The following is a 144,179-nucleotide window of genomic DNA, read 5'->3' as shown; positions in this document are numbered from 1 at the left end:
CTACTAGAACTTTATTGCTATAGGTCCGTGATGGCGAACCTATGGCACGCGTGCCACAGGTGGCATGCGGAGCCATATTAGTGGGCACGCCAGCTCAGCTCTGGGGCGCATGCACACACCGGCCAGCTGATTTTCGGGCCTTCTGGGCCCACCAGAAGTAGGGAAACAGGCTGTTTCCTGCCTCTGGAGGGCCTGGGGGCAGGGTGGGGAAGGCCCGTTTTTCTTTCTTACCTGGCTCCAGATCCTCTCTGTGTATCTGGGAAGGGCGAAAACAGCCTTTCCCACTCCCTTGGAGGCCCTACGGAGGCTGAAAGGGCCCATTTCCTGGCTCCCGGTGGGACAGGAAGTGACGTTTTTTCCTGTCCCCAGCCTCCAGAGATTCCTAGAGAGGCTCCTAGAGACTCCTAGAGAGGCTCCTAGAGACTCCTAGAGAGGTTCTGGAGGCTGGGGACAGCAAAAAATGTCACTTCCTGTCCCACCGAGAGTTGGGAAATGGGCCCTTTCAGCCTCCGTAGGGCCTCCAAGGGAGTGGGAAAGACTGTTTTCGCCCTTCCCAGATACACAGAGAGGATCTGGAACCAGGTAAGAAAGAAAAATGGGCCTACCAGGCCATCATATGCCAGGAGCGGGGGGAGGGGGGAGGGGGTTGCGCACACATGCGTGTGGGCACATGCACGCGCCCTCCCCTTCCTGGCACGCAATGGCAAAAAGGTTAGCCTTTATCATTGCTATAGGTTATGATAATGGAAGATCAAAACTAATAGAGTTTCAATCTTCTCATATATTAAAGAGGAGACATCTTGCCCAGGGGTGGGTTCTACTTACCTTTACTACCAGTTTGCAACGGGGCCGCGTGTGCGCACTCGTTTCACTTGCACGCAGAAGCTTCTCCACATGCACAGATCGTCATTTATGACATCCAGGCGGGTGGGCGGAGCCTCCTGCCGGTTTTACTACCAGTTCTATAGAACCAGACAGAACCGGGAGCAATCCCACCACTGATCTCACCCCAATGGGATTGGCTCATCCAACTTGTTCCAGCAGAAGAGGCCTACTTGTCTGCCAAAGAATTTCGGCTAGTGGGATCCAGAAAAGCCTTTTCTGATGTGGCCCATCAGAGGTAAGGTCCACCTCCATCCTCCTGGTCTTCCAGAACAGTGCTAAAACTTAATAATAAATTTATGCAAATAAAAAGGGGTGGAGTTTGAAGTCCAAGACTTATTTTATCATTCTGCCCTTCTTGCTCCAACACAGATTCCACTGACCTCAAATCTTGGGATAACATCATAGTAGAATTCTAAACTCCCAGGCCAAGATGAGTGTTAAGCCCAGTGCATGTCTACTTGGTGTAAGAATGCTTTGGAACTATTGGGTTATATTGTATAAGGCAGAAGGCTATATAAAAATTTCAAATAAATAAACTATTTTAATGTGTGGTTGTATATATATTAATGGGACATGGTGGCTCAGTGGCTAAGACGCTGAGCTAGTCAATCAAAAGGTCGGCAGTTCAGTGGTTCGAATCCCTAGTCCCGCGTAATGGGGTGAGCTCCCGTTACTTGTCCCAGCTTCTGCCAACCTAGCAGTTCGAAAGAACGTAAAAAACGCAAGTAGAAAAATAGGGACCACCTTTGGTGGGAAGGTAACAGCGTTCTGTGCACTTCTGGCATTTAATCATGCCGGCCACATGACCACAGAGACGTCTTCGGAAGCGCTGGCTTTTCAGCTTTGAAACAGAGATGAGCACCGCCCCCTAGAGTCGGGAACAACTAGCACATATGTGCGAGGGGAAACTTTACCTTTATATATATATTAATAAGAAGGAAATGTTTCGTATAGCCAAAACATCTAGGAACTGAGGGAAAATTTAGTGCTGAAAAAAAAAAAAGATTCTTAGGACAGCCTGATGACTTTGTTGACCAATCCACCCTCTCCTGGAGGATCCCATGCTTCCATTTGGATCCTGACTAGGCCAGGACAAAGAAAGCTACTTGTGCAGCAGCTGATTTTGAAGTGATTAAAATATGCCCTACCATTCTGGATGTGGGTTTGAAATTACATTCTAATATTTCTCACATGAAGTAAGAAGCACATATAGTTCTGCATAAACAAACACTAACCAATTAACAGATTTTTAAAAAATGGGTTTCAGTCCTGGAATCTTTCTCTCCAGTTTTACTGTAGAAAAGAAATGTTAAAATCCTCCCCTTACATGCATTCAGATTTGGTACAGTCTGCTCTGCTTCAGGATTCCATATGGTCATTTTATCTTCCCAGGTCAAAGCCTCAGAGTGAATCATTGATAGGTTTAAGAGGGAAGGAAGTTATTAATATTTCTGGGGTGCATTGGGTTAAAGAAGCAAAAAGAAAATAAGTGACATTTTAGGTTGTCCCTGTGCTTTCTGTGGGCTGTTAACTCTGGAAAGAATGGCCTTAGGCCGTGCATCTTGGTATTTGCCAAGAAATTCAGGATAGAAGCCATTTACTGGCCCTTGTTCAGTTCAAAATCTGGACTTTGTTAAATCAGTTTTTAGGCCTTTAAAGAGTAGGTAATCTATTTGCTCATTGCACTTTGGCTTTGCATGTGTGAGTTGCTTTCTGTCTTGCTGCAATTATACACACGTATGAAGGTATCTTGAGTTATGTCCAATCTAATGCATTTACTAATCTAACTTGTGTATAAATTAAAGAGTTTATTTGGTTTGGTTTGGTTTAGCATGTGCTTTAGTGCATAGATTCACAAGCAGGAAATCAGTAGATTTATTTCAGATTTTTCCTGCTTTCATTATCCAATTTCCTTCTCAGGCACACCAGATTCAGGCAATCCAGATGGGGGGGAATAAGTAACATTTTGCTTGTTCCGCTTGAGAAAACATTATGTAGCCTCGGGGCAGTCCCTGAGATTAGTTCCTTATGTTCACAACTAAATATGTTACTCTCCCAGGAGATTTTGTGTCGATTGGGTTAGCGCTGAACAATAATTATTTGGAAGATGCTGGGTTGGCAGCACCTTTAATGAACTGCACTGTTGTGTGTAGGAATCTTTGTGTCTATTGCCTTTTGTAAGAGTTTAAAGCTGTCCCTAAAATAAGAGGTGCAACAATAGTACAGAATGAGTTCACCGATAATAACTCATCTATTCATATTCTTCTATACAGTCGTCAGAACTAAACCACGTTTGTTTCATTGCTCTAGCGCAGGGGTGTCAAACTGATGGCCGGCGGGCTGGATGTGTCATGTGCAGGCCACACCCACCCCAGCTCCGCGAAGGGAAAAAACAACACGATACATCACATGATGGCAATGTGACGCGAGTTTGACACCCATACTCTAGAGCAGTGTTTCTCATTCTCTATAACTTTAAGATGTGTGAACTTCAAAGTCCCAGAGTTCCCCAGCCAGCAGGGAATTCTGGGACTTGAAGGCCACAAATCTTAAAACTTGCTGAGGTTGAGAAACATTGCTCTACAGCAGGGGGTGGCCAAACTCAATCACGTCATGTGATGTATCGCAACGTTTTTTTGCCTTTGTGGAGCCGGGGTGAGCATGGCCTGTGTGTGACGCATCCAGCCGTGGACAGGCCTGCTGTACAGAATCTATACAAAACCATAGCCCAATGGTTATATCACTGCTTTGTTTTTCAACAATTTATGTTTTTTTCCTTGCATTCTTTCATCTGCAAGAAGATACTTGGATTGTCAAAATGATATTGATGAACTTGGTGGAAGAGGATTGCCATCAGATTAGATGCATTCTCATTTTCTTCACTGCTGCTCTGCTTTTCTGATTTGCAGAGATGCACATTTAGTATGTATCCTCTCCTGGCACAAATGTTGTCTTCCCTCTGTCCTTTTAAAACCTAATGTTGATAAACGGTAAAAACATCACAACTATAAATGGTGGTCATTGTTTTTCTAAAGCGTGGTTTTACTCATAAAAATAAAAGAGGAAAATCTCTAAATGTTACAACTTTTTAAATTTTATTATACAAAAATAAATATACCCCCCAAAAAAATTGAATTATACAAAAATAGTTTGAAACATATTGTATTGTCCTGATTGGCTGTTACATAAAAAGGTGACTTTTTCCGGCCCTTTTGGCATTATTCTTATTAATAAAACAAAGTTAAGAAATGTGCAAAGTGACTTGTGGAATTGCCGAGCTCCAAAAGTCAAATGAACTTGGGAGACAAATAGAAAAAAAATAAATAGAAATATTTCATAGAAAGGACTAATTTTAGCACTGTGAGATCCAGGGCTGTTTTATAGATCAATAAATTGAGAAATCTGTCAATTCAAATTTATGATCCCCAGTTCTCTGTTTTAGCTTTTGGTGAGTTTTAACGCTGGTGTAGATGGCATTGGCAAATTTTTATGGGGAATAATCATACCATACAGTATTGAGTGTCGCATAAAGTCCCAGTTTTTATTTTCCTGGACTAAAAATGTCTAATGTGGCCAGGGTCATCTTCTGTTCTATTGCATATGCTACTGTCAATATATATCCCACCCCCAATTCTGAGAATATTTCAAACATTATGATTAAGAAACTGTTTGTTAACAACTCATTATTTTCAGTTAGGGTTGGGCAGTTATCCTCTATGCATTATTACTGATGTATGACTGCTTTTCTAAACTTGGAGCTTTTGAGGTTGGCCAGGATCTCTGAATTCCAGAAGAAGTAACAAAAACTCAGATTTATTTCACTAGGTTTCTTGGACTTCAAAAGTTCCCATGATCTGTTTGTGTTTAGCAATTCTGATGACCCACTGAAGTTCAGTGGGCGGGCTACAAGCTGGATGCGTCACATGCAGGCCACGCCCACCCCAGCTCCGCGAATGAGGAAAACGTCGTGAAACATCACGTGATCGCAACATGATGCAGCGAGTTTGACACGTGTGCCTGAATAGAGCAAAAGAAAGATATCAATAGCAATATGTCCGCTTACCTGTATTATTTTCATATAGGACCATCTCCCCAATTGTTTCTTACCCATCCTATTCAGTCACACAAAAGGGCATGCTCTTAATGTCATCCATCAAGAAGTATCAACTGATTCCGGTGGGATGCACCAGCTGGGGTAATTTTTAGATATAAGGGAGAAGGATATCGGTTGAATACCGTGGAGAAGGCACAACACTTTTACAGTACTATTCTTAAGGAAAGAACACCATCTCCACGTACATCTACAGTTTTGGAGATTAAGGAGAGTGAAGAGAGGCAATTGAAAGAACAGTCTAAGCAGGAATTAGAAAACGTGCAAGGTGCAGAAGGAGGTTTTCTGAGTGAGCCCTTGTTGGATTCTTCTCCAATTTTGGATTTGATTCATTTGACTGAAGTTAAAGACCAACGTATAACTAGAGCTCAATCCAAGCTACTTAAACAAAAGCAACAACAACAACAGGAAAGACAAGACAAGAAGGCGGTTAAGAGTACCCTACAAGAGAGTGGAGCTATGGGAGGAGCGAGATCGAAGCTTTCGGATGAACTTCAAATATTTTGCTCTGTGCTCCAGAAAGAGGCTAATGACCTTTAAGTGTCTATCTTGGAATGTTAATGGGTTGAATTCAGCACAGAAAAGGAAGAAATTATTTACATATTTGAAACAATTTAATAATGATATAATATGTTTACAAGAAACGCATATCACAACTCAAGATCAAAAATATTTGATAAATTCAAAACTAGGAGCACATTATATATCTTCAACTTCGCAGAAAAAGAATGGTGTGGTTATTTATGTAAATAAAAAATTAACAGCAAAAGTTATAGAAGCAGATCAAGATGGTAGGTTTGTAGCAATTGAATTGCTCACAGCAAATGGTCAAATTCTTTTGATTGGAATTTATGCTCCCAACCAACAACAGGATTATTTTTACAAGATGTTACATACTAAAATATTGCAATGGGACTACAGATCTATTTTAATTATGGGAGATTGGAATGGAGTAATTGATTCTAAATTAGATAAAAAGAGCTTGGCAAAGTCTAGAATTAGACTACCACAGACCTTTTTTGATATGAAAGAAGATATGGAACTAAAAGATGTTTGGAGAATACATAATCTAAATGAATTGGATTACACTTTCTTTTCTGATAGACATAGATCCTTTTCTAGGATTGATTTTATCCTGTTGTCAAATGATCTACTTGTTAAGACAAAAAGAACAAAGATTTTTCCAAGAACTTTGACTGACCATAGCCCTGTATGGATAGAAATCGAGATGGATAAGGTTGAGAGACGTTCTTGGAGATTAAATGAGAACTTGTTTAGATATGAAAAAAATATAATAGAACTTAAAAAGCATTTGAAAGAATTTTTTGAAATAAATTTGAATAAAGGTACCCCAGTTGAAATTGTTTGGGATGCAAGTAAAGCTTATATGAGAGGGGTACTTATCCACATGAATTCTAAACATAGACTGTTCCGACAAAAGAAAAGATCTGAGTTGGAAATGGAAATAAAGAATAAAGAACAGTTACTTATTAAAAACCCAACAGATGAAAGAATACGAAGTGCTATAAAACTTTTGAAAGACCAATTCCAAATGCTTATGGCGGAACAAGTTGCAACAAGTTTACAATACGCGAAGCATAATACATTTTGCAATGCTAATAAACCGGGCAGATGGTTGGCCTACACATTGAGGAAAAAACAAAGTATACGGACTATTGATAGTATTGATATTGGAGGGAAAGAAATCTTTCAACAAAAATTAATTAAAGAAGCTTTTGTGGATTATTATACTAAACTATATGCTAAAGAAGAGGTGCAGAATGGACTTATAGAAAAATATTTAAACGATAAAAGAGTTACAAAAATTACTGATCAACAAAAGGAAAGGATGAATTATCCTATAACAGAGGAGGAGATAATAGTAGCAATTAAACAGTTAAAAACAGCCAAAGCTCCTGGTACGGATGGTTTGACTGCAGTGTATTACAAAACCTTGCAAGCTGAAATGGTGGAACAACTTAGAGACTTATTTTGCAATATTCAACAAGGGGGTAAAATACCCCCATCTTGGACAACTGCTTATATATCTTTGATACCAAAGGAACAAGTTGGTCCTAAAAAACCAGAGAACTATAGACCAATATCTCTTTTGAACACAGACTATAAAATTTATGCGAAGGTATTAGCCAACAGGTTGATGCCAGTAATCCAAAAGGTGATTCATGAGGACCAAGCGGGATTTATTGAGGGCAGATACATGAAGGACAATGTAAGGCAAGTAATAGACTTATTGGAATATCTTGATAAGAATAAACAGATGTCTGCAGTGCTGGTTTTTTTGGATGCGGAGAAGGCCTTTGATAGAGTGGATTGGAATTTTCTACTAAAGACTTTAAAAAAGATGGGCTTTGGGGACCAATTTACACAGGCGATCTCAGCAATTTATCAAGAGCAAAAAGCACAGATTATTATTAATGGAAGTTTGACGACAGAGTTTAAAATTGAAAAAGGAACAAGACAGGGATGTCCGTTGTCCCCACTTTTATTTATTTTAACATTGGAAGTCTTGCTAAATACAATACGGGACTCAAAAATTTTGAAAGGCATAATGATAAGGCAAGAGGATTATAGAATAAAGGCATTTGCAGATGATCTGGTGGTTACCCTATCACAACCAATGGAATCAACAATCCTGATGAATGACATTATACAAGACTATGGTAGAGTTTCAGGTTTTAGACTGAATTCAAAAAAGACTAAAATGATAGTCAAAAATATGACACAAGATCGTAAACATGAGCTTGAAAGGAGGGCAGGTTTTGAAACTGTACCTAAGGTAAAATATCTTGGAGTTCAGGTTGCAGAATCAAACATGAAATTGTTTCAAAATAACTATGAGGTGTTGTGGCGAGAGGTTCAGAAAGACATGGAGACTTGGAAAAAGCTGCAACTGTCTTTACTTGGAAGAATAGCAGCAGTTAAGATGAACATTTTGCCAAGATTTCTGTTTTTGTTTCAAATGATTCCGGTGCTTAAAAGTGATAAACAACTGAAAGTTTGGCAAACTGGACTTAATAAGTTTGTCTGGAACGAGAAAAAGCCGAGAGTGAAATTGAAAATTATGCAAGATGTTCCAGAAAGAGGAGGCCTTAAACTTCCAAACCTACAGTTATATTATGATGCAGCAGCTTTAACTTTAACAAGTGATTGGTTTGGGGGTAAAAAGGCTGGAATATTGAATGCAGAAAGTTTTGATCTTGAATTTGGATGGCATGCTTACCTATTTTATGATGACAAAGTTGATAAAGTATTTAAAAGTCATATACTTAGAGACTCTTCGATGAGAGTTTGGAAGAAGCACCGACTCAAATGGGATTATAAAATACCGCTATGGCTGGATCTTGGTCATATCTTGTGGAATACAAATATAATGTCACTCGGGGGTTTTTTATACAAAGAGGTTCTTTTTACAGATGCGGGCAGATGGCAGCTGAAGACATTGCAGACACTGTTGGATGAAGGGATTAATTTAACCTGGTTACAATATAATCAATTACAATTGAGATGGAAAGAGGACCAAAAAACTGGTATTATGTTGCATGAGGAAGAATTGGTTAGACATATAAGAGAGAAAGGTCCAATGCATATTAAAAGGCTTTATAATGTTTTGCTAGAAAGGGATTCAGAAACGGAATTAGTTAAAGATTGCATGATTAAGTGGGCACAAAATTTTGAAGAACCAGTGATGTTGGAAACATGGGAAAAAATTTGGGTTCAGAATGTTAAATTTACACAGTCGCAGAATCTGAGGGAAAATTTTTATAAAATGTTTTATAGATGGCATTTAGATCCTAAAAAGTTGTCATGTATGTACCCTAATGTTCAGCCAAAATGTTGGAGATGTGAATGTTTGGATGCTACGTATTATCATGTTTGGTGGACCTGTAGGAAAGTTAAGGCTTTTTGGATAAAAATATGGTGGGTCATGCAGAATGTTTTGAAGAAAAAAATTCAATTTTCTCCACAATTGTTTTTATTGGGTATAGTTAAGGGTTTTACACGGGATGAAACAAAATTAATATTGTATATGATAACAGCAGCAAGATTGTTGATAGGTAAATATTGGAAGAATGAAGCTTTGCCTACTATCGAGGAATGGACTTCGAAGATGGCCAGTTTTGCAGAGATGGCGAAGATTTCAGCATATTTAAAAGATTGTTCACAAGAGACTTATGAATGGGAATGGAAAAGGTGGATAGAATATGTTCAGAACAAATACCAAACTAGAAAGTATCAAATAGCTTTTATTTGAAAACAATGTATTAGAAATATCTTATTAGAAATATCCGCGAATGAGGAAAACGTCGTGAAACATCACGTGATCGCAACATGATGCAGCGAGTTTGACACGTGTGCCTGAATAGAGCAAAAGAAAGATATCAATAGCAATATGTCCGCTTACCTGTATTATTTTCATATAGGACCATCTCCCCAATTGTTTCTTACCCATCCTATTCAGTCACACAAAAGGGCATGCTCTTAATGTCATCCATCAAGAAGTATCAACTGATGAGATCTCAGAGGAGAGCCTTTTCTGTTGTGTACCTGCCATCTGGAATATCACCCTTCCAGAGATCAGAATGGTCCCAATCCTGTTGAGCTTTCTTATGGCCCTGAAGATTTGGCTCTGTTCTTGAACCTAAAGCCCAGATGTGCGAGGAATCTGCCATCTGGGCACATTGATTGCTGTTCATGATTTCTCACCTGCTATGGTTCATATATTTTTGTATCTTTTTACCATTTTAATCTTATAAGCTGCCCAGAGTCACATATTTAAGGTAGGCAGTTATATAAAACTATCAGATAAATAGGAACATTATTTTCAGAAGTGTCTATTATAAGCCACGTTGACATCAAAACTACATCATGCAAATGACAGTTATGTAAGTTTGCATAATTTGGGTAATAATGTCATGAACCTACAGTATGTCATCATTGAATCTCTTCTTGGTCAACATTTGGGATACAACAGATATCAAAAGAGTGATGCCGGCAAATGCTTCTCCTTTTGGGGAGCATCAAAATGCTGACTTCTGTATCTTCTTTGTTTGTTTGTTTGTTTGTTTGATTGATTGATTGACTGATTTTTATCCCACCCTTATTATGTTCATTGTTTCATTTCTACTTTCTCAATAAGGTTTTTAGAACATGTGTGATGATCATAAAGCTACTGTTTATATTTTGTTTCTCAAACTAGCAAGAGATTCTTTATTTCGGGATTCTCCCTTCATCCCTAAAATCCAGGAGGTTCTTCCTAACAGCACAAAGTTTTTTTCCTTCAGACTCTCTAGCATTTTATATATATGGGTCCTTATTAAACTGTTTTCCAGCCTTACAAAAACTGGATTCTGGAGGTATCCCTTAATTTTTTCAATAAATTAATAAGCAGATGTTTTATTCCTTTTTTCAAACTTGACTTTATAACATTTCATGACATCAGCTAAATGTTAATTGAAACAATGTGCATGGCTGGAAGAAGTGATGGATCTTTTCTCAGTGGTTGTCTGAAATCACTCTTAATATTGCTACTGTTTGATTTTTTTCTATGAAGAAAATTAGTTTCTGCTATGTGGAGGTTGATGGAGAATAGTAAATCAAATATTCCTAGCCAAAAATTACCTAACCTAAAATTGATTACTTAAGAGTCTTTATGTTCAAGAAACTTATGTCAAGCTGCTTCCAGATAGAACTTCTTGGTGTTATTTCAATTAAAATATATTTTGTGGTTCTTCCATTCTTCTTTTCTTGCCAGCTTTTTTTTAAAGTAAAGCAAAAAGGTGGAAGAAATAGTGAGAAAACATGGAAAATGTTACACTGAAGGCAGCAGTTATTTCTCTGCCATGAGTAGGGAACGTAATATAAAGCTTCCTAAAATAAAAATATTTATATGAAAGTAATATGAGACTCCAAAACGGTAGGGAATTAGGTAGATTTGGCAGATTTCCAAATATTTTCTTCTCCTAACAGCACTTTTTATATTTTTGATCAGCAAACAAGATCATCAGAAAGATTGCTGCTCACATTTCTTTAGTGGATTTTTTTTTTTTTAATTAAAACAAAGGATGAATTCTAGTACTCTGCTGGGTTGCCTTATTTTCTTGACTGTAATGACAACAGGTATTTTGGATAGATTCTTGTCTCCAAGAATCAGCATGGGGTAGCTGGAGGAAACAAGGCAATAAAAGAACATTTGTTCTATATATTTTGAAGAAGTGTGGCATTACTCTATGCTTTACACAATTTGGGTCTAATTTATTCACCGTTTTTATTGCATGCTGTACACAGTGCATAGTTAATGAAACTTAAGTTGACTGTTTCAAATGGCTTATTTTTTTTCCCCTTTGCATATTGTTTGACTGTAGGCAGAGAAAGCAGAAGCATACAAAAGAGTTGGAAGCAGCTTTCCCCAATAATCATTCTATTAAAAAAATTAGCCCCTCTTGAATGTTCTGAATTTTTTTTTCTTGCCACAAAATAGCAGCCAGAACTCCATGTGGTCCTAAGTGATTTGTATTTAAACAAAGTGATTTGTATTTAAACAAACAAAGTGATTTGTATTTAAACAAACAATGCTTGTTTAATTGATTTCGTGACATCTAACATGCAATATGCCAAGGTAAAAACATTAATTACCTTCTTAAGAGTCAGTGATTAGTTGCTGCAATAACAGCTTGTGTGTATGGATTTGCCCTTTTGCTGTATGGCCCATTTGTACTTCAGCTTCAGCTGATAGACAGGTGGCTGAATATTCCCCTGTAGAGTTTACTGATCGAAAACAAAATCCATATTGCCTTCCATAATGGCAACTTATCGATGCCCTGAAGTAGTAAAGCATCCCCAAAACAAAAGCATCTGGTAGATGATGGGAAGAGGCGATCAAAGACATCCAAAGACCAGGTGACTGGATCACCTAAGCTCTGCCCATTTTTTTACATGTAATCATCACACACCAGGGGTGGGTCACAGCTGCCATTTTCTTGCCAATGTCCTTCCTCCTTGCAAATGCTCCTGCCCCAAACTATGCCACTATCCCCTTCTTGCTTGAAAGCCGGTGTGAGATTCTTATTGTGGAATGGAGTGCTTGGTTTCAGTCAGTCAACCTGTTCCTTCGGAAGTGTGGTCAGTCTTCCAGGCTTTTTTTTAACAACCTTGAGATAAACATTAATTTCTTTTGTAGTGAGTGGTGGCTTTTGCTCTGCCATTTTCCATCAATCCAAACTTTTATCTACTGGAGTTCTTCCTAGTGGTTTTCTAAAGGCTAAGTTATGAACACTGACTTTAGTCAAAATAAGAACTCCGAAGATGTCTGTGGGACAGGTAGTCCTCAACCTACGCCCACAATTGAGCCCAAATTTTCTGTTGCTAAGTGAGGCATGTGTTGAGTTTTGTCCAGTGGTGAAATCTAAAATTTGTTACTAATCTGTGGGTGTGGCTTGGTGGGGGGGGGTGTTAATGTGACTGGGTGGGCGTGGCTTTTTTTTTTTTTTTTACTTTTAAAACCATTTTTTCTACAACCTCTTCGGCGAAGAGGTTGTAAAAAAATGCTTTCAAAAGGCTCTGACGATCCCAGCTAAGTTGCCTGATCAGCAGAGGCTTTTTAAAAAACCCTCTGCCGATCAGGCAACTCAGCTGGGATCGTCAGAGCTTGGATCGTCAGAGCCATTTAAAAGAAAAAGAGCCTCTGATGATCGCGCAGCTCAGCTGGGCGTGGGGGGGGCAGGGATTTTTGCTCCCATCGCTACCAGATCGGGCGATCTGGTCCGAATCGGGAGCATTTCACCCCTAGTTTTGTCCCATTTTACGACCTTTCTTGCCACAGTTGCTAAGTGAATCACAATTAAAATAGTAATACCGTTGTTAAGTGAATCTGGCTTCCTCATTGACTTTGCTTGTCAGAAGTGGCAAAAGGGGATCACATGACCCAGGGATACTGCAACCGTCATAAATATGAGCCAGTAGTCTAGCGTCTGAATTTTGATCACATGACCACGGGGATGCCACATCAGTCGTAAGTGTGAAAAACGATATCTTTTTTCAGTGCTGTTGTAAGTTCAAATGCTCACTAAATGAACTGTTGTAAATCGAGGACTTCCGGTGCAGCGCTCAGGGTGAAGGATTGGTGCGGCGTGAGCTCCACTGTGCCGACCGATTTTTCTGAGCCTCCGTGGCTTTTTTTCACCCTTTCCAGCCCCAGAGAGGCTGGGGGAGCAGAGGGGCTTTCTTCATAGGCGAGGAGAGGGAGTGCAACCCCCCCGCCGCAACGAAGTGTGAGTTCTGAGGACCCGGAGGACAGGAAGAGGGCCACATGATAGCAGCCCCGAAGCCAATGACGCTGTGGTTTTGACCGGCACAGGGAGACAGAGCAGAACAAAGTAGGACAAGAAGAAGAAGGAAATTGAACCTAAAACAACAGGGACTGTGTAGCGACCTGAGAGAACAGCGGCAGCTTAGATCATAAGGGAAGGAGGCTTTTAATTACTAACTGGCTGGAAGTCTCGCTGCTGTGGAGCTAGAAGGAAACGGAAGTATGATTTAATTGGATTACGTGACAGTGCTTATTGGATTTAACGAAAGTTTTTAGCTGTGATAATAATTGAAATCCAGCGGACAAAAGAACAATATATTGTGAATTAGTAGCTGTATGAAGCGAGCAATGATTAGGGGGTAAAGCTTCTCCTGACCCCCCTCCTCCCTAAGAGCGCAGCATAATAGTGAGCTCTTTCCTGTCGATCTTAACTACTTGGATGAACTGAATTAAAGAGTGGAGATCTATGTCTCTCTGAAGATCTAACTGACAATCAATATTGTTAATATTTATTTATGAAGGGTATATAGTGATTGTAGATTGATTGATTGATTATATAATTATCCACCTTGACTTACTACTTAACATAATTTGGTATATTAATTTATATATACATATATATATATATATATATATACATATATACATACATACATACATATATATATATATATATATATATATATATATTTCATTTAATTGTAGATAGATAAGTTAAATTTGAATTGATTTTTGATCATAATTATATAGAATCATATATATAATCATATAGAATTGATATTGAAATATAGTAGGAGTTAAGTAAGGGGGAAAACGGAATTGATTGTGTAAAACTAATAGATTATATAGCACTGGTATATGATAATTTGGAAAAGTTTCCTCTGCCTAACTAATATGTCCACTACAGTAGCCGCCACCAAAGTGATGAAAAAGCATATAGCATCTGCAGTGGCGTCCTCACCGATAACAACACCTCCAGGTCTAAGAAAATCAACCGAAAATCTTCCAATAGCAGAGAAACTAATTACAATGCAAGGAATGCAGGTGACGTTTCAAAACATTCAAGATTTAATGGAAAAAAACCAAGAAGCAACGTCTAAAAATTTTAATGATTTGAAAAATGAGATGAGCGAATTAAGAGGAGAGATGAAACAAATTAAAGAGACATTGGGAGAAATGAAAACAACCCTTGCTAAACATGAGGACAGATTGACAGAGGTTGAAAAAAACACCGAAAGAGTTGAAATCCAGATGGACAAATGTGAAAAGAGATGTGCCCAAGCGGTTGGGAAACTCGAGGACAAAGTAGTATTTTTAGAGATGGAGAAGTCTGCTTTCTTTCTATGTCTTCAAAATGTGGAGGAGGACAGAGAAGAACAGCTGGAGGAAATTGTAGGAGAAGTGATAGCAGAAATAGTGGGGAAAAAGAAGGAAGAGGTTCATGCCGAGATAGATGAAGCCTACCGCATTTACACCAACTACACGAGACGTCATAACCTGCCCAGGGAAATCCACGTAAGACTTACCAAAAAGGCCTTAGAGATAAAACACTCCATAAAGCTAGGGATTAGCGTCTGAATTTTGATCACATGACCACGGGGATGCCACAGCAGTCGTAAATGTGAAAAACGATATCTTTTTTCAGTGCTGTTGTAAATTCAAATGCTCACTAAATGAACTGTTGTAAGTCAAGGACTACTTGTACCTATGTGGGGAGAACTTCACTGTGACGATCAAGTCAATCTTTCTGTGATTTACATAGGTTATGATTAATAGGGGTAGCCACATAATTGTTCCTAACTATTCTTTTAATTGGATGGATTAAATTCAGTTGATTGAAATAAAGGAAAAAAGACACCAAACTTTGTGGTGATATACTGACTTGATCAGTAGCACTATTATAAGCTCTTGAGAAATAGAGTGGCATAAAATATAGTTAGTAAAAAAAAAAGTAAATTAGAAGTTCTGAAAGTGCTCAGTGGCAAGATATACAAACATTCAGAAAATCTAGAGGGATGTATGATTCTCACCCACCCCGCAGAGATCAGTGTACTCTTGATTGGAAAAATTACAGTTCTCATAGAAGGTAATATTGCTCAGGATTGAACTGTAGAGACCACAAAAATAAAGTTATGTTATTTACCTCCAAGAGAAATTCTTTACAAATGCATATATATTTCTGGTTCCGTGTTCCGTAGTTCTGGTACAGTGCTAAATTTTAAAATTTATGATAATCAAAAGATACTATTTATAGTTTTGGAGAAAAGCAGAAACTCTGTAAAAGTAACCCTGTGCATTTGACTTTGATCTGTCTGGCAAGTTAATTTCTACTGTTCAACCTCAGTCAGTAATGAAATTAATTAGACTGTATTGCAAAGCAATTGCTCATCTTGCAAATTCTCCTGGACAGAAATGAGCAATTATTAACTTCAAGGATATAACACTGCACCCATGGAAATAAGTTTTGGTTTACCAATATAATAAGTAGTAGGCAGAATTATGCAACAACTTTATTTTAACATTTAGCAAGACCAGTATTCATTTTGTCTTATTTCATTTCTTGTTTTGTTTCCTCACATTTTGAGTTGGTGTCAATGCATTGCAGAGATGATGCAGGGAACAATATGTTGGCTTGATATATAATCTGCATCCAAAGTAAAATTGTTACTTAAATAAGGGCAGCACTTTCTGGCACAATGAACAGTCACTACTTAACTTGGAAAAGTCCTTTCCATTTACTCTTTCTCCTTCTTTTCTTCAAGCTACTATTATGGCCTTTGGCCAATGAAAGCAAAACGATCGGATTTATGTAATAAAATTCATCCCAGGCTTCTTCTAGCATCTGTATTTTTCCTTCCACTACTGCCTAGCCTTTGGTCCAAGTCCTCTCTAAATGTCTCTCCCTATACAATCAGAGAAATGTATTTGTAGAAACTAATGGGACTACATTACTGTAGAAACTGATGGCAGATGGGTTTTGTTGGTATTTCCCCTCCACAGTTACTATCGAATGTGGCATGTCAGGGTGAGGGAGTACTATGACATCTGCATAAAAGATAAATTCATCAGGGCCACCACTACTACATAATTGGAACAACACCAATTGGAAATCTGAACGCATTCCTCCACATATATTCATGGATTTTTACTTGAAAAACCACTGTAGCAGGGATGAAATCCAGCAGGTTTTGACAGATTCGGGAGAACCAGTAGCGGAAATTTGGAGTAGTTCGGAGAACCAGCAAATACCACCTCTGGCTGGCCCCAGAGTGAGGTGGGAATGGAGATTTTGCAATATCCTTCCCCCAGGAGTGAGGAAGGAATGGGATTTTGCAATATCCTTCCCCTGGAGTGGGGCGGGAATGGAGATTTTGCAGTATCCTTCCCCTGCCACGCCCACCAAGCCACACCATGCCCACCAAGCCATGCCCACAGAACCAGTAGTAAAAAAAATTGGATTTCACCACTGCATTGCAGTATATGCAGTTGAATAAATTTAATCAGGAACTGATGGTTAGTAGAATGTGCTTAAGCCTGATGGGGGAAAAAATCATCAGGTTCTTCTGACAAAACAGAAGATCCAAATGGGGGATGAAATAAGGAGTGTATAGTAACTTCATTGCATCAGTGTGAGTTAAACTTAAAACCCCATGATTTGTTCCCTAGTCTACATCTTATCCCTTAAGTTCTCTTCATATCTCTGAGCTCTCAATCCATATTTTACAGGTTCATAAGACCCATGCCAGTATTACAATTTGGGTTGAGTTGGGCAAGCATTCAGCTGGAAGATTTCCTGCACAGTGGCAGATGAATTTCTGCCTGTTCCAGGTTTCCCTGTAGCACCTGTCTACTTGTTTGACACCCAGGGCTGAACTGAGTGAACTTTCAATCTAGTGTCAGTGCAGTGTCAGAGACTAACTCGGCTGGCGACCCCCAGGGGGAGAGTCTTCTCTGTGGCTGCACCTGTCCTCTGGAACGACCGACCCCCAGAGATACGCACGATACCAGACCTCCGGACTTTTTGTCGGGCCCTGAAAACTCATTTATTTCATCCAGCCGGGCTGGCTTGATCCCATCCTTTCGGTTTTAATTTGAAATTGGTTTTAACTGGGTTGTTTTAAATTGTGGGCCGAAATTATTTAATGTTTTTTAAACTGTTTTTTAAATTTTATATGTTATGTTTTACCTCGGCTGTTCACTGCCCTGAGTCCTGTTGGAGAAGGGCAGTATAAAAATCAAATCAAATAAATAAATAAATAACTCAAAGCTCTCTCTTCAACAGGATTGTCAAAAGTTTCAAATGAATTGGGCAAAGGGCAAATGCTACAAAAGAAATATGTGCAGCTGACTAACTCTGTCTTCCCTATTCCATTGTAAAGTAGGTTCATTTTTATTCACTATTCTCTCCCAACTGCATGGTCCCACAGACTCACTCAAAACACTAATTTTTCAGAAGTAATATCCCAAATAAGATGCTTCCTTCACATCCTGTTAATTTGTTTGTTTGTTTGTTTGTTTGTTTTAATGACAACTGGGAATCTGAGGTTGTTTTTTTTTTTTTATTTATCTATCTTAGTACAAACATTTCCTATCTACATCAGCCAAACATCACAGGACTAGAATTGGCCCTCCTTTTTAGGAAACACATTAAATATGAGTAGACCTTTGTTGAATTATTCTACTAATACATTTGACTCATTTACGCAGAAGAAGTTCCTATAACTGAATTCTAAGTTTAGTATCTTATTGCCTCATACTTACAGGGAAATAAATTCCATTGAACTCCATTGGAACATTTTCCAAAATACCAATTTTAAGACTAAATTAGCAGTTTCACTAACTAAAAATGACCATCCTACTTTAGAAAAGGGATGCGGTGTCTTAGTGGCTAAGACACTGAGCTTGTTGATTGAAAGTCGGCAGTTGAGCGGTTCGAATCCCTAGTGCTGCATAACGGGGTGAGCTCCCATTACTTGTCCCGGCTTCTGCCAACCTAGCAATTCGAAAGCACATAAAAAAATACAAGTAGAAAAATAGGGATCACCTTTGGTGGGAAGGTAACAGCGTTCTGTGCGCCTTTGACATTTAGTCATGCCGGCCACATGACCACAGAGACTTCTTCAGACAGCGCTGGCTCTTCGGCTTTGAAACGGAGATGAGCACTGAACCGTTCTGGGAAGAAGAAGAGAAAGTTTCTTCTGCATCTTTCCCCCCTACCATTTTGTAAACTCTAACTCTATAATCCTTCTTCCTTAATACTACAAACCATCTTGTAATAAAAAAAAATACTACTTTGCTTTTGGTTCCTTTGTAGTTTTCATTAGGATGCCTTTGCAGAATTCATAACTAAGGTTAAAATATCACTTAAAACTATATGGATGAATGGACAGATGGAGAGAGCGAAGTAGCCTTGTATATTAGCTTCTATTCTAAGCTCATAGATTTTGGAAACTACTGTGCTTGAGATAAAAGACTTAACATCCTCACCAATACAAATAGATGTCCTGGCTCCTTGGCTTCTGCTTAACCCTGAAAAAAATCCTTGATTTCTTGGTCAGGATTAATGAATAAAATGTTGGAGACAGAAATTTCTGCCTTCCCAAATTACAGGTCACACCCTCCCAACTACTGGATACTTTGCAAAAGAAATACCAAAATCTGAAAGTAGCTCTTGATTTGGCTAGCTGTAAAAACCAAGTGACAAGGAGTGGTTGTTTTCAATCATGTAAATCTAGTAGGGGAAAGGAACGAAAAAAAGAAATGCCTGGTTGCTTAAAAGGCCTTTATACCGATCACCCTCTGTTTCTGATGGTCGAAGAATTCCCTGCAGCTCTGGTTCTTCTAGAAATGAAAAATATAGCTGGGGAAAGAATACAGTGTTGTCTCTCAGGTTTGTGGTAGAGCTTCAGTTCAGTTTGTCGATTTTTATTCTCTTTCAACATGGGTTAAATGAAAACTCTTTTCTTTCAAAACCTGAGAGAAATGACAGGAATCGTGACAGGGCTTGTTTTGACATAGGGCTACCTCAGAACCTCATTTCCTTTAATGAAAGCTGAGAATCTGGGATTTTAGATGCATCAAAATCCTGGGTTTCTTAACTGTTTTTATGATGTAGGCCAAAAGGGATTTTTTTTTTTAAATGTATCCCCTCCAGTATGCAATTACTTCTTTAAAGCCAGGCAGGTTGTTGGAAGAAATAAGGAAGAAACATGTCTTTTGAGGCTACAATTTAATGCAAATTTATGGGGAAATAAACCCAGTAAACTCACTGGAGCTTACTTCAGAATAAATAGATTTATTCTGCAGGCCCTTAACCAGTTCCTTTCCCTTCCTTTCTCTTTCTCTCTATATTTCTCACATGCTTACCTTTTGTTCTTGGGAAAAGGTCCTAAATCCATTCTTTTCTCTCTCTTTTTTTCATTATTCTGATATTCTGACTTGAGAATTCAGAACTTAAGCCTGAGTCAATGAGACCAGCCTGGAAGGGACAGACAAAAAGCAGTGAGGAAGTTTCATATGAGGGGGGCAGCTAGAGAGATTGGAAACTTATGATGCAAAGAATGAAGCAAGGACCAAAGAAAGTGGAAAAATAAGAAATGGATACAATAAAAGACCCAGCCCATTGTTTAAAAGGAATAATAATTGCCAGCAGAGGATCTATTGAGTGTTTCCATTTTTCCATACCTTAATTTTCCTACCCAGCAGAATAGATAAAATGATATATTGTCATATTGTAAAACAGCCCTTAATTGTTTATGTTGCTCTTCTGCCTTCATTAACCCGTGAAATCTACTTGGGTGGTCTTTAAATGTTACTCGCTTTCAGCCTAATCTTTTGCAGAAGCTGGATAAAATAGAATGGGGATATACTGTAATAGCATGTAATAAAACAAATGCAAACAAATTGTTATTAAGTCTTTTACTCGAGAAAATCATTTTCTTCTTATTCACTGCTCCGCATCCTAAACTCTTTTGTAATTTTACTTCCATTTCAACATAAAAATTATAATTATGAGCCACATTCCAAAAAAATAATATATGTATGTAAGGGAAAAAAATGTACCTCTTTAGGTAGTTCCCTAAATTCCTGCATTTTAGTAAGATTGAAACAAATTGAAGTACAATGAGAATTGGCCAAAGACTTTAAAAATCAAAAGGTGCCAAGCTATGTTCCCAAATATTAGGGAATTTCAGAGTTCTTTTATTGTGCTCTTTTATGAAACAAAATATATGATACATTTCATCCCCAAATTACACAGGACTGCACTTGCCATTTCAAACTTTCCAAGAGTTAGAACAGCCAGGGATATTCTTAAGACCTGTGGTTTGAAACCATTCCAAGATTTGATCCCAAAGCGATTTTACAAACAAAATACCCCAGAGGAGACAGAATTACAAAATCTCAAGCAGTGATAGTCATAAAAAATGTTTCAAAGAAAAATGCAAGATCCCCATAATTAGCAGGTGTTTGGAGAGAAAATTAGGCTTTTGGAAAAACGACCACCGGAAGATTTTTGCAAATTAGGAAGTGCAATCCAAAAAACCCTGAGGTGGAAGTATAGAGTGGAAAAACCGTCAAACTGCATCAGATCCAGGGCTGGCACGGATCCATCTAGTTCTGGAGCTGTAGCAGAGGATTGCAGGGCATTGAAAGTAGACGATCAAACTTCTCAGATGCACCCTAAAAGTGCCATTTTTGTGCTGGTTCACTTTTTAAACAGACAGTAGGTTAACTCAGGATTCTAAATTAATAAGGAACAAAGGGAAAGGAACCTCTCCATCTCCGACTATCAATCTCCCAGTCTCCAGATGGAAGTCTGAGTTACATTATGCTCTGGAGCATCTTCCACATTTGAAACCTAAAATCTTTAAGTGATTTCAGACAAGATCTGTGTTGTATCTTACAAAACTTCCATAACGGCCTGCTATTTGTCTCTTGTACTGGGCTTATTGATTTATTAAATTTATATTCCCGGATTAATTTACTTTCCAACAAAAGAGAAACTATGAAGCTCTTCAGCTTAACACACTGCAAATGCTGGTTAGGTAAGTTGCTGGGGTGAAAGTTCATCTAAGTGAATGGCAGGATCTGGTCAGCATGCACTGCTTGGAGGGACTATGAAATCCAATATTGAACCTAGAGGCGAGGTGGTCTGCGGTCCAGTTCAATGCCTTTTTCCCCTAGCTAAATAAATGTCATTTGGGAGAGTCAGAGCAACCCTGAAGCTCTGTGAAAATCGAATTAGTCCAGAATCTCAGACAGCAAAACCTATATAATGTAGACAATTAAATAAAACAATATCGAAAGACAAAATATTTGCAGCCGAAATGTATTTAATAAAAAGCGGGAAAGAAGGAAGGGTTTTATATGAATAATTCAGATAATACATGCTTTATAATAATTTGAAAGACAATATAAATACCTAAATGATGGAAGCCACTGAATCAGATAGTCATCACTGAGCATTTCATCTCTGCTCTTATATGCTTCAGTTGGGAGAGAAACTCTTTTCGTTCAGGTACATCCTGGCCTCAAACCTATTGCAGGATCAGCACTGTGAGAAGGTGTTTGAATCAGAGGTGCTATTCAGCAGGTTCTGATAGGTTCTGGAGAACCAGTAGCGGAAATTTTGAGTAGTTCGGAGAATCGGCAAATTCCACCTCTAGCTGGCCCCAAAGTAGGGTGGGAATGGGGATTTTGCAGTATCCTTCCCCTGCCACACCTACCAAGCCATACCCACCAAGCCACGCCCACAGAACCGGTAGTAAAAAAAAATTAAATTCCACCGCTGGTTTGAATGCAAACATCTTTATGTTGTTCTGTGGCTATTGCTTTTTTTTCACTCCCCTGTCACTTTTTAGTTCTAGATTTTCTTCTTTAACCGCTCCATAGAATTTTTATGGCAGCTCCTCTGAGTTAAAAATGTGACGACCCGGGCAACCTACAGGGACATAGACTTTGTAGGGTCCCATATGATGAACACATGTCCCTCAATGCACACAACTGTGTTTGTGTTCCTTGATCCAAGTATAGCTATAAATTTGATTTGCATCCCAAATTAAGGACTTTAATATCTGGCTGCAAACCAATACAGTATGAAGTGGCGAAAATAAATTGCATCTCTATCAGAAATAGGACATGTGATATGAATATACGGTACGCAGGGGTGGGTTCTAAATTTTTTTACTACCGGTTCTGTGGGCGTGGCTTATTTTGTGGGTGTGGCTTGGAGGTCATGTGACTAGGTGGGCGTGGCTAGCTGGTCAGTCATTTCTGGAAGGTCCTCGCACTTACGACCTGACTCATTTGTTTGCTTTTAACACTGATCAGCTGTAGGACGGCCCTTTGAAGCCCCGCGGCAAGAGTTTAAACAGTTTTTTTCCCTCTAGTCATCAGCTGGGACTCAGGAGGCAGCAATAGATTGGGGGTGGGACCAAATAAAAGGTAAGAATAACATGGGGGGGTGGGAGGGCGGGGGGGGAGAACCGGTTCGGTGACATCATATCGTCACCGCTACTGGCTCGGCCGAACCAGACCGAACCGGGAGAAACCCACCACTGACGGTATGTTCAGGAGAAGATATAAATAGACATGAAGGATACTAGATTTGGCTGGTGCTCTAGGAAGAGCAAGGAAAAAGTTAAACCAGTTCATGTTTTTACTGTTTATAGGAAGAATTCTATGTTTTGTTTAGAACACATCAAGAAGGACTTAACGTAATTTTTTAAATTAGGGATCCTGATGTTTGAAATAGCTAAAACTATGGGGTCCTTGGTGCTCTCTGAGCTTGATTGCCTGAGCTTGGTTGTTTACTTGTAGATATTTCACTACCCAACAAGGTAACATCATCAGTACTAGAAAGGAGCATAGTTTGCTCTTTTTATATATTAGTATTTTCCCTATCAGTGTTGGTGGGAATGTTCTTATGATTAGGCATTTGTTTATTGAAAGTTTGTTTGCCTGAGCTAGTTCCTTGATTGTGGTATTATTTACTTCTTGATTGTCGGTCTAATGTTAATCTTAGTGTTAATCTTTGCTCTATCAAGGAACTACTAACTCAGACAAACAAGCCAACAGTAAGCAACAACCTATTTAAGGAACCAGCAAGAACACTCCCAGTCTCCCACCAACACTGACAGGGCAAGCCACTTGCATATAAAAAGAGCAAACCCCATTCCCTTCTAGCACTGATGTTGTTATCTAGTTTGGTAACAAAACATCTGCAAGAAAACCACCAAGCTCAGAGAGCCTCAAGGGCCCCACAGTTCAATCCTAAAATACAAATATTCTCTTCCATTGATAGCTAAAACTAAATTAAAGAGGGTGTTGCTAAACATTTGACCAACTGAATTGGAACTACTTCTGTCAAAAGAAAAGTGTCATTTCACTCACCTGCACTAGACCTTAAATCTGACAAAAAAATGATATTAGCTGACATTTTATGATTACTGTAGCAGAAAAGAACGAAGGAAGCAGTACCTTCATAAGCATTGTAGCAGCTTGCCTGCCAAATTTGGCCACGGTTCTTTTAGATAAATAACTTCTCGGTGACGTGCTGTGCTGAAATTACATAAACAGCAGAAATTACTAAGACCTAGGCCCCAGGGATTTGTGGGTTTCAAGATTTTCTGCAATCAATATTCTGACATCTGCAAACATTTATCCCTAAGAGTTGATTCCAAAAAGCTGCAAAAAATGAAAGAAATGCCATCACTTCACTTGATACACGAATTATTTTGCCGCTATGCACCATTATTTATTCTGTAGCTGAATTTATATAGAAAGGAGGATGGTGCAGACTTGATTCTAAATTTAACAGAAAGTGTTATGAAGAGTGTTACAGGTGATAGCATGTATTAACACATATATAAGAGCTCTCTGGCAATCCAGCCTATGAATTTATTAATATCTATTGCATACAATTATTTGCTAGAATTATTTCCTTGTTTTCCCTCTAAGAACTCAAGGCAGCTTGCATAGAAATGATTCATTTTACCGCAAAACTGAGGATAAGTGACTCAATGAATTTCTGTGACTAAGAATGACTATGAAGCTGGGTCTCCCTAGCTCTGGTCCATCTTTGTTGCATCACAGAGTGAAGTGTTTTTCCGGTGAGATCAGTCTATCAGGGCAACCTGATCTACCCAATTATGGGACGGAACATACTGCTTCGCCTTTCGGCCCCAATCCAGGAGCCTTTGCAGGCAGTCGCTTCCGCAACAAACTATTTTGTGTTAAATTTAAATTTGCCAACAAAGAAATAAAGGAAGACTAGCATAGCTATTTCAAGCTGTTTAGCTCTCATCAGCTACCTTCTGGGATTCGAACTCAGGCTGCTTGCATATTAGGCAGATGTATTAACCTCTAGGCCTCAGACAGTGAAGTTTATAGTTTTAGCATTATAACTATTTTCATGAAGATACACTGAAAGATCTAACTAGGGCAAGATGACAAATGAAGATACTGACAGAACTATGCCAAAGTTTGTCATAGTCTTTGGGTCTTGTTCAAAATGGCTTCCTTTTTTAATGTACTAGTAATATAGTTATTGGTTTCGGCAAGTAGGATTACCTGAATGACTTTGGGCAGAAACTAGGCAGAATTTGGCCTTCATAGCTGGGAGATTTCAGGACTGTAGGTTAAACTGGAAAATCAAAATAATCTGGAAGAAGGCCATGGCAAGCCATTTCCATATTGCTACCAAGAAAGTGGCATAAGTATGTCCATAAAATAATGAAGAGCTGAGCTCAACTTGAAGGAAGCTTAACTTTAATTATTAATTTACCTACAACTGCTTGAAAATGGAACTGTTGATCATCGTATTCTTCTGGACTGGCTTCAGAAATTGTTCTGGCTCTCCTCCTTCCTCCAGGGCCAGTTCCAGTCCATTGACTGGAGGGATAGAGGGAGAGAAATCCAGTCCACGGACTCTACTTTGTGGCGATGACTGAGAGTTCTTTCTCCCTATTTAACTTTGACATGAAGTCATTGGGTGAGGTGATCCATCAGTTTGGGATGAGATATCTCTATCCCAGGCCCTTTGAACAATGCTGTGGATGTCCTATCCCAGTATCTGGGGGATATTGGGGTTGGATGAGACGAAATGGGCTCTGAGTCAATCCACGCAAAACAGAGCGACTATGGGTATTTAGACCCTCCAGAGACAGACAAGGTTCTTCCATCTTTGGCTCTGGATGGAGTTGCACTACCCTAGACAGACCTGGTGTGCAACCTGAGTGTAATCCTGGATTTGCAGCTCCTGCTTGAGTAACAGGTGACAACTGTGGCTAGAAGGGTCTTTGAACACCTTCAGATGCTGCACTGGCTACACCTTTACCTGGACCGGGAAGCCCTGCTCACACTAACTTATATCCTTGTAACATCTCATTTAGACTACTGTAATATATTCTACATGGGGCTGCCCCTGAGGATCATTTGGAAACTTCAACTGGTGCAGAACGTGGCTGTGTGGTTAGTAAATGGTGCCAGATACATGGCACATGTAATGCCACTTCGGTGTGAGCTGCATTGGTTATCGGTGTGTTTCCAGGTATAACTGAAGATGCTGGTGGTTACCTTTAAAGCCCTACATGGCTTGGGATAGGCACACCTGAGAGTTTGCCTTTTTCCAGCCAGATCTAGCAGAATGGGCATGCTGCAGATCCCATCGGCCAGTGTGTTGGCTGGTTGGGTCTAGAAGATGGGGTTTCTTTCCCTGCAGTGGCCCCTGCTCTATGAAGCATTCTCCCTTCAGAGATTAGAATTGCCTCAACCTTCCTCAGCCTTTGTAAGGCCCTAAACACCTGGGTGTTTCTGAGCTTGGGGTGCTGCATGTGTTAAGAACCCTGCTTCCTGGCTGCATTGTTAACTGGCCAAGTATCTTGGCTGCTATGTATATTAATTTTGGAAGTTGCTATTATTTGTATTGTTTTAACATGTTTTTATATTTTGATTGTAGTATATTTTCTGAATTGTAAGCTGCCCAGTCATTGACCGAGATGGGCAGCTATAGAAAATGAATGAATGAATGGATAATTCCTCATAATTATTAGATTTACATCCCACCTTCTCTGTATCCACTGAGATTGCACATATAGTTTTGCCTTTTCTAATTGTATTACCCCCAGCGATCCTATAAGGTAAGTTAAATTGAGACATATTGGATATGTTTTGAGTCAAGACCATAAGCTTTCACTCTCAACTCTGGAATTGAACTTTAGTTTCCTGATCTTAAACTCACATCTTTTGGGAATTACTCTAAATTGACTTATTAATCTTTTTATTTTTCAATTTAGGGAACTTTTTTCCCCATTCTATACCAAAAAGTCAATACAAATCTAAGAAAACTAACCTTCCAGCTTTATTCGAACAAACAGAGATCTTGGGAAAGCAGTCCTTAAAAAATAATAATAAATAAAGCATATGCAAGCCTCTTCATTTCACATTGCAGTAAGATTTGACTCTAGTTTCGCCATGGTTACTTGAATACAGAATGCTTCTAATGCAGATTACTGTTCTCCATGGGCATCAGAGATATATTCTTACTTAGCAGAGCCTAGACTTACATATAGAAAACACATTTTTATATTAGAGGCAAGATAACTGAACATTCATTCCAATCTTATACATTTTTTTTAAATCAGAAGGGATATTATATCATTCTAAAGTATGTCTACCTTGCAAGCTTATTATTGTCTTGGAAAATTGGTTCCAAGAACTAAGGCAGCCCTTTGACTGGGATATGTTTGTAATTTGTACAGATTACTTTTATTACAAACATGCTATCTTTTGTCTGCAGACATAATTTTCCAAATCAGCATTTGTTATATTTTATATAATGGCTTTTATTTTTTATTAAAAAAATATGATTTTATTTTGGTCATTCTAATAAATTCATCACAAAATTATAACACAGTGGTACATACCAATCAACAAGCTAATGCTGTATCTGTACATTGTTTTTACAAGAAAAAGATATTGTAGTCTATACAACAAAAAGATAACAGTTCCAAAGGCATATGAAATAGAAAGTAAATGATATCATATGCTCTTAAGAGGAAAAAGTTCCAGGTCCTCGGAGTCAGTGTTTTCAATACTCTTTCCTAGTCATAAAATATAAATTCTTGAGCAATGCCTTAAGTTAACTTTTACCAATATATATCCTCTACTACTTTTATTAAGATTAAACTGTCAAAAATTCCCCACCAACAATTCAAAGGAGCTACATTTACATGTATCTTACATTATATCTAAAATTAATGTTCTTCTGTTGAAAACAAACTATGTGAGCATTTGTCAACAACTAGAAGTTACAAATCATAATAATCAATCCCCCCAGATCTGTGAAACTAAAATATATAATTAATTCATTGCCTACCAGAATAATTCATTTATCATATCTGCCCCCAGCCAAATTTAAACCAAATATTAGGAAGCTGCATGATATAACAGGATTGCTAAAACCCAAGAACATAGCAGAAAGTAACTCTTCTCAGATTTCAATCCCATTATAGATTTTATGTTGCCATTTCTGAATGCACCACAAAGGGGTGAAACAATCAAATGCACTTTGAAATTGTTTAAAAACCTGTCTGAAAAACAGTATATTTACTATTTTAACTACACGTAGACCAAGGGTGACACTTAATTTCATCGAGGGCCGCATCTGGGTTGCGTTTGACCTTGGGGCCAGGATGGGCGTGGCCAGCTCGATATCACTCATGTCGGGTGCGCCTGTGGCGGCCCGAGCACTCTGCCAGCAAAAACTGGCTCCCAAGCTCAGTTTTTGGCTGCGATGGCTTCCTGAAACCCTCTGCCCGCGAAAATGGGGTTTGGTAAGGCTGCCTGCAGCCCTCCTGAGCTCCATTTTTGCTGGCAGAGGCACTACAGGCTGGTCCTTTGCTGTTTCCAGGGTAGCTCCGTGTGCCAGATCTAAGCATCCCACGGGCCAGATCAGGCCCCCAGACCTTGAGTTTGATACCCCAACACTGCTCTGGAAATAGCATTTCTCAGATTTTTAGTTTCATTTTAAAGAGTAACCAATTCTAATAATACTTTCACACACACACACACACACACACATAGAGTGTCAAAGGTCTTTTTATTGCTTCACGTTTCTGAAAAAGGGATGCAGCAAAGCATCCTTTGCTGTAATTCTTGTAGCAGGACTTAAGTCCAATAGTTTATCAAGGAGATCATAGGCGCTATTAGGAACTCTGTCCCATCCTTTGGATTCAGGCAGTTTTTGTATGGTTTTCTTTTCTTTACCACCATCTTCGTGAGTGCTTTGTTTTTGATATTGTGTGTACTTTTTGGATGCCTGAAGGGCAGAATCTGACGCGTTGCCTATTCCAATTGGTAAAGCAAATTCCTGAGAAGGGTTCATCTGTACGTCACCTGCCGAATTGTCAAAGCTGGTAGTTTTTCCCCTCAGCCTTTCACAAAGTTTCTTTAAATCCTGTGCTGGGATTTCTTTGCTACACAAGATTGATTTACCTAAATGAAAAGCACTTGTTAGAAGGTTCTTCAGAACGCACAGCCATTTTCTGCAACAGGGTCCAACACTTCAATTAAAGAGTTAAAGTAGCAGCCGCTGGTCCCTTAGTGAAACCAATTTTTTTAAAAGTGAAACATTGATTTCACTCTTCCAAATTTTACATGTATAGACTTGACATACAATGGCAATTCATCTTTCCATACTGCTATTTTGCAGGGAAATACAGAACAGCAAACACTGCTAAGACAATTCTTATTGAATTCATTGGCAATATTAGATACACTGGTATGGGTATGTAATCAATAGCACAAGTGCATTGCCCCAGGCTGAGACAATATGTCTATACAGATTCACGGAGAGATAAGGGAGAAAGAGAAAAAGAGAGAGGGAGAAGGAACACATCTCACATTGTATGTATGTATTTCTGGAAAAAATAAGTGATGCTGTCAAAATTCTGGGTTGATTGTCCTGCATATGTTGGTCCCACTGTGCATGACTGTGAAGATATAGCAGCCAAAAGTCGACTTAGCCAGACCTCAACTATGCAATTTATGGCTGCACTCACCTCATCAACTGGAAACCCTTGAAACTGTGTTGCTAGAAATGGATGTTGTCTTTCACAGCCTAAACAAAGCAGCCTGTTTTATTCTGTACCTGACTTACAAGTCAGACCTGCAAGTTTTGTTCTCAGTATGGAATTCTCAAATCAGCTATTTCAAGCTTAAAATGTCTTTGAGCTACTTTGCACTATCCTACGAAGGAAGAGGCAGAAGACTGTATCTACTGAGCAATTCTAATATTAGAGGCTCAGAAGACACTACAAGGGGACACAATACCCAAGACATATAAACAAAGACTTAACTGCCACTATCAACAGTGAGTCTGTACTTTTTGCTGTTGCTTTGATGGATATGGGGGAAATCTATAAACCTTTTAATTTGGTGAAAATTTGTTATCCCCACATTATCTGAAGTGTATTCAAACTGAATACCTGTGGCTCTTTGGAGTGCAGCAAAAGCAGCACTGACACTGTGGCTTTTATTTTATCTGTTTAATTTTCACTGCAGTGCCAAATATACACTATGTTTACTGAATTGCTGATTTTGCCTTAATAGGATTTTGTTGACAGATTTAGAAATATTTTCCCCATCATGATCTTTTATTGTGGTAAGTTGATATTTAGTGCAAAGTACTTTGCATAAATCTCTCTGGATGATTATCAGATAACTACAACTAAACACTGTAGGTAGAATGGAAAATGAGGTACAGCATCCAGGTGAAGCAAACCTGGGAATTGAAGTCCTTCAGTTGGCAGTCTTTCTGTGGAGAATATAAGTAGTTCTTGACTTACAATTCATTTAGTGACTGTTCAAAGTTACAGCACTGAAAAAAAATGACAATTTTTCACACTTGTGACCATTGCAGCATCTCCATGGTCACATGATCAAAATTCAGAGGCTTGGCGACTGACTCATTTTAATGACTTTGTGACTTTTGTGATCATGTGATCATCTTTTGCGACCTTCTGACAAGCAACATCAACAGGGAAACCAGATTCACCTAACAACCATTTTACTAACTTAACAACTGCAGTGATTCACTTAACAACTGCGGCGACAAAGGTTGTAAAATGGGGCAAAATTCACATAACAAATGTTTTACTTAGCAACAGAAATTTTGGCCTCAATTGTGGTCGTACGTCGAGGTCTACCTGTACTACTGTTGAGAAATGCAGCAAAAAGAAGTCTGGTTTACAATTCTGGGAAAGGAGAATGGGAATAAAAGAGGAATACAGATCTGAGGAGGAGTGATTCAGAGCCAGTAACATTGATTAGAATTAATTAGCCACATATTTGCTTGCAGCCTTTTCATTTCGCAAACTGGATGCTGCTAATTTGATTTGTATGTTTGTTTCCTATGGGATTATTTAGAAGCCTGACATGATTTAAGAAATTTGGTCCTGACATTTAGATGAATGAATTCCAATGCTATTTTATCTGAAGTTATGTAGAAATCCATGAACATAATCCTAATTATCTACATATAGACAAATAATAATAAAGTTACAGTAAAGTTACAAACAGGTTCGAAAAAGAATAACAAAACCTGCGTACCAAATGTTTTAGCAGCTTGAATGGTTTCTCTGGAGCCACGAATAGTCATGATCTGTGCCAAAGCTGTTAAATCATCGCTAGCCTTGTAAAATGGATACCGACCACTCAACAGAGAGAGAAATATAATTCCTGCAGACCACATGTCAATTGCTGCAAATAGAAACAAGACTTTAGTAACAATGACTAGTTATTCCAATTCATTCCCAGTGTTAAAAAAATCTAAGGAGTCAAAGCATATTATATAGAAAGCAGTATTTTATATAGTTCAATATAAGACTGCGGTCTTCCCAGGATTTCTTTGGCTTTTCATATTTTATAATCTTTTCCAAATGAACTTCAGGAAGAACCAAGCAAGGACAAAGGATCTGCAATAATACCTTATAAATACTCAATGCAATTTATGAAAAGAAAAGGGTAAAACAAGCCATTGTGGAAAGATCAATGAAGGAATTAGTTCAAAATTAAGTTGTAGCAAAATGTTTCTAATAAGCCTGAATGACTTTTTTTTCAGGAGGAAACGTGGGCTCCTTACTATCCGTTTCATTGCAATCCTAAAAGTATTGATCCTAAAAGACATCAATAGACATTAATGTTTCAGCAGCAGCAAGTTTTTTTTTAAAGAAAACGTATTGTAAAATTCAGATATACTGACTGAAACAGCATCAATTTGGATAATGTTTTCTGACAGACAGGTGGAGGTAATATTAATATTCCCAAAATGTTTAAATTCCTCATCTAACAGCTAGTTTCCATCTGCTTAAAAATATGAAATATTCTTCAGTTTGAATCTCTAAAAAAATCTGCCTGCAAGAATATTATGTTAATTATGCTTGTTCTAAGCCAGCTTGCTAATGAATGTTACATATTCAGAACAAGGACTTTAAAAAAAAACTAGCACAAAATTAAAATCACTTGAACTTTCTACTTGTTGTCCTTTGTTTAAAATAGAAATATCTTAGTAAATATTTTGGATAAAGATAGTTTCTATTTAAGGTTCTTATTTTAGCTAACCAATTTTAATAAAGTAAAATTTTAACAGTTTTAATAGTTTCTTGGATTAAGTAGCTTGTGCAATTTACTGTACCTGTAGTTTGATTAGGGCACTTTGTTAATACTTCTGGTGCTCTGAATCCAGGAGTACCTGCCCTTGGGGCAATCTGCTGACGTCTTGGGGTTAAATAGAAAAAAAAATTAGAAAGTAATAGCATACAATTAGAACATTCCATAACCAAAGTACTTTCTAGATCAGGCCCGCTCTACTCATTGAGGGCAAAGGGCCATATGGATACATTAAAAATCCTCATGGGCCACACAAAGAAATTATTGGAATGATGATAATGTAGTCTGGGGAACAGTGGAAATACTGGAGCCGCTGGTGGTGCTTGGTAGCATGTCCTCTGTGATTGCTGTTAGTTTACTATTTTTTTATTAAAAAGATCTGCAGGCCACACAAGGCTGCTTGGTGGGCCACATGTTACCTGTATATCATGGGGGCCTGATCTAGGATGTTCTTTCATATGGTGTTATTAGACAGCTAGCAAGATAATAGGACAGATTTCTAGTATTCTGTGATTCAACTCCAGAATTGTCTGCCAGCAGTCAAAGGCCAATTTAGAAGCCTAAAAATTGAACCTATCACATACCTAGAGGCACCATGTCAAGGAAGGTTATTCTAATATCTTGCTGCAACATTTTTAAATGTTTCCTTCTTCTGTATTGGGAATACATACATACAGCTCACACTTCTTTCAATAATAATCATGAATAGAATTGCAAAAGGATTTGTTTTGTAGTTATATCATTATGATTTTAGAGAACCTATCTATTTAAGCTTATCCTATAGATTTTTGACTTTATTTTTTCTACCGTTTTATGTCTATGATTGTTGTTTTGATACTTGTATGAACTATCCAGCTGGTACCCTAAAGGTGCTTTTTCAAGAGGCAACTTTTTTCTGGTTTTTCTTTGAAGATGTTTCGCTTCTCATCCAAGAAGCTTCTTTAGCTCTTCTGAAACGTCTTCAAAGAAAAAGCAGAAAGTCCAGTTGGCTCTTGAAAAAGCACCTTTGGGACAACCATGACCTGGATGACTGAGAATCTCCAGAGATATCTAGCAGATACTAAATCAGTTTATATAGAAAGGAGTAACAAGTAGATAATAAATCTACTTTTCTATACCTATGCATTCTCTATCTGACATCCTCCCAAGCTGACATTGCTATAATGCAGAAACGGAACTGGAAAGGGCTCAAGTCTTTATTGGTGTTGAGAATTCTTGTACGGAAAATGTACGCCATTATAAAATCATGTGGGTGAACAAAGTGTTTGATATTTTTTTTTCTACTGTTACATTTCAAGTTTCTAAATGTAGCATTTGCTTAGTAAATCCACTAATGTATCCATAGTTTTAATGCTGCTTGGCAACAGAGTGAGTATTTTTTCCTGCATCAAAAATGAATTACCTTGAAAGACAAATGCTGCAGATGCTATCTTTTGCGTAACAGTCACAGGTCAAGTGACCTGGGGTGCCGCTGGCAGCTTTCTTGCCTAAACCATTATTCACAACTGAAATTGCCTTCTTCTTCACCGACAGTTTCCTAACTGGAATATCCATTATCCTGGGTTGCTTTAGGAGCGGGTAGAATAAAAGTTACATTTTTAATGAAAGGCATACTCAAAACACAGTACTGATTTATTTCATGAGACCGATAATGGTTTGCCGCACTAATGCATAACTATTGTAAAAAAGAGTTAAATATAAAAACTTACTCAAGAAAACATATCAAATTACGTGGATAAAAAAAACAAACATTACAAATAAAATGCCATTCCTATTTCCTAATTGCTTAGCAGAACTCAACCAGTCCAGGCTTCATGTTTTGTAATAGCAATAGCACTTAAACTTATATACTGCTTCAGAGTTCTCTGTAGCCCGTTCTAAGCGGTTTTATAGTCAGCATATTGCCCCCAACAATCTGGGTCCTCATTTTACCGCCCTTGGGAAGGATTGAAGCCTAAGTCAACCTACAGGTAGACCTTGGTTGATGATGGTAATTGGGACCAGAATTAAGTTATGCAGTTGTAAAGCATGATATCACATGACTGCATCATTCAGTGGCAACAACCACAACAGTCCTTGTTGAATTCCAGATGACCCTTAGGTGAGGATTCACCCTGGTCCCTGCCAGCCCTGAACCTATGCCTTCTCTTGAACTCCATCCACTCATGTTTGCCCCCCCACCAATTTCTTCCCTTCTGGCCACCCTACACAGTGACACTCCTTGGCGATGGCAATGGGACTAAAGTACTGCCCTGGACCTTTACCAATCAAGACCAGCCACCATGACCCCCAGCCTATAACTCAGCTCCGGCACCACTAACACTGCTATCACTGCAAAGTACTGCCACAAGCCCCATGCTGCAGCCAGTTCCCCAGTGCAAAGCTTCCACTATCCCAACCACTTAATTGGTATGGCATAGGGCTGGCAGAGGTGGCAGAGTACAGGGTGGCCAAAAGGGCAGAGATGGGAAGGAAGAGAGGTGGGAGAAGTTAAAGTGCCCCTGTACTCATAAGTGCAGGTGGGCTGCCTAACGTCCAGATTGATCACATGACTGAAGAGAAACTGCAATGGATGTAAGTTTAGGGACTAGACTAACTACCATTTCTTCAACACCGCTGTAACTTTGGTCACTGAATGAATAAATGAATGAAAGGTGGTTGTTCAAAGACAAACTGTTCCTCTGAATATGCACTAGATTTATCTGTAATTAAGAATACTTACTTTAACTGTGGAACGGGCTTGAAATGCTGAGCTTCGCACGTTGAAATTTTTCTCCCCAAAAACCGAACGCTGAACAGAATGACAGTCTGCATCCTCCTGTGAGGTCAAGAAAGGACAATGAGGATTCTATTTCTAATTCATAGCAGTGCATCCTTTAATTAATGAGCAAATACTAAAACCACTGTAGTTTATCTATTATCCTGTTTTTACTCAGAAGCGCAAGGCTGAAGTCATAATGATGCATCTTCCCATTTTTCAAAAACATCCCTGTGAGAGGGTGGGAAATTAGCATGGTTTTAAAACTGGAAGAACCATGAATAACCTGTGCTTTATTGATAATATTACCCTTAATAGTCAAAAATATAACAGATCTACAAGATCTAGTAATAAAAACCAAGGAACACGGTAAAAATATGGGACTAAAATTAACTATAATGATCAAACTAATGCCAGGCAAACATTACAATTAACGATGATGGTACTGAACAATGAATAGCTTTTGCCTTTTAGGATCCACCATTAACAGTAAAGTAATGGTAACAGTAACAGAGTTGGAAGGGATCTTGGAGGTCATCTAGTCCAACCCCCTGCTCATGCAGGAGACCTGTACTAGGGATTCGAACTGCTGAGCTTTGTGAAACACACCACAGCCTAGCATTTTTTTTTTAATTTGATTTATATGCCGCCCTTCTCCGGAGACTCAGGGCGACTTACAATGCGTTAAGCAATAGCCTTCATACTTTTGTATATTTATACAAAGACAGCTTATTGCCCCCACAAACTGGGTCCTCATTTTACCTACCTTAGAAAGGATGGAAGGCTGAGTCAACCTTGAGCCTGGTAAGATTCGAACCTGCAGAAATTGCAGGCAGCTGTGTTAATAACAGGGTGCATTAAACCACTATACTACCAAGGCTCATTTGGTAGACCAATCACAAAGGTCTTGGAAGAGTTACTCAAATACCATGATGCATCTGTACCTACAAAGATCAAAATTGTACAAGCTATGGCAGCAGTTCCCAAACTTTCTGGCTTTGTGGACTTGTGGTGGGGAGGGGATGGTTCTGTGCAAGTGGCAGGCGAGCACATGCACAGCTCCATTTGCACAAGCGGCAGACACCCCCATCACCTGTACAAATAGACTTGCACGCTCACCCACTGGTCGTGCAAGTGCTCACCTGCCTCTTTTGTGGCCCGGTTGGGAATCCCTGAGCTACAGTACTCCATGCAACACAGAGTTCTGTACAAGTGAAAGTTAAGACTCTGAAGAAGCAAAAGTAAACTAGTATTAATGCTTTCGAGCATTAGCATTGGAGAAGACTTTTGAAAAACCATGGAGCGCCAAGAAAAGAAACAAATGCACAACTGAACAAATCATCACAAAGAGGGACAAATGACCAGGCTCAAATTATCTTACTTTGGAGACATTATGTGAAAATCTAGTTCTCTGAAGCAAACTCTCAAGCTGGGAAAGTCAGAGGAAAGGGAAGAAATTGCCAGCAATAATGTAGATAGACTTGGTTATAGTGATGATGGAAAAACTGAAGGACCAGCTAAGGTCAGATCATCATGAAAAGTATTTGTGACCTGATGACATATAACCAATCAATCTGCGAGTTAGATGGGCAGAGAAACTGTACTTGGGTCAAAGTCACTCAGTAAACTGCTGGGATTGAGGTGGATCAGAACCTGGGTCTCCCCAATATCAGTATAACAGCCTAACCACTTCACCATACATGAGATGGGAACTTGGGTTTCCAAGTCCATATTTGGTTGGTCATACATTGCCACCTGCTGAGACAAACCCCATATTTATTCAGTGTAATTCTTGGAACAGTTACACCTTAATATGAAAAGATATGTAATGAAACAGACCCAGATTTTTTTATTCTGTAGTAACCAATCTGAACCTATTAATACACAACACTCTCTTATAAAATATTATATAAGAATAATTATTGTAATAAAATCCAATTTTGTATGATATCTGATATTGATATTCCTTCAATATTTCATACAAATACAAAAACTCTGAAACAGAATGAAATATTATTCTGGTATTCTATCTCCCCCTGTTGGATAAAGTTACTTATTAAACAAATCCATCCAGCAAAATTATGGGGGGAAAAAAGAAAAGAAACTAGAACCTTTCTTTTGTGTCCTTGTTTAATCTGTGTTTGTGAAATGGAAGAAAGCCTTTTATTAGCTGTTTTTGTAGCTGATTGATGAACGAGCTGCCTTGATGTTGGGGAAGTAACTTGGCTTCCCACAGTTAGCGGAGGTCTGTTGTATGCAGAACTCCTTTGCTGAGTTTCCGATGGAATAACTTTGAGAAGTTCCACTTTTGTCTCAGGAGTCCCTTGTGCCAAGCCAAAGTCAACCAATGCAAATCTGAAGACAATTAAAAACACAAAGTTAATGATAATACTCACTTTTCCTTTTAAAAGAATCTAACAACTTCTTCCTTGTTTAATACTATTCAGATATTGAAATACCATTTATATCAAGTTTAATATCCATATTTAATAACAGAATAAGAATCACATACTGAAAAACCGTGTATGCATGAACAAGTCTGCTAAATGTGGCAAAATTGATTTGGAAATTTACCATTTTACCAAACTGGCAGGCCATGACTTCAATATAGCTCCTCCCATCTCCCATTATAATTTATCTACCATAAATACTTCATTTTTCTTCACCTTGTCAAGACGTTCGTGACTCAATTATTTTTTACTAAATACATTATTAACTTACTAGATTTAATACACCCTACCATATAAGATCATAACGTGTACAAGGTAGGTCAGACTTACTGTTGCAGTTGCCTGTTGTACAGGAAGTTACTGGGCTTGACATCACGATGAACGATACCAAAATGATGAATGCGTTTCAAAGCTTTCAAGAGGTTAAACATATAGTTTCTTGCTTCTTCAAATGAGAGAGAATCTAAGATGTCCTGTACGAAGGTTGTAATAAGTAAATGTGCATTCACTTGCAATCAAACTCTCTTAATTTTTTTAATAAAAAAAATTTAGAACTCACCGAAAATGATTCATGTTCCAGATAAGGCATAACGATTACCACATGATCATTTTTTCTAAAACAATATTTAACTCCCATGACATTATCTTGTCCTCTACCAAAAGGGGGGGAAAAAAAGTTCTCTCACAAAGAGAGAACATAGCATTGTTAGCATTTTTCCACAGATCTTTTCTGAACAAATATTTCATTATTCTTTAAGGAAAATCATTTCATACTAACAGCTTTCCATTGATGACATGCAGAAAACAAGTTTATGAAAATGGCTGTCATTTTTCAAAACTACTTTTGTAATTCTAAGGACATTCACAATCATGAAGTGAGATACAAATTTAAGATACACAATAAAGATGATTTAAAATATTCACATCTTTGCTTGTATATGTTGAAAATATTTTCCAAGGCCTAGATATAATGCCCTAAAATATGTCCAGCAAAAAATTATGCACATTAAGGAAACAATTGTGCCATCATTTCAACTGTTTTTGCAGTAGTAGAGTTTAGGTTATATTATTTTACAATTTTATTTCTTTAAATAATTTTAGGGCATATTAGAACCTCACCACTATTCAGTATTAGAATATAGATAGCCTTTGACTAATGACCACAATTGAGCCTAAAAATTCTGTGGCTAAGCAAGGCAGTTGTTAAGTGAGTTTTTCCCCATTTTATGACCTTTTTGCCATGGTTGTTAAGCAAATTGCTGCAGCTGTTAAATGAATAATGCGGTTGTTAAGCGAATCTGGCTTCCCCTGTTAACTTTGCTTGTTGGAAGGCTACAACAGTGACCGCATGATCCTGGGACAGTGCAACTTTCATAAATACATGTAAGTTGCCAAGGATCTGAATTCTGATTGTGTGACCATGGGGATGCTGAAACAGTCGTAAATGTGAAAACTGATCAAAAGTCATTTTTTCAATGCCATTGTAACTCCGAATGGTCACTAAACGAAATGAAACAAATGAAATAATATATATAGTACCTATATATTATTTCATGGTCCATTTATATATACAGGTAGTCTTCCACTTAGAACAGTTCATTTGGTGAACGTTCAAAGATACAACAGCAGTGAAAAAAGTGACACGACCATTTTTCACATCTCTGACCGTTACAGCATCCCCGTGGTCACGTGATTTACAGTTGGATGCTTGGCAACTGACTCATATTTATGACAGTTGCAGTGTCCTGGAATCGTGTGATCACCTTTTGTGACCTTCTGACAAGCAAAGGCAATGGGGAAACCAGATGCATTTAACAACCATGTTACTAATTTAAGAACTGCAGTGATTCTCTTAACAAATGTGGTGAGAAAACTCGTAAAGTGGGGCAAAACTCACTTAACAAATTTCTCACAAAATTTTGCACTTGTGGTTGTAAATTGAGGACTGACTGACTGTGTGTGTGTGTAAAAGTGAAAACTATTTCTCTATAAAAAGCATAAATCAATGTAATTCAAATGCTAAGAAGTCCATTGTGAATCTTGTGGAAATGTAAGATCTCTGTATGCTTCTGTGTCCATACATACCCTGCTATTATGAGACACTGAAGTTCAGCAGCAATTCGTATAGGATGACTGGTAGGAATCAAGTGTTTCAAAGCTACTTTTTCTTCACGGCCTCCTCGTACATGGCCTATTGCCAAGTAAACAGAACTAAAAGTTCCTACAAAAATAATATAGATATATTTAGCAAAAAATTAGTAGTTTCCAGTTGGAATTAGTAATTAATTTTGTTTTTCATAAATTCTTTCTTTAAACCACCAGATCCCCATAAAAAACTTTTTGGATCCTTGCATAAACAATTTTAAACTTTGTTTTTTTTTCTTTTCTTTTTTAAAAAGCACTGTACAATTGGAAGAACATGAGCCCTGTCATGGTGATACATAGTTCGGCTGAACTTGTAAGAAAGAAGGTTATATTCACTGTATTGGAGCTGTACACTTGGGATTTAAAAAAACAAAAAAAACAAAGAACAGGCCTGTTTTGCCTGTTTTTTTATTTTTTGAGATTCTCCAAATTTATGGATTTATATGTCCTCAAAGTATGGGTACAGAGAATAGATTCTATACAATCCAGAGAAGGGCATATTAGATTTTTATTTTTTTAAGACAAAAGATTTAACCACATGGGCTTTCTGTATCAAAAATAAATAAAGAGAATATAAGCCAAACACCACATTCATCAAATTCATCCATGTTACAGGCTTTATTGTCCACTCAGAGGTTTTGGAGAAAAAAAAAAATCATCCACCTTAGTTGATTTGTCTTCCCAAAACAAAGATACTTATATTACTTTTATAGAACTTTATTCCATGAACCACAGATTGAGAAAAACTGCTGTAAAACAACTTTACTTCTGTAGTGATTCTTACAGCTTTGTAAAGTTTAAAGTTCTGAATACACTTTCTGCTCTAATTCAGACAAGGTTGGTTATTTATTTAAACAATTTCCATTTTTTAAAATCTGCTCTGAGCTAAAGTAAAAAGTATATTGAAAAAATAAGTAGTTACTTGAAATAATAACTTTTTTCTTCTTTTCTTTTTTCCTTTAATGACATTTTCTCCCTTCTTTGAAACCCTTTCACCTAATTTGATGCTGTTTCAGCAACACAGCTATCTATGCATGTGATACTATTGTAGAACTACTTCCTTGTTCTTCAAAGAGGTTTCTAATCCCTCAGAGATAAAGAAAAAAAGAGTACTACTAAAGAACATTCATGGACAAGTCCTAAGCAAGCAACTATACTCAAGCCATAATCCTGAATAATGTCGAAATAACAGGAAGCATGAAGTTGGGTATCTCCTATGTGTACAGATAATCAATTTATGACCATAATAGGGATCAGAATATCCATTGGGAGCAAGGCGGTTGCTAAGTGAGTCCCTATTTTTTTGCCAACCTTTCCTCCCATGGTTAAACAAATAACTGCAGTTGTTAAGTGAATCACATGGTCATCAAGGAAATCCAGGTTTCCCCATTGACTCTCCTTATCAGAAACCAGCTGGGAAGGTTGCAAATGGTAATCACATGACCCTGAGATGCTGCAGCTTTGTAAATACATGCCAATTGCCAAGTGCCTAAATTTTGATCACGTGGCGATGGGGATGTTGCAACGGAGGACCAGTTCTAAGTCATTTTTTTCCCAGGGCTATTGTTACTTTGAACAGTCAGTAAACAAATCGTTGTAAGTCAAGGATTACCTGTATTGCTCCAGAATATGGATCAGACTTACAATGGTCAGCTACAAACCTGATGATAGCTTGAACTGGTAAATCTGCTTACTGGGTAGCTCCAATTCACTTGCAGGAGAAACTCACATAGCTACATACTTTTCTTCTCAATAAAGAGAAATTCTTGCATAAGGTCCTCAAAGCATAATGAGGACCTTAAAAGCATAATGGAGCCTGTTTATCATAGTCATAAGTTATGACAGTTGTAAAGCATGTTACCCATAAGATTGATCTGATTTTTATGATCTCTTTTTTGTGACAGTCATTATGTTAATGCCATGGTCATTAAGTAAACCAATGGTTCACTATGGGTCAATTTCGATGAAAACCGGAAGTAAATGCTGATTTTCACCAAGTGTTGTAAAATGTGGTCATATGATCACAGGATGCTGCAAATAGCTGTAAATGCAGGCTGTCGTGCATCCTAAGGTCATAAGTCAAGGACTACTTGAATGGAAAACTAGCATCGTGGAGCAACCAGTTTATTTCTTAGCCTTTTCTAAGACTTTTGATAGCAGTGAGGATTATGGGGAATACTCAGTCATGCAGGTTTCCATCTATATAGCCTGAAGAAACATTGCTTACTATTTACGAATGCTACATCTAAAAGCCAAGAGAACTATTGCAATTGCAAACAAAAGTTTAAAACAGTTCCCAGAGGGGGGAAAAAAGACAAGAGAATCTGAACTATGACATAGAGAACAAATGAATTAACTCTCTTTCCTACCTACTATTCATTGTAGGATGCTAAGAGTAGGCAAACTAGCAATATGGTTAGAGGTGGCTAAGAAGCTTACTGGTTGGGTAACATGGCCAGTAAATTCTCTCTGTATTCCAAAGTACTGATTAGTCTTCTTCCGTACTGTTTAATTTTTTTAAAAATGGACACATTAATTACAAGATTTCAGATAATCCAGTCTGTGGTTTGACACAGCAGGCAAGTAATAACACTAAACTCAGAAATAATTTATATAAAATTTATCTGGAAAATTTGGATAGATGATCTATAGTCCTCTTAACTCTGATGTTCAAAAAACTTTAAAGCAAAATCATATTCACCTTCACCAATTTTCCCTTTGATTCTGAATACATTTGCAAGCTGAGGTACTGCTTGATAAAGCTTTTCAATATCTGTAAGTGCTCCTATGGAGAAATTTTTAAAAGTCATTTTAGAAACTGAAATCATTCTCCCTTACTTTTATATAAGGTTTGCAACGTAATGATTTAATAGTGAAATTTAAAGCATTAAAGCTGTCCTTTAAGTAGAGCTGGGAAACCTGTGGCCCAAATGCAACTACTTAGCATTTCAAAATTAAAAAAAAAACATAATACACATTAACTATTTAAAAAAATAACAAACTTTTGCATAATAAACAGTAATAGGCCTGATTACACTAAACATCATCTCCAGTTTATAGTACCAACATGCTAAAAACTGATACTGAAGTATGACTAACTCCCCAAAAATCTTATTGAGAAATTTTATATGGCCATTTTAAAAAGATAACTCTGGATTGTGAACACTCAATTTACAAAAAGAGAAATTCAAAGAAGAAAAATTGAATCCAACAGTGTAACAATTTCACAAAATAGACACATGCTGAACTCCACAAATGTCCTGACATAATGATAGAGAGAATTGAGTCCCAAAGCATAAGGGGATCTGGTATTCAACTTTTCCCCCATCACACTAGAACCAATCTTGGATAAAGGAGTATCACTACAAAATAATTTCTCATATTCAACTCCCCCACAAAAGCTGGCCCTGATAGATACTATGATCAAGGAGGGCAAGGCAGGATGCACCACCCATCTTGAGCCCTACAAAGACAAGCGTAAGTAATGCTATCTTGGTGCTATGGCATGCCTGAAATATGACTGAAGTCCCAAATAATCAATAATTATTATTTTAAGATAAAGACACAAAAATGGACTATAAACCAAAACTTTACAGGAAGCTTAAGGAATTTAAATTCAATTCAGAAAAATTGAAGCTGTGGCTTTTCATGTTTTTATCACTAGATGGCACAGCAATGATGTTGTATTTATTTTCTGGGTATCTGTAAGAGAACACAAGTTGGTAACTAAACAACTATCAAGCAGGAAGAAGAGGAAGGGAGACTGAATAGCTAAGATGCTGTTTGGAGTCATAGTTTAAGCCTCTCCTGGACTGTTTCATATCAGAAGTTTCAACTCTTGCTATTTCTGCCATTCCTGTCCTGGCAGTTTTGTCCTGCCTGGAGTTTCAAAGTAGTAACAACTTCAACATAAATATACAATAGGTTACTTACAAGCCCCTCTACAATTCCAAGTAGTTTCATGTATTCTGGTTATATTTATAAACAGATTCCATATATGCATTAAGGCAAAGCCAAATAAATATCTCAAGGCTTAGACTGAGGTGTGACCCCAGATTGTTTTTTTAACCCTTGTAGTTTAAATCAGATCAATTATTTATGGAAAGCAAGTTAATGTTATTTAATTAATTATTTTAATTTACTGGTTTATTTAACATTTCTTAATGTTAAATAAATTAGTAAATTTGAATGTATGTATATGCTTGAAATATTCAACTTTATTCTTCTACAGGTTTTGTTTTTGTTTGGTTTTTTATAGCAAACCCCAGGTCAGTTTTCAACCTCTGTAAAATTTATATCAATCCCTGTTATGCCTGTGTAGATTCTCAATCATCCAGATCATGGTTGTCACAAAGGTGTTTTTCAAAAGGCAACTGGACTTTTTTTTCCTCTTGAAAATGTTTTCCTTCTCATCCAAGAAGCTTCTTCAGTTCTGAACTGAATGGTGGGGAATAGAAAAATTTATATTCTTTGCAGTCATCTGGTTAATTTTCTGAGTTAGCTCTCTGAGAGTCATTGAGGCCACCTGGAGGTTTATCAGTTCTCAGGATCACCTGAATCAGACTGTAAATGAGTGTGAAACCTTTTTTTTTTAAAAATTTGATTTATATGCCGTCCTTCTCCAGAGACTCAGGGCGGCTTACAATGTGTTAAGCAATAGCCTTCATACTTTTGTATATTTTATACAAAGTCAGCTTATTGCCCCCACAAACTGGGTCCTCATTTCACCTACCTTAGAAAGGATGGAAGGCTGAGTCAACCTTGAGCTTTGGAGAGATTCGAACCAGCAGTAATTGCAGGCAGCTGTGTTAATAACAGGGTGCTTAGACCACTGTACCATCAAGGCTCTTTTTGGGGGCTGCTGAAAGGACAGTGTTGCAGATAGGAGATAGGTGGTATTGTATTCCTCTCCCTCTGTGGAGAGAGGGCTGTTCAATTTTAATGAAGATGGCCTCTCTGACCACTCTTTCAAGTCAGTGGTCCTCTCTGTCCAGAATGTGGGCCTTGCTGTCCTTCAAAAGAGTAACCTTTGTCTTTCAAATGCAGATGGACTGTTGAATCTTGTCTTGATGGGTTTGTTCTCCTATGCTGTGCCATGCATTTGTGAAGTGGTTGTTTTGTTTCCCCAATGTTCAGATCTGCACGTCTCACTGCATTGTACTGTGTATACCACATTGTTCAGCTTGTATCTGGAAATGTTTTATCTTCAAACTTCTGCCTTAATGTATTCTTGTGTTTAAAGTGTGCACGTATGTTGTATTAGGATTCCTTCATAGGAATTCCACCTACTCACTGGTATAGGTATGTGAAGGATACTTGGGTCAAGATTAAAACATAAGAAGTGGAAGCTTTTACCAAACACATCAACTCTGCGGAGAGGTATATTAAGTTTACATGGGAAGATGTTAAGAAAAATAGTCAGCTTTCCTGGACTGAGCAGTAACATTAAGGAAGACAGAAGCTTCAACACCGAACCACCCAGAAGATTCTCACCCAGAGATCAGTATTACATTTTGATTCTCACTACCCACTGGAGTACAAATTGGGAGTAATCAGGCTGGCTGAAGGTTTGCCTATGAGTAAAGGGGGGAACAGATCAAAGAACCCCTCAGAACTTAGGCCTTCATCAAATCTAGAAAAAGATCCAGCAGGAGTTTCTCCATAACAAAGAAGAGAACAACAAATGAAGCCACATTGTCATTCCATACTTTACAGAAATATCTGAAAAGGTCAGGGGGATTTTCAATCAACCCAACGTATGTGAGAATGAAGTCAGAACTGAAGAAGCTTTTTGAATGAGAAGTGAAACATTTTCAAGGAAAAAACCAAGAAAGCCCAATTGCGTTTTGAAAAGCACTTTTAAGTCAATTCCTGGCACTATGAAAATTTAAGAATCATTTGTGGAGTTTTAAAATACTAATCAAGATTCCAAAAATGAGAAGGAAGCATAAATTATCAGGAAAAATGATAATGAGAAGATTTTAGACTAGTGCTAAATATACATACCTTTCTTGTTGCTCTCGTGTTTTTTAAATGAGTTTCCAGCATTCAAGGGAGATTGTTCGTCTAGATGAATTGCCTCCATGACCAACTATTTGAAAGGAAGCAAATAATAATATAGAATGAAGTATTCTCAAAGAAATGACTGAGGCTTCCTAGGAGTTAACAGAATCACATAAATCTGCTTTTTCCTGCTTCCCCCAAATAAGTCTGGAAAATGGGTGTGCATATGTAGACTGTGGGACTTTGTTGATGTTATTTTTATCTCACCTTTATTACATTATAAAACTCAATGTGGCGAACATATGTAATGCTCCTTCCTCCTATTTTCCTCACAAAACAACCTCATGAGGTATATTGGACTGAGAGAGTGACTGGCCCAAAGCCACCCAGCCTTTTACTCCAAAGGCAAGACTAAAACTCAAGTCTCCTGGTTTCTAGGCTGATGCCTTCACCACTAGACCAAACATGCTCACTTTGTGTAAGCCTAGATACTTGGAAGCCCTTACCGGTTTAGTGAGGCTGTTCAGCAGTGTGTGGCTCTATTTAAAACTAAACTGCACTAAACAGAAGAAAAATTAATAATACATTGGACCATGTTTTATTACATAGTAAGATCAGAATGCTGCATAAAAAAAAAAAAAATCTTCTGGTAATGCAAAATTCCTGATCTGATTTTGAGAAACCAGATTTACCCTTTTCCATCTAAACTAGTGTACTACATAGGCGATATTTCCCATAATACCCAGCCAGACATATGATACCTAGAACAAAGACATCTCGATTTTTGGTGTAAAAAAGAGCGAAATATTCTTCGATGGGAGAAAGAAGCCTTGTTTAAAGTGAGGCTATGTCCCAACCAGAAAGCCCCAGACCCCAATTTACAGGCCCCGCAGAATAATTTTCCAGCCGCGAGGAAAGGCTGTCATCGTTTTAAACTCCTTACTGGGCTGTTTCCCTCCTTGTTCTCCTCGTCCTCTAAAGCACGCGCGACTCCTGGGCTTAGTGGCTCCAAAGTGGGCTGTCCAACAGTAACGACCCAGCCGATTTCCCCTGCAGGATCCCGCATCTCTCGTGGCGTGTTTTGTTTTGTTTTGTTTCTTTACCGTGTACAACCACCAGTGTCGAAGTGCGAGCCGCCCTTTCCGAGAACTTCCGATTCCCCCATTTGTACCTAGCGCCAAGCGGCGCGGTTGGCAGCAGGAAAGGGGGAAAGGAGGCCGGCCCGTGAGGACGAGAACCGTGAGGAGAGGATACACGTGACAAAGGGCAGATGCTGGCTGGCTGAACTGGTGCTGTCACTCAGACGACGTTTTGGGAGAGGCGGGAAATTACTTCACACGCAGGATGGCGAAAGAGGAGAGGAGAAATAAAAGCCGCGTCCCTTTCCTTCCGCTGGGTTAAGGGCAGGGAGAGAGGAGGAGGAGGAGGAGGAGGAGGAGGGTGGTTTCTTTTTTTTTGTCTCAGTATTTTAACATCTGACCTGTGCCGGCAATGGCAGAAGAAATGTATTGAGGGAGAAGTGTATGTGCATGTGTGTATGGGTTTAACAGGGTTTTTTTATGCTAAAGTTGAGGCATTTAAAGCAACGTTCTTGGACTGGGTTGGTGGACAGAGCGAAGGGAGGTGGGAGGCTTGTTACTATTCTTAATTAGAATTCCTGGACTCTAAATTATCTACGTTCAATTGAAAAGATCTCGGTCATTAAAAAAAAAAAAAGCATGGGGCTGGAAGTAGCAGTAGCAATAGCACTTAAGACTTATATACCGCTTCACAGTGCTTTACAGCCCTCTCTAAGCGCTTTACAGAGTCAGCATATTGCCCCCAACAAGTAGTGTGTTTATTTCTAGAACGAGTTCACATATAATTTTGTTGGACATATATGCTGCAGTGGCTGTGCTCACCCTGTTTACTCATCATGCTTGCCTGTTTCCAATCTTAATATACGACACTTAGTGTGGTATTTTCCAAACCTGGCAGCTTTTAAGATGTCTGGGCTTCAATTCCCAGAATTCCCCGGCTGGAATACTGACCAGGGAATTCTAGGACTTGAAGTCCATACATCTTAAAAGTTGCCAAGTTTGGAAAACACTGGTTTTGTACAGTGTGCAAACCTGCTTCCTGAGACTGGGATATAAGATGGCAAACTTTACCTTGTTAAAACATAAATGCAATGAATGTTCCCTTCTCCATGAATTTTAGGTTAGGTGTTTCCTTGTCTGTGGCTGAAAATGTGGAAAAAATTGTTTGGAAATGGAGTACTGATTTCAAAAGTATACATAAAAGTCACCGTGTTTTCTGCAAAGGCTTTAATCCTTTTTTAAAAATCTCTTGGAAGTTTCTGGTTGGTTTGCTGCCAGAGGTAGAATATTTGTTAAATTTATATTTAATGAATAAAACAACACTAGATAAAACACAGTTGTTTAAAAACAGTGCTATAACTTCACCTAAAGCAGGCTGCAATAAAAGAATGCCTTCCCACAGATAATCACAAATTGCCTGTAGTTACATACCCTTGCATTCAGTTGTTTTATCTTGTACAGCGTGGTCTCTAGTCTGTGATCTGAAAAGAAAAAGTTACAGTGGGGAAGAAGCTTTATCTTGTAGCTATCTATATAAATAATTACTGTAGGATAGCCTGAGCTGTGCCCCTCAGTGGCTCGGAGCTTTGTTCTCTCTGAAAACATTTCTCACTAGAAAAAATAAAAAATAATGGATTTTTAAAGTGCAAATTAAACTAGAAGGCAAGGAGCAGCCTCTGGGTCAGAAATCGCCAACATTTGGGGTTGGTTAGACAGTTGTAATTTTGAGAATGTTTTCTGGGCATTCTATTGTGTTAGCTTTCCCATTGACAAAATGATTGCCTTAAGACATATAATCATTAGTATCAGTTTGCCAAGTTCCTGAATCTCCCTGTATACATATATTTGTTAGAAGATTGGCATAGTTCAAAAAAAAGAGGCACTTGGCTTCTCATACTCCTTTAAAAAAAATAGATAAGGCAGAAGTCTGATTTGACAAAAAAGGGAGGTGTCTGCAGGTATATTCACTAAGTATCTTGAACCTATAATCCTAAAAAATCTTCCAGAAAAGCCAGGTTTTAAACTAATCTTTCAAAAAGGCATAGAGTAGACGCCATTCTTGCCTCGGAGGGTAGGCCAAACTCTTCAACTCATTGACCCCTTCATATAGGTTCAGATTGTTCACTGACTCCTAAACATGAAAATAATAAATTATACTTGACTAATAATACTACAAGTAATAATGTTAATGGATAGCCCCATTGATACTTGGTGGTTGATACTGACTACTTTGGGGAACCCTGCTATAAGCTGTCCAAAGAAGCCACCAAGAATTCCTGCTGCTCACATACCTCCTTGGTGTCATACCTCCTCACACTTTACTTCCTAATGGGACGGGACCTTCAGCAGGCACTCCTGTTTATCCAGGTCAGGTAGACAGTAGATTTAGGATCTCTAAGACACCAAGATCAAAAACCGTATATAAATTTATAAGTATCACCTTGAATTATACTTGGAAACAACTCAGCAACCACTGTAGTTCACATGGAAGCAGTGTTACGTGGCAATACTGTGGCTATCCAATAAGCATACAAGCAGCTGCATTTTGCATCAGTTAAAGGTTCTGGGTAGCCTTCAAGGGCAGCCCCATGTTGAGTGAATCCAAGTGCAAGGTAACAAGCAACAATCTTTAGAGTATTCTTGCTAATGCTCAAGATGATGCACTAGCTAAAGCTAAGCAAAGGCTTTTGGTGGACTCCCTGATTGCAAGTCTAAACTTTTAGAGGGAAAACAATCCCATAAAAAGGCAAGGATGGTATTGTTATAGAATCAGTTGGCTTTGCAATCAACATTTACTGCAAGCTGTTTGCATTGCTTCTGAACCTGTTTCCATGCAGGTCTTGACAGCCTCTAGAGTCCAGACACTGGATCAGGATTTCCATCGTATTCAGTCTGAGGCAGAAAGGTATACTTGGGTACTGTCAGTATATTGATTATATCGTACTCAGTGATGGCAGAGAACCTCTTCTAGTGGAAGTTCAATAGGATACTGGAGAGTTCTGGGCCCTAAGGTACTCCAAATTTGAGTGCCTGTATACTCAACATCTCCCCTTCCATAATCCCTGATTGGAACTATTGGCTCAGAAAGGAGTGGAATAATTTCAGAAAAGTGTCTCCCACTTTAAGCTTTCATAGGTAGTTTAGAAGGATCCTGTGGTCAACAATATCAAAGGATGTTGAGAGGGACAGTGGGACAGAATGGTTATATTCTCACTACTTGTATTGTCAGAAGTCATAAATGAAATGACCAACATGATTTCTTCTCTGTACCACTTTTCCTCTGTTGTTGTCCCACCACTTTCCCTACACTTTCTCCTCAAAGGGAGGTCATGCATTGGTTAATAGTTATCCAATATTGTTGGATCAAGGGCAGGTCCCATAAGAAATGGGAAGCCAATGCCTCTTTCAAGGCAGGTGGAATGTTCCTCTCCACAATGAGACACTATAGGTATAGGCAATCTGGAGAAACAGCCTAGGCCATTATCTCTGACAAAAATTAACCATACAGAACACTATACACTATTGGGCTCCTTGTCTAAAACATTACATTTTCATAACAATAATGAGGTTTATTTTACAAATAGTATTACATGTTCTGTTCCCATAACAGAAAATGATACAGAAATGTATTTACTAGTACCTTTCATTATATTTACAGGCCAGGTCCATTGTCCCCAACACTTCGAGAGCATGACTATTCCATAACTGATAGAAATATTTTATGTAGTGATTTGATGGACTCAGTTAAAGTAATAATCAAATGATTACATCACAAAGGACATTGTTTTAACAGCAAAAAAGGTGAAAGATTTATTTTCTCAATACATTTTTTTAAAAAAAATGAGATGAAAATACAGGCAAAATTGTGCTTTTTTACAGCACGATTAAGTTATATATAGAATAATATTAAGAAACAAATGGTTATTAACTGAACACACTCAGTTTAAAAAAGACATTTGCAATGTTAGTCTGGGATAATTTCATTGTCAATAGTTTTTATGATTTAGAGGAACTAGGATTTTGCTCTGGGAAGATTTCACATTTAATAAGCAATTAACAGTAATGATATTGAAATAGAAGAATAAACTTCATTACGATAGTCAATAAAATGTAGGTAGCACTAATGAATCATCTTTTGAGAAAAAAATATTTTGTATCTTATATTAGAATGGCTTCCATGTTTATCTTTGGAATATAAGTATCATAATATTTTAATATGCTTTGAGAAATGTTTGTATTTTGTAGTATTTCCATAAGTTAAAATTATTATGATTATATAATATTTTTCCATATTTATCTTTGTTCTATAGTTCTTTAAAAATTGTCTGGTTTCCATACATAATTATCTAGGTTATCCTTCAGTACTGAGGAAAAGGTTTACATATTATATATCATATATTCCTAGTATTGATACAAGTACTAGTAATACTATATATAAAACATTATTATAGTTTTCTGCATAACTATGGATTTGCCTAGTTCAGGTATCAAGGAACTATCCCATTCTAGATATCATTATAGACTTCCATTTTGCCTCACAGTTTGTTCTGAGGTAATAGTGGACAGCCAAATGGAGTCAAGTATAAAATATGGTTACAACTGGCTTTGAAATGTGCAAAAGATATGGAAGCATGGGAAGTATTTTAATGTTTTAAAGATTCTGCTTATGTATAAGAAAAACAAGAGTAAAATTTTCAGAGCTAATAAAATTTTCAGACAATCAATATACCAACTGCAAACAGAATGTGTGCCTTTTAAAAAATGAGTTTTTAAAAATTTTATAATCAATGGAATGTGCAGCCTTTTTGTCTATATTATTTATTTTTCTCTAGACGTATTTATGGAGCAATTCCATTTCATCCCCATAAAATTGTATCTTTCCGTAAGAAGTTTTCAGGCCTTGATTAATATTGCCCTGTCATTCACATACAGTGGTACTTAAAAATTAGTGAACCCTTTGGAACGTTCAATATTTCTGCATAAATATGGCCTAAAATTTGATCTGTTCTTCCCATAAGCCTTAAACTAGATAAAGATAATCTAAATAAATAAATGAGTCAAAATATTATACCTGTTCATTGATTCATTGAGGAAAAAATCCAAATGTATATTACGGTATTTGTAGATGGCATGTATATATAAACCTCTAGGATTATCAGTTCACTTGAAGGAGAAATATGTCATGGCTGAAACAAAGCAGATTTCTGAAAGCAGTTGTTCACAAATATGTGGATTTGGATCATTTTCCTCAATAAATACATGAACATGTATAATGTGTTGGTTCATTTGTTTAACTGTGTTTTCTTTATCAGATTTTAGGGCTTGTGTGAAGACAAGATCATGGTTTATGTCATATTTGTGCAGAAATATTAAAAATTCAAAAAGGTTCACAAACTTAAACATCATTGTATGACTGGAGGGTGTATGACTGGAAGGTGGTTTAAGACTAATATTCGTGCTTATGTAGCAAGTACTCATTCTTACTAACCAACACCTCACACAGTTCCTCCATCGTTCCAGAAAAAAGCAACAGCCATGAATCAACTCTGCCTCTTTTTCAGTTTTCCATCTTCATCTAATCTATAAATCTGATGTTTTTAAAAGGGCCCAAAACAGAGTACCTAAAGGACAAACTTTATCCACTTCCTTCAATTCATATAGATTCTATTGCTTGTGCTATTGTCTTTTTTTGGGAGGGCAAACATGTAGATGCCAGCTATGAAATTACATAATGTGGGTAAGCAGAACCTATTAAAATATCTTCCTAAAGGAAAGTAAAAGACATGTTTGCTTCTTTAGTAAATCCATTAATTAAATTTAATATTACTCTTAAAGCCGTGGCACCTTTTCTCAAATGTGAATGGAAATCTAAATTGGATTTCTATAATTATAGAAGTGAACTGTCCCCTTATGTGCTTCAAAGGACTTCTGTCTCTTTCAAAGTATGCATAGCCCTAGTAGAACCAAACTGTTTAGCAGACATCAATATCTTCTGTACCTCTAATGATGGTATATACATGATAAGGTAACCATGATGGAACTTAAAGGTGCTTGAGCTGGATGTCCTGACCCAAGTCCATAAATGCAATTTTTGTTTGATGTTGTGCTGCCATTTTGCTGGAGGCTGCTAATAGCAAAAGTCTGGAGACGGAAGCTATATTGTTTGCCTTTCCTCTTTGTTTATTCATGATGTGACGGTGGTGTATGAATACAGCTAAACAGTTTTCTGGCCTAAGTGCTTCCAACAAATATTCCTGGCTACTCTTCATTAATATATAGCCTGATTAATTGCAGGAATCTGCCTCTCCACTTTGTCACACATTTTAAGAAGTGGAATTCAGCACCATAATTGGAGTCATAGTCTTTCTATTTCGGCTCACATCACTTGTTTTGTCCAGTAGTTGATTGCGTAAGATACTTATTAACCCAAATCCACTTTGACTGTATTATTACAGAAAAGGGCATCAATCTTCTTACTAATTTTTGGATCCTTAAGGCCCAGTTGAAAATGTTCATTTCCTCTTCCATCCTATGGCTAAGAACATTTTGTTTATCACTACAGTAGCTGCATAGCCAATTTTTTATTTCCTTGTGCAAATGCCTACACTATCTGTTCACTGTCACCAGCATTTCCGTTATCACCTTTTGAACTACAGTATCTGATTCTTCTTTGTCTTCTATAACTTTCTGGTTGCCAAATTTGTCCCGCTCTTCCACACTGGTGCAGTTCTATGGACATTTATTCCTCCTTTTCCATTTCCATTTGTTTTTAGTGGAGTCATCTCAAAAGCAAAGATTATGTCTGAAAGAGAACTTATTTACCCTTACATCATTAGTAAATGATTTCAGACATCAAAATATCAACCTTTTTTATTTTTAAAGCTAAGAATGCCACCAAACCAATGAATTCCAGATGGAAACAAAGTACAAAACATTAACTAAAGATGTACCAATTCTGAGAACTAAAAGTAGCCAGTATATGACAGATTATTAAAATTCAAATTATCCTGTTGACTTGTATTGATGTATGGCGAATTAAAGAACTAATCTTTTGAGAAATTCAGTGGTCAGTAGAATTCATGACATGCATTTCCTCTGTGCCTATTATTGGACAAATGTGCTTACCTATTAGAGCTGAAAATATAGAAATCATAGTTCCATGATCACTTGGAGCTCCATCAAGTCACTGGTTTGGAGAAAAGAACAACATCTGGGCTTGTCAGAGCCGGTTAACTTTACAAGGTAGCTCCTTGTAGCAAGACTCCTGGTCAAATACAGACTTTCCACTACATTTAAACTGAAGTTTGGAAGCATAAATACTTTTTTTTTTAAAAAGCACAAACTACCTTAAACTTTGTCATTTAGTTAACACATCAAATGAAACTATTTTTTAAGGCACAGAAAAGAATGCTGATATAGAAAAACAGGTGCTTTTTCAATACGTGCTTTCTTTCAAAAATTGCTTCCAAATATATTTTAATGTCCTTGTTGAGTCAGCTGGCTTTAAACATTTGTATTATTGCAGTAATGTATACATTTGTTTATAACATATATAAATTGCCTCACTGCAGATGCTGTAGGTTATGTACAAAGTCAGACACGGTACAAAGCACAACATAATTTTAAAAAACCCTGCGAAAAGGATAAGCAATAACAATTTAAGAATTATTTAATGTACATACTGTATTTTATATTGATTTTAGTAAAAAGAAGAGATCAATTCTGAAAATTTTTCCAGCAACTGCTTTTACAAAAAGAATTTAAAGGGAAATTGATTATATATAGGGAAACCAGACCTAGGCTTCCTGAGTCAGTAAAACACACGAGTAGTCCCAAAAACCTCTTTCATTGCAACAGCTGTGAATTCTGTTCATCCACAGATGAGTCCCAAATAGTTGTAAAGAGTCCTTCAGGATAAGGCTGATAATCACCCACCTTTATCTCCCTTGACACACTGCCAAAGACCTAATTGGCAAAGCCACACGGAGTCCAGAATCAAACAGAGCTTCAGACTTTAAACTGAACAGAATTGCAGTTGCTTCCTGCAAAGGCTTACATGCCTTTGCTACTCTTTTAAGTCTTATGGCAAGGGCCAATCATCTCCAAGCACTACTCCCGAGTCATCCCTTTTGTTTTAACTGTTCTTGCCTTCTGGCAGCTCTGCGCATGCGTGCACTGGGAACAGGCTCCCCTGGTTCCTCTGCCTCACTGAGGTCCGACTCTGGAGGCTCCGGAGGCAGCATGTATGTCCCAGATGGCCCTTTCTCTGCCTCTGAAGCAGAGCCCTTGTCTGAGCCTTCCCCAGACTCCAGGACTGGCCCATGTTCCTCCCCAACCTCCTCACTGTCCGACTCTGCTGCCAGCTCCGCAGGCTGCCGATGGACCACAACAGTAGGGTTGTGGATTGAACAGGTTGTGGTTCAATCCTTTCAAGACTGAGATTTAATGGATTTTAGGGTCTCCTGGATTCCATAGTTGACATATTTCCATCTTTCGTTGTGAATGGGGTGTCATTACCTGTTGGTATATAATTGTGAGGTTCTCCTGGACTCACAGCTCAAAAAGTATCTGTAGCTGGGGGGGGCCCTTCGCACAATTGTATCTTGTATGCCAGTTGCACCCATTCCTGCTCATGGTCACTCACACATTAGTCAACTCCTGTTTGGACTATTGCAATGTGCTGTATGAAAACACCCAGAAACTTCAGTTGGTCCAGAATGCAGTGATGCAAATAATTATGGGCCCAATTCATTATTCCAATGCAACACCACAGCTTTGTAAATTGCATTGGCTTCCAGTAGGTTTCTGGTTATAATTCAAGGTGCTGATTATTACATTTAAAGCTACATATGGCATAGGACCAAGCTACTTGTGGGACTGCCTTCTCCCAAGAACATCTGCCTGCCCAACACATATTCCCACAAGGAGGACATGATCCAGATTTTGTCTTTTAAATATTTGTACCATAGGAGACCTAGGCAGCATTTCGGTGTATGCCCATTCTTTGCAGTGATCTCACTCATATATAACATAGTCCTACTCTGCTTTCCTTTAGGAAAGCTGTTAAGATTGGGGTTTCCCCCAAACCTTTGGGGCCAGTTGACAAGAGTCCCCTTTTTATTATAATGCCTAGTTGCCATTTTATATTTAATATTCAAATTTTAATTGTATCTGTTTTAACATTACGTTATTCTTTTTTTTTTTTTGCTTACTGTTTGTTTTGTTGTTGTTGCTGTACACTATCCAGAGACACAATGTTTGAGCTGGCTGGGCTTATCAATCAATCAAATAAGTAAATAAAAGAGGCCATTATTGGATCAAGCACATGTTAATCAAAAAATGCCAGCTGCCAAACAATTGAGAATTTAGCAGGCTGAGGGCAGCAACTGTCACTAGTTTAAAGTGCTATAGAGTGTCCATTTTGAAGGCCTTAAAGTGTTTGTGATCAGAAAATAACATGTTTGAACCACAAGTGGAAAACATTGGTGCAGATTGCATTTGCCATAGACTGGGAGTGAGTCGAGGGTCACATCTTCCCCATTTCTGTACTCAAGAGTGGTGAGTATAGCTTGCCCTATATTGGGGGAAAAAATAAGGAGTTTTAAAAATACCTGCTTATAGTAGATTGTTCTTTTAGAAGAGTCTGTGGAGAATTCACAATAATGTTCTGCTGTGTTAAATTTGAATTTTCTAATTTTTCCTTGAAGGATATCTAATCCATCTTTCCCTAATTTGGTACCAACCAGATACACTGGATTATTTGATTCTGTCTGAAGATAAGGAAGAAAGAGTCACACAAGGCATAAAAGGTTTCTTCCTGGCTTCTGCCACCCTCCTTCCAGCTGATGTGGCTTTTCCTTGGATTTGGAATATACTTGCAAAGAGAAAAAGCAGATCTTTTCCAGTATGAACACAATGCCAAAACACAAAGTAGATACAGAGGGTGCCTTATGTAATTGGAATACCCTTGTACTACATATGAATGCTAGCTTTGGAGAAGATTTAGTATGTTTAAAAACTTGGTCTCATTAAAAGTTTTGAATTTGTTCCCCTGACCCAGTCATCCAGAAATACAAAGGAGTATGAGGCAGTTAAGCATATAAACTAGGGCAAATTATAAATACTGTGTACAAATATTTCCCTACAATTATACCATATGTATCATCCGTATACATAAATCATATATCATTATATTTTCATATTGGAAAACATACATTCACCCCAGCAATAAATAATACTGCAAGAAAAAATATGTTAAAATAGCATTTTAATAAAATATGCAAAATGTATCTGAAATTTCAAAGCAACTGCTGCTTGTGAAATGTTGTCTTGCTACTCTCCTGAGGAATATTCACCCTGAGAGCTGGAAATAAATCAAGTTTTCTTCTCTCAAACAAACAGTTTGAGTTTTTTAAAGATGGTCTTTATTTAAATTAGATTCAATAGTGAGCCTTGAATAAAACCAGCTTCTGCTTTTTGGTTGTATACCTTGTGCACCCTCCCTCAATTAAATTAAATTTTTATGCTGGAACTGAAAGTGGGCTTTGTTTTTCTTTTTCTTTTTTTACTTTTTAGATTTTTTACTTATTAGATTTATTCTTCCAGGAAGAAGTTGTTAAAAGTATAAAGAAACTTGTCTCTTTGGGGAATGTAGGCCAGCCTATACCTGTAGGTTGTTTTGGAAATATATGAATGTTCTTATCAACATAAGCATCAATTCTTGCACACAGAAAAGGTATACAATAGAATTTAACATATCTTCCTTTAAAAAGTTGGGGAAGGGGAGAAAATTAAAATAATTCAATAAAACATACATTCATTTGCAATATATCACATAGACTTGTAGTGAATAACAATTCAGGGTAATGTATATTGTGGATGCCATCAAAAGGAAGCTGCACAATACAGGGAAGAATCACAATTATTGCAATGATTGTTGGCCCCTGCTTTAGCAGAAAGAAGAACTCCAAAAAATATAGGAACTGAGAGACAGTAGGGTGGGAAAACTCGAAGGTCAGATTTCTTGAACAGTTTTCTAGATAGATTCTTGTAAATGAAAATGACCATGTAGGTAATGTCTGTTGTTAGATAAAAGCTGGACTTTCAGAGGCAATTGGGCAAAGGAAGAAATCCATTTTAAAGGAATAAATTGTTGAGGTAACCAAACTTGATAAACTCAATTGACAATGGAACATTGTAGTGTCTCATTTCGCTATGTGTTGCAGTTTCTTTGCTAGGCTTCCCTTGAACTTACCTCAGATTTGGAACAGCTTCTATTCTTCTGATGATATCATGACCCATACTCAGGATTTAGATTCTGAATCTGAAGAAGCTGCTCCTGCTGAAGCTCTGGAATGTCGGCCTTAGGAGACACCAAGTCAAGAATCACATGAGGCTAATCAAATACAGGTACCACCTGGACAGTTAGAACAGTCAAATGACAATGACATAAGGCCTCTCAGGCCCAAACCCAGTGAGTAGAGAGGAGAACAGAGATGTTCCACGGGGCTTCTTGCCAAGCAAGGAAGTAAATCTCTTGATTGATGATGGTTGACTGCAGTTGATTTAAGAAGCAGCTCTGATCCATGTTCCCTTTGCTGGAAGCAATGTCTGATCTCTGGCTTTTGTGTGACATTCCTACAAATCCTATTTGTATAAAAAACCTTGAACTTCTGACCTCTGGACTGGCTAAAAACTTTGACCTGACTCTCAAAACCCTGGTTTGGATTTGGACTACTCTTCTGCATGCTCCTATTGAAAGCAAACATTTCAGGCAAGCTTCTGTTTGTTTACATTCTTTGTTCGCTGTTATATCTTCAGCCTTGAAGTTAAAATGCTAATCTCCATTGCAACTGTATTTGAGTGTGTGTGGCTGAAACCTGAAGCAGAACACATGAGATAGGATTATAGAACACTCTGCCTGTGGGTGAGGATGGTTAATTTGAGTCTAATGGGATTAGAAAAAGGAGAAAAGAGAGCAATCTAGGTCAAGATGAAGTAGGAAGGTCATGAATACAAAAGTCATTTTGAGATGCTAGTTTGTTATCTCCATTACATTTCTACTCTTTCACTACTTTTAGCAATAACTTTAGGAATAATTGAAAATTTTGAGGGGTTTGACTTTTGAGTAGGAAATGGAGAACTAGACATTTCAGAAAGAGCCAAGACGACAATGCAGCAACAACTGACAGATCAGTTGTAGGCTTGGTCCAGTGAAATCTCTCCAGACAAGGAAAGGATGACAGATTGGCCATTTTTGCTACACATGGCTACTCCTCACAAGGAGACTGCAAAGATCAGTGGTCCTACAGGTCTGAACATCAGACAAGAGAAGTCAACAAGCTTTCAACCATGGTGGAGACTTTAAAGACACTGGGTTTATCTAATCTCATTTTCTAATCACTTTTGGATTTATAGTAATGTCAGCATTTTAAAAGATCTTATCAGTTTATGCGGGAGAAAACATTTATTGTTGACTGTAACTGGCTTGCATTTTTGAAGGGCTTATTGATGCTTTAAGACTCTGCTACTTCCTTATATATACTAGTTTTTATACTAGCTTCCAAGTCCCTTTACTCACTCTACCAACTTGAACCAATTTGATTTAGCAGTTAAGTCACCAGGTGTGATGGAATGTGCACCTGAAAATTGATAGGTGGTGATAGAAATTGCCACAGATTGATTGAGGGGTTTTGGTCAATATAGGTACCAAGAGGAAATGATGGAATCCTAGATATACACAGATGTCAGGAGATAATTTAATTTGAAAGGCCACCAGGTTTATAATGGAAATGACTGGAAATGAGTCCAGAAAGCTATGGTTCAATTTTTGCTATGGATGTTGTATTGTGAGTTGTTTTGACTAAATCTATGACAGCTAGAAGCCAGATTGATGGAGTCTTCAAATCACTTGCAATCTTTATTAGCCTTTTCCAATTGGATGTAGAAGACTTGGTGGATCACCCACAATTCTAAGAAATATATGGTAAGAAATCAATGGTTGTCCATTCAAATTCACACTTCTTCTTGGTAGGAGTAACAAAAGGTGCCTGGGTTTGAGCAGCTCCCAATTTGCCCCAGTCTAGTTGCCCTCTAGACTGAGCCCAGTCTGTTTCGTAACTGAGGAGGTCTAGTCTTCTTGGCAGGACAGGAGATAGAAAATTTGCCAATCTCTCTCTTTCATCTAAGATGGTAAATAATTTCTTATCTGTTAGCCCACCCAAAACCATATTTGTGATTGGTGTCATATGACTTATCTGCAGATTGCCCTATTAAAATCTTGTGGATCTAACAAATGTTTATAGTATCATTATTCTTTTGAGTAATAGGAAAGCTATTGTCCCCCTTTTGTGGATCATTCCATCTTACAAAATACCCCACTGTTTTCCAAATGTACCAATGCCTCCTCAAGTTTAAGTACAACAAATAGCACTTTTGGGTATCCATAAATCACTAACATTATTGCGAGGTATTATGTATGTGACATTCTTCTTTCAACTCTTCCAGTTTTTGAAAACATCCACTTTTGAATTCAATAACATATTTTAGTATTTCAAATACTTCAGTATTATTCAGCAAGCAAACTAAGTCTAATTCTTTACATGCTGTTCTACCTAACATAGAACATCTACCTAATGCAGGTCATGCAGAGATATCCACTAATGCATTCCAAATTAATTATTCCCAGTGGTACTATCAGGTTACTAAATATTGGTTCGAGTTCTTGACAGTAACTTTTTATAAGCAAATTGCTAAAATGTTTCTGTGGGCTATATATTCACTTCTGCATCTAATTTAAACCTTACTATCATTTTGTTCTTACACAAGCATTAGCTCTTTCTATTTTCTGAACAATGGAAAACAAATTTCACCGGTGAATATACTATCCATGCTTTTACTATGCAATTAACAGCACTCATATTCCTTACAGTTTTGGAAATATATATTTAGCTGCCTTTGCAAACCTGTATTTATTTCTACATTTATAAACTAAGTTTTTCAAATGTGGGACAATTCTGAGAAGGGTGAAGCCGATGATATTGAGGACAAATGTATACCTTTCTTGTTGAATTCAGCTTGATTTTCTATTTTTTTCAGTTTGATTTTCTATTTTTTCCTCACCTGAACTGATGAAGCTTCTTGGGTGAGAAACAAAATGCCGCCTTCCTCAGGGAAAAAAAGTCTAGTTGGCTTTTGGAAAAAGCACCTTTGAGATATTTTTTTTCCTTGTAATTTCTTCATTTCCATATCATGGAAGCACTTGCACCAGAGCCATTGCTTGTCATAATTATTAAAGCAATAATAATATAATATAAATACTATGAATTGTACAGGTACCTTTCACTTTTCATTTCATGACTAGGGAAGACCATGGGTTTCAAAAAGAACAAAATTGGACATACAGTGCCTCCTTGTGGTAGTGCTGAATCAGACTTACCAGATTTTTCCCCTGCTTCATATAAATCTATTGACTGCCAATTTTGCAAGGTTTTATTTGAAATTGGTAGAAACCATTCAAACTGTTTGGAATGGAAAATTCATTTTAGATAATATATTCATTTCTACTGTCACAATAGGTCCAAGCTGAAAAAGTTTTAAATTCTTCTACCATTCTAGGCTTAATTCCCCCTTCTCATATTTGTTATAATTGTTCTGAAAGATATCTTTATTTCAGCCAGTCAAATCAGAGATTTAAAATGGTGAATTATTTCATGACTTTCTCAATTCCTTTGCACAGGAATGCTTTTTTATTAGCAAAATTTGATACATTTCCATTGTCAGATTTAGAAAGAAGATACCCCTAACTGGTAAATGTCTCTGCGGTGTTGGTGCTATCAAATTAATTGGGCCTATATTTTTATACTGCCATTTTTACTACACCTGAAAGAGAAAATTAATATCTTCTCTGATGGGAAAATTGCTGGGCATTTAGATGAATTCTAAATCACCTGACTTGAAAGTCCTTTCATCTGCTTATATTATATGCCCAGAGTAAATTAATTTCTCCTTGCTCACTTTGCTATTGTTTTTTGTTTTGTTTAATAACAATATTAAACAATATTAAATATTCTGAGTGCGCTTCAAGGTGTTGGTTCTTACCTTTAAAGTGCTCCATGGCTTAGGACCTGGGTACTTACGAGACCACCTTCTGCAACCAATAACCTCCAACCAACCAGCACGCTCCCACAGGGTGGGCCTCCTCAGGGTGCCATCACTAAAGCAATGTTGACTGGTGGTTCCCAGAGAAAGAGCCTTTTCTGTGGGGGCAACTACCCTTTAGAACAGGTTACCCCCAGGGATACGAATAATCCCAGATCTTCGTACTTTCCATCGTGCACTTAAGACGTTTCTATTTCACCAAGCCGGGCTGGCATAAATCTCTTCTAATTGTTCTAAATCTTTATGCTGCAAATTCTTAACCAATGAACCAAATTGGCTTAATCATCTTATATTCACATTTTATATGTATGTTATTTTAACTGTTCACCACCCTGAGTCCTTCGGGAGAAGGGCAGTATAGAAATTGAACAAATAAATAAAATAAATAAATAAATATCCTCAACAACCAAAATTGTGGTCAAATGTGTAATCCTTGGGGACGATGGTAAAATTGAGAAAAAATTGATTTGACATTACTGAGTTTCTGTGAAGTCTGCAGATAATCTCAGTTCTGACGATCAGTCCAAAGCGATTTGTGATGTGGTGAACCCTTGTAAAAAATCTTTCCAGTATTGGAAAATATATTTTATGGCTAACAGTTCCTTGTTAAAAACATCATAGTTCAGTTCAACTGGTGAAAGCAGCGTGGAATAAATGGCAGAAGGCAAGGGATCTTTTCTCCTCTCAGTTGTGTCTTAAAGGAGGATACCACCTAAGGCAAAGTCTGAAGCATCGATTTGCACAATGAAAGAATGAGTGTGGTCCAGATGGTGCAGCATAGGCTGGGAGGTAAAGATTTGTTTCCAATGCTAAAATGCTTCTTGAGTCAGCAATCCACTTAAACAGAATCCCCCCCCCTTTCTTTAGTAAGGTTGAATTAAAATCTTCAATAAAATCAGGTATAAAACACCCGTAAAATTGCAGAAGCCTAAATATCATTGCACATTCCTGATAGTCTTTGCAGAAAAGTAGAATCCATCTGCAGACTGTCTGTAGAGATCCAGGCAGGGATGTTAAAAGCACATTTTTCAAACTTAGCAAATAGCCTATATATGCAGTCTTTCCAAAACATTTCTAACATGATTGGTGTGGACAGTGAAATTGGGGGGGGAGGGGAAGCATCTAAATATACCATGATATAAATGTCCAGGACTCAGTGTTCATGAATTTCATGAATACAGAAGGGTAATTAGACAGTCCTTGGGGTATGACCATGCATTAAAATCTCCCACAGCATGTGTCAAAGCTGGTTAAATACTCATGGCTTTCCTTCATATAGATCAAATTCCAAGCCCTTCACAAGTCAAGTTTACTAAAAAATATTTGCCTTTGGAGATGTTCCAGAAGATCAGAGATAAATTGCAGTGAGTTAATGATGGTTATCAATTTCAAAAGTGTGAAATTGTAAACAATCTTCTATTGTCACTTCAGTGTTTTGGGGTCAGACAGCAAAGGAGGAATACACAGGGGAACAATACACCAGCACAATTGCAGTTAATTAAAATGTTACATATTAGTAAGGATTAGCTGCATTGTTAAGTGTCTAACAGATATTTGGCACTTAGTTAGGGCAAAAGCAGGAAATAATTATCTAACTGGGGTTATAGCTAGGGGTTTGATATCTCACCATGCATAGTTAGCAAGGCATGCTGCTCAGTAAATAGAAGCTACCTGTGATTCCACAGGTAGTATTTCATAGCTGATTCAGGGCAAGCAGGTTTAGCAAGGTAGGCAAGGAAGAAGTCACCTGAGGTGACACAATAAACTGAGACCCCACCTGTCAGCTCTACCATCTCTGGCTTGGCACCTCAATGGTGTCCTGCCATCAAAAGAAGGAGGAGTGGGGAAAACAAATGGGCAATAAACCATAAAATGAAGTTTGTGGGAATTAGGGAAGGGTATGACAGCTGACAAAATGTGACCCACTGGAGAAGGAAATGGCAACCCACTCCAGTATCTTTGCCATGAAAACCCCATGGACAGTACCAAAAGGGAAAAAGATACGACACTGGAAGATGAGCCCCTCAGGTCGGAAGGTGTCCAATATGCTACTGGGGAAGAGCAGAGAGCTAATACTAGTAGTGCCAGAAAGAATGAAGCGGCTGGGTCAAAGCCGAAAGAACACTCAGCTGTGGATGTATCTGATGATGAAAGGAAAGTCCGATGCTGTAAAGATCTATACTCCATAGGAACCTGGAATGTAAGATCCATGAATCAAGGCAAACAACAGATGACAAGACTGAACATCGACATCTTAGGAATCAGCAAACTAAAATGGACAGGAATGGGTGAATTGAATTCAGATGACCATCAGGTATACTACTGCAGACAAGAATCCCTGAGAAGAAATGGAGTAGCCTTCATAGTCAATAAAAGAGTAGGAAAAGCAGTACTGGGATACAATCCCCAAAATGACAGAATAATCTCAGTTCAAATCCAAGGCAAACCATTCAACATCACAATAGTCCAAGTCTATGCCCCAACCACTGGTGCTGAAGAGGATGAAGTTGACTGGTTTTATGAAGCCCTACAACACCTTCTAGAATTAACACCAAAAAATGATGTCCTTATCATCATGGGGGATTGGAATGCTAAAGTAGGAAGCCAAAAGATAACCGGAATAACAGGCAAGTTTAGCCTTGGAGTACAAAATGAAGCAGGGGACTGGCTGGTAGAATTTTGTCAAGAGAATACGATGGTCATAGCAAACACTCTTTCCCAACAACCCAAGAGACGACTCTACACATGGACATCATCAGACGGTCAACACAGAAATCAGATTAACTATGTGCTCTGCAGCCAAAGATGGAGAAGCTCTATACCAGTGGTGAAATCCCCCGATTCTATCTGGCTCGCCAAACTAGTAGCACCGCCGCGGGAGGCTCCGCCCACCCGCCAGGACATCATTATGTCCCAGGTTTTTACCATCTGCACATGCGCAGAAGGTTCTGTGCGTGTGCAGAAGAGGCGTGCACATGCGCTATCTGCTTCCACATGCTCCTGTTCCTGAACTGGTAGCGAAGATAAGTGAATTTCACCGCTGCTCTATACAATCAGTAAAAACAAGACCAGGAGCTGACTGTGGCTCAGATCATGAGCTTCTCAATGCAAAATTTAGGCTTAAATTGAAGAAAGTAGGGAAAAGCACTAGGCCACTCAGATATGAACTAAATCATATCCCTGATGAATATACAGTAGAAGTGACAAATAGATTTAAGGAATTAGATCTGATAGACAGAGTGCCTGAAGAACTATGGACAGAGGTTCGCAACATTGTACAAGAGGTAGCAACTAAAACCATCCCAAAGAAAAAGAAAGGTAAGAAAGCAAAATGGTTGTCTGAGGAAGCTTTGCAAATAGCTGAGAAAAGAAGGGAAGTGAAAGGCAAGGGAGAAAGAGAAAGATACACCCAATTGAATGCAGAATTCCAGATAATAGCTAGAAGAGATAAGAATACCTTCTTAAATGAACAGTGCAAAGAAATAGAAGAAAACAATAGAATAGGGAGGACCAGAGATCTCTTCAAGAAAATTGGAGATATGAAGGGAACGTTTCATGCAAAGATGGGCATGATAAAGGACCAAAATGGCAGTGAAGGTGACAGCATTCCAGCTGAACTATTCAAAATCTTAAAAGATGATTGATTCAGTAAAAGTGCTACACTAAATTTGCCAGCAAATTTGGAAAACTCAACAGTGGCCACAGGATTGGAAAAGGTCAGTGTACATTCCAATTCCAAAGAAGGGCAATGACAAAGAATGTTCAAACTACCGCACCATTGCACTCATTTCACATGCTAGCAAAGTTATGCTCAAAATCCTACAAGCTAGGGTCCAGTAATATGTGGACCAAGAACTACCAGAAGTACAGGCAGGATTTTGAAGAGGCAGAGGAACTAGAGATCAAATTGCCAACACTTCTGGCGAGGGGCTTCGAGAGTTAAAGTCATGGCACCTTTGCAAGAACAGAGTTCCCCTTGTAGAAAGAAAAGTCTGGGTCTTTCGGCAGGAAGATAAATTTGACATGTTCCTCTGCACGTGGCATAGGCAGCCAAAGTTAAGACAGGGGAGAGTAGTCTGACCATGTTCTGTTCACAGTGTACTTTATAAGAAAAAAAAAAGGAAAAAAAGTAGAATCCTACTGAATACGCACTAACCTGCTTGCACACTTCGTCAGACTGTAGGCAGAAAGAGGAGTGCCAAAACACACCATTCCATTTCCTTCCTTCCCTACCCCTCCCCACCTGCCACTCCCCCTCACCAGCTGAGATCAGCAAGCCAGATTTGGGGCTTGCTGAACATGCTGCCGCCGCCCAGGAGGAGAACGTCAGAAATGGGCTGTCTTGCAGCGCCTCCTTTTTCTCTTCTTCTCCCAAGTGGCAGCAGTGCATCTGGCTCACTGAAAAGGCTGTTCCGCATGGGTGGCTGGGACGCATTGGGCCTGTTCCCCCTCCCCCCTCTCCGGCCTCGCCTCCTCACATCATGTTGTTTACGCGGCAGCTGCACATACGTCTAAGTATTGGGGGGGCTTATTTTGGGGGGGGGAGCTTATTTTACTGCATGTGCTCAAAAGCCCAATTCGGCTTATTATCTGGACATGTCTTAGTTTTGGGGAAACACAGTAGTAGAAGTACCTTTCACTTCAATCAAATGGAGTCAAGGGTTTTTCTTTCTTAAGGGATCAGACTGGGGTAGGTCTGACACCACCTCTGTTGCTTCTTTGGAGCAAACAGGAGGGTTGTAATTACTGTAGTCTTAGTGACATAGCTAGGACAACAGAAGATCCAAAGAATCAGGAAAAAAAGAGGTAGCAAATATATATATATATATCTCATAGCCTTCATCTATAATTACACTGTGTGGTAACAATTCTGCTAAACTACATGGCTTGCCCTAGTTCAGCCTGGAGTTCATTAGATAGGCCTTCCTAAAATTGATTTCCTCAATCTAATTCATTCCAACCACATGCTGAAATCCAGGTGAAATTCTTTGAAATATTCCTGCATTCGCCTTGATATAATCTGCAACTTTCCCAATTAGTAATGGCTTTTCTTGTAGAATTATCAAAGCCATAAATCTCTGGATAAAATTACACAGCTACTAACCATTTTTGACTCTTCTCTGCTAAATTCTTTAATAATTGTACTGAATTGGGAATTGAAGTTGATTTAATTTTGGGGAATATTATTATTTCTATGATAGATTGCCAAGTGTATTCATCTGTTTCTTAAGATGTAAAAATGAAAGTTCTAGTACAGAGACCTGGCTTTTTCTAGTCTTAGTAAATGAAAGTCATACAACTATCTGAAATATATAACCAAAGAGGTGAAGCTATGTGTCCTGTTTTACAAAGTTGGACCTTCAGACCTGCCTCAACCCTGGAATTGCAACCCACAGATGATTTGTTGATAAGATTTTGCCTCCTGCATTTTATCAAATTTAGCCTATTGATGATTATTTCTTATCTTACTGGAGTCTGATGATGAACTCCTTACATTAGTAACAGTCCTCTGAAGAAAGCATTTTCTATTTGTAGAATCTGATCTTTTTATTTAAACAGTTTCAGCAAGCAATCATTTTATCATTTGCCTCTGAAAGTATCAACCACAAGGTAGACCAGATGACATAACTAGTTAAACTAATTCTGCTTTACTGTAAGGTTATATTAACAGAATCTTGTACATCTGAAAGTACTTCTCTCTCCCACCTGCTTTGCAGCCCAAGAAACTAGAGAGGGTCTCTTCTGAGCTTGCAGTGGACTAAATTGCCTTTTATCTGGCCATTGCCTTGCCTGCATCTCATTGCCCATTTTTTCCAATGTTATTCCCATATACCATAACAGAACGTGAAAAGAGCTGGACTTGGGATAAACTGTAATATATATCCTCTAGAATTTATATAAACTCCATGTTCCTTATTCTTAATATTTTTACAAAATTAATTATGTAACCACTTTCCTAGTTTGGTTAGAAATAAATCTCACTTGGCTTGTGTGTAGGATTGTAAACTGAAGTTTAAAAGTGTTATGTTTCTGAATAGAAACTACATATGTTCTAACTGCAGGAGGCAGGAGAGACACCATCAAGAAGTACCTCTGATCTCTATTGCTTTCACTTCATAGGGTGTGCGGATCCTCAGCAACTCTCCTTGGGTGAATGCACAGGATGGGTTGATTGATTCTGGTCAGGAGAGATGATGTTGGAGATCCACAGTTGCTGATTCATGCATGGGTTTAAAAGTTAAAATGAGCATCTTGAAATAGACCGAGAAGCCAAGTAAGATACAGCAAATGGCTGCTAGAGGAAAAAGCTTTTTGGTGATTTTTTTAAAAACAGGATTGTCTTATTACATTGTATTCAGTGAAGATTTCCCATTTTTTTCCAGCTCAGTTTGTTTTTTAGGGTTTAGTGCTATTGTTGGCCGTATTCTGTTCTGTTCTTTTTTAAAATTTATTTATTTATTGATTGGTTCGATTTATATGCCGCCCTTCTCCGGAGACTCAGGGCGGCTTACAATGTGTTAAGCAATAGCCTTCATACTTTGTATATACCTGCTTAGTAGGGCTTTTGGCTCCCCCTAAGTGGTGTTCTTTTTTATACAAAGTCAGCTTATTGCCCCCACAATCCGGGTCCTCATTTTACCTACCTCGAAAGGATGGAAGGCTGAGTCAACCTTGAGCCTCGTGAGATTTGAACTTGCAGTAATTGCAGGCAGCTGGTGCTATTTAACAGCACTTTAGTCTGCTGCGCCACCAAGACTCTTATTATAAACCATCTGGATAGCTTGGCTACTAGGTACACATAAATATTGTAAGTACACAAATAAATGTACGGTATATTATATTTACTTTATTAAAGTAAATGCTGAGTCCCAAAAAGAATAGTGCAGAGGTAAGGACCTTTTTTTCCATACAGGTAATGCATTTGTTGCATTGTTTCTATTGCATTCCTATAATCTACAATTAGGATCTCCTTAAAGTTTTTTATTTTGTTACAAATACATGTTCTTTCTGTTGGTTATTACCAACTGAGTAAAAACACTGTATTTCTGAAGCTTTGTTAATAAGATGTGAATAATTCAAACTACTCTGTGAAGAATTCACAGACTATCTTATTTGCATATAAATGAAATGATGCTTTAGTGTCAGAATCAAATATTAAATACAATATAAAGTTTTACATTGGTACTCTAATACTGATATAAATAGTAAGGTCAGAAGTTAACAATTTCTAACATCTTATCTTTTGCAAATATATGACTGAGTGGCCAAATCCTCTTTGCCATATTGATATGAACTGTTCCAAAGACTGATACATGAATTAACATGTATAATACAAATAAATCCACAATGACATTGGATTGAAGAAGACAGATTCTAATCCACCAAAATATATAGAAATTGAGGTTATATATGTAAAAAGAAAAGATTGAAAAAGAAACAAGTATTAGATTGTGGGTGTATAATAGGATAGCTTATTTTTAAAAGTTAATGGTATAAAGAGTTATATTCTATGTACCTAATTTAACTTCTGTTTGACATCTAAAACAGACTTTTCTCATTTTTCTTCACCCATGAAAGACCTTCAGTACTCGGCTAAGACTACCAGAACTAGGTTGCAAAAATCCAAGCAGTCACTAGATGAAGCAAAGAGACACAGAAAACACTTTTCTGTGGTTTAATAGTTTAATGCAGATTTATGCAACCTGTTCTAATAGCCTTAGGGCCAGATCTCCACAGGAATACTTAGGTTATATTCATTGAATGGGCTCCTTTAGTGAACATGGTGTGACATGGTTCCTATTAAATGCAGACTTGTTTCCTCAGATTTATGTTTTAACTTTATTCTAAAACTTTATTCTAAAACATTTATAATATAATTGCTTATAACTTTTGTTGGAAGTATTGTTAGCAAATGTAACAAATTCTATAGCTTCACTCCCTCTTGGTTCAAATCCACATTACCATTTTAATAGTCTTGGTTAATATTTCAGTATGTTTTAAGATAGCAATTTACTTAAAATTATGTCCTAATGAGTGAGTTCAGTGAGTTCTGGATTGCAGTTTAACTTACAATTTCTAAAATGTATAAATAATACTGGTATTGAGGAAGGGGAAATCAAAAGATATAGCTTTTGTTCTTACTAGAAAGAATTAATCATTACTTTTGATTGACTGGTATTGATCCTAAACCACTGTTACTCAGAATATTTTTACACAGAAATAATTTGGTTTCTTTTGTAGATAGCACTTGAAATAAGTATTATTTGAGAAACTGTTTTCTTCTGAATATTTCTCACAATCTGAATTTCACTGCATTAATGGTTTGTCTGAACAGTTTATATAAGTATTATTGCTGAAGTATGAAATGATTTCATAGTTATTTTTCACTGCTTTCGTGTCAAGCCCCACATAGCTTGCAAACTCAAGAAGTGAGAACCTCACAGATTTTAGAAAGGCATCTTTAATTCTAGTTAGGAGTAAGAACATAATCTTGAAAACTGTAAAAGTAAATTTTCAGGCAGACTTTTAGCAAGCCAATTAAGGCAGAGATCTTTGAAATGTTTCTTTCCCACAGCCTCCACATCTGAGCTGAGTTGCTTATTCTCATACAAACTGAACTCCTCCTCCTGCTTCCCAGTTTCTCACATTTTGCTGTGAAGTGAAATGTTAAATGCTCTGTGTAGCAGCAGTGTAATTACAATAAAAAAAAAATTCTGGATAGGAATTAAGACCTATTATTGCAAGATGGGGGAAATTTATTTTATTTAATATAATATATTTATATTTATATTAAAACTGTAGCTTTAATTTTGCCAGAGACCTTATATTTGAAATGGATATTGGTTGATCTGGCCCAAGGAACTAATCAGAGTAAGTTTTAGTAGTACCATATGTAGATGGAAAATTTCCAGAAATGCCATTGCTAAAGTGGTAAATTTAAGGGAAAAAATCATAGAAGGCAGTGACAAACCTTTTTTTTTTAATCACTGCTAAGAAAACAATATGGACTTGTCTATGAAATCACTAGAAATTTTACTGAGCACCACGGACTATTTACAACAATATGAACATACATTTATTTCTGCAATGTACAATTTTCAAAGATGACATTTATTTTTGTTATAGTGTAAAGTCCTCCCTTTTCTGCATTTGTATTTTCAAATCATTATGGAAAGTTAGCACCCACCCCTCTCCTAGAAGAATGAAATATTTTAGGAAATATTAAAGAGGCAGATTATTATATTTCCCAAAGGGAGAAATGGAGAAACATGTTTTTAGAGGCAGAAAGCAATCCCCACTTTCCTTAATAGCCCACAGCAGATGTTAGCACTTAAGAGATAAATAGCTTATTCAAAGAAGAAAAGTATTTAGATAGCTCCAGTGGTGAAATGTAAAATTTGTTACTACCGGTTCTGTGGGCGTGGCTTGGTGTGTGTGTGGGGTAATATGACTGAGTGGGTGTGGCCAACTTTTTTTTTTTACTTTTAAAATCATTTTTACTACAACCTCTTTGGCTGAAGAGGTTTTAAAGCCTCAGACGATCCCAGCTGACTTGCCTGATTGGCAGAAACGTTTTTTTTAAAAAAAGCCTCTGACGATCCCAGTTGACTTGCCTGATCGGCAGAGGCTTTCTTTCTTTTTTTTTAAAAGCCTCTGACGATCCCAGCTGACTTGCCTGATCTGCAGAGGCTTTTTTTCCTTTTAAAAACATTTTTTCTATAACCTCTTCGGAGGTTGTAGAAAAAATGCTTTTAAAAGCCTCTGATAATCCCAGCTGAGCTGCGCAATCATCAGAAGCTTATTTTTTTTTACTTTTAAAAGCATTTTTTCGGCCAAAAAGGTTGTAGAAAAAATGCTTTTAAAAATAAAAAAAAGCCTCTGATGATTGCACGGCTCAGCTGGGCAATGGGGGGGGGCAGGGATTTTTGCTACCGGTTCTCCGAACCACCCGCCTCCATCGCTACCGGATTGGGCGATCCGGTCCGAACCGGGAGCATTTCACCCCTGGATAGCTCTATTCATAAGCAAATAACCTCACCCAAGAGCCAAAACAGGACAAAAGTCATTAAGCCACAATAGGAATTGCCCAACACCCTTTCAGAACACAAACTTTCATTGCATCACCCTCAGAGCAGCCCAAAATTCAACCAAGTTTAGCTCAGACAAACACCTAGGATTTGTACTTTGCCTATAGAGCCAGCTATGACCCCTATATAACCCCTACATGGCCCCATAGGAATCTGACAACAGCCAATAGAATACAAGTTCTTGCACAGGAACAGGAAGCTCACATACAAAGCCCAGAGAAGGTATAAACCCCACTCTCAACTCCATGTAGTCCTCTGAACCAGAACCTTAAACACTGGTGGTTCTGTTCATCATTAAACCATCTTTTCAGTCAGCCTCCATGTTTCCAGTGTCTTTCTCCCAGTTTAGAACTGAACCAGATGGATATTTCTTCCTACATCATTGTGTGTTGCAATTATAGTAGTCTCAGAAACTCCCTACAGGCTTACAGGGAGTATGACTAAAGCTATTTTACATCTGTTTAAAATATGCCAAACAAGTAACAAAAGGGATTAATTTATTTACTTCAGTAAAATTATTTTAGTGGCAAATTAAGTTGTTACTCTTGGGTATGTCTGTTATGCTTTCTCCTGCAAATCTTTGTGCATTTTTTGAGTTGCATAATAGATTCTGTTAAGAGAAATTAATATAACATTGCTTTTGTCAAATACTTATAGGTGGAACCAGCACTTCTAGTATCTTAGCATCTCCCCACACTTTTCTCAAATGTCACAAAATTCTTCCCACAGGAATGTACCTTGAAAATGTTTTCCAAAATTAAGCTTTTTTCCTACTTGATTGCTGCAATTTCTGGGTTCTTATTATGTATCTATTATGTATGTATTATGTATGTATGTAGTTATGGATTTCTATGATCCCTTTCAGCTAAAAGTCTATGCCATCTCCAAACTAATTTCAATGAGCACAAATGTAATGTGTCACTTGTACAGTGACCATGCTTTCTTTGAAAAAATAAAGGACAAACCTGAAAAAAAGACAAATCTGAAGGAGATTCATAAGGATTTTTATATGTTATCAATGTTGCCATGCTGGAAAAATAATCCAAAACTCCCATCAGAGGGCAATATTTAAGGAAAGTGTTCACCCAATCTGACTTGGTAGGACAGGTAGATGTCCTTAGGGAAAAGCAGTCTCACAGATAACCTAGACCAGGGGTGTCAAACTGGCATGTGATACACAATGTGACGCTGTGAGTTTGGCACCTGTGACCTAGATCTGTGTCATATGAGCCTTTAAAGGTGATGACCAGAACCTTGAATTGCACCTGGAAATAAAATGAAAGCCAGGCTAGCTCACATTGGCTTTTGTTACAAGGACAAACCTAGGAGCACCCATTACTGTGTGCTGTATTCTGGATTAGTTGAAGTTTTCTTGTGGTCTTCAAGGGCAAATGCAATCAAGCAGCTTCAGTTACTGGAAGATGGTGTGGCTGATCTCAGTTAAAAACTAAGCTAGTATGGTGCTGCTAGATATTGCTTACCTGATGCAGGAGGATCTAGCACTGTTAATTCATGCTCTCATCATCATACACGTAGACTACTGCAGTGCCTTTTATACTGGGCTGTTTTTAAAATGTTCAGGGAAATTACAATAAGCCTAGAATGTGGCAATCAGTAGGGAGTATATTACACCTCTATTGTGGCGGTGACATGGTTACCATACACAATTGAAAGTGCTTGTGTTAACCTATAAAACCCCTCTTGACTTGGTGCCTGGGTATCTACAGATCTGCCTCCTCCCAAATTTCTGGGATGCCAGGGGAATTGAAGCCAGAAGGTCCTGCTTCTCTATAGCAGAGCCAATACTATCAAATGGATTTTACACTGAGATTAGATTGGCCCCTTCCTGGTAACTTTTGGAAGTTACTGAAAACAGAACTTTTTTAAAATAAATTTTTGGTAACATCATCAATACTTCTTGTACTTATTTCTCTTTCCTATTTTCATTTTATTTTACAATTTGGATTACATTGCGATTGCTAAGAGCAACTGCAGCAGGAAAAAAAATCAAATAAGTAAAGTGTGACAATAAAGGTTAGGTCTAGTGATTATAACTGTACATAAAAAGATTTATATGAGTAAATGAGACTTTTACAACTAAATTATTAGTAATTACCATGTATAGTTGAAAGCCTTTTACTTCACTGTATGGAACAAGAAGAGGAGGACATAAGATTAGCTTTTGATTTTTCTAGTTCAGACCTCTTTCAATAATCCATGGCCTGCATTTTAGAAAGTTCCATACATCAGCTCCCATTGTTGTTGAGAACAAGTTATTTTAATTATATAAACCAGAAATAAAAATTCAACCCCCTTCTTTCTTTCACATTTTCCCTACTGGGGAAAAATAGACATCAAGTGTTTGTAAAGTTCTTCAAACTGTCTGACTCATAGCCACAGATGTATTCCTTAAGGAAGTAGCACATGCGATAAAGTTTAATTATCTTTTCACAAAGCATTATGTGGCTGAGTAAGTAAATACTCAGGTTTCCATTTTTTTTCCTCTGAGCAAATATCCATTGTTATTTCATAGTCCAAGAGTGCAAATCCTGAGTGAATATGCGGCTTGGCACTTCTTATTTTCAATATTGTTTTTTCAAAAAAAAGTGATATACATATGAAATCATGGCTGTTGGTACGAATTGTAGGTATTTCTGTCGGTGGTACCATCTACTGTGGCACCTTGGCAATTAGCCAAAGTGAGGATAATAATATAGCCCAGACTTTTTTATTATTTATGAATTTACTGACAGTATTTCTTTTGGGGTGGCAATGGTTTAGTTGTTATGACAACATCTTAGTGGCTATAGAATAATTACGAGTTGAAAACATATTTGTTTGATGACATGGAGCATTGGAGTAAACAGGAGCCAAATGGATGGCTTGCTGAGGTTCTGATGGAATCCAAGTCTTTCTTGCCCCCAGTGGTTTCTGATCCATGACTTGTCATCAGAGAAACTTTGCTTAACAAAAAGAAATTATATCAGAAGGCAATGGAGGGACTCAACACCTCAAAGTCCTCATTTTGGCCATATCAGCCAGCAATGTGCTTTTTTTAAGCTTCTAGAAGGATTAGTGTCCATAAAAGACAAGTGTGTGTTTGTATGTGTATGTATGTATACATGTATATGTGTGTTTGTATGTGTGTGTATTTACACGTAGTTCTTAACTTGAGAACCATTCATTTAGCAATAGTTCAAAGTTACAAGGGCCCTGAAGAAAGTGACTTTACAACAAGTCCTCGTACTTACAACCATTGCAGCATCCCCACAGTCACGTGATTAAAATTTGGTTGCTTGGCAACTGGCATGTATTTACAATGGTAGCAGCATCCCTGGGCCATTTGCGACCTTCCCAACCAGCTTCCAACAAGCAAAACCAATGGAGGAAGCTTAATTGCATAATGGCCACTTGATTCACTTAACAATTGCAATAATTTCCTTAACAACTGTGGTAAAAAGACATAATAAGATTGGGCATGACTCATTTAACAACTGCCTTGCTTAGCAATGGAAATTCTGGTCTCAACTGTGGTTGTAAGTCGAGGACTTGTGCGTGTGAGTGTGTATGTGTGTCGTGTATGTGTGTTTATGCATTTCCTAAACAGGAATAGAATTTAACTGAAAATGACAAGCTTTGGGACTTGAGTTTCCTGAACCAGCAGAAGTGAGGCAGCCCTGCATAAAATGTTCAGCCCCCGGAGAGGAAAAGGTTGTCACTTTAGTCTTGGGAGATTCCCTCTGGCGAACATACCGACAGTATTGGTGAGGTCCAGAGGGAGCCGTGTTTAGTTCTCTTAGGGCCCAATTTGGCAAACACTTATACACTTGGCTAACTTGAAGGGAGTCTTTTGCATGAGCAATCTTACTCAAGTGTGTAAGTGTTTGCGGGACACAATGAGTCAAATGGATGGGTATTGAGGTCAGTAAACATTGTCAAATCACCCCCATCACAATATCGCATTCAAGCAAACTGCCTTGCTTATGGTGACTTACTGTAAGACCATTAAAAATGCATCGAACAGGATTATTTTGAATAGTTATGGGGGCTTGGGGGTATTTTTCATTTAAAAGAGATTGGGAGATAAAAACAATCTCTTAGATCTAAGCATTGAAAATAACAACCAAGGACAGTCAAAGGTCATAGGTAGCAATGTTTCATTTGTGATTAATAGGCATTATTCTGAAAACTTAAAATAATGTTTAGACAGAACTTGCAGGGTTTTTAGAAAGATCTGATTCTAAAAGAAGACAATTTTCCGCATAAGGAGGCTGAGCTTTTTTTTACACTGCTTGTATTTTTTTTTTTTATTGCCATGGCAATTCAGTCTTGAATTCTTCGGGCATTAGAAAAATATTTGTATTTGTTTTTCTCAGCAACAAAGTCCCTCAGAATGTGTTTGTCTTTTATTCACATTTCTTCATAGATGAGATAATTTTATACTGTTCTTAGGATGGATTTGACTTTCTGGTGGTGGAGATTTTTCTGTTCACATTGCTCCAGAATACACAGGTTTATGACTTGTTATGTGATCTCTGTGAGGGAAAAAGACTCAAAACATATGGATGATCAGATGTTAAGCTTGGGGGAAATCAAAAATTAAACTGTCTCAGAGCTGTTAAGAGTCTCCTTTGCTATATATTTTATGTGATGTGTGTATTGTATGGGTGTAGAGGGAGATGCCATCTTGGGAAAAAAACTCTGAGGAAAAGAAATTGCTCTGAAAAATGAACTGTTTATACAGTTGCTTTAAAGTCTGGTCAGCTAAAAGCAGATGTTACAAATTAAGATGGAAACTTGCCTGAAGCCAAAAGGATTGGAGAGCATACTTTTTAATCATTAAAAAAGTGGGTCTACTTTTGAAAACTGTGATGGATGAAATCTAGGAAGTTTTAACAGTTTAAAATCCAAGTGACTTCAGCAGAAACTCTGTGGTTGAAATAGTACTGGAGTTTTAGACTGCTTAAATCAGGTTGTTTTTAATTTTTTTATTAGGCTTATCATCATATAAAATACAAATGAAAATAAAGAGGGTAGGGGAACGTGAAAGGGAAAGAGAAGCGTAGGGTGAAGGTGGAAAAAAAAGGCATTGACTTCCAACTTTTTTCTGCGCAGTAAAATAAAAAATAAAATTTCAGCCTTTTACTTTATCAATTTAACAAATACTAGCCATTTGTAGATTATAACAGGTTAAAATCATGTGAGAAATTTAGTATCATTTCTGCTACTTTTTCCTCACACCCAGATAAAATTGCCAGACTGTAGAGCTGGAGTTGTGATTGAATCAACAACATTGCTCCCTATCTTTAAATCTAACCATCTTCAATCCTATATTTAGGAATCTAGGAAGGAGGGTTGGCTCCCTGAGCCACAATTTTAAAGGTTTTTTCCTCAGATAACTGTTTTTCCCAGTTATTTTCCCTCACACTGAGATATATTAAGCTTGCTTGTTTGGTTTTTCTTCAGATACTTTGAGGTCTCTGATATTTTCTGTTTAGTTTTTAGTGGTCACATTTTGGGGTACCTTCCTAAATCAGCTCCTTCCTTCTCCCTCCCTGAAATAAAACAGGCCATGTTGACTGTTAATTCTACTCTTGATAATATATCACACTGTGGCTTGCCTTGCCCTTTGGCATCTACCACCATGAACACATGAAACTAGAAAGCAAATATGTATGACACTGGGGCATGTTAGTGTTTCCCAACATGGGCCTAGAAAGTGTGGATTTCAACTCCCTGAATTTTCCAGCCAAGATAGCCCTTGCTGAAAATTCTGGAAGTTGGCCATATTGGGAAATCAGGTATCAGGCTAGAATCCAGTTTCATGGGTTCCAATGTAAATGGTTCTTCTAAAGAGATTTGGTTGTTCCCTGAGTAACTGGAAAGTTCCATAAAAATAGCTCATGGAGTCAGTGTTATGTTTCACTGCCACGTATGAAATATAATGTAATCTAAAATTTAGGGGAAGATCATTGTTCATGCAATGATAACTTTCCATCCAGAGTGGCTGGGAAATTCTGAGAGCTGAAGTCCACATGTCTTAAAATTGCCAAGGTTGAGAAACAGTGATCTAGACTATCGCAATTCTCTTTGTGTAGAACTGCTCTGAAGGACATTTTGAAAACTGGAGACAGAAGGCCAGAATGTTATTCCTAAACTGCTCCCAGAATATTAAACCTAGAGCCACTGAGAGCCCCTTCAACAGTGAGATGAGCAGCATATAAATTTAATAAAGAAATAATTATGAGACCTCTGATTTATAGCAATTAAACTGGCTGCAAATAGATTCCTGGTCAGAGATCAGGTTTCTGTATTAATAATTACATTCAGCTCTGAACCAGTTTGAGGCCTAAACATTTGATATATATTTCTCTAAATACTTCTAGCCAAATATTATATTCCACCAAAATGAGGGAGGGGACTCACTGCTGACAACAGTGCATTAGGAGTGGGGTTGCATGTCACATAATGGAAAGCTAAAATGGAGCAGTTATAAACTATTTTTAAAAATATTTTCCACATGCTGCAATTCAGTTTTTAATTATGTCTTTCTTCATTTATTCAGTGCCACATTAGAGATACTTGAAATGAGATACCTGAAAAAACTACACTTCCCAGAATTCCTCTGCAAAGCTTCCTTTATCATGAATGTGTTCCTTTCCTTTCCTTTCCTTTGAAAAACAGAAAAGTTGAGAACTACTGATTTGAGATACTATTACTTTGCTTACATGCAAATGCTTAAATGGTTGGTTCATTTGGTTTTAAATGCCAGTAGAGAATCTGAAAACAACTTGAGGTGGCATTAAATTTATCTCTTCCCAAATGGGTGGGAGGGAACTGTAGTCTCCAAAATTATGTAGCTCATCAAATCAGCTGTCTGAGACATTAGTGGACAAAATTGTCTACACATTTTGTTGAAGAGAAGTTCTCTCAAGATGGGCTCTAACGTGAGTCCAAAAGCTCAGAAAACTAAATCTCTAGTCCCAGTGATCAACCCAAATTAGATCCTGCAACATTATCCTGGGACACATATATTTGCCTTCATTCCTGAAATTTGGACTGTTTTATTTGGAATTAAAGTGATCTCTTATCAAGAACAAGGATTGCCTCTTTAAATTTAACCAAAGGCCTCCCAGTTTTTCTAAAAAGGAAATGAATCCTGATTTACTGTGCTTAGTTAAATCATTAGGGTAAATATGTTAAATGATACTTGTTTTAATAGTAGATTATAACATTTATATTTTTGGTGAATATGTCTATATAGTGCAGACAGAGTATTTTAAATTAAAATATAACTAGATTAAAATAACCTCAGCAATGAAGCTCTTTATTATCACCCACTAGCCTAAACCTCCTCACAAAGTGGCTATGAGAATAAAATGGTGGGTAAAGACTATGAGCATAAACTGACATGAAATACATAAATATTGTTTATTGCATGTTTTTACAGCTAACTGAAAATCAGATTTCAACAATGACAGAACCTGCCTTTTCTTTAGATAACTTATTTTTTGAAGGACCAGGCACAAAGCAAATGTAAGTTGGCTCAGTGATGAAAAATATTGATAATTTAAAATATGGTGTCAATGTTGGCAGCTGAGTAATGCAGTATTGGCTGAATACAGAGCCAATCATGTATCTTTCTGAACAATGAAATATCAATCTCCATTACATTAATTGAACATCTCTGTTTAAAAATTGTTCTTTTAGAAATAATTTAAAGCTGTTGCTTTCATCCTTTAGATTCTATAGGCTATACTGATATAGCTTTGAACATTTATTCCACAATAAATAATTTGTTCTATGTTATACTTAATACTTTTTGGAGTGTCAATTAACTTACAAATTCGTTCTGCATCTAAATTGTTTTCCACATATAATATAGGTTAGTTGTACAAGCAGAAAACCCGTGGGCTTTGGAATTATGGCTGCCCACAATTGGCCACCACATAGCAAATTCATAATTAACTGAAGTGGGTTAACATTAACAGAAACCTTAAATGTTAAACATAACACTTTTTACTCAAGTGTAATATAAAAAAGCAAATTTAGAAGTCAATATGTTTGGTTGTTTCTTAGCAATTTGGATGGAACATCTTAAAGGATTTTTTTGTGTATGCATATTTTGAAAGGTATCTAGAAAATGAAGAGCCAACAAACTGGGATCTTGCACCTGTTCCATCTGTTTTTGAAATTCCACCCACTCAGGAGCTACAAATGGATTTTGCAAAATTTAACCCAAAAGGTATAATCTGTGACTAGGATTAATATGACAACTCATAAAAGTTAAAATAGAAAATAAAATTTAGTATTTTTGTTTTAGGGAGCTTGCCTTGATAACCACAGGAAATTAAATCAGGGCAAATATAGATAATATACAATGATGCTTCTGTAACTCCATTTAATAATCCTATTTGCTACTTATTCCACGAGAAAACTTGCTATTGGCATCAATGGTAATACTTTTCCTTAAACAAAACAGCCTCTGAGCTGCAGCACAAAGTTGTAACTGCTCTAGGAAGCCCCAGCCCAGAATGCCATATGAAGTCGCAGCTGACCCAGCAGTATGTCTAGTTGCACCAACTTGGCAATGCCATGTGAATCCATAGCTATCCCCAAACGCTGGAATTACCCTACCCTGGCCGAGCAATGCAGTGCAAAGCCCTACTGCCTCAGCCCAGTCCCGTTTGCCCTCAGTGCCCTGCCGTCTGAGGCCCTTCCCAGGCTACCCTCCACTCTCTCTCCCCAGCCACTTTCTTCATCTTCTTGCTCTTGCTACTGACTAAGCACACCCTGCTTGGCCCTTTGTTGGGTAGCTGATGGTCACATGCAAGCCTATTATTATCATTCTTGTGGCAATTTATAAATTTAATTGAATAAAATAAATATTTTTAAATTATACTATATGATATGTGCTTTGGGGTGGAAATCAGATCAAAAATGGTTCATTTTGAACAGAAGGTTCACATGTGCTTCAATGTACAAATTTCTTCTGAAATGTCAGTCTATAAAAAGAGGAGGAATCCCTTTCTTTTAGATTTTCTTAATTTTACTGTGATGTTCTGAATTTATATTTTAAATTGAAATCAAGTTTGAATTTATAATTTGCTATATATATTTTGCAAGATTATGCATGACAGATGCATATAAGATATAAAAATGTGTTATCCATGTAAATTTTTTAAAAAATGAATACAATATAATCATTATTGAACTGACAGATTAATGACAAGCATGATATTGTGTATTTTTAGAAGACTTTTTATAAAAAGAATTATAGTAAGTACAGGCTAAAATTGGGGCAGGAATATAACATTTTGGGGGCAACAGCTTGGAATCAGATCCATTGTTTTCTATGTCTTGATTAGAACATAAGCAGAACTTGTCTTATAGAGTCCTTTGGAAAATAAATATTAATTAATTTTCCAGAAGAAGATGATAATGAAAGTGTTTACTCAACATTCAGGAAAAGGTATGATTCTATGCCAGTTTTAATAGTTATCAGAACTATATTACTATTCGTTTGAATGTAAAATATCTGGGAACAATTTTTTAGTATAGTGGTTGGATTTGCCTTAGGCAAAACACCTTTTATAAGAGTTTAAACCAGTGGTGAAATCCAGCAGGTTCTGACAGGTTCTGGAGAACCAGTAGTGGAAATTTTGAGCAGTTAGGAGAACCGGCAAATACCAACTCTGTCTGGCCCCACAGTGGGGTGGGAATGGAGATTTTGCAGTATTCTTTCCCTGCCATGCCCACCAAGCCACACCTACCAAGCTATGCCCACAGAACCAGTAGTAAAATAATTTGGATTTCACCACTGGTTTAAACACACAATTTAGTTTGTTATTTAGTTAAAAATAGCTGATTTGCCAAATGTCTATGGAGATTCTTAATCATCCAAGTCATGGTCGTCCCAAAGATGATTTTTCTAAAAGGCAACTGGACTTTCTTGTTTTTTCCCCTTTGAAAACATCCCAAGAAAGTTCCACACCAGTTTACATTCTGATTCAGATAGCTCTGAGAATACAGATAAATCCCCAAGTGATCTCAACGACTCTCAGATAGCTAAGTACTGACTCCCAGAGTGCTAACAACTAGATGACTGCAAATAATATACGGTAAATCCTTCCATTCCCCACCAGTCAATTAGAACTGAAGAAGCTTCTTGGATGAGAAGTGAAACGTTTCACCTTTGGGACAACAGATTTGCCATCACTCTTTAATTTGCTCACAAAGACATAATCCCATGGCATTTTACAGAATATAGGTTTTGTAACCCAGTCTTCATAGAAGTTAGTCATAAAACTTTTACTACATGAATGGGAACGTAATATCCCATTACTCTGGCATTAGAAAGTAGTCTTTGGTGATTTAGGACACTAGATTGTCCTTTTTCAGGAATTTGTTCTGAACGTCTACGTAACTTTAAGATAGGTAGAGTTCATTTTAACGTGAACTTGATGAATCCTGATTCTCAGTTCAAAGAGGAATACATATTTTTTAATGTATAGCAAAAATTGAGTTTTTCCTTCATTAAGTATCCAGATATAAACAATGTAATGAAATGAAAACAAGAAAGGAGTAAGTTAGAATGAAATATTTTGTTAGCTTCTGTTTTCTTCTTCAGTTCTTTGAAAACTTTGAAATGCTGCTTCTTGCAACATCCAAGTTATATAATTTTTCAGAAGCTCAGTAGAAATGGATGTTATGGTGGGCTGGAAAAGCAGATATATGAGAGATGATCTGAGTAATACCTCTCAACAAGAGAGCATACAATACTTATATGTACTGCTAATGGACCAGTCAGCTGAATTATCAAAGTTATATAAGTTGTTTATAAGGTTTTAAAATTAATTATTAGAAACAATGCAACAGAGCAAATATATATAATTGTCATATAAAAAGATGTGTGTGTTTATGTATATTATAAAAAAATCCTTTGCATTCCTTACAGCTTATTTAAACCAGCTTCTTATACATATGCAAATAATGCCAGTGCAAAGATAGAAATGGATACATATTGCAATATTATTAACAACAAAGAGATGAAAAAAGACTTATGGAAAAATAATATGCAGATAGCCAAAAATTCAGATTTTAATTGTCTTTCTATAAATAATACTTTTTCTGCTTCTGCAAATACAAAAGAAATTAAAAAAGCACCATCATTTCCATGTATTTCAGAGATCTCTAGTATGGAAGGTAAATTATATTTTTTTCTACACTTTTTCCTGCAAAAGGTACTTGAATTACAGTTCTCATGAATAATGTATGAACATGAACAGAATCAGATTCAGAAATACAGGTTAATCTATTAAAATTACGTAAAATAAAAGTTAGGGTTAGGGCTACACTACTTATGCAGAAAGTAAATTGGATAAATTAGGTAAATTAGATAAACACAAATTAGGAAAAAAAATGAATCACAAAAAAGTATACATAAACTAGATAACACTGAAGTCATTATAATAGGATACAAGAAAATGCCAGTCACATAGAGTTGAATATTCCTCTGTTTTAAGACCAAATAGACAAATTGATGATGATTATTTGTACCTTCACATATTCTTTTCTCTTTTGCTTCCATTCTTATAGTTTAATCTAGTTATATAGCCATGAAGAAATATTAAAGTACAAGTGGTCCTTGTTTAACAGCCACTCATACAGTGACCATTCAAACTTACAACAATGTTGAATGAGTGATACAGTAGGCTAGCAGCATCCTGTGGTAATGTGATCACCATTTGTGACTGTATTGGCAAGCAAAGTCAATGGGGAAACCGACAGGAGGTTGCAAATGGCAATCACCTGACATGCTTAGCAATAGGGATTCACTTAACAATAGCAACCTGAAGTGCCAAAACTTGTGATCTCATGTGATTTCAGTTGCCATCATTTACCCAAGGCTACTTGTATGACATTTAAAAAACCTCTAACTGTGGGGATTTGGGGTACAGTGCTACCAATTCAAAGACATACTGTATTTTTCGGAGTATAAGATGCACCGGAGTATAAGACACAGCTTAGTTTTTGGGGAGGAAAATAGGCGGAAAAAATCTGCCTACCAGGTATTCATCTGGCTAGCATCCTTAATTTGGTCAGCTTTAGCACATTAGTATCCTGCTTCAGGATAAAAAACAGCTTCTAAGGCACAGCTGAGAGGAAGCAGCAATGAGAAAAGCAGGCAAAGCACGGGGGAGATTGCTTCACTCGGCTAGCGCCTAATTAGGGCTGAAAAAAAGCTTCTAAAGAACAGCTGAGAGTTGGAGAAAAGCATGGAGATCGCTTCACTCGCTAGCACCTCTTTAAAGCACGGGAGAGTCGAGGGAGCAGGCAAAGCTGGGAAGATTGCTCGCTAGTGCCTCATTAGCGCCTTGTTAGGGATGAAAAAAAAGTTCGAAAAAGCTACATTCGGAGTATAAGATGCACCCAAATTTTTAGCCTCTTTTAGGGGGAAAAAGGTGAGTCTTATACTCTGAAAAATATGGTATGTCTTTTCTGTCTTAGAAGTTTACTTGATAACAAAGTATGGAAGGAATAGTGTGAAAGCACAGGTGATTACTTACAAAATCCTGTAAATCATGAAGGTTTGATTATATCAGAAAAGCTTTGTTTAGAAGCACCCATCATAGAAGCATCCAGCAACAATTATAAAATTAAGTTAGGGTTAGAAATTATTTACATTGGAATAAGAATATATTTTATTTATGCCTTCAAAGAAGCTTTTTACAAGCATTACCTTCTTGTAAACTACATTTTGTGAATATGTTGTACTGTATAAAGCATGGAATCATAATTTGCAGATTTCAAATCAATACAAAACACTTGTCTCACCAGATAACCCTTTGGAAAATTTTAGCTATCAAGCAAAACTATTTTGTTTTCATTTGATAGTCCTTTCCAGTTCATGTTCAAAAGCTGACTAGACTAAATGTTAAAAGTTTCTCCAACACTGGAAATGGCATACTTGTTTATCATACCAGGAAACAGCTGACAAGTAACTTTGTCCTTCAACACTTGGTTACTATTCCCAGCATTGGTTTCTTCTACTTACTTCACTGATGGGGCTAACTTCAACCACCACACACCAACCAACATCAGTGTTACATCATTGCCCATGGGATTACAGCCTGTCCTCAGCATGTCTGTTAACCTAGCAAACTGTAATATTGGCAATTTTTATTGGCAATTTTTCATGTTGTAAACATAAGATTTGTACAGATTATCAATATTTAGTTTAACCTTTTCCAGTGATTGATTGCACAACCAAGTACAACTAAATCAGAATCTAACCTATTATATTTTTATTTGTGCTGTTTAAATAAATATTGGCTAAGATCAAGTATAATGTGTATGTGAATAAGAAAGAAAGAAAATTAAATCCAACATTTGTTTTGTTTTGTTACTAGTAATATCTAAAAATGACTCCGTGGTTTTGAGGCCTGTGACTGAAATCCGTATCCTTTTATAAGTTATTGCTATAACTATATAACATTTCTTGGATGTAAATAATAGCACTTTTAAAATCCAAAAATTCATCATGTGGCTAAGGGATTCCTATATATGGCTGCATAATATCAGGAAAGCTAATTGAGCAAATTCATCATTATACCAAGGGTCATGATCCACAAGGTTAATAATAAACATCTCTGTTATTCATAGATTGAGGTACAGTACTATTATATGGCTTTAGTGGTCCACTAGCATGGCAGGATCATTGGATTAGTTTACCCATATAAATGAATAATGTATACATTTGGTAACTTAATCAGTAATTTTATAAATATTTACTACAGATTTTCGTCAAGACATCTGTTTTCTTTCAGTTTTTTCTTGCATTTTCTCCTTTGTTTTAAGACCTACCCTGTTTTCCCCAAAATAAGACATCCCCTGATAATAAACCCAATCAGGCTTTTGAGCGCATGGCAATAAGGCAAAACACTTATTTCAGAGTTAAAAAAAAAATATAAGACAGGGTCTTATTTTTGGGGAAACATGGTATTTTATGAAATGCAATAAATGTGGAAAATTAGAAGGTCTTATTCTTATGTTTAGATAAAATTGTACCTATACTTCACTAAAATGTCTCCTTAATACAAGTTTTAAGCCACACAATTTAGAAATATTTTCAAAGAGTTCCCTTATTTTAATTTTATTCAGTCTAAGGCTTTGGATGATGTAAGTATGACCTAATTATTATAATATTGATATTAAACTATTCTTACATTCTTGGGAAGTAATTATAACAAAAACTAAAACAAAACAAATAAATACCCAGAATAGCCTTCCATCCTTAGCACCCAAATGCACTGCAGAATAGTAGGATCTTAAGCACTTCCTTCAAGACCAGGAAGTTAGGGTGAAAATGCAGCATCACCCTATATGCTCCAGAAATTTGCACATTGCTGTCTTCTATCAAAATATATCTCCACTAGTATTTATAGCAGCATGATAAAATCTCAACAGACTTCCTTTTCTTGCAGCCCATGCTACAGCAACAAAGAAATAAATATTTTTAGAGTATAATGAGTAAATTTATAAGATATCTTTTCCAAATCTCTTTAGATGTCATAATTGCCCAAAGCTACAATCGAATGAAGTTTTTAATTTAATAGGATCTACCTTTTGATAAACATTATAAGATCATACCGGACAATATTGTCCTGCAATTTATACAGGACAATAACATATTTCAAACTCCTATATTGATAGGAATGTATATGATTAACAATTTTTATTGTATATTTGTAAAGACAGATTAAAAATTAAAGACATTTATCTGTCAAAAAGACTCAAATCCAGGAAGTCCCCACTGGCACTTGCACAACATCTCTCCAACAACTTTAACATTGATTCCCAATAGAAAGTCAAGTGGGGCGCTGAATGCCCAGACATAGGTAGACATATAAATGACTGCACAAAAAAAGGTGCCAAACTTTGAACTACCATGTCAACAATGGACAATCCTGAGTAGGATTTGTACCTCACACTGCATCTCCCAGCATTCTTTATATAGAAGGGGAACAGTATCCTCCCCTCAGTGTGACTGAAGGGTCCCATGTCAAACTGTAGATGACATTGTGACCAGTTATAAGCTGAGGGCATTTACCTGTCCAGTATCTGATTTTTTAAATATAAGTGATGCTGCACTTCAATGGTTAAATAGCCTAGATATTGATACTTGAACATAGATCTTTTTAACATTTGTGTTTTATTGTGTTTTACTAAGCTAGGTGAAATGTTAATATATATTGCTAGTCCATGTATGGTATGTCATGTGCTAAATAAATAAATAAATTGCATATTTTTTTCTCCTATGTGCACTATTTCCTCCTGGGACTTGAGAACTGGTTTTATGTTAGCAATGGTGTTTCACATCATGCCACATAATCATTTTAAATACCATATATTCTTCACAATTGTTCAGTGGCAAATGCAAAGAAAAAAAATTCTGGTTTAGGCTCCTTTGCTTCTAATGTTTTTTAAAAAGTGGGTTTTTTAAAAGTCAAAATGGATGTTGTTGGCTGCTGTGCTACATTTTACTATTTGTTACTATTTTGTAGATCCTTTACACAGACAGAAATTTTGTAATCTGCGCACCAACTGGTTCTGGAAAAACTGTGATGTTTGAGCTTGCAGTTACCAGATTATTAATCAAAGTGCCAATACCTTGGTTAAATATTAAAATTGTATATAGTAAGTATACTACTTGTTAAAATTATTATTACTGCTCATAAAACTTTTTTGTTTGCTTGTTTTGGTTATTGCGTGTAGCCTTTGGCAGCAACAAAACTATGTTTATATATTTTAATGATTTATTTATTTATTTATTTTATAGTTGTGCATGATGTGATTTTGATTTATCCTTTCATAAGTCTTATTTTGGAAGGCCTCTTAGGCCAGTAGTTAGAAACTTAACTATGCCCTTTCGTGACACGATTCAGTGGGTAAGTTTGCAGATATAGGAAGATCTTCCTCCAAAACTTAGTCCTCTGGTCTAAACTTTGCTTCTGTCACTTTATACTGGAAATTCTTCCTGCAAAGAGAAAGGTGGCCCTTGTTTTAAGCAGGCAGTGATATGTAATGATTGGGTTGCGCTCTTTCTACAGTGCACAGAGAGGCAGAAATAGTTCTGTTCAGAGAGTGGGATTTCCTTTGCTTTCATTGCCTTTTTCTTTTAAAACATTTATTTTATTGGTTTCACTAGTAAGGAAAATAAATCCAGAAGCTCCAAATTTGGCGAATATTTTTTGTACTTTCTAGTGGCATCAAAATAGGAACTTGAATCCAGTAGTTGCAGGGTCTCGCCTGGTCCTTCTCAATATGTTTCTGTACTGTCATCAGAATAATTGTCCTTTACTGCTGACAGTGAAAATACGTCAAAGTTAACAAAAAAGAAATCCATAAGATATAACGGCAGCACAGCCAATCTACCCAAGAATGGAGAATTTCGCTCTTTAAATGTTGATTTATTACAAAATTAATATGTCAACTAAAGCAAAAAAGTATGCTCTTTAAAAAAACTTTAGAGAAAAGTTTTAAAGAGTATACAGTTAAGGTCAGTGAAAGAAGTAGAAGACATATAGTATATGAAAAATCATTGGAGTATAGCCCTAAAAGGAGTTGGGACATTCAAAGGAATTTGAAGTTGTGAGTGGGGGAAAGTAGAAAAATATTGGAGATATTGTACTGGAGTTATTTTATGGATGTTTTGTTCTCTCACAACACTTATTGTTTTAGTGGCTCCAATAAAAGCTCTCTGCAGTCAGCGCTTTGATGATTGGAAAGAAAAATTTGGACCCATTGGACTCATCTGTAAGGAACTAACAGGAGACACAGCAGTGGATGATTTATTTGAGATACAGCATGCTCACATTATTTTGACCACGCCAGTAAGTTTCAAAAATTAGTTAATGTTGGTTTGTTCACTAGAAATATTCAGTACCGTTCAAATTATATTTTTATGTTTAGAAATAAGTCTGATCAGTCTCCAGTTGATTTATCTATAGTTTCACTATGAATTGATCACATGGCATGCATGAAAGGCTTCTTTGCTGCTGCGTAGAGTAGCATCAGCTATACAATGATTAAATCTGAAAAGTGAAAATGCAGCATTACTTTGTACAATGCATTAGATTACTCTGAAATTCTGTTTGAATTTGATCTGTGGTAATTTTTTTAAAATAAAAATGCTGCTAGCTTGAAATAAAAATATATTGAAATAATTGTTAGCATTTATAATGTTAAAGCTGATTGCTAGGTATAGTAATAATAGTGATTGACAGTACCAACAGTATTTTAATCCTATAAAACAGATGATTTAGATTGTACTACAATATTTTTTTTTCTATTATCCTTTAGGAAAAGTGGGATAGCATGACTAGAAAGTGGAGAGATAACTCTTTAGTTCAGCTAGTGAAACTTATTCTCATTGATGAGGTAAAGTAGTAACTGATGACTTAAAATGTAACAATGGAAAGCAGTAGATGTTTTATATAGAGCTGTATTTAATTCCGTAGGTACATGTTGTAAAAGATGAGAGCCGGGGTGCTACTCTTGAAGTTGTGGTCAGCCGGATGAAAACTATTCAGTCTTCTTTCTCACAGAGTTCTGACAATCCTAGCTCAGTATTTCCCATGAGATTTGTGGCAGTTTCTGCAACAATTCCAAATGCAGAAGATGTAAGAAACATGAATTAACTTTTCTTTTTATACATTATACTTTATACTTAAGATTTCAAAAAGATTTTTTTCTCTCTTTTCAACTGCTTGCTATCCAAAATCAAATATCCTAAAAAGAAAGGAAAAGAAAGGACAATTACTTTGGGGCCTTGGGCAAACTCTGTAGTTCTTTCATATTTGTTGAATAATAATAATAATAGCCTTTATTGTCATTGTACATCATGTATACAACAAAATTGGTTTAGCTTCTACTGGTGCAATCCATAACAGAAAATACAAGACAAGAATATAGATTCAGATTACAGTGCTGGCAATCTAATGATTGTGTTCCAAAATGAATTGATGGGTCATAAGTTTGTAATGTATGTACTTAGGTTTCCATTTCACATTGCCATCTCTAAATATTCGATTGCTTATTACCACAAGTCAGTGTCAGCTCTTAGCATAAGCTAGCATAAACATAGCTAGACCTGTCCCTTCAACTCTTCCAGTACTAGATTTTTGCATAATAGGTCCAATATGTTACAATTCCAGTGTCATTTTTACCTGGAATGAGAATTCTGGATGATTGTTCTATGAACCATTTGTTTGTTTTATGGGCTATTCATAATATGATCAAGAGTTTTCTCCAACACCAAAGTTCAAAAACAGCAAAAACTTTTTCTATCCAGCTTTTTCAAAGTCCAACCTTTGCTTCCATAGCCTGTCCTGGAGGAAACTATTGCTAACATGGTTCTGGTCTTCGTAGATAGGGACTCTTCACAGCACTTAAATATTTTTTTCAAAGCCTCGAGTGCTACCTTACCAAATAGTTGATTCATTTCATCTTTTGAAGCTCAAAGTGTTGAGCTTTCCTACGTCTATGCTTCTGACAGTCCATATTCCCACAATAACTCTGTTTTTGCAACTTTGGTTTTTTTTTCTTGTGTGGCAACATTAGCAACTAGATATCTGGAAAGCTTTAATCTAGCTGAGCCATAAATACCATTAGTACTCCAAAAAATCCCAAGCTTTTCCTCAATAGAATATTAAGTGCCATCCAACCTGAAAGAGCCAGCACTATATCATCAATTACTTTATTTTGTCTATCCACGTGATTTTCTTAGTAAAATGTGTGCTTATCATTGCTTTCTTTCACATAGTATAAAATTATCCATTTGCTATTGTCACTAAAATGATCATCCACCACCAGCATGTTCCTATACTGCTGCTGCTTGTTTAATCTTGGATGACCCTTTTGGGACTTGGCCAGTGGTGGGATTCAGCCAGTTCGCACCACTTTGGGAGAACTGTTTGTTAACTTTCTGAGCCATTTGGCAAACTGGTTGTTGGAAGAAATCATTAAGGCAGAGAACCGGTTGTTAAATTACTTGAATACCACCACTGGTCTTGGCATACAAACCTTACATTGTTCACTCCTCCCTTGCAGGAACACTCCCCATTATAATGAGGCAGCACAGCAAGACTTGAAGGGAGAATTATATATTCACAGCTTCATTTTCTTCCTAAAACCTCAGTCAGCAAGGCTTCTGCATGAATTTCAGTCCAATAATATATAGTTTGGTAATTCACATCCTGATCCTTTCTCCTGCTTTGGGGGAATCCATTTGAGCATTTCTGCTGTCAGCACCTATTTTCCAGGGGACACTTAATCTGGTGTCCATGCCATGAACTACTGCCCTTGCAGCTTGTTCCACTGGTTAAGAGCTCATTCAGTCAGTTTTGTCCCTCATGATGTCTAGCCTGAATCTCTTTCACTGAAGTTTTAACCATTGATAAAGAATAAGTTCATCTCTCTTCTATGACAGCTCTTCAGATATGACATGCAGTCACTGTCATATCTCTCCTGATCCTCTAATGCAGTGGACCCCAACCTTTTTATCGCCGCGGCCCGCTGAGCGCGCGCAGGGGTGGGGCCACGGCCCAGGAGCCTTTGCGCAGGCCCATTGCGCACGGCCCAGGAGCCTTTGCGCAGGCCCATTGCGCACGGCCCAGGAACCTTTGCGCTGAAGCGTTCCTGTCCCCCGGCCGCTGCGCGGCCCGGTGCCAGGTACTCCACGGCCCGGCACCGGTCCGCGGACCGGGGGTTGGGGACCACTGCTCTAATGCACCAGACTACTATATTTTAAAACAAAAGAATCTAAAAGCAAAATTTAACCCTCATCTTACTTAAGACAGAAGTGATTTTTCTCACTGTGCTCATCCAGCTAGCTTGTCCTACTGTGTTTTCCCCAAAATAAGACAGGGTCTTATTTTCTTTTGACCCCTGAAATATGACTTTGCCTTATTATCGGGGGTCTTATTAATTTTGAGGTGCAGGACCTCAAAACCTTGGCCCCAGCAGGGGGACTGGTGCCAGAGCACCGACCAGCTGCTCTGCCAGTGCCACTCAGGCCACTGCCTCTAGTAATCGTGGCAGCTGCCCAATGCCCAGAAACTTTTCTTTTCTTCCACACACACCCCCTACTCCCATAAAATTGACAGGGCTCGGTTGGGTGGAAGGATGCCCCAGAGGAGGGTCCCGAGTCCAACTCCCGAGCCTAGGCGATGCCCGGTGCGGAGCAGGTCAAAAGGGAAGTGAGCGGGGCTCACCTGGCGTGGGGCACGAAGGCCAACAACATGTGTCTTCTCAGGCTCGGCCATGGCTGGCGCCTCTCCGGCCAGCTTCGCCAGGCTCCATGGCATCCTGGATGAGAAAGGCTCTGGAGCACGAAGCGGGAAGGAGGTGGATTTTCTGGCAAGCCTGTATGCAAGCAAGCTCCCCGCGATTGGCTTTGTGTGTGACAGGAGGGCGAGGGGGCAGGAGAAGTGTGGTGGGACAGCCCGGGGGTCTTCTCTCCCCCCACCCCACTTCTCTGATTACCAACCAAGGAGGCTGGCTGGGCTGGGTTGAGCTTTCATGGTCGCTCTCAAAGCGGCCAAGGGCTGGGGTGGGGGTCTCCGCCCCGAGGGTTGCCCGGCCAGCCTTGCCAAAGTTCTCCCGAGCCCTCCCCCCCCCCTCAGCCATGGATGGGATGGGATGGGGGTTGGTTGCAGCTCCTGGAGCCTAAGCGGAGAACAAAAGGACGGCCGGGAAGAGTTTAAAAAAGAGAATCCAAGTTCTCAAGTTACATACCGCTCAGATGGGAGGAAAGGGGAGCAGGAGAATAAGTGCTGGCTTGGATTGCAAAAGCCACGGACTGGCTTTATCCCCTTCCTCTTGAAGAGCCTGCAAGGCAAACAGGATATCTGGGGTTTGGGCGAGCAGCAGAATTCTTGCTTCTCCGCCGCCCCACCTCTCCCCACCTGCCACTCCCCCTTGCTGGCCGAGATCAGCAAGCCAGATTTGGGGAACTGAACGCGCTGCCGCTGCCCGGGAGAAGAAAAACGTGAGAAATGGGTGCTCTCGCAGCACCTCCTCTCTCTCTTCTTCTCCCGAGTGGCAGCTGTGTGGCCGGCTCACCGAATCTGGCCTGCTGATCTCAGGCGACAGCGGCTCTCATGTTCTCCCTCCCTTCCCCCCCTGTACATACATTTAAGTATTGGGGGGGGATTTTCGGGGGGGGGTTATTTTAGCACATGCAGTCGGAAGCCCAATTGGGCTTATCCGGACATGTCTTAATTTCTGGGAAACACGGTAAGTAATCCTGATTCCCATATCTTGCAACCTTCAATCAGAGTTGTAAAAGCACTTCCTCTTAGCTCCTCTTGGCTCCCTACAGATTTTTGGTTTATGCCTCAATGCCTTATCTTACCTCCAATGCCAAAATACTTTGGCCTGCTTTTACCATGGGACCTACCCTGATCATGTAGAAACTTTTATTGTTCCTGCAAATAATGCTTTTATGTTCTCAAAAGATTTTCTTGGCTCAGATGTATTGCCCTTCCACACTTGCAGCAGAAATAGTTATCTTTGCTATTACTACAATCTATCCTGCTCGAGCATCTCTTGGTTGTGTGTTTTTCCTGGAAACTAGTCTATTGAATTAGTTGTTCAACCATGTTGTTATTTTTCCAGTCTTCATTTTACTTACATTTTTCTGCAATAGAAAAAAAATCTATGTTTTCTTTCCATTGGTCTTTTCTGAGTGACCTGCTTCTTTTCACGTCTAGCTACCTCCCTGGTATTTGTCTCAAAATAACTTTTTTTAAACAGAATGGGGAATTTCCTCCTGGTTTTCCTCAGGAAAGTTCTGTCAGCATTATTGCTACCTGCCAGCGGCCAGAATACCAGAAACAACATAGTACTTGTCCTCTATAGCTAAAAAAGAAGAAGTTATCCCAGTTTGCATGTATACATGCTTGCATTTATAGTCATGGATTCTCCTGCCTATTTGCTCAGGCATCTAGGATATGTGTACTGGCTATTTGGATGAATATGGAAGAAGGAACTGTTTGCTATGTCCTACTTGAGTGAATAAAGGATCACTAATTTACTACATTCATAATGCTTATTTCCAATTCCTGTTTTGCATGGAATAGCCAATAAATCAGTGCAAGTGATTTTGAAATTGTATTATTATTATTTTTTACTGTTATGCCAGGGATGTAGTGATTGAATATTATACAGAACATCTAATGTCTTGCATATAGATAACATTCTCCACTCACTCATCTTCATATAAAGTAGGAAACACTCTATAATAGCAGAAAGATAGACCTGTAGGCAGTATTTAGCTGTATTAGCTGGTAAATCTTGGTAAAAATTCTGGAACAGTACTTTATATTCATGACACAGACAACCACACTGAATACCCAGTACAGTAAATCTAAAAATATTTGTGCCAGTGGAGCTTTCATGATTAAAGTACAGTTCCTCTTGAGCAAGTCCTTTCAGGACTGCAGCCCAAGGCATTTTTTTTCCAATTTCAATCCTAACATGTTTTCTTTTCCTTTAAAGATTGCAGAATGGCTTTCAGATGGCAAGAGGCCTGCTGTATGCCTGAAAATAGATGAAAGACACCGTCCAGTGAAGCTGCACAAAGTTGTGCTTGGATTTCCCTGCAGTAGCAATCAAACTGAATTCAAATTTGACTTAACACTTAACTATAAAGTAGCTAGTGTTATTCAAACATATTCTGAACAAAAGCCAACACTTGTGGTATGCGTGACAATTTCCCCCTTAACAATTGTCAGTGTATATTTCAGAATTATTATAAACAATGGATTTTCTTATTTACAGTTCTGTGCCACAAGGAAAGGAGTTCAGCAAGCTGCTTCTGTACTAGCAAAAGATGCTAAATTTATTATGACTATAGAACAAAAACAAAGGTACCTTGTAATGCAGGCTTTCTCCTGGTTACAACATATGCATAGTCTATATGTAGCAAAACCTGTGCTTCTCATCAATTTATATTGGACTGCTATAGAATCAGTACCCCCAAGGTGATCACATGTAGTGATTAGATAATGAAGTGAATATTTTTCATAGGACTATTTCAGGGAATGCAAATTAATAGCATCAAATCACTTACTTATGATGTAATTAAATTCATCCTTTTGTAAAGTAATTGCTTTTGGAATATCTAAAATAAATTTATTATTATTATTTATTAATTCAATTTGTATGCCGCCCCTCTCCAAAGACTCAGGGTGTCTCACAATGCATTTAAAATCATTATAAAAAGCATTTAAAAATTAAAAACATTAAAACTCATTCACACCATTCATGGCCGGATCTCGCCGGATCACAAGAGCGAGATCAACGGCCCCAGGCCTGCCGGAAAAGCCAGGTCTTCACCACTTTTCGGAAGGCCAATAGGGTGGGGATGGTCCGGACCTCAGGAGGTAACTGGTTCCAGAGAGCTGGGGCAGCCACAGAGAAGGCCCTCCCCCACAGGCCCGCCAGCCGGCATTGTTTAGCTGATGGGACCCGGAGGCGACCAACTCTGTGGGATCTTACCGGTTGTTGGGAGTTATGCGGTAGAAGGCGGTCTCAAAGATACCCTGGCCCTGAGCCATGTAGGGCTTTAAAGGTAATAACCAACACCTTGAATTGTGACTGGAGACCAATAGGGAGCCAGTGCAGCTTGTGGAGAATTGGTGTAATTCTCCCAGCCAGCACGCGCGGCTGCATTCTGGACCAACTGTAGTCTCCGAACACTTTTCAAGGGTAGCCCCATGTAGAGCGCGTTGCAATAATCTAACCATGAGGTGACACGGGCATGAGTGACCATGAGGAGAGCCTCCCGATCCAAGTAGGGAAATCTCTCTGTGCTCTGCAGTTGTCATGTAGCAGATATCCGCAATTAGAGTATTAGTGCTGAATATTTTCATTGTTTTTCCAGTCTCCCTGTAATAGTCTTAAAAATTCCTTAAAAATACACTTCAATGATTTGCAGTCAATTTCTTGAAGCAGTAATTTTACTGCTTTAATTGCATACTCCATATAAATATTTGTCTGAATGAGTACAGTAAAGGTATTTAATTTCTTTGTTATTTCAATTTTATAGTTGCCCATCTTAAATTGATGATTTTGGGTGACTTACAATTAAAATTAAAATTAAAAAAGTATAAAAATATAAAATAATATAAAACCATATAATATTTATATAACACAATTCACAACCAAGGTATAAAAAAGCCAACAATACTCAACAAAACCATTGTATTGGTTCTATTGCACAGCCAGGTCTCCAAGCCTCGCAAGAAACTATTTACTCATTGAAGAATAAAGAAGAGTGCTGGTGTGAGAACAATTTTTAATGAGAACAGCTTTTTAAAAATGGAAAATTTATTTGTAGCCTTTTCTGAACTAAAAAAACATTTATTTATTGGTGTCATGAAACGAGTGAAAATATTTTAGACTTATCAGGTGATAAATGGGGTTCCCCTATTTTTCATCCCAGTCCAATTCAAAGTTTATCATGATGAAATCAAACAGGGTAATCTTTAACAAAAACTATTACTTTTTTGTACTTATTTAATGACCATTGCCAATTGCCATATTTTCTTGTTCTCTCCTTGAAGATTACAAAGATCTGCAAATTTAATAAAAGAAGCCAAGCTTAGGGGTATGTATGTTTTGCTAATTGGAGAAACTATAATTATTTCTGTATAAGGGGGAAAAAAATCAATGTTTCAAGTTTGAATTTCATTTGTAGATCTCCTCATTTGTGGAGTTGCTTATCATCATGCTGGAGTAGAAGTGTCTGATAGAAAAACAATTGAAGCAGCTTTTAATATGGGAGACATACCAGTTCTTTGTGAGTACAAGGCATTTCAGAATAAAAATATTTTTTTATAACTTTATTTATAGTTTTTTCTTTGACATACGTAAGTGCTTAGTGAACAGTGTATTGTCTGGGTCAATTTACTTTATACACAATACTGATAAAAATAATGCTATTTAGGTATACATGGTAATAATCTTAAAACTTCCAACATTTATGTATACATAGTAATTATAATATATTATTTAGCAGCATACATAATATTTTCCCAATTTCTAATCTCTACCTCTATTTTCTAACCCTTAATAAAGCAAATCCCATATTAAGAAGTATACTGTATCTATCCATCATCTCTTGCCCGTTTTAGTATTTCAATACTTATTGACTTCTTGACAAATCTCCCATGCTCCTCCCTTGGGATCTTGTATCCCCTTACATCACTCATATTTAGTCTAAGTATATCATCTGCCTCTACATCTACCTCTCGCTGTCAAATCTCTAGAGCACCCATCAATAACTCTTTCATCACTTCTGGGAGATCTTTCTCTTTGTCCTCTTCTATATTTTGACCTCTTAAAGAGTAATCTACCTGTTCCACTTCAAGAATTTTTACTATCTCTTCCGTATCTTTATCTGTTTGTATCATTTGTTGATTTATCTCCTCTATTCTTTTCTCTTCTCTTTCTAATTTCTCCTCTATTTTCTGAATTTTTTGTTAATTTTTATTGTCATTTGCTGAGGGTTTCGTAGTCTCACATCTGTATCATGCATCAGTTTCTTCATCTCCTTATGGTTCCTTGTCATAGCTTCCTGAATATATTGAAGCTTCAATAATATTTCTTTTTGAAATGTATTTGTTTTTCCCTGTTGTAACATTTTGCTTTAATTTAATGGGCTAAAAGTTACTCAATAATTCATCAAAATCCCAACATCCCAATTGTCCAGAACACCAATAAGCCAATATTAGAAGAATTTGCTCAATCCCGGAACTGTTCCTCAGAATCCACAATTTTTATGGTCCTCAAAATCTGCCAATTTACTCCCTCTGAGTTATCCAAATTTGTAGAAAAGAACTTTTCTTCTTTTGTCTCATAAGATGTTCTATCAAACAATATTTATAATCCAGAATGGCCCACCAAATTTCCCCATGTCTCATTAATCCACAAAGTCAAATGTTCAGTTTCGAGGGCAATTCCTATTGTTTATAATCCACATTACTTTGAAGATCTTCAAAAGGCTCACTAGTTACTCCAAAACAGCCAGAAAGCAAATAGATGTCGAACAAAAGACAAAAAGATGGTCTTCCAGGTGTTGTTTGCCTTTCACTTTGTTTCCCTTCTTATCAGTTCTGGCTTCCTGTCAAGGTCTTTTCCAGCCATGTAGTAGTATAGTATCTTTTTTCACCAGTAGGTGGCATCCCAGCTCTAAGTACCAGCATTAAAATGAAACGGAAGATATAACAGCGGATTGTCAAATGATCAAAAGGTCACTTTTTCTTTATGCAATTTCTTCCAGTAGTCCAACAATATTATCAGCAAATTAAAATCACTTTTAACAGTATTGTGAGTTCCAGTCCGGTCTTTCTATATTTTAAAACGTCATAGTCTTCTATTAAAATTTCATTTCTCTTGTGAGTCTGTAATCTCTATATGCTAACTCACCACTTTTTCAGCACTTTGGAGAGTCTCTCAAAAATTCTTTTACTTGGGGTTGAGTTCCTAATATAGAAGTTGAAAATCATCTCACCCAGTTCCAATCCTCTGTTCACAAACTGCTCCAGCTCATTAGTATTTCTTGTTCGATTGTCCCAGCTTTGGTCTCTCTCTTTTTCATTGGTCAGGAGGGTGCTTTGGATCGAGCTGGGGAGACGCTGCTCTCCCAGGATCAACAAGGGGTCCCTCCTTTCTTCATAACCCTTCCAGGGTGACTTTAGCCCCTTAGGACCTCCTAATGAAGAAGAATTGGCCCCGCTACCCACAACCATCTCGCTGCAATGCCAAACCGGAGGTTTTTCGAATAAAAATAATGTTGATACTTTATTTCTTTAAAAAGTTAACAGTCAGCCTGTTATTGAATGATTAATTTGTTAATTTATTGATGGGTAGAATTTCTTTATGACAATCTGTTCCTTTAAGCTCTCCCAACAATGCACTCCTTGCTATTGTAACCATCTTGTGGTTGGTCATCTTCTTCTCCTTCTTTCCATTTTCCCTGGCATTAAAGTTTTCTCCAGACAGCTACATTTTCACAAAATATATCTAAAGTAGAATAATTTGAGCTTGGAGTTCATTTTTTTAACTGGGATAATCTTAAAAACCTTAATTTGTAAAAATGGAATTTATCATGATAGTTTATAAATGTGGTATGGGGGCAGCATGTTTATCACTTTTTCACTTAATAATATTGAAATTAAGTCTCATGATGAAGTATTCTGTTTTTTGCACTTTTATTTTATTTTTATGCGCTGTCATTTTTAATTTTTATTATAACTATAAAAGTCCAAAGTTGGAAAGCTCTGGGTCTCTAGATTTCTGAGAGGGCCTGTTGGTAAATTAATAATTATTTTTTAAAAATTGTTATTCAAAATTATCTAAATGCAAAGGCAACACAGTGTAGAAAAGTAAATGGTTATGGACATGAAGAAGAGGGCTTAGAGTCAAATTCCTATTTTGTTGCAGATTTTCTGAATTTTAGTTTGGCTAACTAACTTCTTATAGATATTTCATTACCAAAGTGGTAACATTATCAGTGTCTTGACCCAAACAAATGGTGTTTGTTAAATTTTATATGTGTAAACTCTGCTACCTTGTTCAGAGCCCTGACCATATTAGCTAATTCAATAATGAAAAATTGGAAGAAGAAACCAAGATCAGCAAACAGCAATATCTCAAAATTTTAACCCTGAGCTACACATATCTCCATTTTCTAGCCTTTTAGATGTATATGTCACTAGTGGACTAGATACTTACACAGTTGCTGCATATGATATATGCAAAATGAAATGTCTTGCTACAACTTGACATAATATTTGAGTATACTTGTTTGAAATAACAGGGGTTGTGTCAGCAAAATATAATATATAATGTTATAAGATGGAGAATTGAATGAGTAAGCTTAAAACTTTTTTCTCACTTCATTGTATCGAAAGGAAGAAAATCTAGTACCGTGATGGCGAACCTATGGCACGCGGAGCCATATCTGTGGGCACATGAGTGTTACCCTAGGTCAGCTCCAGCGTGCATGTGCGTGCCAGCCAACTGATTTTCGGGCCTTCCGGCCCCATCAGAAGTCGGTAAATGGGCTGTTTCCGGCTTCCGGGGGGGGGCGGAGAAGACCATTTTTGCCCTCCTCTCAGCCTCCAAGAAAGCTCTGGAGCCTGGGGAGAGTGAAAAATGGGCCTTCCGGGCTCACCGGAAGTCGGGAAATGGGCCCTTTCTGGCCTCCAGAGGGCCTCCGGGAGGGTGTGGAAGGCCATTTTCGCCCTCCCCAGGCTTTTAGAAAGCCTCTGGAGCCTGGGGAGGGCGAAAAATGGGCCTAACGGGCCCACTGTGCCATCATGTTCCAAAAGCGGGGGGAACATGAGTGGGGGGTCGCACACGCATGTGTGGGGGGCAGGGCACAGGAGGCATTGAATTATGGGTGTGGGCACATGCATACACAACCCCCCCACACTCCTTCCCCGCTTTTGGCACACAACGGCAAAAAGGTTAGCCATCACTGGTCTAGTATGTTACAAAAATATACTTATATCCACAATTTTTAAAAACCCATCTCTTGTAACAAGTTCAATATCTGATTTTTGCAGTTACTACTAGTACACTTGCCATGGGAGTAAATTTACCAGCACACCTGGTAGTTATAAAATCAACAATGCATTATGCTGGAGGAATGTTTCAAGAGTACAGTGAAACTGATATTTTGCAAATGATTGGGAGAGCAGGAAGACCTCAAGTAAGATTAATGTATCTTAAAGCAAGTTTTATATGGAATTAATAAAAGTTGGCACAAATATGTCCGATTGTGTGTGTGTGTGTGCCTTGGAGTCATTGCTAACTCTTACTAACTGCCTGGATCAATCCCTGAAGTTTTCTTGGCAAGCTTTCAGAATTGATTTGCAACTGCCTGCTTCCTAGGGCAGAGAGGGTTTGACTGGACCAAGGTCATGCAGCAGACTTTGTAATCCAAGGCAGAATTAGAAGTCACAGTCTCATTCTTTCTAATCTAGTGCCTTAACTACTACACCTGTCTTTCACATTTGATATATTAATTCTGTTGTAAATGAATGTCTGTCCATTTTTATTAGCACACTAGAGCTATTGTTGAATAATTAATATAACTATTTTTAAGAGAAAACATATAGTTGTTACTAGGGTTTAAAATTGAAAGTTAAATGTTTCTGAATTAATCTGTAAAACATCAATAGGAAAAAAAGAACTTTCATAAAAGTATTAAGCAGTTCATATTGCTTGTTGTTAACACTAGCTAGAATATTCTAATTTTATATTTTAACTTTTGCAACTGATAAGCAAGGCTGCAAGAAAAAAATATATGTGAAATGTAATGCTGGCAATTTTACTATTTTGTGCAACTTTCATATAAATTCTATTCCTAGACAGAACCAAAACTTGATACTTTTAATGTTCGTTCTATGAATTTATGCAGAAATTGTTAGAACGGTGTTTAGCCCATACTCCTTATTGGTCATCTCTTAAATGAGACCTCTGTTTTTATACGTATTTATAATATTTTAATAGAAGGTGAAACATAATCCTTGCTCATTATCTATGTAATCTTTGTTTAATTGAATTAAAGTAAAAGTATTTCTATAACCTCTTTACATTTCAGAAATTCCCTTTTGGGATTTTCAATAGCAAATAAAAGACATGGGGGAATGTCTTGAATTAGCATAATAATAATATGCTTTCCTAAAGTCTTCAGAATTACAAATCCCAAAGACCTCAGTTTGCTTACTTTCTATTATGCATGAAGGTGTATTGTATATATATTTTTTCCACAGTTTGATACAACAGCAACAGCAGTTATCATGACAAGGCTAAGTACAAGAGACAAGTATGTTCATATGCTAAATGGTGCAGATACAATAGAAAGCAGGTAACTTAAATTGTTTTTAGTATGTAGCTAGAAATGCTCTCCATATTTGTTTGATTATTGGAAAGAAATTTTTCTCTAGGATCATGAAGATAGGCCTATAAGGAAAATTTTTTAGAAAATCTTTGTTTTTCAAGCATGAACCAGAATAGTAAGCAATAAGGCAAACAGACCACACAGTATTTTCACTGAAAGTTTACTGTAATAATCTGAATATAAGAGGAACAAGTTTATCCTTCATATGCAACTATTTGTAGTACAATAGTAGTAATATGAGAATAAGAATAAGAAAATACATATGGTTATTTCTTTTCTTTTTTTTCCCTTAAGCATCTTAAAAGGAGCTTTGGGACTGAGAAAACATTGGATTTATCTGTGGAAAGGACTCCTTCCCTTAGTACTGTTATTCAGATTCAATTTAGAATACAGTTACTTTCAATTCAAAATTTAAACACTTTGAGATTACACAATTTCCCCATTGTATATAATCTGGACTTGTTCATTATTATTATTACATTTTAATTCCATCTTTCATATATATGTGTACATGAACATGTATCTGTATATTTATACGGATATGTATACATACATGTATCAAAGTGGTAAATATAGTTAATACTCCTGCCTTCTATTTTCTCCACAAAAACTCTGTGAAGAGGGTTGGAGTGAGAGCAAAAGTGACTGACCCAAACAAGCTTCCATGCCTAATATATGCTTAGATTGTCATCTTATTGTATTTTGAGTGATTTCTGAAGCTCTGCCCAGAAAAATAATAGCTAGCCACATTTTAGAATGTATTATAAAACTGACATAGTTTAACATGCTCTTTAAACTCCAAATTCCAACAAAAGAAAGCTAAGTATGGAAACAGGTATTTCTGCATATCTCTAAAATTGCATTTTAAGGTTATTTTGCTGCTATGTGTTGGAAAAATCAGCACTAGCGGCTAAAAATGGTGATGTGCAAATTCTTTATTGTTCTATTTCTGAAATATGAAGGAATTTGAATCTGAATCTGAGCCACTACATAATCATGTAAACTCATATAAAACCTGTACAGGAAGACAAGGAAGTCAGACCACTTTGAACATTGAGGGCATCACAAAATGTAACGTCTGTATATCTCTGCTTTGAGCTTAAAGGAAGGTGCACCATATGTACTTTGAGATATATATCATTTCTGCAACTGCTGAACAGCAAGGTCAAGATAACTAATGCAATTTATATAGTCTTTATATTGATTCCCAATAGACAGACAGTATTGGATGATTGCTATCATGTCATTTAAGCCTTCTCTCATTAGGCCTAACATACCATTCCCTTAGCCAGTCATTGTACAATTTAGCCTCCAGACCCCTTATCATTTTTGTTGGTCTTCTCTGCATTCTTTCTAGGGCCTCAGCATCTCTTTTTGTATTGTGGCAACTTAGCATATACTTATATACCACTTCATAGTGCTTTATAGCCCTCTCTAAGCAGTTTACAGAGTCAGCATATTGCCAATCTGTGCCCTCATTTTATTGACCTCGGAAGGATGAAAAGCTGAGTCAACCTTGAGCTGCTCCCAGGATCCTGATCCTTCTGTTGATGCAACCTAGGACTGCATCTGCCTTTTTGGCAGCTGCAGCCAAACTGCTGACTCATAAGCAGTGGTCCACCAGGACACATAGGTCCCTTTCATAGGCACTATTATTGAGCCAGGAACTGCCTATACTGTACCTGTGTATTTAATTTTTTCTTCCTAAGTGCAGGACCTTATTTTCTCACCAGTGACCCATATCTTGTTGGATAGGATCCAATGCTCAAGTCTGACAAGATCCTTCTGAATCTTGAGACTATCTTCCAAAGTGTTACCAATTCCCTCCAGCTTGGTGTCATCTGCAAATTTGATGTGTGCCCTTCAATCCCCTTATTTAGGTAATTTATGAAGATGCTAAAGAGCACTATGCCCAAGACAGAACCTTGAAATACCCTACTGCATGCTTCCTTTCACATAGATGTAGTTCCATTGAGGACCACACACTGAGTGCCATTCGTCATCCAAATGCAAATACATCTGGTGTGGTCCAATCTATCCCACATTGTTCTATCTTACCAAGAAGTAAACTGTGGATTCCTTTATCAAATGCCTTACTGAAGTCAAAGTATATTATATCCACAGCATTTCCTTGATCCACTAATTTAGTCACTTTATTAAAGATGGCAATAATGTTTGTTTGGCATGATCTGCTTTTAACAAACCCATGCTGGTTTCTAATAATAACCTTGCTCATTTCTAGGTGCTCACAAATCCACTACTTAATTATCTTTTCCAGGATTTCTCCAGGTATTGATATCAAACTGATTGCTTTGTAGTTTCCTGTATCCACTCTTTCCCCTTCCACCCCTTTTGAAGATTGGATCCACATCAGCTCTTTTCCGGTTCTCTGACAGTTCCCCCATTCTCTAGTAGCCCTGAAAGATTTCATTCAGTAGTTCCGAAATCACATCTGCCAGCTTCTTGGATGTAAATCATCTGGTCTATAGATTTGAACTTGTAGAACCCCACAGGCTAAATTAGCCACAGGCCAATTCCCAATGAGTTTAGTATAAGCCTTCCTAGGCTACTGTTTGATAACATCTGGAGAAATGGGAACAGAAACTTCAGACCTAGTAAAGCAGGATTTCCATTCTCCAGCTTCATCAAGAACTCCAACAAAATACCATAATCAGTGTTATCAAAAGTTACCATGAGTTCAAGAGGTGTCAGCAGAATTCCTGTCTCCTGGAACATGTAATTAGTGGAACTAAGGCAAATCCAAGTTTTATTTCATATTTAATTTCATATTTAGAACTATTGTCTCAAGCTTCGACCACCTGAATAGAATGTTCAGTGTACTTAAAGTATTATCAGATTTGCTTCTTAATCTGAAAATTTCAGTTAGAGAATTCAAGACTGAGATTAAACTTTAGAAGAAATCAGACTGTAATAGGCCTATGCTGAAGGCTGCCGGGCTTTGTTGTTGTTTTTCCTTTGAATGACATAAAAATATATTTAAGCTCTCCCATAAAGAAATGAAACCAACTACCATATTTTTTGGAGTATAAAACGCTCTGGACTATAAGGTGCACCTACCTTTTTTGGGGAGGAAAACAAGAAAAAAAAATCTGCTTCTGCCTCCCAGCATCCATCCAGTATTCATCTGGCTCATTTGCCATGGCCCATTTGCCACAGCCCGTTTGCCGTGGCCCATTTGCTGACACCCATTCGCTGCCAACTGTTCAGCACCGCCACAGTCCGTTCACCGCCACCACGGCCTGTTTGCTACCACTGCGGCCCATTCGCCATCACCGTGGCCGTTCGCCACCGCGGCCCATTCTAGAACAGCTGATCAGCACCACACCAACTCCCCACCCCCCACCGCAACATTCGCTGTATAAAATGCACTGAAATTTTCACCCACTTTGGGGGGGAGTGCGTCTTATACTCCGAAAAATATGGTATTTATATCTTAATATTTAACTATTACTTAATTAAATGTAATGTTCTTTTAAATATCTATATTTAAGGGGTTCAGTATAGATCCCAAATCACTAGTTCTCTATTTAAGAATGAAATGTGTTGGTAATAATATATATTTTATGCATTTAATTTGTATCTTATTTTTTCCTTTTCTCTCTCTCTTTATATTAGTTTGCACAAACATCTAATTGAACACTTAAATGCTGAAATAGTGCTTCACACCATCACTGATGTGAACATAGCTTTAGAATGGGTGAGATCAACTTTCCTCTATATCAGAGCTTTGAAGAATCCAGCTTATTATGGTAGGTGGCACTTAAAATTTGCGAATTGAAATAGACAATTAAAATGTGATGTGGTAATTTGTTTCTTATGATAAAACAGTTTTCTGTTGGCAAATAATTTATTCAAAACATTAATGGTATTTCTTATGCATTTCCTTTTTCAGTAGAAATCTAGGCAATCAGAATATGTAGTCTTTTATTGCTTATGTTCATCTGTCTTTTCCTGCTTGTGAATACAGAACAATATTTTTGTGGCATCATTAAGCAAATTCTATGATCATTAAGTGAACAGCATCGTCATTAGGTGAATCCATTATACCCAATGGGCGTTTCTTTGCTGGAAACCAGAAATGAACACCGGAAACTAGCAAACAATGCAAAAAATCATGGTCATATGATCATAGGATGCTGCAAAATGGCCACAAAAGTGAGCCAGTTGCCAAGCACCCAAAATGCAATCAAGTTAACAAAAGCAAGTTTGAAAATGAACTGGAGCAAGCTGGGAACTAAGAAAAACTTTCCAGAAAAAAAGTCCCCGAGTCCATCCTAATGGAAGATTCAGTTGAGTGATAGTTTAGCACCTCAAATTTAAACTCCCTTTTCTCACTCTTCTTAATGATATGACCCAGAGCGAAGAGTATACAGCCTCCCTCATACATTCTAATGGATACTTACCGTATTTTTCGGACTATAAGACATATTGAAGTATAAGACGTGCCTAACTTTTGGGGAGGAAAACAAGGGGGAAAAAATCTGCCTCTGCCTCCCAGCAATTTACCTCCTTGCAGCAAACAGCAAATAGCCTAGTCAGCTTCAGCAAAGCCTGATTTAGCACAAGCAGCTGGTTGGCGGTTGGATGGGCTTCCTGAAATACCATCTATCAGTTGTTCCAGGCTGCGGGGATTGTCACCGCCCATCGCCGCCATCGCTGCTGCCCCCTATCACCATCTCCACACACCCCGTTTTCAGCCACCGCATGTCCCATTTTTGGCCCATGCCACTGCTGCCTATCGCCCCCCCCCCACCTAGAACAGGCCAAAAAGGGATGCACAGAGGCCAAAAATGGGGCGTGTGGAGGCGGTGATAGGTGGCAGCAGCGATGGGCAGCGACGGCAGCAATGGGCGATGGTGATCCCTGCAGTCTGGAACAGCTGATAGACGGTATTTCAGGAGCCTCATCCAACCACCAATCAGCTGCTTGTGCTAAATCAGGATATGCTGAAGCTGACCAGGCTGTTTGCTGTTTGCTGCAAGGAGGTAAATTGCTGGGAGGCAGAGGCCGAAGAGTGGGGGCTGATGGGTGGGTGGGGCTTTGGCAACATTCACTGTATAAGATGCACAGACATTTCCACCCACTTTTTTTGGGGGGGGGGAAGTGCGTCTTATACACCGAAAAATATGGTATACATATATATGTGTATATATAGATACACATAGATGCAACCTGTTATTTTGTTACACAGATGAAAATACACAAACTCTGCAGCAAATGGGAGATCAAACAGATTCCTAACCAACTTAGCTGGCAACTTTGTCATTCAAAAGGTAAAGGAGGGAACTGGAAGAAAAACTATACTGGACCTAATTCTTACTAATAGAGAAGAAACGAAAGAGGGAATTGAAGTTGCCGGAACTTTGGGCGAGAGTGACCACGTCATACTGGAATTCAATATAATGCAAACACAAGCAATAGAATAGAATATAATCCAATCAGTATCTTAAACTTTAAAAGAGCTGATTTTAACAAACTCAGAGAAAGCCTAAGCAAAATTTCATGGAAAAAAATCCTAAAGGGGAAAACAAGAAGCGTGGGAAACATTGAAAAATATGATCATAAAAGCCCAGCCCAGCCCAGCCCAACACAATACCACAGAAAAACAAGAAATCCAAAAAGAAACCAGCATGGTTGCACAAAGAACTCTCTGATAAACTGAAAGACAAAAAGGATAAGTAGAAAAAATGGAAAGAGGGACACATAATAAGGAAGACTATCAGCAGATAGCCCGAATCTGCAAAGATGAAGTCAGGAAAGCAAAGGCTCACAATGAACAAAGACTTGCAACAAAAGTCAAAGATAATAAAAAAAAGTTTATTTCAACATATAATTAACAAGAAAAAAGTCAAGGAAACAGTTGGTCCACTAAAGAGAGAAGATGGCAAGGAAGTAACAGGCAGTAGAAAGAAAGCAGAGCTGCTTAACTCATTCTTTGCATCAGTCTTCACAAAAAAGAAATTATAGCCCAATCTACCAAAAACATAACTGTAAAAGACAGATTAGAAATAAAAATTAAAATAAGCAAGAAAATGGTAATAGAACACCTGTCTGACCTTGATGAATATAAATCATCTGGACCTGATGGATTACATCCCAGAGTTCTGAAGGAGCTGGCAGATGTTATCTTAGAACCATTGTATCATATCTTTAAAATATCTTGGAGCACTGGGGAATTACCAGAAGATTGGAAAAGAGCTGATGTGGTTCCCATCTTCAAAAAAGGGGGAAAAAACCAGACCCAGGAAACTACAGAACAATCAGTTTAACATCAATATCTGGGAAGATACTTGAAAAAAATAATCAAAAAACAGATCTGTGAATATCTAGAAACAAATAAAGTTATAACTAGTAGCCAGCATGAGTTTGTTAAAAAGAGATCATGCCAAACCAATCTTATTTCATTCTTTGATAAAGTGATATACTAGCGAAATGCTGTAGATATAGTATATTTAGACTTCAGTATTTGGCAAGTAAACCACAACCCACTTCTTGATAAGCTAGAAAAATGTGGGATAGACAGAATCACCACCAGATGGATTTGTAACTGGCTGACAAACAGTACTCAATGAGTATTCCTTAATGGTATTAAATCTATACGGAGGGAAGTAAGTAGTGGGGTACCACAAGGTTCCATCTTAGGCCCAGTCTTCTTCAATATTTTCATAAATGGCTTAGATGAGGAAATAGAAGGGGAACTCATCAAATCTGCAGATGACACTAAGCTGGCAGGAATAGTCAACACCTCAGAAGACAAGCTCAGGATCCAAAAAGATCTTGACAGACTTGAACAATGGGACCTATCCAACAAAATTAATGTGGAGAAAAGCAAGGTTTTACACCTGGGCAGGAAAAACCAAAGGTACAAGTATATATTAGGTGAAATCTGGCTCAAAAACAGTAACTATGAGAGGGAACTTGAAATCCTAGTGGACAATCACTTAAACATGAGCCAACAGTGTGCGGCAGAAGCCAAAAAAGGTAATACAATCCTTGGTTGTATAAACAGATGCATAGAATCAAAATTACATGAAATGTTAGTATCCCTTGATAAAGCCTTAGTAAGGCCACACCTGGAATACTGCATTCAGTTTTGGACACCTCATTACATAAAAGATGTTGAGACTTTGGAAAAAGTTAGCAAAGAAGAGCAACTAAGATGATTAAAGGTCTGGAGACTAAAACATATGAAGAATGATTGCAGGATTTGGGTTTGGCTAGTCTAGACAAAAGGACTAGGGAGCACATGGTAGCAGTATTCCAGTATTTGAGAGGCTGCCACAAAGAGGAGGGGGTCAATTTATTTTCCAAAGAATCACAGGGCAAGACAAGAAACAATGCGTGGAAACAAGAAACAATGGAGAGAAGCAACCCAGAATTAAGAAGAAACTTCCTAACAGTGAGGACAATTAAGCAGTGGAACAGCTGCCTTCAGAAGTTGTGGGTGCTTCATCACTGGAAATTTTTAAGAAGAGACCGGACAGTCACTTGTCTGAAATGGTATGTGGTCTCCTGCTTGAGCAGGGCGCTGGGCTAGAAGACCTCCAAATTCCCTTCCAGCTCTATTGAGATTGAGGTTACTTAGTAAAAGTGTTAGAAAAAATTACTGAAGCCCAGTCAAGCTATGTAGTTTCCTTATCTTCAAAACAGATTTGGCAAGACTGTTTTTTGTATCTTTACGTGAATACTTTGCTTACCAACCATCTCATAGTCTGTAAGGTGCTTAATACCAGAGAACTTGGAAACAGAAAATCAGTCTGTCTTTGGGATATTGCAGCTGAAGCTCCTATTTCTCCTTGTTGCATAGATGGCCTTGAGGATACCGGTACTTGGACTTTTAACAGGCTTATTGCAGATTCATACTACAATTTCTTTTGTAGAAATCTCATAATTCTTTCTCTGCAACATTTCAAAATATAAAAATGTCAGTTGCATATTGGAATGTGATACAGATAATATTTTGTTCCCTGCAGTAAGTACAGGTTGCCTGTTTTTGAAGAAGATGAATTCACTTTCTTGAATAGTGTATATATTTTTTTAAAGTTTTCAGCTAAATAGGCTTGTTTTTATAGACGATCAAATGAGAACATTAAAATTCATAAACTATTTTATATCAAGTGAATGCAGATCTATGTCCCCCAAAGGCAGAGTTACTGTTTCTTCACTGATCCTTCTTGCTGTCATCACCACAGCATAAGGCATTCTGCAGTGTTCAGCACAGTAGGATCTCTCTGTATGTGGAACAGCTGCTTTTTAGAACTGTGAAAGAAAAGGGGGAGGGAAAAAGTGGTAAATGAAATACTTACTTTCTTGAAATGCCCTTAAATGATAACAGTTAGGACATTTAGCACCTTTCACTACATCTGTTTTCACACCGATTTTGTATATATGTGTGTATGTGTGAGAGAAAGAGCAAGAGAGAAAGTGAGAGAAAGATGAAAGCAGATATAAAATCTTTGTAGTAGTGGAAAAATATTCACAAAAATAAAATATTTTTTTTAAAAGGTCTATATTTGTTAGCAGAAATATAATGGAACAAATGTTAATGTTTGAATACTGTCTTGCTTTTTCTGTAATAAATTCAGATTTTAAAAAATAGAAATAGAAAATAGGGAAAATGTCAGATGCTGAAAGCATTTTGAACTATGAAAATTGAATATTATTTTCTAAGCCATTTTTAGTGCTAGAACAGAATGCTAGAACAGATTCTTTTGTTGTTTCATGAATAATGGTCAAGTATTTATATGTGCAATTAGGATGCTTATATTATGGAAGAAAGGAAAAATTCAGAGCTCTGAGGGGAGTGTTCAATTCTTAAGATGAAGCACTATGACAGATTGCTACGTATGAAAACAGCAAACAGCAGTTACTTTACAAGCCAATTTAAAAGGAAATTAGAAGTTTCTAGTATATCTAGGTCATTAGTTGATCACCTATGGACTATAGCATGAATTTGTGGATTGATTCATTCTAAATATAGTGTATGGTGTATAGGTCTTCTTATCCACTGTTCCTTCTATATTGGAAGGACAACAATATGTGTAGCAAGGTACAGGCTGGGACAATTTTAAAGTTAAAATTAATAAATAATTTATAAATCTCTTTAGGCATCCTTTTGTGTCCCATAATAAATTGTGTGCTTAATATACAAATCTGTTGATTGTAAAACTTTGCATAGGTTTCTATAACAAAAGAACTGTACATTATTTTTTTACAAATTAAGCATTAATAATCAATTGTATTCTTTTAACCAAGGGTTTTCAGCTGGGCTGGACAGAAATGGAATTGAAGCAAAATTACAAGGTCAGATTTCTTGAAAACGCAAAGAACAGTGCATTCAAATAGGCTTTAAGGATACTTAAATTTGTTTGCTCATTTTGCTTCACATTCTAGTACTAGTTCTGCTAATTCTTTTGTTTTTCCTCTTACCTCCTGTGGATTCCTTAGAGATTATTGGACCATAATAAAGTGCCTTTTTTCCCTTGAGCCCAGAGACAGATATCCCTGCTCTTACCACCAACTCCAGAATTTTTTTCCCTTCACCTAGAATCTCTGTCTTTCTGAATAAAGCAAGCCTATTTCTCTGCCCCTAAAGAGGTTCCAACTCATATCTACTTTCAGCTCTGCTCCTATTGTTGCTCCTTCCACTTCAGCATTGCTTACATTTCTTCTTTTCTTGGGATCTAGCTCATTAGGACTATGTGGTCATTTTCATTCTTTATCTTGCTTACATCTTCTCTTTCTTGCATCTTCTTTTTTGACCTTTTCCCAGAAGAGCTTTCTTTCATCTCTTTCAGCCATACTGTTTCCCTTTGTCCCAAAACAAAGCTTTTTCCCAAACAAAGATGGATCTGAGAAGAACCTTCTCTGCAACTCCCTACTTTTATGTGAGGCTAAAATGATAAACTCACCAAGAATCCCCTTTATTTTATCTGGGCAAGCGTAAACTTGTTTTTCTTGTTTGGTCACATGTTCATAGCTATTGCATAGACATTTAAGTTGATTTTATATCTGGGAAATAGGGTGAGTGAATGTGGGGAATGGAAGTGCTTGCCTTGCCTGAGTTGAATCAGGGTTTGCCTGTTCACAGAAGATTGATAAATTTTCTGCTTTTTCTAACTGCAAAATTATTTTTTCCTGCATATTAAAAATTATCACTTTAACTTGGACAGAACTATGTTTGAAGAATTTGAATGATTTGTCATCACTTGATCTGATCAAGATGGATGATAATCTCTACTTCAAGACCACAGGTAATATTACATAATCTGTATCATCTGAATGTTCAGAATTTATTTTTTTAATATTTTAATATTTAAAATGTATATTTGGGGCATGCATTGTTCTCATAAAAACTGTGCCCTAGGGCAATGTGCAATTGCAAGACTTCACACAACTCTCAAGTCTCTGTTATGTGTCCAGTTCTTTCTTTCCATAATGACTGAAATTTGACAGTGTAGTTTTTGTCATTTTGTGTAAACACCTGAAAATTGTAATATCAGGCATAAAATAGACATAACATTATTTTTTAAAAAATCCATTAGAAAATATAAATCAGAAAAAATATAAGTGTAGCCACATTTATAGTGTCATGGTTTTGCCTATCATAGTACTACTCACTGCAACTCTCAGGTCTCAGAAAAGTGTTAACTGGGACCAACTCCAGTTACAAAACTTTGTTCCTGTTATGTATAAATGCCCACCGTTGTCTACCCCAGGTATGGCAAGGGTTAACAACACATCTGCCTAGATCCTCCCCTGACCCCTCCTTACCTCAGCTCCGCCTCCCAGGTATTTAAGACGTGGTCCAGAGATCCAGAGTTCACTTCCAGACACATACCTGTAATTGAAACATTGATTAATAAAAGAAATTGATTCACTGCATCTTGTATTGGAGTTATTGGGTAAGATCCTAGAAATAAGTCACAGTTCCTCTTTGTCTTAGAGTGTTCCATAAATTAAGGGCAGCTTCTTAATAAGATGTTTGGATTACAAGCTAGGAAAATTGGATAAGGGGCCAGAAACTTGGGACTTTAAGTCACTGTCACATAGCAATAGCAATAGCAATAGCACTTAGATTTAAATACCATTTCACACTGCTTTACAGCTCTTTCTAAGTGGTTTACAGAGTCAGTATATTTCCCCCAACAATCTGGGTCCTCATTTTACCAACTTTGGAAGGATGAAAGGCTGAGTCAACCTTGAACCATTGAGACTCGAACTGCCGAACTACTGTATGTATGAACTAGTAGTATCTAGACTCATCTTCCTATGGAAAACTACCACTGATATTCACATTTCTTCTGAGGATCATGGAAATCAACCAGAAAATTAACCAATAGACGAGCATAAGCAAACAGTCCCCCCCCCAGATTTGTAGAAAGGCATGATTATAAGGCAAATGCAAATACTTGCCCTTTCTCTTTCTTGCTCTTAGAGAGGGCAGTATTTCTCAGAGTTTTGCGCCATAGAAGAATTTTCTGAGTTTTTTCATACGTACTTGGGAGTGTGGAAAAGTCATGAATATTTTTGAATGTTGTATAGTTTTAAATATATACTAAACATATATTGAAATATATACTAAACATTTGGCAATTAGAAGGCTAGTTAATAGATTAGACCATATTTTATGGTTAAATCTGGTTTATTATATGTTCCCAGTCTATAAAAATGAGTAACTAAAAATAATTTGAAGTCCTTTGAGTTAAAATCAATGTCACAGAGTAACAGAGTTGGAAGATCCATTTAAACCATTGAGCCAAATCTTGTGCTTAATGCAAGAATCCAAACTGAAGCATCCTAAAACTGATGGCTGTCTAGCCAATCCAGTGAAGAGGAACCTCCCACCTCTTTAGATAATTGGTTCCAAAGGACAACTGGACTTACTATTAAAAAAGGGGTTTCCTATCATATGCATTCTTCAAACTTAAAGCTATTATTCAACTAGGAAAAATGTCTTTTATATTTCACTTATTAAAAATACTTAATTGTTTTATATATTTATTTTTTCTACAGAAACTGGACGACAGATGGCTTGGTATTATATTGCATTTGACACTGTAAAAAAGTGTTTCATGATTAACGGAACAGCAACTTTATCTGAACTGGTAATTTTATTATTCATATGAAGAATTAATACTCTTACAAATTAGCTGAAAACTCATTTATGGTTTCAGATTTTTGAAAGTTGCTTTTTATTGAAACTACATAATTCATACCATTTGACTTAGATCTGTGATCAGAGTTGTGTGCTGGAGGAGAAATGACTTGTAGTTCATTAATTATTGTGCAAGCTACTAGAATCGTACAGTTATATACAATTATCAGGAATGGCATTAAACTCTAATGCAAAATTATTGGGAAATAATCTGTTCAACTTGAAAATAACTTTTGTGGAATCACCAATTCTCTGTGGCTCACAAAAGAATGGTCTTTTTAAAGAAGACCGCATTACATTACACTGCATTACCAAATCATTATTTCTCATTGATAAGAATTCAGAAGTTTGTTATTGCTTGCGTCCTAGGGCTGAAAGAGAGTGATCGGCCCAAAGTCACCCAAGTGGCTTTGTGCTCAAGTTGGGACTAGACCTCATGGTCTCTTGGATTCTATCCTGATGCCTTAACTAATAACCAACCTGGCTTTCATATTAAAGTATTGTAATGTTTTTTCTAAAATTCTTGCTGCAGATGTCAAATCTTATTACATTTTAGACTTTAACAGTATATAAATAACTAATACTGAGTGGATACAACTTTTCATCTTTTTTGCCTTTATTATTTATATTATTTGTATACATTTATTGTGGTTCAGTTTAAGTACTTAGTACAGACTAGATAAAGTGTATATTATGGATCTAAAGTCAATGTATTGTTGCCTATGTTTGTTTTTTTAATGTTTTTATATGCTATTAGCTGCTTAGAGTCACTGTGGTAAGTTGGGGGGGTCATACATACTGAGTCAATCTGGACAAAATACACCTAATCTGTCCCCAATTTCTAAATGAAAAATTAATTTCCTAAAAAATTGGGGGAAGTTATCTGTTTTGCTTAGGCAATTTGCTTGTTAAATATTTATCCTGTGGAGCAATTAAATTTCACTTTGCTTTGAAATGTCACACATAATTTTCCTTGTATTTGGGCAATATTTGGACTAAAAACCCAATGAAAGAAATATGAAAAAGCCTTTAAACTGTTTTTATGTTAGGGATTTTGTGCTGAAGCATATTGTTTGAGAATCAAGCAATATATGAAACAATAACTGTAAGTGGGATATTTAGACTATTTTATTTTTTTAATGATATATAACATAGAAAGTCACTTTCTTTCAAAACAGACAAACATTTTTTATTGCTTTCCTTGTTTGTCTATGGTGGGGTTTTGTTTTTTTTTCATTAGACCATTGAGATGCTATTTTGCAACAATTCACTGAACCGTGAATTTTGGTATTTGTGTGGTAGCAATGGGATTATATATCAATGAAATTTAGTTCCCATTTAATTTTGAATGTATTTGATGTTACATAATAAATAAATGTTTATGATGATGCCATGCCAACTGTCGCTGTATGATATTATCCTGATTTTCAGAAGTGTCAGTCATACTTTGCCAGTCTGTTTATAGGAAAAATTTAAAGTATTCAATGAATTAAGTAATGAGATAAATTAATATGTAAAGCCAGGTTTTATCCTTATACTACAACTGTTATAAATATGAACCATTTATTTATACACCTTATATGTCCTCCCATCTCACTGCAATGACTATAGGTCAGGGGTGTCAAGCTCGATTTCATTGAGGGCTGCATCAGGGTTGTGTTTGATCTCAGGGGGCCAGGGTATGTGGCCAGGGTGGGCATGGCCAGCTCAACATTACTCATGTCGGGGGTGCCTGTGGTGGTCCAAGCATTCTGCCAGTGAAAACAGGCTCCCGAGCTCCGTTTTAGTCAGCAATGGCCTCCTGCAACCCTCTGCCAGCAAAAACGGAACTCAGGAGGGCCACCCCCAACTCTCGCAAACTCCATTTTCGGCTGCAGTGGCCTACTGCAACCCTCTGCCAGCAAAAACACAGCTCTGATTTCCCTGGTAGAGCCACAGCGGGCCGGTCTTTACTGTTTCCAGGGCCGCCCCATGGGCCAAATTTAAGCACCTTGCAGGCTGGATCTGGCCCGTGGGCCTTGAATTTGACACCCCTGCTGTAGGTGGTATACAAAGTTAAAAACAACAATTTAAACAACTTAAGTCATAAATGCTGGAGGTCATAAACAGCTACTCCAACTCATAATAAAACAACAATAACTGTCAGAGCTTGTTTAACCTCTTGGCTGAAATGCATGGGATGCTTTTAAAAGCAGATTCTTTGCTTTTTAGGGTGTTACATACTTGGGTAGGGACTTTGTTAAATGTACCCAATATGTGGTATCTTGATACTTAACAATTTAGATAAAATTAATAAATAATTAAAAAAACAGCAGCAATATAAGCAATATATTTTATTCTCAAATTTTGGTTTGTAATTTCTCACTACTCAACACTAACCCATATTACAAGAATGTATTATGTTTCCTTCTCCTGCTGCATATTAAAGTGTCCAACTGTATTCCAGGAAAAACAATAGACTATACTTCCAGGCTTAGTAATAAAAACAACATTGTCCAATGCATGTCTGTTCAAAAGTAAATTCTACTGAGATCAATGCATTCTGTTTTCACAAAAATATGGATAAGCTAAACAATATATAAAAATAATAACCACAAATTTAATAAATGCTAAATAATACCTCCATCAAGTCTTGCGAACTATTAAAACTAAATTGCCAGAGATAATTCTGAACCTATTTCTCTGCAATTACAACCAAGTAATTAGACAATTTTTAAAATAAGTGCTTAAAATATATTGAAATAAATAGAACAAAAATAGAACAAAATTAATGAAAGAAACTATTGCAGGTTGTATTGATATCTGGTTGCAGTGAATTTTCAGACATCAAGTTAAGAACAAATGAGAAAAAAGTACTTAATTCCTTGAACAAAGATAAGAAGTGGATGAACATAAGGTATAAGATTAAAATTATTTTTGACTAAGTTATTTTGATTACAGCAACATTTTTGTCTTCTGCATAATGTACAGTATGTGCTTAAAACCTATATATTAAGTTATTATAAATTCTGTCCTACTTACAATTAATTCTGTTTCACATTGGAGATGTCAGTGCCTGGGCAAAGACTTTCCTCGTCATGTCCTTTACCTGCTATTCCGGCAAGAGCCCCAAATTCAGAAGGACTTCCAGATTGCAAATCTACTATTGTTGGGGGAATACAATCCCATCAAGAATCTATGATAGTATTTTTTTGGAATTAGTAGGCTTTAACCCAAAATTGCTTGGATTGAGTCTGAATCTGTTTTTCCCCTACTAAGTCTCCAAACATCGGGTCATAACTTGTATCAGATCTCATATTTGGTAGATGATACAAATTTGTATCATTCACATGTTGATATTGTCTCACTGTGAACTGAAAGCAGATTTGCATGGATATTAAATAACATTAAGGAAAGGACTGAACTCTGGGATTCTTTATACTGGAGGGACCAACCTGTTGCTGCCAACACAAAATGGTACCTACCTATGCAGACAGCTGGTCATTGTCAAAATTGAACAGCCCTCTCTCAACAGAGGGATATGACATCATTTATCTCTAGTATACGACACAGTCCTTTCAACAATTCCAAGAAGGCTCCATTTACACTACTCAGGTGACCCTGAGGACACATATAAACCTCCAGGTAGCCTCAACGACTCTCTAAAAGAATGCAAATGACCAGCTGTCTGCAAGGAGTATAAATCCTTCCATTCCCCACCAGCCAGCCAGAGCTGAAGAAGCTTCCAGGATGAGAAGCAAAATGTCTTCAAAGAAAAAGTAGAAAGTCCATGTGCCTCTTGAAAAATCACCTTTGGGGTGATTTTGACCTGGATGACTGAGAATCTCCATAGACAAATAAGGTAGATAAGCAAGCCTGCTCTGCTGATTGTATCACAAAAGAGTAAGCTCAGATGTCCAATTGTACTCACCCCAGGAAATGTCCAAACATCTCTTTACCTGTTTGAGAGCTCTCAAAAATGAGGAGTTCACTGGGATCAGAGGGTGGGGAGCCATACCCATTAGAGCTTTCAGTGTTAAAATGTGCACATTTGAAGCTGTAAACTTTGGAGAAAATTTATTTTCCCAGAGATTGGCAAACCCCATCTCAAATCCACATAGCCAAAACTGAACAGCATAATTCAAGAGCATCTGGAGGGTCACAGGTCTCATAAACCTGCTCTGAAACTATAATTCTACAGTAATATAATTATAAATAAATCTTACTGAACTCTTATTTATGTGTATGATACCGCCATATCTTCTTGATAATGAGAAATACATCTCATTTTATGTTCTAAATTAATGCCATAAATTTAGTACAAGTAAATAAAAAAACCGTATATTTTATGTACAGATATCCAATGGAAGGAAAAATAAAAACAAGAGAAATGAAAGTAAACTGGTAATTATTATATATAATATATTATTATTATTTTAAAATAGTAACAAGGATTATTGGTGAATTATTGTATGGTATTTCCTTATACTCCACCCTCTCTAGATTTTATCTAGAGCTGTGGTGGTGCAGTGATTATTATTATTATTATTATTATTATTATTATTTATTAAATTTTTCTACCGCCCTTCTCCCGAAGGACTCAGGGCGGTGAACAGCCAGGATTAAAATACATACAATATGAAAATTAAAATAATTTAAAACATAATTAAATCAATTTGGCTTCCCCCATTTAAAACCCCTTACCCATAAAATTAACTAGTTAAAAATTCTAAGAATGTAGTACTGCAGGCTAATTTGGCTGACCGACGGCTGCCAGGAGTTTGGCAGTTCAAGTCTCATGGGCTCAAGGTTGACTCAGCCTTCCCTCCCTCCGAGGTCGGTAAAATGAGGACCCAGATTGTTCGGGGCAATACGTTGACTCTGTAAACTGCTTAGAGAGGGCTGTAAAGCATTGTGAAGCAATATATAAGTCTAAGTCCTATTGCTTTTTTAAAAAATCAGTGGATTTACTGTTTATGATATTTACACATTTGTGTTTTCAATATTTTGAAAATTTATAACTTCTTTTTCAGTCTTATTCAGGCACAATTAGGATGCATTCCCATACAAGATTTCACCTTGACGCAAGATATAGGAAACATTTTTAGAAATGGCATAAGACTTACAAAATGTATGGTAAAATTTAAAATTACTCTTTTCCTTATATATTTGCTTACAGCTAATCCTTGTTTAGTGACAACAAATGGAACTGGCAACTCAGTTATTAAGTATAGTGGTTGCTAAGTGAAACAGTGCAATTTTACAATTTTCAGTTTTTCTTTGTGTTACAGACCTACATAGACTGGACACAAAGGTTTTTTTTGTAATTACCATCTTAACTGGAGATGGTCACTAAATGAGGCAGTCACTAATTTAAATTTCTTGGGCCACTTATTTTCTAATAAGTTTGAGTGATTTATAAGAGTAAAAAAGAGAAGCAATGTATTTTAAAGAATAATAATAAGCATACATCCTGCGATGATAGTTGTAATACCATCAAACATCCACATCTTCCTATTCCAGGTCCTTGAAAAGAATTCAACACAAAAATGCCAAATCCATCTGAACATCTGGCTGACTGTGCAATGAACCATATAATGTAATAATGATAATATACACGAGCATGTATTTTTTTCTACCTCTTCCCCTTTTTACACTTGTTTCTTTTCTTGTGTAGGGTTATCTGAATTTCTGGCTACCCATCAAAACAACTTTATTGTATTACTAAATGCTTTGATTTTAGCGAAGTGTTTCAGATGTAGACTTTGGGAAAATTCACTTTATGTATCCAAACAGCTAGAAAAAATTGGTAAGTACCATAAAAATTATTCTATGTTTCAACTTGGGATACAATACAAATCATTTCAATCTCATAGCATAAAAAATAGTAGGACAGAATTGTTTTCTTTTTCCTCAGATTTCTTGTCCTCAGATTGGACAATGCTCGAGATATTGAGGAAAATTTAAATGCAGGAGATGTGTGCTTCATGTTACATTAAATACCACTTGTGAAAATGTTCAGAATCCATGCATGTTTTTTCGATCTTGCTTAATTAATATGCTGCTTAGCTTTATAAAAGGAAGCGGCAACAGTGATGAGAATTTTGTATAGCAGTATGTTATACATTAGGGACATGGTTGCTCAGTGGCTAAGACACTGAGTTTGTTGATTGAAAGGTCAGCAGTTCAGTGGTTCAAATTCCTAGTGCCACATAACAGGGTGAGCTCCCATTACTTGTCCCAGCTTCTGTCAACCTAGCAGTTTGAAAGCACATAAAAAATGCAAGTAGAAAAATAGGGACCACCTTTGGTGGGAAGGTAACAGCGTTCATGTGCCTTTGGCGTTTAGTCATGCTGGCCACATGACCACGGAGACGTCTTCGGACAGCGCTGGCTCTTCAGCTTTGAAACGGAGATGAGCACCGCCCCCTAGAGTTGGGAACGACTAGCACATATGTGCGAGGGGAACCTTTACCTTATGTTATACATTAGAAGTACAAATTGCAAAATAATATTGAGGATGATGCCTACATTTTCTCTTGTTTTTTTAAAATATCAGATTTTTTAAAAAATTACAGGTAATACTTGCTTAACAACCAAAATTGGGATTGTAATATTGGTTGTTGAGCAAAGCAGTCATTAAACAAGACACCCACATGACTGCTTTGCTCAATGATTGAAATCCTAGCACTTTCAGTTGTGGTCATTAAGCTACCTCTCAAGTTATAAAGTGGATGGAGAACCACCACACCATGCTCCAGCTGGATATTGTTGGTGTTTTGGACTTTGACAACAATCTCTGCTGTTGTTGTCTTTTTTTCTTATTACCCTGCACTTCAGTCTAAAACACCTCCAGGGATAAAGCACCCAAACTGCAGTCTAGTCAAACCTCACCATCATTAAACCAACAGCTGCAGCACCCTGACAGATGACCATTTTGAAATATATTTCAGAGTAGATGCTTAATTTGAATGATATTTTATATTTTCTTACTAGTAAAAAAGATAAGTTATGAAGAAATGCAATTTGACAAATTAATCTTTAGCATATTTCCATTTTCAATAGGTATGAGTTTATCAAATGCAATGATGAATGCAGGATTGACGTCCTTTAAAAAAATAGAAGATACAAATGCAAGAGAGCTTGAATTGGTATTTATTTTATAATTTTTATGTTGTGTGTTACATATACTGTTCTATATTTACTCACATATCTGATTTGTATTCTGATGTTTTCTAAATAAATCATATAAATATCTTGAAGGAATGCACAGCTGTTTTTCCAGTGAAATGCGTATTTCCATCTGCAGAAATGGTAATAAGGGAGCTCTCTTTCCTCTATAGACTTCCCTATACTTTCAAAAACTACTCCAGATTTTTTTTGATAAGCCTGTATAGGGAGGAGAGGTAGAAAAATGCCTTAACACAAGAGACTTTCTACTACACTAGATTCATTCTGCCTGAGACTATATATAATATTCTAGAAAAAATGTTTTGAATCTTAATATAAGCAGTATTTATAACATTCTATTGCCAGGAATTCATAGTTTTTTCAAGTCTAGATACTAGTGTAGTAAGGTATCTAAGGTGAGGAAAACAGAAAACAGAAAAGGAATTAATACTGCCAGAATTGCAGAATCATCTGTAACTGATAGGTGAACAAATATGTAATTACTTGTTATAGCTGTAGTACACAAACATAGTGTTTTTACCATTCTTATTTCATTTGATAAATTCAAACAGTGGATAACTGCAATTGGTGGTGGGAGAGGACTGGAAATGGAAGCTGAATGTACGAAAAAATAAAATAAATAGAAGGTTGAATATGGGAAGTTTATTTAGAAGTTTATTTAGATTATCCTGAAGACATATCCAGATAGCCAGTTTTGTGTCCTGTCCTCCAACTTGTAAGATGAGATATAAAAGGTCAGAATGTATTTGCTCTATTTACATAGCTAGTCTTTACTCTGCCTCATTAATAAAGCTGGAGAATTGTGCTTAGAGTTTCCTGCTGGGCAAGTTAGATTTTTTTTTTATTTGATTTATATGCCGCCCTTCTCCGGAGACTCAGGGCAGCTTACAATGTGTTAAGCAATAGCCTTCATACTTTTGTATATTTTTATACAAAGTCAGCTTATTGCCCCCACAAACTGGGTCCTCATTTCACCTACCTTAGAAAGGATGGAAGGCTGAGTCAACCTTGAGCCTTGGAGAGATTCGAACCAGCAGTAATTGCAGGCAGCTGTGTTAATAACAGGGTGCTTAGATCACCCTGGTCTAAGGGACTAAGATTGCAGGGACTATTAGATTTTATTCCCTGACCAGATTGCTGCCTCTAACCAGACTTATGGTCATGGGGGATTTCAACCTGCCATCCGTGGGTGAGATGTCGGAGGTGGCTCGGGAGTTCATGGCTTCCATGACAGCTATGGACCTGACCCAGTCAATTCATGGCCCTACCCACATAGGGGGAAACACACTGGACCTGGTTTATGTCTCTGGACAGTGGTTGAGTGACCTTGAGATAGGGGACATAGTCACCGAGCCTTTGTCATGGTCGGATCACTCTCTCCTTTGCCTTGACATTCGAACCACTATACCCCGTTGCAGGGAGCCGGAGCCGGTAAGATGGTTCCGCCCCAGGCGCCTGATGGAACCTGATAGGTTCCAGATGGAACTTGGGCCATTTCCTGAGGCTCTGGCACACGCCTCGACTAGGGACCTAGTGGCCGCCTGGGATAGGGCGGCCGCTGGAACTCTGGATTGGGTCGTGCCTTTGCAGCCTCTGACCCAGTGCCGATCTCACCTAGCTCCTTGGTTCACTGAGGAGCTGAGGGAGATGAAGCGCCAGAAAAGATGCCTAGAGAGTAGTTGGAGGGCCAGTCTTTCTGAATCCGACCGGACACTGGTAAGATCTCATATTAAGAATTACCTAGTGGCAATAAAAGCAGCAAAATGTACATATTTTGCTGCTCTTATTGCATCATCAGATAATCGCCCGGCCGCTCTGTTTAGGGTGACCCGCTCCCTGCTCCACCAGGAAGCGCGGGAGGATCCCTTGGAGGGTAGAGCCGAGGATTTTGTTCAATATCTGTATGACAAAATCACTCAGATTCGGGAAGATCTGGATTCCGACTGGGTAGTTCCAGGGGGGATGACTGAGGCAGGTCTTGAGAATTTTACCTGGGATGAGTTTGATCCTGTGACCCCTGATGACATGGACAGGATTCTGGGTGGACTGAACACGACCACATGTTTATTGGACCCGTGCCCCTCCTGGTTAGTGCTCGCTTCCTGGGAGGTGATGCGAGGCTGGCTCCAGGGGATTATAAATGCTTCGTTGGGTGAGGGTGACTTCCCCACTGCCTTGAAAGAGGCAGTGGTGAGGCCTCTCCTCAAGAAGTCTTCCCTGGACCTGGCAGTGTTGGCTAATTATCGTCTGATCTCCAACCTTCGTTTTGTTGTGAAGGTTGTTGAGAGTGTGGTTGCGCGACAGCTCCCCCAGTACCTGGATGAAACGACATATCTGGATCCGTTCCAGTCGGGCTTCAGGCCTGGGTACAGCACGGAAACGGCATTGGTCGCGTTGGTTGATGATCTCTGGAGGGCTCGGGACAGGAGTTGCTCCTCTGTCCTGGTCCTATTAGACCTCTCAGCGGCTTTTGATACTATCGACCATGGTATCATGCTGCACCAGTTGGAAGAGTTAGGGGTGGGGGCACTGTATTACGGTGGTTATCCTCCTTTCTCTCCGACCGGTTGCAGTCTGTGTTGGCAGGGGGGCAGAGGTCAACCCTGAGGCCCCTCATATGTGGGGTGCCACAAGGGTCGGTCCTCTCACCCCTTTCGTTCAACATTTATGTAAAGCCGCTGGGCGAGATCATCCGTGGTTTCGGGGTGAAGTACCACCAGTACGCTGATGACACCCAGCTGTACATCTCCACCCCAGACCACCCCAACGATGCCCTTGAAGTGATGTCCCGGTGTCTGGACGCCGTGCGGACCTGGATGGGGAGGAACAGGCTCAGGCTCAACCCATCCAAGACCGAGTGGCTGTGGTTTCCGACATCCCGATATAGTCAGTTGACGCCATCGCTGACTATTGGGGGCGAATCGCTGGCCCCCACGGAGAGGGCTCGCAACTTGGGTGTCCTCCTGGATTCACGGCTGTCTTTAGAAGAGCATCTGACGGCCATGACCAGGAGGATTTTTCATCAGGTTCGCCTGATTCGCCAGTTGCATCCCTTTCTGGATCGGGACTCCCTACACACAGTCACTCATGCCGTCGTCACTTCCTGCCTGGACTACTGTAACGCTCTTTACATGGGGCTCCCCTTGAGGAGCACCCGGAGGCTCCAACTGGCGCAGAGTGCAGCCGCGCGGGTGGTTATGGGAGCAACATGGCGCTCCCGTGTGACATCTCTCCTGCGTGAGCTGCACTGGTTCCTGGTGGTCTTCCAGGTGCGCTTCAAGGTTTTGGTCACCACCTTTAGAGCGCTCATTGGCTTAGGACCTGGTTATTTATGGGACCTACTACCACAAACAGCCTCCCACCGGCCGGTACGTTCTCATAGAGAGGGGCTCCTCCGGGTGCTGTCAGCCAAACAATGTCGACTGGCGGCCCCCAGGGCCTTCTCTGTAGGGGCACCCACTATCTGGAATGAGCTCCCCCCAGAGATACGGAGGATCCCGGATCTGCGCACTTTCCGCCGTGCTCTTAAGACCCTCCTATTCCAGCAAGCCGGCCTGGCCTAATTTTCTCCCCTGTTTTAAAATTCTTTTAAATCGAAATTTTAATCTGTTTTAAATTATTGGGATTTTTAATTGTCTCGGGCTAAATTATTTAATCTGGTTTTAATTATATTTCTAACTTTTGTATCTATGTATTTTATTTTGTGCCTGTTCACCGCCCTGAGTCCTTCGGGAGTAGGGCGGTATATAAATTTAATAAAAACAAAAACAAACAAAAACAAACTATGTCATCTATATGGATGGTGCCAAAATATCATAAATCATGCAAGGCTTGTATTAAGAGAAGATTAAAAACAGCATTTCCACATCTGTTTGTAAGAATCTGAAGTTAATTGTTTCAGTAATAGGCTGGGGAGGAGGGGAAATCTGCATCAAGATACATTTTTAATGAACATTTGACAAGACATTTTCAAGTCAGTGGTAGAAGTTTGTGTGGATGTGCCCTAAGCAAGACAGACAAACTGATACAAATTATCCCAAAATGCACTGTTGCCATGTTGATTGATTTAAAGAACAATACTAACAATGTAATGCTAGGAAGACTATGTTTTATAAATGGCTTTTATGCTTCGTTTAGCAAATATTGGTCTATGTTCTAAATTAATATAAATGCTGTCTGAATTTAAATTTCCAGATTTTGAACAGACATCCTCCTTTTGGAAATCAGATTAAAGAATCAGTAGCACACCTTCCAAAATATGAACTTAATATAGAGCAGGTATATTTTTGTTCTGTGTTCCTGCTACAAAATAACTGAATTGAAAAGAACTATCCTTCCTAATGTTTTGCAAATATTCATTAAATACATTTGTGATTTAGGTGCTGTACTAAATAATTGCCCAAAAATGTATTCAAACTACGGAGCCAATTGTTCATTATGATGTACTGGAATCAAATGTATTGGCTAGTACAGTATGGAGAGTGATAGACTAGAAAGCCTATAGTGAAGATTTCTAATCATAAATTGGAAAAATTGAGAAATTGAGTTCTGTGGCAAAAACAGCAGATGCTTTATTACAATGTAGCAAGATAACACCATTTGGTCATACTGTCTGCCTCATCACTAATGAGTGACATTTGCTCTTAAACTGTCTAACTCTGCATAGGATTATTTAATAATCCATACCATAGAATTAGCAAGAATGATGTAGGAACTAAATATAGCAATTACTTAATAGGCATCTCCTCACCACCCATGTTTTCTCCTGAGTTTGAATATGCCTTGCTTTTCTAAATGCTGGTTAATACCATTGTGTATACAATAAGGCAAGTGCCAGGGAAATTATACATGAGTGACAACATCATCAAAGAAATGCTACAACTAGGGGTGGCAAGACAGCAGTCTTCCAGTATTTGAGAGAACCTCACAAAGAAGAGGGGTCAACCTATTTTCCAAAGCATTTGAAGGCAAGGCAAGAAGTAATGGTTGGAAACTTACCAAACAGATATCCAACCTAGAACTAAGGAGAAATTCTTGCCATCAGCTTGCCTTCAGAAGTTGTGGGTGCTCCATCACTGGAGATTTTTAAGAAATGATTGGACAGCCATTTGTCCAAAATGGTATCGGGTCTCCTGCTTGAGCAGGGGTTGGACTAGAAGTCCCTTCCAACTTTGTTATTCTATATTCTGTAACATACGTATCAGTCTTTGGAGTCCAATTATGTAATGGTAGCATTGGGCAGAATGGCATCATTACACATGTGTCATAACATTGAAATAGCTTAGCATGGTATCTGACTCCAGCCAATATCAATCTATTCATATTTATTTACCATATCATATGCGAAAGCTAGTTTTATTTTTGAATTGTATGTCATTTATTTTCAAGCTGGCAAAGTACAACGAAGCAGTAGCTGAAATCATAGTGACAATCATATTAACCAATTTTGAACAGATGCAGATAAAAAGAACTGCTCCAGATTCTCATTATGCAACTCTAGTAATAGGAGATAATGATAATAATGTGGTTTTTAGACAAAGGATTATGTGAGTAAATTTAAATTATTTAGAAACTTTAACAATTGTGCATTTTTGTATATTTAATTTTAAGCTATTGATTTATTATATACTTGCAGGGATTCTGCTTTGCTGAAAAATGGAAACTGGACTAAAAAGATTGAAGTGAGAAGAGCTGTTAATTCTGATGAGCTTAATATAAATCTAATCAGTTCTGAATATGGTAAATTAATTTATGGATTTGGATTTTAAAAATAAGTCTACTAAGTTTTAAACTGAGAACCTCTTGGTTTTCATGTTTCTTAAATTATTATATGCTGATTTTACAGTGAAACTGCATTTCTGCTTTACGTTATATTGTGTCATGGAAAAAAGTCATCCAGTGAATTTGAACAAAAAGCAATGGAGATCTGAAACAAAAGTTATTTATTGAAATATCTTAAACAATGATCACCAAACTATCTGAGAAGCCCAACAACAGATTGACAAAGGTTGTCATAGGAGATAATAGCACATTTATATAACTGTGTTTTAAGAATGGAGCTTGGAATGAGGTTGAAGTTTATAAACTAGTTTAATCTAGTGGTTAAGTCTTTAGGCTAGAAACTGTGGAAATGTGACACCTTAGCCATGAAAGCCAAGTGGGTGACTTTGGACCAGTCACTCAGACCAAATCACCTCACATGGTGATTTTTGTGGGGAAAGTACAAGAAAGGATATTCATCACCTTGAGTTATTATATATATATTATATAATATAATTAGTATTTTATAATATTAATAACTAGAATTATTTTTACAGTGGCAAGTAAATATGTGTGTATAATATGTACGTTTTACTTAGTATATAGCTCCTAGATCATGTGGACCTGGATGTGGATCAAGTGCTATTATTACCTAATAGAATGTATACCTATATTTTCTTCCACTCTCTGCTGCCTTGTTGGAAGATAGAATCAATAGAAAAGAAAACATTGGAAAGAGAAAAAGTGAAATATATGTTTCAATATTTAAATTAGTTTTTAATCCAATACTACACTGTCACATACTATTTACCATACAAAATGCATCAGTAGTAACATTCTATTGGCAAGTAAGTAGGATATGCATTAAAATTAGATTTTCTTCTGTTCACAAATATATATGTGTGTATGTGTGCATGTGTGTGTGTGTGTGTGTGTGTGTGTGTGTGTATAGAACAGAAATGGCATTATTGAGAAATGAACTCCATAACAAAAGGTTCTTATTAGATCAAACAAACAAGGATTTATTAACTCTGCATTTGAAAATAAGTAATAAGGTTCACCCTATTCTGTGGGTCAAAATAAAACTTCTGGCCATTTGGAGGGCTGAAACTGAGACCTTTTACAAAAGTAATAGACATCAAAAGAAATTTGAAAACTTAAAAAATCAAGGGAGACCCCCTAGAGTAGCACAGTACCATCTGAAAAAGGTAGTTTACAATGTTTCTAATAGAGAGCTGACTACAGCAGAAACAAGCGTCTTAACAAAAGCCTTTAATTTTTCAGTAACGCCCAAGAGAATTCCTATAGAAACAATAATATGTGAAGTGGAAGCCAGCTTAACAAAACTTAATGTTGAGGATGCTGATAAAATTAGGCATGAGGTTACTAACATTATCTGCACTAGTAAACCCCCCCAAAAAAACCTGCCCAGAGAAAAATATAGAGCATTGCAGGAACTAAGAAAGGATGACAGCATAATCATACTGCCCGCAGACAAAGGTAATGCCATGGTGATAATGAATACAGTGGATTACGACAAAAAGTTGCTCGAGCTCCTCCAAGACGTTACATATAAAACCTTAAATACTGATCCAACCACATATTTAGAAAAAACTACCAAAACCAAGATAAAGGCCAATCCCATAGATAAAGAAGTTCAACAAACAATCATCCCTAGAGAGAAGTCATCGAAAACTCCAAAACTATATGGCCTCCCAAAAATACATAAAGAGGGCATACCTCTCAGACCCATAGTTAGCTCTATAGACTCTCCGCTACAAAACTTGGCTAAGTATTTAGCCAAACAACTACAACCGTTTGCGGAATCGATTGCTTCTTATGTGCAGAACTCATATCATCTCATAGACGTTCTGAGAAACCAATGCATAGAGCAGGGTGACCTACTTGTAAGCTTTGATGTGGTCTCATTATCCACCCAAGTACCCGTTATAGAAGCTCTAGCAACGATCAAAAATAAATACCACCCACCAAACCACATCATAAAATTGGCAGAGCATTGCCTATCTAACACCTATTTCATGTACAAAGGGCAAAGATATAAACAAATGCAAGGGACACAAATGGGATCACCGCTCTCCCCAGTTATTGCCAATCTGTTCATGGAGGGATTAGAAATTAAGGCGTTGGAACTAACTACTTATAAACCAAAATTATGGCTCAGATATGTAGATGATATGTTTGTGATCTGGACCCATGGAAAAGACAAGCTAGACAATTTTCTAGCACATTTGAATAACATGCATCCGAAGATACAGTTCACTATGGAAATGGAGATTGAAAATCAACTCCCATTCTTAGATGTATTATTATATAAGAGAACTGATGGCACCCTAGGACATAGTGTCTACCAAAAGAAAACACAGACAAATAGATACCTAAACGCACACTCACACCATCATCCCTCACAAAACTTTAATCACTAGAACTAAACATCTAGCAGGCACATGTACAAAAAGAGCTTCAGATTCTCACAGGGGTATTAATAACAAATGGGTTCCACGAAAATAAAATTAAAAGTATAATTCGACAAGGGACATTAGGACAGAGAGAAACCCAAGAAGAAGAACAGAAGATGGGAAAAGCCATCCTGCCCTATATAAAAGGAACCACCGATAAAATTAGCAAGATACTACAGAAACAAAAAATAAACACAGTGTTCTGCACAGATAGAAAAATATCAATGATGTTGAGAAACCCCAAGAATAAAATTGAGCTGGAAAATCAAGGAATATACGAAATACCATGTACCTCCTGTCAGTCATCTTATATTGGACAGACAAATAGACGAATAAGTGTGCGTTTAGAAGAACATAAAAATGCAGTGAAAAAGGAAGAACAAACTTCTTCTTTGGTACAACACATGAAGGCCACGGGACATAATATAGATTTCAACAAGGCTAGAACAGTGGTAAAAGAGGAACATCTTAATAAGAGAATAATTAGGGAGGCTATCGAAATTGAAAAGAGGCCGCAGAATATGAATAGACGAGATGACGCCTCTAGGTTATCAAGTATTCGGAAACCTGCACTGAGGGAAACTCGAATTTTAACATCAGAGGATAGGCAGAGATCCCAACAGGCAACCAGTGGTGTTGTAATGCATGCAAGAACCCTTTCCTCTTTGCAGTTGATAGCTAGCAATAGGGAGAGAGAGAGAACCAAGCCAGAAGATATGCTAAGAGCTCAACAGGCAACCAGTGGTGCTGTGATGCCTACTAGAATTCTTACCTCTTTGCAGTTGACAGTTGGTAATAGGGAACCAGAGAAAACTGGACCGTTAACACGCATTCAGGCTGCAGCTAGTATAATAAAGCATGACCCACAGCTTCTAAATTGATAATAAAGGCCCGAAGATGACAAGGTAGCGAGCTTGTCAAAACGTTGCCTAACCTTTAAAGTGTTGGTTAAAGGATTTCAGCCAGAGTTTTTGAAAAGACCTTACAAAGGGTTTTTGTTTGGGAATTTAGAGGATTCTGAGCTGGGATCTTAGCCAGGATTTTATAATGACGCGGGAAAACACCCAAGATTTTAACTTTTTACATATATATATATATATATGTATATGTGTGTGTGTGTGTGTGTGTGTGTATAAAATATACATACATACATACATACATACATAATTATATAATTTTCTTCCCTAATAGTTGGATTGGATATTCAGCAGAGATATAAACCATTTTACTTGGGACCAAAGAAGGTTGGAATCATGATCACTCATGGAAAACCTAATATCTCTCAGATATCTTCAATAGGGTCATCAAAATTAAGAACAAATAAAGGTAAACAAAAATTCCATACTAAATATTTATTGCTAGAAGCAGAATAGATTTTAGGTATGGTACATAAGTGTTTGATGTCAGAACTTGGTTTGATGGTGAATAATGTATGACTTTAAAGGGTACAGGCCTACTTCAGAAGTTTTTGATTGCAGAATATTAAAATAATTATGAGAATTATGAGAAGAGTTGGCAAACAAGAAAAATCAATGTGCTTTTGGGTTTAATATTCAAAATGCAAATCCTACTTATTTAGTAGGCATTTGAAATTTGCCCAAGGTATTCTCTTTGTGATGATAAGTAGCACTAGAATTCTGACGGGTTTTTGTTGTTTTAAAGTTTGTTTCTAATACTTTAAATAGCATGTAACATTGTTATGATTTTAGGCCAATTCATTAAAAATAATATATAAAATGGATCCCTAATGTATATGTATATGTATTTTGTTTTTTGAATCTGAATATTTTACTTAGTTTTTATTTAAATTGTAGGATCCTCAGATAAATTTTCCAGGCATAGCCTTAGTGAACACAGTGGGATTTAATTTGGTACAAACTTTTTAGAAACAGAATGTATACTTTATGTCTTATCCTTTTGTTCTGACATTGAAGTGTCAGTGTATATACACTTGTAAATTATGGATAAATTCACTTAAATTATAGTAAACGTTTAGTAGGCTTATCACCTACTAAGCACCTACTGTTTTCTACATGATCATTCTCAAATATTTTCTACACGTTCCTTCTTCACTTACATATTACCTTATAGAATTTGTGGAAAAAACAGTAAAATAATGTGCAAAGGCTGCAATTTTTCACTGATTACCATGTATTTGATTCTGATAGAAAGTTTAAAGTTTTTTTTCTTCTATGCCATCAAATTAACATAAAACAAAAGAAGCCACTTGTAGCCAAGAATCACTAAGCATAAAGAATGGAAATAGAAAATGCAATCACCACTGCAAAAATAAAGAAACATGTGGACATGATTGTTGTGAGTTTTTTTTTCTTATTGTAACTTATGAATGATACAGTTTGCATGTAAAGCATTATGAGAAGGATTCACTCAACCTCTTGAGTGTTGAAATGTGGACATGCTCATAAATGTAAACACTTTTAAAAGTGGCTATATTGGAGGAAGTTTTACATTTGGAACATGACAGATTCTTAACGGAGTACAACAGTGGTCCCCAATCTTTTTGGCAACAGCGACTAGTTTCATGGAAGACAATTTTTCTCTGGATGAGGGGTGATGGATGGTTTCATATGCAACCTAGATCCAGCACATGCGCAGATGAAGTTTTGCTTGCTCACCTGCTGCTCACCTTCAGCTGCACAGCTTGATTCCAAACAGGCCGCAGCCTGGTACCAGTCCATGGCCCAGGGGTTGGGGACTCCTAGCATACAATACATACCCAAAACCCACAAACAATTTAAAAAGATGTGCATCTGGATGAGTAATATTAAAAAAGAGACCAAAAATCAATAAAAATGAACAGATTATCACTGTAATTTATTCATAACTATGTTATATTCCTCACAGCTTCTGGGTTTTTTTGTCATTAAAAATGGATTTAGGAATTATTTAGAAATAATTCGTACATGCAATGTTGCCAATAAAATGGAAGTGGTTGGTTGTTGTCACACACGAGTTTATTTGAAACTTCTATGAATTATTTTTCTTTTGTTTGTAGTTTTCTGTAACAAAAATAAAATATAAATATAAAATAAAAATATATATTACATTTTTAAGGTAAAATTGGAGTTTCAGAGAAATCTAATATGAAGAATGAGTCAGCTTTTTCTTCATATCTTACTGACTTAAGAAACAGGAATGCTGAATCTGTCATTCCCCCAGTCAAACGACTAAAGGTATATGAATTTGAAAGAATTTGAGTGCCCTTTTAATATAGAATAACTATTTGAAATTAAGACCATTTTTGTTACTGAAATATAATATCTAAGGTTGAATATTTCCTGTGAAATAAGAAAAGAGGTGGAATATTATATTAACATTAAAAATGCCTACAAAAAAGATTAAGGTGACAGTACAAATTATTCCAGAAAAATTATTGGGAAATAAATGTTTTATAATCTTCTAGACCATTTATTTGGAATAAGTATAAAAGCTGATACCAGTATTCCACAGGAGGTAGCTTTAAAATGAAAAAAAAAAGTGCATTTTGGCAATATATGATTTCTTTAAACATTAGTAGCTAATTTGAATATGATTGTTCAATTGAATAATAAACTAAGATTGGATATTGTACATTATGCTACTTTTTGCAGACAAAAGTTTGACAATGCTTCTTGCCTGCCATCTTAGCAGGGTTTGGGGGATAACGTTTATACTCTGTTCTTAAGATTTTACAGTGCAATCATTTTTATTTCTATGGAATCGCCATCTAGTCTTCCCCTTTGCTAAAGTTAAACAAATTTACAAATTTCAAACTATTCTTCCCTTTTGTAGGAGTTTTTTTCCTACCATAAATTGATTACAAGTATAATAGTGAGTGAAATATAATAAATTATATTTCTATAATACATTGTAATAATAAACTATAAATAGATTTATAGCCACCCTTTGTTTGCTGAGATCTTTGCATAATTCAAAGCTGCCATTCACTAAAATCACTATCATTCCAAATCAATCCATTCCCATATAAAGCTCTTTTCATTGAAGGTTATGCCCTGTTATCTATTATGTTAGTTTAGTACATGTTAGTAGCAAGTCCCAAAGGTGCTTTTTTAAGAGGAAACTGGACTTCCTGGTTTTTCCTTCGAAGACATTTCACTTTTCATCCAAGAGCTTCTTCAGCTCTATATATTGGACTTGTGGAGGAGGATTCAAAGGGCCCACCTGCAACAAGTAATTCAGTATGTTGTACTCTCAGAAATGAACTTAACCATCTAATTAGAGCTGAAGAAGCTTCTTGAATGAGAAGTGAAACATCTTCAAAGAAAAATCAGAAAGTCCAGTTGCCTTTTGAAAAAGCACTTTTGGGACAACCATGACTTGGATGACTGAGAATCTCCATAGACATCTTGGCAGCAAGATAGTTTTCAGCTTCTGGATCGAAGAGAGAGAATAACAGGTCCAAAACATCACCCAGCTGGCTTCCGAGGGAGGATTAGAACTCCTTGTTCCTAATCTTAACCATAGAAAACTCTCAACCATAGATAAGTAGATCTCTCTCTTGCTCTACACACATATACAAAGAGCTATTTTCTACGATATAAAAATGTATCAAGTAAAGAAAATAATGTTCATATATAGTTTTTTTTATTAGTGATGGTTTCTCATTTTCTAGTTGTATACAAGAAACTAATATACGTGTACCTGTATATTATAATAAAAATCTTTTTCTACATTTTAGATGCAGATGTCAAATAAATCTCAAAAAGTCGATCTTAAACAATTTAGTTATATTCCAAAAGCTTTTCTTCCAGGATTGCCAAGGTATTGTAGTAACAGTAAGAGTCATCTATCATCATTGTCTTTCTTTATTTCAGCTCAAGATTGGTAAGACATAAATTAGAATAACTCTGGTACAATCCAAAAATATAATAACGTTAACAGTTTAATATATGACATACCTTTAATAAGAAATCTAGATTAGTAGCTTGATCACTATAGTGCAACATTTGAATGTTAAAACAATGATTTCAGGATGTTTGTGATTTATGAAAACTTCTAGATAAATAACATTGATCTGGGGGCAAGGCAATGTTTCCAAAAAGTGAATTAATTGACAACATAGTTCTGCATAGAATTTACATCTTAGAGAAACATATTCTAGTGTTTCAGTTTCACCTGAAACACAAGGGATTCCTTTATAACTGCCATCTATAACTGCAGAAGGAAGGGCATTAAAACATGCTTGTAAAATGAATATAGAATAACTTGAATAAATAGTATGCGGGTTATGGTTCTGTTGATTTACTGAGGAGACAACATAATCTGGGGGTGTTGCTAAATTACTGTATACTGAAGTTCAATATCTGGAAGAAATTAAGGGGCATGCCAAGATGAAGCGCTGTGTTAGTTATGACTATACTGTATATCATCTAAATTTAAACTCCTAAACTAGGAGAGGCAAAAGCCCCACGGGGGAAGATAGATAGAATTTAAGCCAATAACATACACATAGGACAGGAGGTATTTCTCAGAGGAAGGGCTAAAAACACAAGGCATAAAGGTCCTTCCAGTTGCCCAGCTAAAGCAAGCAGGCACCTATAACTGGGCAGTAGCAATTACAGGAAGATGCTGGAAATGCATAATTACTTTAGAAATAATGGCATCAAGTTGTACTGTGTAGGAAAAGGAAATTATTTGTTTTCTTTAATAATAATCTCAAATTTATTTCACTATAATATTGATTCTAATTATTTTATTTTTCTAAAGATTAGAACATGTACAACATCCAAGATCCCCTTTACAAGAAGACATCTACAGTTCTAATGTCTGTCAAACATTTCAACCAGAAACTGAAGTTCGCAAAATGAATGGTACATTTCTAATGATTCTTAACATTTATTTTACTCGGCCACAATTTAGTCACAGTTCAGTTCTTTTAATTCCTGTAGTTTCAATTATATAAATTAATTGCATTACGTATTTGGAACATCATGCTTCTTCACTTCATTATATGGTAACATAAAGAAATAACTGGGTTATCTTTATTATCCAAGAATATTCTTATTTCATAGATTTTTGACACCAAATAATACATTTACTGTCCAAGCCAGTGTCATAAGTATCTGAACATAAATGTTTCAGATCAGTATATAATAATTAGAAAAGCTTGTAAAAATAAATGCAATCAAATGCACATTTTATAAATAAATATCTGCTCCATATTAGAAACATGATACCTGCTTCCAAAAATGGTGTTGTGGATTTACTTGTCTTTGTTTAAATTGGATAAATTTATTATTTTAATCATGTAAGAAATTACATTGGAATATTATTGTTTTGTCAAATTTTAGGTTTCTTTGCTATCAAGCAATCTGATGAAAAGAATAACCTGACAATGAGCTCACATGAAAGTCTTGAAGAATCTTCAATGAGCAACTTGACTGATGCAGATAAAAGCATCTCTTTGTTTTCTGAAACTTTGAATGTAAATTTTGAATTAGGAAATGAAATTTGGAATGATTATAATGATGAGAGTTTTGTACACAGCAATGCTAATATGCAGAAGTTAAAAAATCCAGGTAAAAATTAAATGTAGTAGCTAATTTTAGTTTAAACTATGTACTAATATTTTGTATATAAAATCTGCATTATTAGTTTCAGCCAAAAAAGAAAACCTCTCCAGTCACAAATACAGTGCAAAAAAATGTTTTTAACAAGGGGCTAAAATATTATTTTTGTTATATAAAAAGAGGTAAATAGAATAATAGAATACAGTTTCTAAAACATAACATAGCATACCCATAATGGCATGCCCGGATAATTCCGTAATAATTTGGAACACTTTGGAACACCAGATACACTTAATTGTCATATCTGATCTTTCTGTGTATTGATTTTATGAATATAGACAAGATGTTATGAGAAAGATTTACTTTGCAGTATATCACTGAGTAAGAAGTTAGATTTAAACCACAAATAAGCATTCTGTATGATTGATTAGCTTTTGTTTTGATAAAGATTCTGTTTTGCTTAACTGGTAACTAAATTGAAATATTAGTGTGAATATTTGACAAAAATGCAGATGTAGCTTTCCACTACCTTTTTACAGGATTACTTTTTACTTCCCAATTTAGGCTACAACTGTTTGATTTCTTTTATCAAACAAAGGCCAACCCCATTTATCTTTTTTTTCAAAATCAGCCAAGATTTTATTATAGTACGGTACTAAAATGATAGATATATCAGATCAATTTCAGTTATCTTTAGATACTATTTGCAAGATGTTTGGCATTATTTTTATGTTTTAGAATCTTCTCCCCTGAAATCCAGAAACACATGCATCCAGAATTTGAGAAAAAATACATCATTTTTCCAAAACACTGAGAAAAAGCCTCCTGGGGTACTTTTTAAAAGGTATCTATAATGTAATAAAATAACTACTTATGTATCTTCAGTTATGCTTGCATATACGAAGATTTTCAAATGTAAATCCCCCAGAGATACACTATCCCACTTGTCTTCTGGCTGTTTCTAACAGACTGCTTTTGCATAGGAAGATATGTTTATTATTTTTTAAAAAGGCCATTCTGGTTCACAAGTATAAGTTATATATGCACAAAATCTTTTCTGTATGCAAATATTTTCTCTTTAATGCAAACTGAATCATGGTATCAGATCAATCTTGTAAATAAAACTTCTGCAGAAACATCCTAAATATATTAAGAGTGGAATGCAGAGATGTATATATTTCCTACTGTTATTACGCACCTTCTTATATGTTTAGAATGAAAATGCTCCAAAATGTTACATAATTTATTGTGGTAGCACCTTGCTGTCTTTTAAAATCTTATAATCTTTTATTTTGCAGTATTTAATTTTGTTTTGGATTCTATTTCATTTTTTTAGTTATTCTACAGATAAAACAAAACCTGATATCTGTTTACAAAATTCTTACTCTCCTTCACTGACTCCTCCATCCAGTAGCAAATTACATATAGAATATGGAAATAAAAATATTGTAAGTGATATTTTTTCCCATTGCTTAGTTCTGTAGTTGATCTACTATGTTATGGATAGCAAGATGCCAGTCCATGGGACCAATGTGGCAGTGGTGGGTTTCACATTTTTTTACTACCGGTTCTGTGGGAGTGGCTTGATGGACGTGGCAGGGGAAGGATCCAATAAAATCTCCATTCCGTCCCCAACCCAGGGGAAGGTTATTGCAAAATCCCCATTTCCTCCCAATCAGCTGGGATTTGGGAGGCAGAGAATAGATGGGGGTGGGGCCAGTCAGAATCTTTACTACCAGTTCTCCGAACTACTCAAAATTTCCGCTACTGGTTCTCCAGAACTGGTCAGAACCTGCTGAAACCCACCTCTGCAATGTGGCCTGCAATGCCTTACATTCAGAGCCTACCTCCTCACATTTTTGCTAAAGAAGTATCCATTTTAAGTTTAACTAGAACATTTTATAGGGAGAAAAACATTGGGAAATATTATTTAACTTAGTGTCACTTTTGATACTTGGACCCTTGAGAAATGTTCTTAGTGCAATATGGCATAGAATCATCCTAGTATAATATTAGGCCTTCAGTTTATATTTCCAAGATTCAATTGTGTAAACTTATGTAATATAGAAGTAAACCGTTGATCATATGATGCTAAATGTATCTACTTGTTTTGGGGGGTTTGTTACAGTCTAGACTTCAAGAAGAATATAATCCACCAGAAAATCTGAAAATGGCACAATTAACTACAACCTCAGAAACAACCTTGAGATCTTACCAAGTTGCTGGAAAGGGAGACTTTTTTATTACTAACAGAACTATGACAAAGGGAGCTGATCTTAGGTATTAAGAAACATTTTAATAGAATATCCAAACTGAAATTTTCATAATGATTTCTGAACATGTATTTCAAAAGGCATAAACTCACCAACTCTTTTTATTTTCCTACTACATATTTCAGATTTCTCCCAAGCATGGCTGCAAATCTGAACTTTCTATAACTGCATATAGACACAACTCAACTAGTTTCTTTATTTCAGAGAACAGTAAAACTATAAACACAGAAGATTGCCGATTGCAGTACACAGTGCTAAGTCTCTGTGTGCTCCAAAGTATAGATTCTAAATGTTTTCTTCCTGACTGCGTTAATGGATATTTGACTGTCCTCTTTACAGCCCTGAGAATGCTCATTGTTGACATAAGACAAGACATGCAAATCATTAAGGCTGTACAAAAGTCATTGTTTCAGGAATGAAATATTCTAGAAAATCCTGGAACGCTTTTTTCTTCCTCCAGATCAGTATCAGGACTATTGTCATTCTGAAATGATACAGTGGTTTCCAGGAGTAAATTCTCTGTTCAATTTGCAGATCCTACTAATATTTATACTTTAGCACGATATTTTGGTTTAATAGTTCTTCCATATTATGTTAAAAATAGTAGAATAGAATAGAGCTGGAAGGGACCTTGGAAGTCTTCTAGCCCAGCCCTCTGGTCAAGCAGGCGAACCTATACCATTTCAGATAAGTGACTGTTTAATCTCTTCTTAAAAACTCTAGTGATGGAGCGCCCACAATTTCTGGAGGCAAGCTGTTCCACTGGTTAATTGTCCTTACTGTTAGGAAGTTTCTCCTTAATTCCAGGTTGCTTCTCTCTTTGATTAGTTTCCAACCATTATTTCTTCTCCTCCCCTTCCTTCCTGTTTCTCCTCCTACTTCCTTTGTTCTTCCTCTCCTTCTCTTTCCTTATTTATTTATTTATTTATTTAATTTTTATACCGCCCTTCTCCTGAAGGACTCAGGGCGGTGAACAGTCAAACAGTCATATAAAATGTGAAATAAAGCAATTTAAAATAATTAAACCAATTTGGATAAAAAACTCATCAGTTAAGAATCTTCAGCATAAAATTTAGAACAATTAGAAGAAATTTATGCTAGCCCGGCTTGGTGAAACAGAATTCCCCTTCTCTTCCCCCACTCCTCTCTTCTTCCCCCCTTCTAGCCTTCTCTTCTAGTCCTCTTTCCTCTCCCTTTTCTTCCTCTCCTTTTCCCTTTCTTCTTTCTCCTCTTCTCTCTTCTCCCTTCCTCTCTCTCTACTCCTTTCCCTCGCTCCTGTTGTTTCCCTTTTCAGTTCAATCTAAAGTGGTATTCGAGCAGCCCCGATTTCCTAATTATCTTTATTCTCATTTCAATTTCTTATTCAATTATTATTTATTTTTATTTCATCATTTGCGTACATTTTTATAATATCTCACTTTTTTCTCTTTTATCCCACCCCCCCTTTCTCCTTTTACTTGACATCATCTGGGTATCTATTTTTCTAATTCTTTTCTCCCATCTATTCTCTATCTATTTTATCTCTACGTCCTTATTCATTTTCTTTTCTAACCAATCATAAAATTTATCCCATGTCTTGAAATACATCAACTCCTCTTTATCTTTATCTTTTATTCTCAATGTTGACCCCCCCCTCTTCTTTGTGGAGTCCCTCAAATACTGGAATACTGCTATCATGTCACCCCTAATTTTTCTTTTTCTTTAGACTAGCCAGACACAAAATCTGCAACCATTCTTCATATGGTTTAGTGTCCAGGCTAGGGGTCCTCAAACTACAGCCCGCGGGCCAGGTATGGCCCACCAAAATCATTAATCCAGCCCACGTAGGACCATGAGGCTGCCCTGGCCACATCGCCCCACCCACCCGCTGACCCCCACCCTTCAGCCAAGCGCAAGACTTACCTTTGTGAGCCCATGGGCTGGAACTGGAAGGTAAGGCCAACATTTTTGGCCAACAGAGTGCTTCTGGAGGCCAGGGAGGCCAAAAATGGGGCACACAGAGGCCCTGGGAGGCCAAAATGGGCCCGTTTTTGGCCAGCAGAGTGCTACAGGAGGCGGGGGAGTGGCAGAGTGCTTCTGGGGGCCGGGGGGGCAAAAACAGGGCATGTGGATGGGGGACTGGATTGGAGGAGGAGGGCCGCCCGCTCACCCACCTGCTGGCTGAACTAGTCTTCACGTTTCAAGCAAAAGAGATGTATTAATTTTGGGGAGACTGTGGGATTGCCCCACCTCCCCGCCAGCCAGCTGGTCTTCAGCACGTCACTCATCGGCCTCTGGACATCAGATTCCCACCACCCAGCACCAGTTCAAGGGTTCCTTCTCCCCCCAGGGGACAGAGAGAGAGAGAGAGAGAGAGAAAGAGAGAGAGAGAGATAGACAAAGAGAGGGAGAGGAAGGGAGGTAGGGAGAGAAAGAGAGAGAAAGAGACTTGTTGATTGTAAGCTCCTTGAGGCTGAGACGAATTACTGCAAAACTGAGTTTCCTGAAGTGGACCACTAGACTCCTAAACAACTTAAAATGATCTAGTAAAAAGTAAAGTCAACCAACAGAGCAACATGCAAACAAAGGCAAATAAAACACCCCCAGGAGCAAAATAAATTAAAGTTTAATTTGTGTGTATTGTTTAAATACACTGCTAAATTGGCCACACCCACCCAGTCACATGACCATCTAGCCATGCCCACTCAGCTGGTCTGGCCACCCCCAATAGTCTGAGGGACCATGAATTGGCCCCCTGTTTTAAAAGTTTGAGGACCCCTGGTCCAGGCCTTTGATCACCTTAGTTGCTCTTCTCTGAACTTTTTCCAAAGGCTCAACATATTTTTTGTAGTATGGTGACCAAAAATTGGTTGGAGTATTCCAGGTGTGGTCTTACTAGGGTTTTGTAAAGCGGCACTAATACTTCACATGATCTTGATTCCATGTCTCTGTTTATACAACCCAGGATTGTATTAGCTTTTTTGGCTGCTGCTGCACATTGCTGACTCAAATTCAAATGTCATCCACTAAGACTCCAAGGTCCCTCTCACAGTTACTGCTTTTGAGCCAGGTCTTGCCTAATCTGTACTTATACCTTTGATTTTTTTCTGCCTAAATGTAAAGCTTCGCTTTTCTCCACATTAAAATTCATTTTGTTGGTTAGGGCTAAGGTGACCAGACGTCCTGCTTTTGGCAGGACAGTCCCGCTTTTGAACAATTTGTCCCGCGTCCCGTGGCATTTTAAAAAAGTCCCGATTTTTGGAAAGAATGCAGGGCGCAGTGGTGGGTTGCTTCCGGCTGCCTTCTGAGTCCCAGCTGATGGCTAGAGGGAAAAAAACTGTTTAAACTCTTGCCGCGGGGCTGATCAGTGTTAAAAGAAAACAAATGAGTAGATCGATGCCTGCTAAAATAGAAAAAACAGTCCCTTAAAGCTTCAGCATAGGTTAATTAGCACAAGTTGATTAGATCGGCTTCCCGACTCTCAGCTGATTTGCTCTCAGCTGTTTTGCTCAGGGCTCTGTAGTTGCTAGCTGCAGAGTGCTGGAGATTTTTTTCCCCCTAACTATGCTTTAAAAGCGAAACTGAAAGTAAGCAGGGTCTTTGCTGCAACGTGGCAAAATGAGGCAGAGAGAGATTTCTTTTTCTTTTTCCTCACCAAAAAAGGTAGGTGCAAAACTGCAAACAATGGGAAATTTAGGGCAAAAGAGGAGAGTTCAAGATTTTAAAACAGAAAAGAAAAAAAGCTCTATTTAACTAGGGAATTGTAATAATTGAGATACTATTAATTGTATATTGTGTTGAAAGCAGAAATGGTTAAGTTGTGGTTTGGAGGAATATATGGGGGAAATTATTTGGTTTATTATTATTGGTAAATATAATTAATTGATTTGTAAGAAATTGGATTGCATGGAAATAATTGGAATATTCATGTTCATATTGATTAATATACAAAAAAGATAGTTATATAACTAACTGATTTATATTAAAATGTTGAATTTGTATTAAACAACTGTATTACATAATTACATAATTAACCAATGTGAGGATAGATATAAAAATAGATGACAATGGGAAGGGGTATAATATAGAATAGAAGGGAAAAATTGAATTTGATTAAGATTTGATTAAGAGATGAGGATGAAGGGTAATATTGGTTTTTTAAAAAATAGATGAGGAATAAATATGGCAAAAAGGAAATATAGAAATTGTAAATTTAATTGAAATGACTAAACACTGTTTAAATTTGTGAACCGGCCAAATATTCTGTTCAAAGAAAATACATTGTATGTTTGTAATTATTGCTATTTATTCATATTTGTTCTCTTTTATTCTTTAAAGTTTAACAATTCATTCTTTATCTTAATATCTTTATATTTGTTTGGGGTTGGCTTTCTTCCCTTTCATCTTTTTTTTTTTGTACAGCAATCTTTCTCCTCAAACCTACCACCTCTCTCTTTTCTTTCCTTCTTACTTTCTCTCCCCCCCCTCTTCTTCTCCTCCCTACTTCCTCTTCCTTTCTCCTTCTCCTCCTCTCTTCCTCCCTCTCTTACCCTCACTCCTACTCTAATTTCCCTTCCTTTCCTTCCTCCCTTCTCTTCCTTCCCTCTCTCTCCTTCCTTCTTCCATCTCTCTTCTCCTTCCTTCATCCCTCTCTATTACTGTATCCTTTTATGCATATGGACTACTCAGAGGGCTGAAAAAGTTATTTTTGACTGGTCCTCGCACTTTTGACCAGTCCTCAAACTTACGACTGTCCTCACATTTTACGTTTTTTGCCCTATCTTATCACCATGGTGAAGAGAAGCAGTTGTGAAATGAGTGACATGGTTGTTAAGAATGCTGCACGGGCATAAATGTGAGGATGGTCATAAGTGTGAGGACCAGTCAAAAGTGCGAGGACCTGTCAGAAATGACTTTTTTCTATACACATAGCCATGGCCACCCGGTCACATGACCAGCTAGCCACGCCCACCCAGTCACATGACCTCCAAGCCACACCCACAAAATGGTGGATGTCCCACTTTACCAATGTTAAAATCTGGTCACCTTAGTTAGGGCCCAACTTGAAAGTTTGTCAAGATCTTTTTGGATCCTGAGTTGTCTTCTGGGGTGTTGGCTATTCCTACCAGTTTAGCATCATCTGCAAATTTAATGAGTTCCCCTTCTATTCCTTCATCTAAGCAATTTATAAAGATATTGAAGAGTACTGGGCCTAAGATGGAGCCTTGTGGTACCCCACTGCTTACTTCTCTCTATGTGCATGTAGTACCATTAAGGACTACTTGTTGAGTATGGTTTGTCAGCCAGCTACAAATCCATCTGGTGGTGATATTGTCTAGCTTACCAAGAAGTTGATTGTGATCTACTTTGTCAAATGCCTTACTGAAATCTAGGTATACTATGTCCACAGCATTTCACTAGTCTACTAATTTAGTGATTACTTCTTAATTTTTATAATTTTATATTAATTTTTAGTAATATTATAGGGTTTAATATAGTAAAAATAATATCTTCTTTTGTGCTTTTTTTTTGTCCTAGGCATCAGCATGATGATAATGGTGATATTAAGCCTTTTCTTGGCATATTTGATGGCCTTTTCTAATGCTCATAAACACAATATTTTATCAGTGGGGAAGAATAAATCTTAATTTTGAGGATGAGAGACCTTCAAACGCTAATTGAGCATTTTCTACTTTTTCAGTTTATAATAATTCATTGATAGTCAATTTTGCTATATGGATAATACTGTAATTACCAAAATGCTATATAATTACTTACATGCATACTTAATTTGTAATACTATTTAAATGTCAAAATGTTTCCTTAGATAAGATTGTATTCAGAATATATTATTTTTGAATTTTAAATTTTACAGTTTTATTCTGGAAAATAATATTATCTTTGCCAAATATATCTCTTAAATAAATATCTTTGTGAACTTTTTTTTTTAATTGTTTTCTTTCCTTTGGTCAGTTGACAACTGGTGGCTAGTTAGATAAATCCCTGCAGTTTTCTTGGCAAGATTCCAGGAGCGACTTGCTCTTACATTCTTGTTAGGGCTGAGAGAGAGTGGGACTAGCCCAAGGCTATCCAGTTGGCTTTATACCTATGGCAGGAATAGAACTCATGGCCTCAAGACCTCTAACTCAGCATCTTTAA

At 37.3% G+C, this 144,179-nt stretch overlaps 2 protein-coding genes and 1 long non-coding RNA gene across 19 annotated transcripts; 1 reads left to right on the top strand and 2 right to left on the bottom strand.

Moving 5' to 3' along the window:
- Positions 1–17,870: 17,870 nt before the first annotated feature.
- Positions 17,871–50,112, bottom strand: CDC7 (cell division cycle 7). 8 transcript variants are annotated; one of them, XR_015733147.1, is made up of 14 exons: positions 46,291–46,750; positions 45,351–45,435; positions 42,046–42,129; positions 39,285–39,420; positions 37,759–37,852; positions 37,530–37,672; positions 36,861–37,104; positions 34,714–34,809; positions 33,394–33,557; positions 32,017–32,099; positions 30,933–31,082; positions 23,802–23,882; positions 19,689–19,800; positions 17,871–18,494 (listed from the first exon to the last, which is right to left on the bottom strand). XR_015733147.1 is itself a non-coding variant. In XM_034437211.3 (14 exons), the coding sequence occupies exons 4-14, from the start codon at positions 45,427–45,429 to the stop codon at positions 28,423–28,425; spliced, it is 1,668 nt and encodes a 555-aa protein (XP_034293102.2). In that variant the 5' UTR covers positions 45,430–45,435; positions 47,858–47,907; positions 48,718–48,820; positions 50,067–50,112; the 3' UTR covers positions 28,406–28,422. The 8 variants fall into 8 exon arrangements, 7 of the variants coding, with proteins under 7 accessions (XP_034293102.2, XP_087746090.1, XP_034293100.2 ...); XM_034437211.3 differs by lacking the exons at positions 17,871–18,494; positions 19,689–19,800; positions 23,802–23,882; positions 46,291–46,750 and adding exons at positions 28,406–28,817; positions 47,858–47,907; positions 48,718–48,820; positions 50,067–50,112; XM_087889964.1 differs by lacking the exons at positions 17,871–18,494; positions 19,689–19,800; positions 23,802–23,882; positions 46,291–46,750 and adding exons at positions 28,406–28,817; positions 47,858–47,907; positions 48,734–48,820; positions 50,067–50,112.
- Positions 50,113–81,066: 30,954 nt separating this feature from the next.
- HFM1 (helicase for meiosis 1) lies at positions 81,067–143,968 on the top strand. 9 transcript variants are annotated; one of them, XM_034437206.3, is made up of 36 exons: positions 81,067–81,145; positions 82,631–82,878; positions 85,086–85,133; positions 85,784–85,854; positions 87,240–87,372; positions 88,417–88,568; positions 89,038–89,115; positions 89,196–89,357; positions 94,237–94,437; positions 94,519–94,607; positions 96,306–96,349; positions 96,440–96,541; positions 100,314–100,459; positions 101,526–101,620; positions 105,290–105,423; positions 110,930–110,977; positions 111,847–111,927; positions 113,690–113,781; positions 116,621–116,727; positions 118,167–118,214; positions 118,844–118,941; positions 119,488–119,619; positions 120,876–120,961; positions 125,196–125,279; positions 126,390–126,547; positions 126,637–126,740; positions 130,430–130,564; positions 131,459–131,554; positions 132,314–132,432; positions 133,938–134,020; positions 134,966–135,069; positions 135,550–135,777; positions 136,507–136,612; positions 137,105–137,216; positions 137,897–138,048; positions 143,559–143,968. In XM_034437206.3, exons 2-36 carry the CDS (start codon positions 82,686–82,688, stop codon positions 143,620–143,622), a joined length of 3,885 nt encoding a protein of 1,294 aa, XP_034293097.2. In that variant the 5' UTR covers positions 81,067–81,145; positions 82,631–82,685; the 3' UTR covers positions 143,623–143,968. The 9 variants fall into 9 exon arrangements, with proteins under 9 accessions (XP_034293097.2, XP_060546017.2, XP_087746086.1 ...); XM_060690034.2 differs by having other exon boundaries at positions 81,068–81,145; positions 94,237–94,607; XM_087889960.1 differs by lacking the exon at positions 81,067–81,145 and having other exon boundaries at positions 82,635–82,878; positions 131,462–131,554.
- On the bottom strand, positions 89,164–92,847 carry LOC132711335 (uncharacterized). 2 transcript variants are annotated; one of them, XR_009622147.2, is made up of 3 exons: positions 92,473–92,847; positions 91,950–92,059; positions 89,164–89,331 (listed from the first exon to the last, which is right to left on the bottom strand). It is a non-coding gene; the product is annotated as an uncharacterized LOC132711335 (long non-coding RNA). The 2 variants fall into 2 exon arrangements; XR_015733148.1 differs by lacking the exon at positions 92,473–92,847 and having other exon boundaries at positions 89,164–89,466; positions 91,950–92,373.
- Positions 143,969–144,179: the final 211 nt, after the last annotated feature.

Source organism: Pantherophis guttatus, chromosome 3 (genome assembly GCF_059756535.1).
Source record: "Pantherophis guttatus breed Tessera chromosome 3, ASM5975653v1, whole genome shotgun sequence".
NCBI classification, from domain to species: Eukaryota; Metazoa; Chordata; class Lepidosauria; order Squamata; family Colubridae; genus Pantherophis; species Pantherophis guttatus.
Note: the sequence above shows the minus strand (reverse complement) of the source record. Positions and strands in the feature narration are given on the sequence as shown.

What these genes read in the sequence shown, in the direction of transcription:
- CDC7 (XM_034437208.2), bottom strand. Translation starts at nt 46,413, where the DNA reads ATGCGGGATCCTGCAGGGGAAATCGGCTGGGTCGTTACTGTTGGACAG. An exon ending in AAGCCCGTTCCACAGTTAAA is followed by an intron (nt 33,558 to 34,713) that starts GTAAGTATTCTT and finishes CCGCTCCTAAAG; the next exon opens with CAACCCAGGATAATGGATAT. An exon ending in GTGCCCTAATCAAACTACAG is followed by an intron (nt 31,083 to 32,016) that starts GTACAGTAAATT and finishes TTCTATTTGCAG; the next exon opens with CAATTGACATGTGGTCTGCA.
- HFM1 (XM_060690034.2), top strand. Translation starts at nt 82,686, where the DNA reads ATGGATACATATTGCAATATTATTAACAACAAAGAGATGAAAAAAGAC. An exon ending in GAGGCCTGTGACTGAAATCC is followed by an intron (nt 85,134 to 85,783) that starts GTATCCTTTTAT and finishes ACAAGTTTTAAG; the next exon opens with CCACACAATTTAGAAATATT. An exon ending in CCTGGGGTACTTTTTAAAAG is followed by an intron (nt 136,613 to 137,104) that starts GTATCTATAATG and finishes TCATTTTTTTAG; the next exon opens with TTATTCTACAGATAAAACAA.